This window comes from Alligator mississippiensis, chromosome 6, assembly GCF_030867095.1.
Source record: "Alligator mississippiensis isolate rAllMis1 chromosome 6, rAllMis1, whole genome shotgun sequence".
NCBI lineage: Eukaryota > Metazoa > Chordata > Crocodylia > Alligatoridae > Alligator > Alligator mississippiensis.
In genome coordinates, this window is record NC_081829.1 from 22,513,439 (window position 1) to 22,657,617 (window position 144,179).

General features: G+C 44.8%; 1 protein-coding gene across 2 annotated transcripts; it reads right to left on the minus strand.

Moving 5' to 3' along the window:
* Nucleotides 1-10,221: 10,221 nt before the first annotated feature.
* ERCC6 (ERCC excision repair 6, chromatin remodeling factor) lies at nt 10,222-89,222 on the minus strand. Of its 2 annotated transcripts, XM_014605075.3 has the most exons (21): nt 89,127-89,222; nt 87,970-88,406; nt 83,114-83,234; nt 79,894-80,002; nt 75,312-76,047; nt 64,291-64,419; nt 58,640-58,798; nt 50,252-50,387; nt 38,567-38,737; nt 37,851-38,027; nt 36,260-36,376; nt 34,436-34,531; nt 28,692-28,910; nt 27,287-27,397; nt 25,385-25,504; nt 23,667-23,761; nt 19,835-19,980; nt 19,042-19,737; nt 16,948-17,149; nt 13,360-13,423; nt 10,222-12,450 (listed from the first exon to the last, which is right to left on the minus strand). In XM_014605075.3, the coding sequence occupies exons 2-21, from the start codon at nt 88,404-88,406 to the stop codon at nt 12,016-12,018; spliced, it is 4,476 nt and encodes a 1,491-aa protein (XP_014460561.2). In that variant the 5' UTR covers nt 89,127-89,222; the 3' UTR covers nt 10,222-12,015. The 2 variants fall into 2 exon arrangements, with proteins under 2 accessions (XP_014460561.2, XP_019354992.2); XM_019499447.2 differs by lacking the exon at nt 38,567-38,737.
* Nucleotides 89,223-144,179: the final 54,957 nt, after the last annotated feature.

Genomic DNA, 144,179 nt, shown 5'->3' on the forward strand with positions numbered 1-144,179 from the left:
ACCAAGTCCTTTTCCCCTGGCCCCCCCTGGATCCTGACCCACAATGCCTTGGGTGTTCCCCTCCTCTACCCCCGCCTTAATGGTGGAAGACATATACTGCTCCTTAACATAGAGTGCTACCCCCCCACCTTTTTTCCCCACTCTGTCACGCCTATACAACCTATACCTCTCAATGCCTACCGCTCAGTCATGTGTAGAATCCCACCATGTCTCGATTAGTTTGACTAGGTCATACTGGGTGCTAGCAAGCAAGAGTGCGAGCTCCTCCTGCTTGTTCCCCATACTCCTGGCGTTTGTATAAAGACATTTTAGTCCCCCAAAGGGGGCTCTTGGTGCCCCTGTGCCTTGATGGCATGTGTTCCCTTTATTACTTACCTGGTGCGATCTGGCATCTTGTTTGTGGTTTACCAACCCTGGGCTCTCTTCGACCACTGGTTCCCTGACCCTCCTAAAGCAAGTACTAAATGATGGCGCAGTAACAACTGTGCCATGGGGGGGCATGTGTAGCTATGCCCAGTGTCAAGTTTACGTAGTTGGTAGGTATGAAAAATGATAGAACCAACTGATAGAATCATAGATAAATAGGGCTGGAAGGGAGCCCAAGAGGTCATTCATGTAGTCCAACCCCATATCAAGGCAGTATCAATCCCTGACACACAATTCCAGACAAATGTTTGTCTAACCTGCTCTTAAAAACTTACAAGGATGGAGATTTTACAATTTCTTGAGGCAATCTGTTCCAGTGTTTAACCACCCTCATGGTTAGAAAGTTCATCCCAGTATCCACTCTAAATTTCACTTGCTCCAATTTAAGACTGTCCTGTCATCTGTGGTCACATAGTCTATCACCACCTTCTTTATAACCACCCTTCAGGTATTTGAAGACTGTTATCAAATGTTCCCTCAGTCTTTTCTTTTCCAGACTAAACAATCCCAGTTCTTCTACCGTTTTCTCATAAATCATGTTTCTGAGAAACAAGAGTTCATTGAGTTAATTTAGATTTACAGCAGCAGAAGAAAGAGCATTATGTTAATTTCACAGTGGGTTCATCTACATGTGCAGTTAATGCGCCTTAAGGTTACTGTGCCAGGGAACATGTCTACACATGTGCCTGCATTGGGAGCAAACTTGCTCCCAGTGGGAACAGTGGACTCCAAGGCTGCTCCTGCCCAGCCTGAAGTGGCCAGGGGGAGCTCCAGGCTCCCCCATTGCCAGACCTGGGCTGGAAGGGGGCACAGGGGTCAAGCCTGGGTTTGGGGGGTGGGAGGGAGAGAGGGTGCAGGGGGCAGCTCCCAGCTATATGCAACTCAGGATCGCAGCCCACGTTGGCAGTGCTGGCTTGGGGCAATAACCCGTGGCCAAATGGTAACAGTTTCCTGAGCATTCCCCCTCATGTTGCTTGCTGAGGGGATGGGGATGCTCTCTGTCCCCAGAGTGCTGAGCCAGGCACAGAGAGCTTCCCCATCCCATCAGCTCTGTCACTGCCCACACAGCACATGCCCCATTTGGCTCCTGCTCCCTGCCTGTGCCTGGGGGGGGGGGGGGGAGCTGGGAGCAAATCAGTGCCAGAACTGGGGGGAGCTGTGGGGCCCGAGGCTTGTGGGTGTGCTCCAGGAAGGGGGTTGGCTGGATGTGAGGCACCGCTGGGGAGGCACTCACAGCTTGGCAGGTGGTCGGGTGCAGTGAGGTGGGTGGCTCAGCACAGAAGCCCCCCCTATTGGCCCGCCACAGTGCCCGCCCCCGGCGCTGCATGATTGGGTGCAAGGCCAATCAGCAGCCTGCAGAGCCATGGCAAGGCAGCACAGTATGTGACCAAGCAGGGTGTTGTGACTGCTGCCATGTGTGTGCCCCTGTCACTTGGCCCCCATGTCCCAGCACTGCCACTACGTGCACCCCGGGGAGGGCATGTGCCCCAGGATCAGCATGAGGGGCAGGGCAGGCTGTGCACTGCTGCAGGCTGGGGCCAAGGCAGCACTGGGCTGTTCTCAGCAGGGGTGTTGAGCCAGGCTGTGCTAAGAGGAGGCTGGGGTCTATGGTGAATTTTGGGGTGGCAGCCCCTCCCATAGCCCCCTCCTAGTGCTACTGCCGCTCAGCCCATGCTTGTAACTGGGCTTGGGTGGGGGGAAAATTGAGCCCCTCACAATGCAGGAGGGAATGAGGCAGGGGCGAATCATTCACCCCTGCCCCACTCCCTCCTGCACTGTGGGGATTGTCCCATGACGGCCTGGCTGGGGCCCCATTGACAGTGAATGAGGCCCCAGACGGACCATGCTGTGGGACAATTGGAGCCTGGCGGCTTGTCCAGGGGGGTGGCTCTCGCCACCGTGGGGAAGCCAGGGGAAGGCATGTGCCCCCACCCCTTGGCTGCCCCACATTGTGCCCGTGGACAATATGCTGGGCTCTGATTGTCCCATGACCCAGCCCAGCCTGGGCCTCGTTCACTGTGAACAGGGCCCCAGGTGGGCCAGGTCGTGGGACAATCCCCACAGTGCAGGAAGGAGTGGGACGGGGTGAATGATTTACCCCTGCCCCATTCACTTCTGCGCTGTTGGGGGCTCGAGACCCATCCCCACTCCCTCCCTCACTGCTGGGGGGGGAAGGGCAGAATGAAGCCCCCACAGTGAGAGAGGGAGCGGGGCAGCAACAGGGGCTGGGGTGAATGGGTCCCCAGCTGAACCAGGTGGTGGGACAAGTGGAGGCCTGGGGTGATGGGGCCCTACTTCCCTACTCTGCTTGTCCCACCGCCCTGCCTGTTGGGTGGGGGGGGCACTCACCCCAGCCTCTGCTTTTGCCTGTGCCCTGCTTCCCCCCTCACAGCAGGGTCCTTGATCTGCTCTCCCCCCGCCATGGCCCATTCCTCTTTCCTGCCAGACTTACCTGTTGGGAGAGGGGGGGTGCATGCACACATGTGCACTCAGCCTCCCCAGATAATTTTTTCTCCCTCCACCTATGCAGTGCCTGCCCAGCCACAGCCCCTCTCTCACCATGGGGGGGGGTCTCAATCTGCCCCCCGTGCTATTAAAAATAAGAAGAAAATAATGAGCTGAAACTGAGACTGAAGGGGTTAAAAAGGTTTAAAACCCCTGGCCTAGGGTGATTAGGAGCAAACTGCTCATGGTCAGCATCTACACGTGTGCTACAGTGCAGTAGCTAATGCGCTGTTAATCTAGTACCTGTATTTCTTGGTACTAGCAAACTGCACATTCATTTAATGTACCAGAGTAAGTCCCATGCACATGTATAAAGTGAAACTTAACTGTGCTTTAGTTTAGTCTAATATGCAGTAAAGTAGCTCATGTAGACATGCCCAGTATGAGCTGGATGGTAGAATAAAGAAAGTGACCAACATCTCCTTTCATCAAGCTTTATGAAAGCACATTTCGAACTATAGATAGAGTCCAATTATCAACCCCCCCCGGTCATCATCTGAAAAAGCTGCAAGAGAAAAACTTCATCAGAAGCTGATGTGCAATCCCGATGTATAATGGCCCATTTCCAATCAGTAACAACTGATCATTTGCAGGAGGGGGGGGAGGGGGAGTGATAACTATAGTTTCCCAGATCCAAAATGTACCCATGCCAATTTAAGAAACTATATATTGGACTGGACTAACATGCCAGCATACACCTAATTCATACGCTGGCATTAGGTGAATGCCAACAGCTGGCATAGTAGATTCAATGGACTAGATCATTAGGTAACATAAAATTGGCATAGCTCATCTTTGCCTTCACCCCTGGATCCACTCCAGATTTTCTATATCATTCTTAAAAATACAGTGCTCAAAACTGGACTCATTCACTTCAGCTGAGTTGTAACCAGTACCAGGTAGTGTTACTATCAACTCCTGCATTTTGCATGCTACATAATGCTTATAGCCAAGGAACCTGGATGTAAAAAAAAGTCCAGGCTCTCTTCTGATTGAGCAGATGTGTTAGTTCAAAGACTAGCAGATTCAAATCTCAGTGTGGTCTAGCCAAAACGAGGGATACAGCATCACACTTCATTAACTGCAAACATTTTTGAGATGTATGGTTTTTTTCCATAGATAACACTTACTTACATCTATTTGGAAATGCAGATGGACTGTTGTCAGCAATAGACATATTTACCATCACGCCAGGGAATTCTATTCAGAAGAGGTGTAGCATACACACAGTTTTAGATGGAATCTTTTTCCTTCCAGGGCATAATTTAATTCTCAGAACAAAGGACATAACATGTTGTGTAGCTAATCCAGTTGAGTTTATGTAAAAGGCACAGTAGAGGCAAAATACTGATGTGGATCAAATCATCATATTAAAAGCAGGCATAAATCTCTACTTCTTTTTGTAAATGTATAGTTTAAACTGGAAGGGAAAATTATGATTTAATCTGATCTCCCACAAAATGCAAGGGAGAGGATTTAACCCAATAAATCTAGTCCATATCACCATAATTCCCTACAGAAAAATCAGGATTTCTAGGATTTTCCCCCCTTTCTTCACATGAAGTTCCTACTGTTTACTGTGTGGATAGGTAGGTCACAAATTATGATTGCACATTAAATTTAGGCTTGATCTACACTATAAAGTTTTGCCGGCAGAGCTCTGTTAGCTAGGGGGTGAAAGGTCATTTGTTCGAGCTGATGGAGCTCTGCAGCAAGAAGGCTTCTGCCAACAGAACCTCTGTGGTAAGGGAAAGCAGTTTAGCAAAGTTGGCAGACACTGACCGCCCTGCAGCTGCTATAAATTGCATCTTCACTAGGAGGCATTGCTACCACAGTTCTGTCAGCAAAGTTGTGGTGGTAGCAGCTTTGTAAAGTACACAAACCTTAAGAGGAGAAGTTGGGTTGGACCCAACTTGTAATACTGTTCCAGAAATTATATTTTAGTACTGTAGCTCTTCATGCAAATGTGTGTTTTTAGTTAATATATCCTATTGGAATGGTTTTCATCAGCAAGATAGTGTTATGTATTTCTTCTAACACATGATCTTGGTAAATTGTAACAATTATTTGCATTTTCTGCTCACAAAAACACATGTGGATTAACTCTTAGAACCGACATAGTTTTGGAAACATATAAAGGCCACTCTGCATAAGGAATACTTTGAAACAAAGGCTGCGTATACACATTCAAATAATTGGGAAGAATTCTCCCAGGTTTTTTTTACTAGAAAAACTTACCCAGAACTGTGTACACAGACATTTGAATATGCAGGCCTTGAGACCTTGCAGTGTTGACACTGTGTAACCAGGGCTAGGGAACTGGCTAGACTCTGCTACTGGGGTGGGAGGAGGACCTTGTGAACACATCAATGTTCTGCATTAGTCTGCCTGGCAATAAATAGCAGCATTGCATAGGGCAACCCTGATTGGCTGACCCAAACTGGCTACAGTCAGCCTGTATTTCCTTGTAGCACAATGTGGGGATTGTGGAAGGAGTGTGCTCTGCTCCTTGCTGGAGTAGCAGAGTCTAACGAGCAACATACTATCTCCCTGGGAGGGGAGAGGAGGAAGGGAGATGCTGGAGGACTATGTTCTCTTCTGAGAGAAGCCACAGAATGTACAGACATTCACTCTCCCAGCAGAAACTGTCCTAGGAGTGATTCAACCCTGGTTATTCCCAGGTTATTTTTCTCTTGGAATGGGTAGTTTTACTCTGGGAGAGAAAGCCTGAATATCTCTACACTCATGGGTTCTCCAGGGGAGGCAGCAACTCTCCCAGGACAAACTAAATGTTTATGTGGCCAAAGCCTTAGTATGCCCACATCTTGAATATTGTATGCAGTTCTGGTCTCCACATCTCAAAAATAATGTAGTAGAATTAGAAAAGGTACACAAAAGGACAACAAAAGTGAGTAGGGATACAGAGCTGTTGTCATACCCAGAGAATCTAAAAAGGGTAAGACTCTTCCTTTTGAAAAGAAGACTGAGGGTAGATATAGTAGAAGTCTAACATGATCATGAAGGATGTGGACAAAGTGAATAGACAGCAGTTATTCATCAAGTCCCAGGATAATTGGATGGGATGATATAGTTGGGGACAGTCCTGCTTTGAGCAGGGGTTTGGACTAGATGACCTCCTAAGGTCCCTTCCAACCCTAATTTTCTATGATTCTTTATTAGAACTAGGGGGCACCAACTGAAATTAGGATACAGGTATAAAACTGACAAATCCTTTTTTACACAGCTTGTAGTTAACTAGTGGAACTCATTACTACAAGAGGTTGTAGAGGCAGATGGCCAGGTTCAAAAAGAGACTAGACAAATACATGGATGGTAGATCTATTAATAGCTGTTATTAAATGGAACAGTCAGAGATGTTTCCTCTGGCATCTCTAAACCAATGATGGTGGATGCCATGAAGGGTAATGAACAGGGGTCCTGGTTTTCCCTGATTAAAAAAAACAAACAAACCACAAATTCTCTGCTAAAACCACTAAAATCCAAGATTAAAATTCAAGCCCTCCCCTGCCCCACCACAGCCCCTGCTCCCTCAGCCCTGCCAGAAGGGACCCCCAGCTGCCAGAGGTATGGACCCAGGTCCACAGCCCCCTGCCCCCACTCCCCGCTACTGTTGGCTCAGGCGGGGCGGCTCCCTGCTGTTGTGAGCACTCCCAGAGGGCAGGGGGGTCGCGTGCCCCCCCAGATCTGCACCTGGGGCAGGCACAGGCTGAGGTTGCTGCTTAGCTGGGTGGGGCTTGGGGCCCAAGGCTGCAATGAGCAGCTGCAGGGCCCCAGCAGGAAACAGGATTGGACTATGGGTGGCTCATCCGGGGGAGGGAAGGTTCCCTGCTGTGGTGTGCACTCCCAGGGGGCAGGAGAGACCCATGCCCCCCAGATTTGTACCCGGGGCAGGCACAGGCTGTGGGCTCAAGGTCCTGCCCTGCTTCCTTCCCCCGGGGCCTCCCCAGCCCAGCGAGCGCGACCTAGTGCAGCTGGGGACAGCGGGGCAGCACAGGGATTCCTCGCCGCTGCAAGCTTCCTTCCCCTGCTGCCCTGGTGATGTGCCTCCAGCACCTGCTGCTTTGTGGGGCACAGCCCTGTGTGCAGGAAGCGCGTTGCTGGGGTAGCAAGGGGACAAGCAGTGAGGAGATTTTTTAAGTGGCTTCTCAGCTCCCTGCCATGCTGGATTGCAGTGAAGCAGGGTGGCAGGGAACAGCATGCCCCCTCCTCACTGCTGTTCCCTACCACCCTGCTTTCCTCCCGTGACTTAGCGCAGCAGGGAGCCGAGGAGCTGTGCAGAAAACTTCCTCGCTGCCCAGGTGACACGCCTCCTGCACACAGGGCTGCATTGAGGGCAGTGGCGCAGACTGTGCCCACCAAAGCAGCAGCAGGCACTGGAGGCACGTTGCCAGGGCACTTGTGGGGGGAGTGAAGCGCACATCAGCGAGGAATCCCCACACTACCCAGCTGTCCTCAGCTGTGTTGGGTCGTACCCACCAGGGTCGGGAGGCCCCAGGGGAGGGAAGCAGGATGGGAGCTCGAGCCTGCAGCCTACACCTGCCCTCGGTACAGATCTGGGGGGGGTGTGGGTCTCCCCTGCCCCCTGGGAGTACACGCGCTAGTGGCCCTTTCCCTCCGTCACGAGCCACCCGTGGCCCCATCCTGCTTCCTGCTGGGGCCCTATAGCTATACATTTCAGCCCTGGGCCCCAAGCCCCACCTGACTGGGCAGCAGCCCCAACCCTGCCCAGCTCCCTCCCTACAGGGGCCTCAATCCCCCTTTCCCCACCCCCACTTACCTGTTGGAGCTTCTCTGCAGACTGCTTGGAGCCACATGCATGTCTATGGATGTGGCGCTCCCTGTCTTTCCGCCTTCCTCCCACTCCCTCCTAGCCTGCAGAGAGCTCACTGCAAAATGGCAAATTCCGCGGGTTTCTCTGGTAAAATGAGAAATATGCGTTTGCCTCTGGTAAAAGGCAAAATCCACGGTTTACTCGCTTTATACATGGGAAATGGAAAACCCGGATCCCTGGTAATGAACACGAGACACATCTCTGTAGATCAGTGGTGCTCAACCTTTGAGTTAACCAACTTGCCAGGCTATCCATTGATGCAAAAATTTGTCAGCAGTGGTAGCAGCCTCAATTGCTGCTTCCTGCCACCGAATTTGTGGACCCGTGGGGAGCCTTGCAGGCTAGATAACATGGTCCTGTGCATGGGCAGTGCCAGATCTGGGTGCATGGAATCAGACCAGTACACAGGGTCACACGAATAGACCGAGCCTACGTACCAACCACACATGGGATTCTGCCTGTGGACTGGCCTTGTGCCACTTATGTGGTGTTCAGGGCCAGACGGTTGGGCACTACTGCCCTAGATATATCCTGTTCAGTGCTCTCCCTCTAAAGTATCGACTGTTGCCGAAGATACTGGGCTAGATGGACCACTGCTCCGACTCAATATGGCACTTATGTTCTTAAACTGAAAATGTGGGTATATGCTGAATTTCTCTAAGGCTGTAAATTGACATTGTATTTGTCCTGGGATCCTACAAACATACAAGTCTGTTGTTCTATTTCAAGTCCCTCTGAAGTTTGTGGGATAAAATATGCCAATGACTTTTTCTGGAACATGGACACGTGTGGATTATTGTGAGTCATTCCTGGGATAAGCTGGCCAGGCTGTGTACTCTTGCTCACCACCTACTGGCAGAGGTCGAGCAATACAATTTGGAAGGTCGATATCTATTGAGCCATGCTTTTGACCCCAGCACAATCCTGCCTCAAAAGGGACGTTTATGTACACAGCCTATGTACGTTTAGATCTCTAAGCCACATTTTCAAAAGAGGAATGTAAGTGCTTATCTATGCATGGTATTAGTCTGGAATTGGCCACTCCAGAATAACTCTATGTATGGAAGAGATGGTTTTGAATGTGCATTAAGCTAAATCAGGCAAGGCTATTCAACTTTGACACACCCAGGGCTTGCACATAGTGCTGGTGTGCAGCCCCTGTGCCACAAAAGGCAGGGCCACATACTGAGGGGTGACCACCTCTGCAGGATTCCCTGCACTGTACAAGCTGCACTGGTGCCATGTGGCCCACTGCCAGCAACATGCAGCACCATCCTGGGGTCCTGTTGTACCAGCAAATAGCAAATTCTTGCAGCTGACAGAACTCTCAGCCCCACCTGTCCCCTACATGCAGCCAGGACTGAGAGTCCCATCAGCTAATGGGACTCTTAACCCCAGCAACTGTGGAGTGCCCCACCCCCCTTTGTGGGTGGGAGATCACAGCTGCTGTGAATTCCCAGCCATGCGGTGTGTGGAGTGCACCTGCAGGTGGCAGACAGCAGCTGTTGCAGTCTCCCAGCCATGGGGATGTGTGGAGCCCCCCAGGGCTGGGAAATTGCAGGTTCACCCTACGGTTGGCAGGACCCAGAGTCCCACAGCTGCCAGGCACTGCAGGAGCTTAGAGTCTCCTCAGCTGCAGGATCTCAGATGGGCATGATGCACCCCAGTGGCTGGGAGCCCCATCAGCTTACTGGGTCCCCATCTGCAGGGGAAACCCTGCTACACATGCAAATTAAAGCTGGATAGCAATCAGCTATGCAATTAGCATGCATTTTTGAGGTCTATCTTTATAACTGGTTTGACCTTTTTATGGTACGATAGGTATTTTGCATGTGTAGCTGGTCTTGGTTTAATTCCACAATTAACCAGTTAATTGCACAATAGCTGTAAGATGTAGAGGTGGGTTTAGTGCCTAAAGTTATTTTTCAAAATTGAACGTCTCTGACTTTTTATAGAATGATAGAAAAGTAGTGCTTGAGAAAGACCTCAAGAGGTGATCTAGTACTACCTCTGATCAAGGCGGGATCATCCTTGTCTAAACCATCCAAGACAAATATTTATCTATCTTGCTCTTAAACTTCCACAACCCCTCTAGGAAGGCTGTACCAATGCTTAACCCATCTAATTATGAGAAAGTTCTTCCTAATGTTCCACGTAAATTTCCCTTTTTGCAATTTAGGAACATTGTTCCTTGTTCTGTCCCCTTGGCCAAAATGGACAGGACAGTGTTTCAGAAAATGCTTATTCAATCTTTAAAAATCTTCCTCAAATTAACAGTTAGAAAGAAACTTAGAATGGTAGGATTTTTCACTTTCAATTGACATGAAAAACCATTACAATTCTTAATTTGAATATATGCAGAACATAAGTTCAGGCTTGAAAAGATTACCTAACAGCAAAAAAAAAAGACTGGAGATAAAGCACTCATCTAAGAGGTGTTTGTTTCATTCTACTGACATTTTATTAAGCTTATAAAGGCTGAAGAGTTAAAGTTATGTACAGGTCCATGTTCATCAAAAAAAAAAAGCCAAACGAGATGAGAAAACTACAAACTTCTATTTTTCTAGAAGTGGGAATATGCCTTAAAGACTGAAAGTATTCAAATTAGGGCACCTGAATTCTGAAATTTAGAAGTCACATTCACATTTTTGCTGCAGTCAAGAAGTTTACATTTAATTTCTGAACTGTTCCAAACAAAAAAATGACTTTTTATTTTTTAAAACTTCTTCCAGGTAAAATGTAAGCAGAGGACTTGGAAAAAGCTCAAGGGCTATTTTTCTACTTGTTCCAGAGCAAGAAAAGAAGTTTTTATTTTTACTTCACCACTCACCCTTATGCTTGGTTTGTTTTTGTATGTTATTGGGAAATAGAATAGAAATTGCTTATTGTTAATAAATGCAAACAAAGCTCTACAGCTGATCAGCTTTGGTATAGCAACAGGGAGAAGGAAGTCATTGGTGGCATGTGGCCATTTTTTGTTTAATTTATACATTAAACTTGCCACTGCTGCTGCAAGGAACTGACAGCTCTCAATGACAAAATGGCATTCTTGCAAGTTTTCCACTAAGACTTTTTCTATTTAGCCCACTGGCACTTTGAGAACAGATGCAAGCAGGCACTGCTCAGTATAAAAGTTAGCTTTACTACAATTAGTACATTTTTTTTTAAACCTCAAACTCATTTATTGCTGGCCTGGTAGCCATGGAGACTTAAGATTTTTTTTTATCTACAGAACAGGAACAATATGATACCCAAAATATTCCTCAACTTTTACCTGTACTGATTGTACCTACAGGCGTAATGATAAATGATAGCACGACCTCCATAGCCAATTCACTTCTTAGACTTTCTTGAGACTGAAAACAGGTAACAGTTAGTGCCAACTATGGTAAGTTTTTATGTTAATGGAAACAAGAACCACAATAAACCAATATGAACCAAACTTCATTACCAGACAGGCTTTTCACTAACATCTTAATTGACTTCTATGGTAGTAAGTATTATAGCAGTTAAATGTGAAGGGGCTGAGGCTGGATTTGAATGGATAAAAGCGTTCTTTTATAACCCATTACCAGTCTCTCCCGAGTCATGCAGATGCTGTGCCAGGCTCTCTATTATTGCAATTAAACTTTTATGGCAGTAAGTTTTTCCCCAGGTTAATTACTGATACATGTCAAATTTCATACATTAATTGCATCTGATTTTGCCAGCACACCCCAACAAGCAAATCCCCTTATTCCCTTACAATGATTTCTTGATATCGGTACAAAGAAATTACTTTCACATACTACCTTACCCATTCATTATTAATATCTGTTTGGCAGCATGCTGTGTCTCCATATGACCATTCAAGTAATGTACAGAATATAAAAGACAGAATAACTCATTGAATCTCACATAAATTGGCTAAAATATGACAATATCCATGGTTCTTACTACAATAAGAAGTTAGTATGTTCCCCAGTGCATTTATATTCAGATTCTTTAAAAATAAAGATGCTGCTTTTTGTATTGTTTTAACTGTGAGGTAGGTAACACTTTCATATAAATAGTATAAAGAAGAAATCTGTCATTAAGCCTCTTCACTGAGGCAGATTTTTAAGTGTGGCACCATGCTGTGCAAGTTAGCAATTAAAATATTAAACTAAATAAAATCCCTCCTTTTAAAAGATGAATACAAAATCCTTGGAAACAGTCTTGGCTTACACACAGGTGGACCCCTGACCAAAGAGTCAGCGGAAATCTGGCTTTAGTTTCCAAATACCTTCACCATTTGGACTTCTGTGGAAAATACAAAGATTTCTCAGAAGTTCTCGAAAGACACAAGACTGTGCTGATGATAACTTGGACTCAAATGCCTCCAGTATCTCCCGAGTACTGGCCTGTCCATCTACACAAGCCTGGAATGCAATAAAGTTTCGAACATCCACTAGCAAGTCGTCATGCTCTGTTGAGGCTGGAAGAGGAGCAGAAGCTTGCTGATGATTTTCAACGCCTGCATTCTCTGTCCTCTGAGGTAATATAAGGTGGTTCCTAGCCCTCATCTTAGCTAACAAAGATGATGAATCTAGTACACTATATGATGACTCTCCTGCTTCCGTTTTCCCATCAAAATGCATGCTGGAAATGCTCTTCTTTATATTCTCTTTCTTTATATTATCAACCTCCTGCAAAGAAACACAGTTTAGAAAAAGATGGATTTTGAAATTCACTCAACTTTCATAATTAAATCTCCCTGCCATGTAAATTAAAAAAACTAACAAAGAACTGTAGAAGACATCTACATGAAGCAATATACACCAGAATCAATACATTGTTATCTTAGCTCAATTCTGTTTTTCAGTAACTAGGAAACTACAAAGATCTCTGGGTCTCAAATGAAAGTGAATAGAACATGATGAATCCAAGGGCCTTGCTACACATTCAAACTAGTGACGGATAGAAACCAGCTATAAAAACTGTTACACACTTTCAAGCACTAATTTATAACTGGTTGGCTCTTTTTATAGCTGGATAGTCATTTTTATCATGTAATAATTACTTTGCATGTATGGTCAGTTTGAATTTATTGTGTGATTCACCAGTTAACTGTGTAATATATGTAACATGTAGTAGGGGCCAAAAACAATTTCATTTGAAATAGATTTGTTTTGATGCTACATTTTTGGGGGGTGGGGAGGAAATTATTTAGGCATACTTGAAGACTTTTCAAACTTATTGGAATTCTGCATAAGACCAGGGGTGGCCAACCTGTGTGTGGCAAACAGCAGATCAGGGAGGGGGCAGGCAGCACAGTGGCAAATAATAGAGGCAGCAGATATCAAAAAGGTAAATGAGGCAGGAAACAAAAGGCAGGGAGCAGAAGGCAGAGCAGCAGATTGGATGGGGAAAGGGGACTGAATTGGCACTTAGGGAGGGTGTTGGGCTTAACGTGTACCACACCTACCAAAAAATTTGGCTGTCACTGATATTGAATAATGACAACTGTTTCTGAGACATACATGCTGAAAAGCTAAAGCTAAGCGGTTTTACTTGCATGGGTTACTGAAAGCGAGGTTCCCAGGTGCGTGCCTTACCTTGCATTTCTTTCCAGGAGATGGGTCTTGTAGCATAGGATTTTTCTTTTGGCCAAACCTACTCCTAAAAACAAGCAAAAATTCATTATGACAGAGGTATCTATAACATGCAGTTTGCCAGTGCAACCTCAGTGGCTTGCCATAATTTTTTATTAAAATAGTATGTTAAACAAAAAAAAATTTGAAAAGCAAAACAGCAAGTTCTCCATCTTTCCTGCACAATGATTCATTCACCTGTGTATGAGACTGCATGTGTACTATTGAGCTTAGAAATGTGCTGAGAGCATATAGCTGATCAGAACAGTTCCCACAAGTGAGGGCCCTCCAGTGGAAAGTGCACTTTTCAAGTGGCACTAAGAGTTTGAGTTGTATACCCCTGCATTACAAAATCCCCCTAAAAAGGCATAACAAAAGTTTTATTACTGTTATAAGGGCTCTAAGAACCTTCCCTGAATACTGCCACTTCTCAATCATCTGTAAGAATTTCTTAGCATCTACAGACTTTAGGATGGAATTGCTACTATCAAAGGCTTGAGAGCAGTAGGAAACAGTACCACAAGACATGCAACAATTTATTTATATAGGCCTTTCAACCCAAAGTACTCCACAAACATTGGTCAAGTCTCAGGTAAAATCTGATAGCAATTAAACACAGCAACCCCACCCAACAGGTTAAGACAGGAAGTAAAAACTACCAGAAACCTGTGAAGCTACAAAATGAGTTCAAATTAGCAGAATGTAATTTGAAACCTAGGCTGATTTCTAGAGTGCTGTGCAACCCTTAATGACCTTAAATACAGAGGACACTGGTTGTATGCCCCATTCAAGGATGGATAGGAAAGTCCAGGTGCCCACTCCATCCTCTACACCAAATTCTTGTTGTGTAATGGATGCAAAAAGCCGAGTTAGTCACTCTAGGCTAGAGTTGTCCAACTTCTAAGTGTCTGGGGGCTGGACAAGCCACTTCTCCCCTCCTGCTGCATTGCACACATGGGCAGCCCTGCTACCACTGCTGCACTGCCCATGTGGGCAACTATTACACTGCATGTCCCTGTACCTCCTGCACCAGGTGCACAGGCAGCTCCCACTACAGCTTCTTTGCTGCATTGTGCTGCAGACTCCTCCAGTACCAGGGGCTGTAGTCACCTTGCCTCTTGGGCCCACAGTAAGTGAAAGCCAGGGGATGAGGGGGAACCTAGAGAACCCATGAGGTTGCACATTAACCCCTTATGGGTTGTATGCAGTCCAGAGGCCACCAGTTGGATAGTCCTGCTCTAGGCTACTTGTATTGGTTTCATACTGCAATCTAATGTGCTTGGGGCATGGAAGGGGTATAGCACACTAGAAACCTTGAGAAAGCACATCAGCTCCTAGGAGCCTTTTCCTTCTAACTTATGATCAGGGATCTGGATTTTCCATTTCCCATGGAAAAAATGGAGAAAGCCATGGATTTCCCATTTTTATCAGATAAGACACAGATTTTACCATTTAGCAGAGAAAGCCACAGATCCCCTGCTTTTGCAAAGAGCTCTGCAGGCATGCAGAGTTCCAGCCTGCAAGAGCTGACTGCAAAAAGGGTGGGAAACCCCCAGCCCTGCCTGGGGGGTGGGATGCCTGAGGCTTTTTGTCAGTCTCAACGCTCAGCTCAGGCTCGCTATTCACTCCTGGAGCCTGTAAAGTTAGGTATGTGGGGCTTCCGGGAGGCTGGGGGTTGTGACGCATGGCCGGGTGGGGGGGAAGCTGGCTTGGGGCTGAGGAAGTGGGGAGGTGTTGGGGGAAGCACTAGAGTGCCTAGCCAGCTGCGCATGGACTATAAGCGGTGCTACTGGTCCGACCAGGCTTGGTGCCTCCCCGTGCAGCTTCCCTTAAGGACTGATAGCGCCACTCGCGGTCCACATGCAGTCGGCTGGGCACTCTGGCAGGGAGCAGGTGTTGGGGGAAGCCCTGGAGTGGCCAGCACCACCACCCACCTGCTGCTTCTGTGCCGCTTGTCTGCAGAGCTGTGCAGCCAGCTGTGGCAAGGCAGCACAGGGCACGGCTGCGCCAGGGCTGGGGGGGCCCTTGTGCATGGCACAGTGGCCAAAACTGCACTGCCACCACTACTGCCGCACCCCACGCTGCCTTCCTGTGGCCGGCCACATGGCTTCACAGGCACAGCTCTGCAGCTACACAGCTCTAGGTAAGCTGCGCAGGGTAGCAATACCCCCCTGTGGGCTGCACACAAGCCGCCCAGTCGGCAGAGGGGCACCACTGTCCTGTGTTGCTTTCCTGCGGAGCCACTGCTCTGCCGCCACCACTGCTGTGCCTCGCACTGCCTTCTTGCGGTCGGCTGCACGACTCCACAGGCAAGCAGGGAGCAGCAGTGGTGGTGGCTGCCACATGTGAGCCACACCCCGCCTCCTCTGGCCGGCCAGGTGGCTTGTGTGTGTCTCACAGAGGGGCACTGCTGCCCTTGCCTTCTCTGGCCCTGCTCCTTGGAGTGGGCAGACACACACACTCCCCCCCACTCTCGATCTGGCCCCTCCCAGCCCCTTCCCTTTCCCCTACATACTTACCTGTTGGAGTGTGTGTCTGTACCTCTGTTTGTGGGGGGCTCTTGTGGGGGAAGTGAGGGGTAGCAGCAGGGCTGGGGGGGGGGGGGGCTTTAATTTTATTCATGGATTTTGGGGTTTTTCCTCAGAGAATTTGTGATTATTAATTTTTTTTTTTAATCAGGGAAAACCAGGATCCCTGCTTATGATAGTTCTTAAACTTGCCCCTACTTGTGCCTATGAAAGATGGTACAAAACCACCGTAGGCAACTGGTGCCACCTGAGTCAGGGGGGGCATGTGCCCCCCCCACAGTTGATCTCGCTGACCGGGGAGAGGGGTCCCCCCTGCGGCTGATCTTGCCGACCGGGGAGCATGAGCGGTGCTCCCGGAAGTGCCATCGGCACTTCATCTGGTGCTTCCACTCCCTGGCCGGTGCTTGCAGGGGCGAGCATCACCTAAGTGGGGAGCGCTGCCTGTCAGGAGGTGCATCAGTGCTCTCACAGGGTGCACATGCACCCCCTATGTGTCACCACTGAAAACCACCTATGTCCTCCTCAAGTTTTCAGAACAGACCCAAGACAGACCAAAGGATTTCACTTGGTAAACTCCATAAATACATACTGGAGTTCCTACATGCTTCTTGAAGGTCTCTCATTTAACTACTTAGCTTGAGGGATTAACAATATGAAAGCAGTATACTCACAGGCTAAACATGAATTTATAGCGACCCCTGAGTAATTCTAATTTTATTCTCATCTCTACTCTGTGATGTGGGAAAATTTTCAAAAACATTTAAAGGATCTGGGAACTGAAGCCCCACTTGAAAATGTCTTTTCTAAGTGTCTAAGTCACTTGAAAAGAAAGTCTTGAAAAATTGACTTGAAAATGTTAAACAAAATTAATACTTCTAGGCAATCTGACAAATCTGATTATAGTTCATCTAGTAAATATTTTAAAAGTTTTTGATGCAAATCCAGCACACATTAGCCAGTACAAAACCAACCTATTAAACCCCCACTATTAAAGATCGCAAAAAATGTGGAAACTAAATTTTACTTTATTCCTGATGGGGCACCAGATAGACCACTGCTGCCTGTCCAGGTTGGCACACCAAAAGCTGCTCCTAAACATCGCTGTCGGGAGATCTTTAAGGCTCTTAAGGCATCCTGGGCCACTCGGTTTGCTTCGGCTTCCATTAGCACGTAATCTGGACTGGAAGCTTCCATAATAACATCATGCTTCATAACACTGTGTACTCCTAATGAGATGCATACAAGGAAGAAACAGCTAGTTGTTTTTTTCAACCTTATCCATTTTTATATATGGTAGACATGTTAAACAGTTCACTATAGTCACTTGAAATGAAATAGATCTCTAAGTGAATTGAAATACTATTGGGAATAAAATATTTCTAGTGCTGTTGGAGTCAAAATTCATGCATTTATACTTCTCCCAGGTACCATTAGTTTGGCTGTATTTCTGAGCACGCACTAATTCATCTTGTCAATTTGAAGGATACTATTCTTGATTAAGCAGGAACTTTAGAACATCAGAGCTCATGAATACTGCTGTCCTATTTATTAAGCCTGTGCAAAGCAGCAAGTATTTGCTTCAGATTCAGATTCAGCCGATTTGGAGGTACAGTGATTTGATTCGGTGATTCGAATCACTGTCCTGATTTGATTTGGCTGATTTGGATCCAAAGATTCGGCCATAGACTATAGAGAAAACAGTCTTTGATGACGTTGGACACAGTGGCCTCCAGCTGGTAAATCTGTTGTGGTGGGCGGAGGGGGAAGGGAAGGGGGGTGTGTGTGGGGGGGGCAAATCAATGCCCTACAGTGAGGGAGGGATTGGGACTGGGACAAGCTGCCCAGCTGGGGCGGGGGGGGGGGGGGAGGGTGTGGGACTTGGGGAGGGGAGCTCCTGCCACTGCATGCCGCTGTGTGCTGCTGGTCCGGGAGCTCCTCTTCCAGTGACGCCTCTGGTGGCTCTTGCCGCCAGTCTGAGAGGGCATGGGAGCAGATGTGCGCCCCCAGATTTGCACGGGGTGGGTTGGGACGGGCTTGGCTGCACTCCCCCGTCTGTCTGGAAAGTGCAGGGAGCAGGGGCTATGACCTCCTGCCACTTGTCCAGCTGGGGCAGGGAGCTGCGGGATGGTGCCGCTGTGCTGCCTCAGGCAAACGGTGCACAGTGCTGCTCCAGCCTCCCTACACCACCTGGACAAACTGTGGCTTTGCCCCACCCCAACTGGGCGAACAGCGGCAGGGCATGGAGGTGAGCACAAGCACCCGGATCAGGGTGGGGCTGGCACAGGGGCTACGGGGAATTTTAGGTTGGCTGCAGCCTCCACTAGATCCCGCTCCACTGTGCTCTGCAGGGTGGGCGAAGCCAGGGCTCCGTTCTGGGCAGCAAGCCCCTGCTGCTGGGCTGTACTCTGTGGGGCAGGCGGAACCAGGGCTGCACTCCGGGCTGCAGCTGGGGCTAGCTGCCTGGAGCACAGTCCTGGCTCCACCTGCCCCATGAAGTGCAGCCCAGTGGTAGGCAACTGAGGCTAGCCTCCCGGAGGGCAGCCCGGCCCAGCTCACCCCAAACAAATCCAGGGGCAACACCTGCTCCCATGCCCTCCTGGAACAATGGCGAGAGCCGCCAGAGGAGTCATTGGAAGAGCAGCTCTTGGACAGGCAGCGCGCAGCGGTGGGAGCCCCCCTCCCCAAGGTCCTGTGCCCTCCGTCCTGGCTGGGCAGCTTGTTCTAGCCCCAATCCTTCCCCTGCTGTGGGTGTGTTGATTTGTCCCCACCCCCTCTATGCCCCTTCCCTCCCCCACTCTGCCCATCACAAAAGACCAGCTGGAAGCAGCTGTGTCCAGTGTCACTAAGGACTGCTGCCTGTATAGTCTGAGGCCAAATCTCCAAATTTCTCCAAACTGATTTGGAGGCTTCCGAATCAATTCAGACCTTTTAATGGTTTTCCCGGTTTGATTTGGAGATTTGGCTGCTGAATCAGGCCGAATCTCCTCCAAATCGAATTGGCTACTGTGTACCCTCTATTGGATTAGAGTTACTAGCACTCAAAATGACAACAACCCACTAATGTAGATTTTATGTACGTTTCTTAAACTGGCATTGTACAAATGAATAAAAAGGTTACCTGACTTTTTGAAAAGTTTCTCCAAGACATAATCATCATTCTTCTTTTGATCATCCTCCTTCTCTTCATTGTCCTCTTTCCTGTATTGTTTTTGTTTTACTAGATGTGAGATACGTTCCCCTTCAAATCTGGCATCTTTTTTATTTTTTGGCTTCTTTTGGTTATTCTTGCAGCCCTCACGTGCCAGCATATCTACGCTGTGTTTTGTTTTTGAGGTGCATTTACAATGATTACTACCTAACTGTCGAACTTCAAAATCCGCTTTCTGCTTTTCCTGTGAGCAGTCGGTTCCCCTCTCAATACTTACACCAGGTGCTCCATGAACTTCACTAATGAATCCAAGGTTCTCTGGAGTCCCAGCATTCCCTGGGAGTGGCTGTAACACAGACCTGTCAACTGTGTCTAAACTCTTGTCTTCACCGTTAACCAATGAATCCATATTATGAAGTACTTGTGAGTCACCTTCTGTAGCATAATTTGGGTTAAAAGTATCAGAGTTTCCTTTGGTTTTGCCAACTGCCTCAGCTCCTTCAGAGGAATTAGTTAGATGTCCTGTTGAGGGGGAACATGAGGGCTTGCTGTATTTAGATGAAATGTGTCCTTTAAGATGGAGACCACTTTCAGAAGCGTTATCAGGTGGCTTTGCAAATTTTCGTTTTGATTGACGTTTTGGAGCTTGAACATCTGACCCAGTACCTGTTATATGTATGAAATTGATTTTAATAATTAAACATTTTGAATGGTCTCATTGTATAAAAATCATGTGCAAGTTAAGGAAAAATATTTCTCATACCTGCAAAAATAGCACTAGTTTCTGTTCCTTGAGACCCATCTGGGCTGCTCAGAGTGAAAAGTTCATAAAGATCATTGGATTTGAAAAATCGCCTTTGTTTTGGATCTTTCAACACTCTGTTTGTTAAAAACTGTTTGAAGATTTGTCTGGAAAAAAATACAATTGTTCTATATATGAAACAATATCTAGCTATGTTTAACTATCGAATAAAGTACTCAAAGAGAAATTCTGTCAACACAAATTTTACCCTACAGAACAATTAAGCAGTAGGAGGAAGATGCTTGCTTTACAGAGACAATCTGAGTTATAGTAACTTTTAAACAATCCACTAAATTGTTAACCATAGGAATTTATTGCATTTCAGCAATCCCATAACACACCGGGTAGCCACCATCCTGAAATGTCCCATGAGACATCACTTATCTTAAGCTGTAAAAAACTTCACGGCTAGAAATGTTTTGTACATTAAAACTGAAAAACTGGTATACGCTACAGTAAAGCTCAATGAAAGAGTGGAGGCCCATTAGAATGATTATATTTTAATACCACAACGTTGGCTGAATGGGCTGAAATGGAAAAAGGCAATGCATCAGCATAGAGCCCGACAGCATCTGATGGCATAGACTAGATAATCTCTACTGTTATAACAAATTAAAAAAAAAAAATCGGAGTTAGGGAGTAGTTGGCTCGGCTGCCAGACCAATATATTTGGCAGTGGTACATTTAGACTTTTGTTTAGCTTTAACCCATCCCTGCAGTTATGCCTCATCTATCCTGTATGGTTTTTTATAGCAATTTTTTCCATCCAAAGCAGACACGACCTATTTGGGTTGCAAACTGATTCTCGAAATCTTTTCCTCTTGTCCATACCACAGTTAGGCCCCAATAGGACCATGTGGGGAAAAATCTATGTTCAAACACATTTCTGACTAGCATGATTTTGAACTAGACCCCAGTACAGTAATACAATTCTTTCCATTTCAAAGCAGATTAGAATACCCAATTTAGCCTCCCAAAGGATTCTGAAGATTATTAGTATTATCTGCATTTCATAGACAAAGAAACTGAGGCAACAAGTAAAAGGTGATTTCCTTGAGGCTCACAGTACTTCCCTGCAGTGTTCTGAAAATAACTCTGATGAGTGTTCAGACCCTTAGGCTCCACTTCCTCTGTGTGGTCAGGGTCATTCAAACCAAAGTTTGTTGGTGGGATACAAGCCAAATAGCAGTGGAAACTTTGTGTCTGCGTGGTAAGGCAATTGGGAAATGAACTCAATAAACTGTTGGCATTTTATTATATTCTTTTTCATTTATCTGCATTTTAAAAAGAGGGCATTATTGTAAAGGGAAATGTGTAGCCAGGTAATGTCAAAGTACTATCATTTTGAATTTACATGAATAAGGCTAACTATTTAGAAGACAGTTTAGTGGAGAGGAAAACTAAGAGTTAGGGGTTTATTGCAGAGGTGTCAAACTTATGGCCCACAGAGCCCCATGATCTGGTTCTCAGTGCTGCTCTTGGGTCTAAACAGACCACATGGAGCATGGTGCCTGCCAGACCACTCCCATGGGCAGGGCCCAGGCATACAGTGCCCACTCTGGCTGATCCAGGACTGTGCCATACAGGTTGGCATGTGTGGCATGGATCCTGGAGCAATTGGGCCGTATAGCACAGATTCCAGACTGGCCAGAGCTGGCACCATGCTGCATACAGCACCCACTGTGATCAAACTGTACTACATGTGAATCTGCAGTACCTGCTCTAGTCTGGAACCCGCACTACATATCAGTCTGGGACCTTCACGTGCAGTGGTGCAGTGAAGGTCCCAGACTGGCTGGAGTGGGTGCCATGTGCAGTGGTTCCCAGAGATGGTGCTGTGTGTGGTACAGGCCGTGATCTATGCTACATGTCCCCAAGCAGACTGCTCTGCACACAGTACCTTTTCCACCCACTCCAGGATTTGTGCCACATGCAACGCAGGTCCCAGACTGGCTGGAGTGGGTGCTGGATTCAGTATACTAGGGTAGAAGTGAGGGGAAGGGTCTGTGAGCCTAATCCTTGAGTCATTCATCCAGCCTTTAGGACCAGAGTTTGACACCCTTGATTTACAGGTACAGGCAACCCCTGCTTAGTGCTCTTAATTGGTTCCTGAAAAAATAAGCATTAAGCTAAATGAGTGTTAAGTGAAACCAAAAGTATTTGACAACCCGAGATAGTGACCGCAATTGTTGTTTAATGACCCAAGATGGCGACCACAAGCGTTATAACAAAACTTGCTGAGTGCTAAGTGAAATCAGGTATTAGTTTCAAATGAGCATTATAGCAAAATAGTGCTAAGTGAAACAGCGTTAAGCGGGGGTTGCCTGTACATATACTAGATATGTTTCTTACATTCTAAACATATCTAAATGTTAAACAACCATCTGTTGGTGACTTTGGCTCACTTTAATATTTTCAGAGTAACTATTTATTTCATTCTTTTTATTTTTCCTTACCGATCACAAGTTACATACTGTGCAAAATTCTAGAAATCTTGTTGTTTCAAGTCAGGGAAGGAATGACAGTACACCTAGGTATATGGGAAGGGACACAGAACCCACAAGGCCTTGGATGCAATATTAATGAGAGAATCAGCTGTATTAAAAGGTTTTAATAAATGCTGAATCCTGAAATCAGATTTTGGCAGTCAAGAAAATGATTTATAAAACGTTTGATAATATTTAAATTGTGCTTTAAATCCTGACTCCTGCACCCTGTGTCTGTTTGTGCTCATGTATCTGACTGAAAAACGTATAAACAAACCTGTTGGTAGCCCATCAGAATTAACAGAATGCAGTTCACTAATTTATGGTTGCTCTGGTTTTGCACAGCTAACAAATAAAAAGAACAGTAGCCCGTCTTTGGTAATGAAGTCATTGGACTTATGTCTGAACACCCTCAGGGAGCAGATCTGCTAAACATTTTTTTTTTAATATTGGCAAAGTAACATACTTTAGTGTCATTCAAGTATTTTTTGTTCTAAAGGCACTACACTTTTTGGAGTACTAAATGGTGTTCATAAAGATTCACTAAGTATGGAAACTGCTCTAAGGGGCAAAAAAATGAGCAACAAGCATTTGCTTAACTGCTCCCATAGAAATCAATGAGAGGAGTACGGCTTATGAAGTGAATGCTGGTCTGTGGGCTTAAGGAAACCTGTCTCCTACTACTAGTTCTGCTCTTGGCCTGGTGAGGGACAGTGTGGAAGTCACCCTATCTTCCTATGCTTGTGTCCTTGCTTGTAGAGATGGTATGAGAATGCGCTAAGATCTGCTGATGAAAAATACTGTATTTTCTCAACCCTAGAACAAGATATACACTTTTTTTTTTTTTTTTTTTTTTTTTTTTTTTTTTTTAAGGCAGAGCGATGGGAAAAAAATCTTTCCTTGTCGTAATTAACTTAGTGGCAGCAGCTTGGGAGCCGAGTCTGCTAATTACTGTATTCTACTCCTTGTGGTTTGCACAGCGTTTATTTTTGCTTTTACCTGGCCAAAGCTTAAATGGCAGAAACTGCAGTTATCATAGTTCCTCACATAAAATGTAAATGTTAATTTCTAACAGCTGTTTTTTTGGAAAAAAGGCACATATGGTGTGTGTGTGTGTGTGTATTAATGTGATAATAACATTACTGCTACATTCAACAAAGTTATGAACCTGATTATATTTTTTCATAATACTATCAAATCCTTCAATCCTTATTACCCATTTGGTGGCAGAATTTTAAAAGGGGGCTCCAACAGAAATTCACCTGCTTAGGACAGTTAAGTTATCAGTGAATATCAGTACCACTTACCTGTGGTAAATCTTCTCTTCTATTGTACCTGCAGTAAGAAGCCTGTACACAGTCACCTGTTTCGTCTGGCCTATTCTCCAAGCACGCTCTCGAGCCTATAGCATGAAAGTTTTATTTAGTGGAAACTACCTTTCAGAAATGAAGGGCTGTATACACAGTGAACTACTGGCACCAACATGTGTTCTAAATGTACTCTGGAAACTAGCACAGTTTGAGAGATTATAATAACCACATTTCTACACTGATGGAAAGACAGCTCAAAAAAAGAGGTAAACAATTTTAAGAATCTGGTTCTAAAGTGATAAAGCACTTTATCCAATAGTTAGAATTAAAAGTTAATGCAGGATAATGTTGCCCCTTGGATGACCATGTCTCAAATTAAGATCCATTTCATACATTAGCTCGATTTTATTCATGTATTGTCCAGAAGCCTTTTCTTTTTTCTCAGTTTAATTAGTAAGAAGATTTCCTAATTCCTCATGGGGTTTTAGGAAGCATTTCTTAAATGGAACAATCTGGATCACTCAGAATGTATGTGCAAGAATTTTCAAAGAGTTGTGCTGATAGTTGACTGGAGTCCTATTTCCGCCCAGCAAATAGAAAATTAAACTACATTTACAAAAAGGAAACTAACATACACACCCTGATGTTTTCAATGATGAATTTACAGAAGGCAGCTCATGAACTTGAGAAGAAAGAGCAATTTTGAACTAGTTTTGAGATATGTACGCTATTTTAATATTTGACTAAAATGAACTATGAAATTGCTAAAAAAAAAATGCCCCAAATTAAAAGAATAAAGTTCCTACAGTCTCAACCATTCAAATGGGGCAAGAATTCTCAAAGCCCTATTACACTCATGGATAAGACCAGTTCTTTAACAGTACCAGCATAATGGTAACTTCCACTGAGGATATGGCACTAATGTACATTTTACGTGCTTTAAAAGGGGAGGAGGGTGTTGCTGCTGATGCTGTTGAGCCACTTGGCAGGGGGCTTGCCGGCAGCTGCCCTGCTTGCCGGATAGTTCCTGTCCAGTCCACTGTTGAACAGGGCAGGGGGGGTGGGGGCACAGGGCTCACTGGCAGCTGCCCTGCTTGGGTTCCCAGACACACCTGCCCCCTCAAGCAGCTCTGCTTTGGTGTGGAGGTGGGAACTGTGGAGAGGGAATAGTGCTGGAATTCCCAGCTCTGCATTGTGCAGAGATGCTCTGGAGACCTAGCACTCATTCTCTGGAGCTTCCAGCTCTGTACTGGGAGCCAGGATAGAGAGCAGAGAGATCCCCAGTCCTGGCGGTTATCAGCTCCTGACTCCTGGGGGTAGCCAGAAGCTGAGCAGCACCAGGACTGGGGACAGAAAGCTCCCTGTCCCCTGTGCCCCCCTGCTGCCTAGGCTGACTGGGAGCAAATTTGTTCCCAGTGTCTATACATGCAGTACTGTGCAGTAAGTGCCTGTATTTACAGGTACTAGATAATTGTGCAGTAGCCTTATTTACTGTGCTGTAAATGCTATACATATGTGACGCTTTACTGCTCAGTAGACCGTGACACTTTACTGCTCAGTAGATTCATCTACTGCGTGTAAAGCATCTCACGTAGACATGTCCTGAATCTCACTAGATAGTTCAGGAAAAAATTTAAGAAGCCTCCTCCTCTTTCAACACCCATTTTTTTCAATTTGGCTGTTAAATAGAACACGATGAACCAAGCAATACCAACCTGTGTGTCTGTACTGGGATTCCAGTCAGGATCATAGATAATAACCCTGTCAGCACCTGTCAGGTTGATTCCAATGCCACCAACTCGAGTTGTAAGAAGAAAAATAAATATGGATTTATCCTGTAACACATGCAATACAAGACAGAATTTAGCAAAGCTTAATTATCAAAGTAGAATGTTACTTTTCTCCTGCTAATTCTTGCATAGACCAATTGTGTATTTTTATGTAAGAAAGACTGGTCCACTTCAGCCAGTAACATAGAAGTAGAAAACCAAAATTAATCTGCAGTCTAGATCTAATTCAAATATTCACAATGAAATCATGATGTGCACTTATACCACAAACTCTCTGGAAACAGCACTCTTAAGGATTTCATTCTGGGTTCTTGCAGGGTTTAACATTTAACATTCTTGCTATAACTGAAAATCTTTTTTTTTTTTAAAGAAAATTTTAGTCACTCTTGTTTCATCATATATCTGCTGGAAGTTAATTCCATACTTAGGTTATATTAGTTAAGAACGCATTGTCCCCAAATCTCACATTTCATCCTGGGCTTTGTGATCTTTGTTGTCCCAGAGAAATACAACTGTTACTGTAGGTCATTAGATCAAAATATGATCTAATGTAGTTAGAGTTTGACTTATTAATTACTTAGAAAAGTTGGACCGTGGTACTACACTGCTACCAGAAGGTAGCTTGGAACTAGTGAAGTAGGTGGTAGGTGTCCTTATAGCACTGTAGATCATGCAGGAGACAGACACATTCCCTATTAGCTGGAGGCTCTGCACACAGCTTTAGGTACAGTAAGCTATAGGAATCTAACATGGAGCTAACACATGCATGGATTATTTTGGCAGTCCTTATCTGGAAAGAGAAGTTAAATTTTTTAGGGACCTAGAGAACAAAGACAGCATTTTTAGATGATGCCCCTTCCCAGTCATATGCATATACTGAGGAGCAAAACTGGGTCCAGAGGCTTCATTCTGCTTTGACAAGTGCACTTGCAAGCCTTAAATGGAGGAATAGCAATATGGTAGAGCTTAAAACACTCCTCCCTTCCCACTAGTGTTGCTTCAATATTACCTGGGCTGAGTTTAAGCTAGCTCCTCCTGAGCTAGAAACTGATTTCCTGCAGCTATGTTGGCACCTTAGCAGTGGCAATGGTTGTTTCTATGGAGAATGACATAGGCTGGTGATGAAAACTCTCTCTGCCACTTCATATAGAGTAACATTGATTCTACAAGACCATAATTATCCCTTCTGTTGGTAATGCATCAGACAGTACTATCTAACTTGATCTTCCATGGCAGCACTGACTGTGCATAGCTAACAAGTGCAAAAACTCAATTCTGTCAGTCACGTCAGCAAATTTGACAAAGATGTAAAGGGATCAGGATATGCCTAGTGTTGCCTTATTTACTTATTCACTTTTCTGACCAAAAGTCAGATATTAAAGTCTAATGTTTATTCAGGGGTATAGGTTGTAGCCATGTTGGTCTAAGGACATAGGTTCTTCAGGTAAATCTGATATCTTTTATTAGACAAACTCAAATAGTTTATTAATTCAACAATTTATTCAACTCAACAATGTTTATTCATTCTTTTACAAGAAAATTTCTTATTCAGCCTTGGGCCTTGGTTCAGAGAACCAAGCTTCAATTTAGGGAAAAAATGGCAATTTCTTTCTCTTACTCCTTACCTCAAGAGAAACAGTTTGTCTTGATCCAGAACTCCAAAAGCTTGAGAGATCCTACCCACCCAGAGATTTAAGCCATAGTAACTACTGAAATGGAAGAAATGTTTTCAAATGCACCAGAGCAAATAGTTAAAAGCAGTCTATTTTGATTGACTTCAAGCATCAATCACTGGTAAGAATTTATGGGAGGGCTGCAATTTCGCACCTCATTATATCTTGTTATAAGAGGCTGTCTGGATGCGATTGTTGTAGTACCATCCATCTTGAGGTAGGAATAGTTTCTCTCTCTCAAAAATGCTTCAAGGATGTGTAGCATCTGTTGTTATAGAAAGATTCTAATGAAATCCCAGCATGAAATTTAACTGAATAGCATGTCACGTCATAAACATTTCTGGTATTAACCACAATGGACAATTCAGGCCTTTCCAAGAAAAAAACAAAAACCAAACAAACTCAAACTCTCTAAAATGGTTAGAACTCCCACTGAACAGCATAAGAGTACAATTCTAAGAGAGGGCAAACTAACCTCATTCACAGTATGTAGCAAATTGCACCCCCCGTCAGAAATTGACTGACAATACCAAATCCATTAACTGCAATTCCTTATCTTACACAGTTATTTGTACTGTTGTTATGAACCAAATGCAACTCAGTTATACCAACGGCTAAAAGGAATTATTCTGGAGGTACACTGGTAAACCTGAGAGCAACATTTACCCAAAATATATTTAACTACACTCAGCATATAAAGTCCCTCCAAGCATTTTGATGGAATAGACATCTAAGGCATCTTTACACATGCTTACGGGTGGGAGGGGTGCTTTAAATCAGAATGGCTCAAGAAGTGCTCTAATTGAAGCACCTGCAGTGTCTCATGTATTCAGCGTCCCACATGCTTAAAAATGACTTTAACTCATGCTCATTTGATGAGTTTTAAAGTGCCCCCACCAGTGCCATTTTGAAGCACAGGGGTTGAATGCATGAGGCATGGAGACTGCAGGAGCAGGTTAATTATCATGCTCCAGGAGACCCGATTAATCGAGCCTGCTCTGATGTGCTGTAATTACAGCATACCAGAGCAGCGTCCCCACACACCTACAGATACCCCTAGTCTCCAGTTACCAAACACAAGAAACTAAAGGAATGTTTCATCTTTGACACTTTTCAGGGGCAGCGGAATTTTGTTTTCTAATACACAACTGTGTTAAGTTTATCTAGTAAACTTATCGCTGCACATAAGGTTGTTCCCATAGATTTTAAGAACAAGTTCAACCAGAAGTCAAACACCTATAGCCCATAGGCTGAATCAGGCCCATGGAGCTATAGGTTCCAGCCTGTAAAGCAAGGGCTTTGGTGGTGTTAGGCTTTGCTTATGCTGTATGTATGTGGCCAGTGTTTTGCCCACACCATGCTGCACGTAGACATTGAGTAGCATGCAGCAGATGGGTCCTAGCACCGACCTACTGACTTTGGTCATTCTGGCTTGTCTCCTGAAAATGTTGCTGACCTCTGGGTTAGATCAACACTTGTCAAGAATGGTACAGATAGGGATGATCCCATCTTGAGCTCCCTTCCAGCCCTACTGTTATATGATTCTAAGATGTTCTTACCTGTCTTGACTGAGTAAACAGCAGCACTCTGTGACCCTGCTTATGCCATATTTTCAGCAGTGACTCTACCACTATCATTTTTCCAGAACGTTTCCAATATCCAAACTGATCCACTTCATCTATCTCATTATCTGGTACACTTTTCAAGACCTTGGGGCCACCAGAGAAAAGATCAGGATGATTGCAGATTTTTCTCAATCCTACAAGTCCAGAGAAAATCTACAGAATATAGGAGAAAGATGATTTTTTCAAACAGCTTTCATTACGTCATTTAAGGAAAAAAGACAAAAAAGGATCAGATTAGGCATAGTTAAGAAAGTCACTGGATTTTTATACCTGCAAATATTAGTTCTTGTACCGATAAAAAAGATTTCAGAGAGCTGATACATTAAAGTGGCCAGTGACATTCTACGATTTTGAGAATTAATTTTGGTGATAACATTAAGTGAATTCTGCAGTAATTTTCAGATTAATGCAAACTAATACTAGCTGCAATTTTCTGGAGCTTCAGAAAAACCACAAACATCATATCTGGCTGGACATGGTCTTCCAGCATGGAGAATTAAATATACGTTATCTGCTAAAGCTGCTATACACACAGCTGGACTTATAAATCAAGAACAAATATTACTTATGTGCTTAAGCAGGATCCTTTATTTTATGATCTTAACTCATTTGGTTGCTCTGCTTCAATCACTGAATAATTGAAGCAGTGAAGAATTCAGAGAAGTTAGACTTCCTATCATTAATTGATTCTTTTTTCATTATAAAAAATGGGGCAAATTCCTAACTGATGGTATATTTTCAATAAAAGAATCAAAGTTAATTTTCCTATTCCCAAAAGAAAAACATAAATTTGCGTAAACTAATTTGAGATAAAATTGTGCAAAGGCTAGCAGAAAATCTGAAGATGAGGGAAAACAACTCCAATTTGGTAAGTAATACTTCTAACAAGTGTAGGTGAATTCAACGTATTTGAATAGAACCTGTACACGGGGCCAAGACCAATCTTTACTTCACAGTATTGTACGAGTCATGTCCAATCATCCACTGTTTTAAATACTGTATATAATAATCCTTTTCTTTCAACAGTGAGAGAACTATAGTTAAAAATACCAAAACAACTACAACAAAAAAGAACCTGCCAGCATTGTCAAGTTGGGTGAGTCAGGACACCAAATCCATCTGCTGAGGCCACTGAAGTAATCTACACTATAAAAACTTAGCAAAGAAAGCTTAAATAAAATACATTTTCCCCTGAAGTACATATATTTGAATATTTCAGTTGTACGTGTTTGCTTACTACTAACACATAACTCAAATAGAAATTTGAAATAGCCATACTGCCCCTAGTATCTATCTCCTCTTCCTCCCCTCTCCTCTGCAAATAAGGCAAAGTCAGCAAGGAACATTTATAGTTTGTACAGTACCTTATCACGTAGGACCTTGATCTCTGATGAGGATCCCTGAGTGTTGTTGCAATAAAAATATTAAATAACTGCATTCAAACTTAGGGTCCAAAGTTTTTAAGACACTAATAATTTAGGGAGACTTAACTTGAGTGCCTAATATAAATCTTCCCAAAGGAGTCAGTATAAACTCCTGTGCAGCTGCCTTCTGAAATTTAAGCCCATATAAGGCACTTCCAGAGGGACACTGAAAATCACTAACATTTGAGCACCTTGGCTACTTTACCATTCCAAGATCAGAAACAGAATGAGAAAATTATCAGTGGGCAGCTCACACTTTTATGGTAGAAACAGACATTGCCTGACATCTCATTTGTGTCATTTTGGGTACGTCCACATGAGTGCGCACGTGTGGTCCATGGCACTGCAGACCCATCTGCAGTGCTGCAAACTGCATGCACTGCATATGCAGCTGTTTCATAGTTTCAGAGTTGGTAGGGTCGGAAGGAACCTGAGCAGATCATCAATTCTGACCCCCTGCCATGGGCAGGAAAGAATGCTGGGGTCAAATGACTCTGGGTAGGTGATTATCTAGCCTCCTTTCGAAGACCCTCAGGGTAGGAGCAAGCACCACTTCCCTTGGAAGTTGGCTCCAGATCCTAGCCTCCCTGTGAAGTAGTGCTTCCTGAAGTCTAGCCTGAACCTACTGTCAATCAACTTACGGCCGTTATTCCTAGTTAGTTCTGGTAGTGTTCGGGGGAACAGGGACTCTCCCGTTCCCGGCAGGCCCCCCCGGTAAGTTTATAGACGGCCACCAGATTCCCTCTCAGCCTTCTCTTGTGGAGCCTAAATAGGTTAAGGTCCCGTAGCCTCTCCTCGTAGGGTCTGCCCTGCTGCCCCCTTGACCATGCAACTGGCCCTCCTCTGGACCCTCTCAATGCTGTCCACATCCCTCCTGAAGTGCGGCACCCAGAACTAGATGCAGTACTCCAACTTTGGCCTGACCAATGTCGCATAGAGGGGGAGGATCACTTCCTTGGACCTGCTCGTGATGCATCTATGGATGCACTACAAAGTGCAGTTAGCCTTCCTGACCACGTCCTCACATTGGCGCCCCATGTTCATCTTGGAATCACTAGTGACTCCAAGATCCTTTTATGCCTCTGTGCTGATGAGAAGAGAGTTCCCCATCCGAGGCCAAGGTTCTGCAGCCTTGGGTCCACCACGATCTGCTGGCTGGGGAATTGGCTCCGTTGTTGGACCTAGAGGGTGGTGGTTGACGGAAGTCAATCGTCATGGTGCCCTGTGACCAGTGCGGTCCTCAAGGCTCTGTCCTTGGACCTACATTGTTCAACATCTTCATTAATGATGTGGACACTGGAGTCAGAAGTGGACTGGCCAAGTTCGCTGATGATACCAAACTTTGGGGTAAAGCATCCACACCTGAGGACAAGAGGGCGATCCGGGCTGACCTTGACAGACTCAGAAAATGGGTGGACGAGAACCTGATGGTGTTTAACACCAAAAAATGCAAGGTTCTGCACCTTAGGAAGAAAAACCTGCAGCATGCTTATAGGCTCGGCAGTGCTACGCTGGCTAGCACTACGGATGAAAGACTTGGGGGTCATGATTGACCACAAGATGAACATGAGCCTGCAATGCGATGCTGCGGCTAGTAAAGCGAGCAAAACGCTGACCTGCATGCATAGATGCTTCTCAAGTAGATCCCAGGACGTCATTCTCCTGCTGTACTCGGCCTTGGTGAGGCCACAGCTGGAGTACTCCATCCAGTTTTGGGCTCCATAATACAAAAAGGATGTGGAGAAGCTTGAGAGAGTCCAGAGAAGAGCGATGCACATTATCAGAGGCCAGGAAAACAGACCTTATGACAACAGGCTGAGAGCTACGGGACTCTTCAGCCTGGAAAAGTACAGGCTCAGGGGTGATCTGATGGCCACCTATAAGTTTATAAGGGGTGTTCACCAGGATCTGGGGGAACATTTGTTCACCAGAGCGCCCCAAGAGATGACAAGGTCGAACATTTATAAACTCCTGCAAGACCATTTCAGGCTGGACATAAGGAAGAACTTCTTTACTGTCTGAGCCCCCAAGGTCTGGAATAGCCTGCCATCAGAGGTGGTTCAAGCACCTACTTTGAATGCCTTCAAGAGAAAGTTGGATGTTCAACTTGCTGGGATCCTATGACCCCAGCTGTCTTCCTGCCCCCAGGGTAGGGGGTGTGGATTCAATGATCTTTCAAGGTCCCTTCCAGCCCTAATGTCTATGAAATCCTATAGGTATGCTGTTGGTTCTTTCTCCCTAGGTGCAGTACCGTGCACTTGTTAGTACTGAATCCCATCCTATTCTCATCCACCCACCACTATAACCTGTCCAGATCTAGTTGTAGCCTGTCCCTTCCTTCTTTTGTGCCTACCTCTCCCCACATCTTAGTGTCATCCACGAATTTGAACAAGGTGCTTTTCACCCCCTCGTCCAAGTTGCTCATACTTTCCAGCCACACTTGAGGGACTCTCTCAAGCCCTCAGGGCACCCGTCTGCTTTCCCTGCTCACAGAGAGGCACCCCAGAGAATTTGGGGTGCCTTTCCATAAGCAGAGAAATTGGGGTTCTCTGCTCAGCCAGACCCACTCCCCAGCAATTGCAGAAGACAGGTCTAGCTGAGTGGGGAAAAGCCCGTCTTTTCATATTCAGCTAGACCCGCTCCCCAGCAATTGTGAGGGACAGGTCTGGCTGAGTGGAGAAAGCAGGGAGATCACACTGCCCCTTGTACTGCACCGTCAAGGGTAAGACAAGAGGCAACATACATTTTGTCCAACAAAGCAAAACACTAAAGCACAGCTGATCCATTTTATTAGGTAACATCTATTTCTAGCCTCGGTGACATAGCAACATGCACTATCATGCACAATGATCACTCAAATCTCTTTGGGATGGTGAAGGGGAAGAGGGAGGCACAGAAGATTGAAGGTGATACTATCTCTTTTTCTCATATAGACTTGTGCACATTTTAGCAGAATACCTATATTCTATACTGAAAATGAGACAACATATGGAAATGTGCATCTAACTCTGTATCACATCAAGAAAATCACATTTCTCCTTCAAAGGACAGTCCTATCCTGTGAGAGCTTCTTCAGTAGGACTAGAAAGCACAGTGCCTGCATAATGCATACTGAGGGGTCAGCTGGATCAGAGGCTGGAAATACAAGACTCATAGAAAAAAGCAGTACATTTTACATAAATTCTATGCCAATTATTGCTCTTAATTTTTCCTCAGGTGGAAATAATGCTGGCATCTGCTGTGCCGAGTGTCTGGTCATTGACTGTTGCAATAAGGACACAGCTCGGAACTGGAGTTGCAGCAAATAAAACCCTTGCAGTTCATTTTAGTCTATCCATGTGTTGTCGTAACAACATAGATCTTACAATTCTGTTAACTCAACAGTAGAGAAGGGTGAGAACTGGCTATTAAAAGGTACCAGTATATGATGTTGCTTTGTTACTGCTGGCCTGAGCAGCTGGTTAAAGCACTGTATGTAGGATTCTGTAGTCCTCAGAGACTGCACCCTGAAGAGCAAAGAGGACAGAAGTTATGGGATATACTGTAAAGTTTCATAGGCTGTATATGGATCCTCTGAAATAAATGGGACAAGAAAGCGTGGGATATTATGCAAGCTCACTTCATACACTGAAGAAGTTCCCCTCCCTTGCAAGGTGAAGTATACTTCTTCAGACACCATTACTGCATTCTCCCTTCTAGAAGAGAGTGTTATGGTGCTGAAAGCCAGTGACACTTTTGGGTCTGTACTAGGACAAAGCTGCAAAGATCATAAGTTCTTCTGCCTATGATTGCTCTTCAGGTAGAAATTAAAGCTCCAAGTGGATGCTAGGAAATACTCCCTCTCCTCTTTCAATAAAACAGATTCTCATATCCAAGTCAGTATTCAAGCTCGTACTGAACATGTAATGACTTCCTCAACCACTAGTAGTCTCAAATACCTTTCTTTTTAAAGGACTCCTGGGTATTTTGATTAAAAAGGTGCTTAAGCAACAAAAGTCCATTGCATTCTATTACTTTTGTCTTTAGGCTCTGCAGAGCAGACACCACCTGCTAATCTCTACAAATTTTGTGAAAATTTCAAGGAAAAAAAAAGAACTAATGTTAACAGGACTAGAACCAAAATCGCCATGTGTTTCCCCTTTGAGAACCTGCTCAGGGTCTAGAGAGAGGACTACTGAAGGGCAGTCTATGTCTTTATCAAAATGGTTACCTTTAGACTCTTAAATGCCATTGTCTACTTTAATTAATGCCAACCTGCATTTCTCCATTGAGGATCTGGTAAACTTCTTTGGAGTCAATGAACTTTTGATAGACTTGACGTTGCTCAGCTGTCAAACGGCAAAACAAGACCTACAAAAAAACCCATATAGTACGTGAAGTTATTTTTTTTAAACTTTGTACAATATGAAAATTGCAACAAATGTACTGCACTTTTGATCCAGTAGAAATGCTAAATTAAGAGCTGCTGTATAGGGCTCATTAAAAATGAGAACCCATAGGAAAAGGTAATAGTGTTAGGATGAGTTTCATTTTCAGTTATTCACTCCCTTATACCAGTATCATTCATACTGATATAATTTTTAAACTTTACTTTTATTTTATGTTTCATTACTTAATTATGTAATGCTGATATTCGCTTAAGATAAAGGCTCTTTCAAGTGATTAAAAAAAAATCCCCAAAAAAACGAAGTTTACGGGAAATACTTTCAATACTGAATCTATGTCCCTTAAAACTTACACTCCTTTTAGGACCTCCTCAGAAAACAACAGGTTAGCACATATAATCTATTCTGTCATCAATCTTTGAACGTGAGCATATAATGATTTTTCAAATGCCCTGTTGGGCTAAAATGGAACAAAATCACTTGCTTGTATCCTGCAGGGCACCAAACATTATGCTGTATGTCAAACTTTGTACAGCTCAGTAACTGACTAGAAGAAAAATCAAATTGTTTTAGTCCACTTATGAAAGCATTCTTCAGGGAGAGCAGCCCACACTGAAATCTTGTTAAAGAGTTGGATTAAAGAGAGCAGAAGTCTGCGTGGTGGATAAGTAAGTCCATACTGATGGCTCACTGTCTGCTCCTATGCTCACCCAGTGAGAAATCACTAACACATCCACTTGTCTTAAGATGGCACCTGTTTACATAACTTTGAGAGAAGAATGTAGCAAGGTGCAATTGCAAAGCCAGCAGGAAGAAGAGACGGAAGAAAACTGGGAGCACAGAAATGAAATCTGTAGCAAAAGAGGTGGGAAAACCTAACCCAGATTAGAAACGGTTATTTCTGGAACTCACAGATACTTAAAACAAACAAAAAAACCCACCGTAAGTTATTTATGAGGTAAGTTCAAGTTTCCCAAAAGCATTCATCTTTAGGAAGGTAGCAAGCATGGAATTTCAATCCAAAAATGTGAACGTATTGGAAAAAAGTATTAACCCATACAAAATGAAGGTCACAATATAAACTGGTTGACCACCTAACTACTACTGTGAATATCACACATTTCTCTAGCAAAATTAACCTCCAAACTACTTAAACAGCAACAGTTTAAATATGCCTAAAAGTGATTACTGTTAGACATCAGAGGAAACATCCTAATGACAGCTCAACTGTTTTGACTTAGGGTGCACGTTTTTGGCCATACAATGCATGCAGTAACCACCCTCTGTAAACCAAAATGGAATGTCCTTTATGTAACTTTGCTTTTAATATATAAGTATAGCTGTGCAGGGACCAGACCATTCCATGCTGGATAGAAGAAGCTGTAACAATAGCCTTTGGAGGGCTTCAATCCCTTAAAGATGAAAAGAATGTATCTGCATTTATAAATTCTAACAGGTAATTAACAGATATTTACAAAATAAATCAGTAGTTGTTCAAGCTACTAGTCACTTTGACCTCCACATTTGCAAACATTAACTACAGAGAACTAAAAATACCAAGGAACCTTTTTGCTTCGGTAAGCACACGGTTGCATATTTTGTTGTCCAAAACCTGTTATCAAAAAAGTTGGGAAGTCTGGCTACAGAATTCAGGAGGAGGAGGAGGATCAAACTCCATATATCTTATACAAACCTGTTCATTTTTATCTGGTAACGAAAGGCTCATTTTCACATCAGCCTTCATTCTCCGCAGCAAGTAGGGATTTATGGTGTCCCGTAAAACACATGCACACTTGTAGGCAGTTTTTACCTTTAGAAGAAAAAAAGCAAAAATTTGCGTTTAATTTTCTTAATATAACGGGTTATAGGTGGAAAGTCAGCAAAACTAGCTAGTACAAACCATCCACATTATTTCTTCTACCCTTCAATGGATGTGGTTCTATCTATCTATCTAGCAAATTTCATGACAATTCATGTTACCCAACCATTACATTTAATAAATTGTCTCTCTCATAACAGATACCATTCATTTATTGTGCTCTAATTTGATGGAATTTATTCCATATAAAAGGAGATCAGAAACAAGAGATTTACTGGCAACTGAGACACTTCCCTCAGGCAAGTCCCTTTTATTAATGAATCCTTGTGTGTAATCTTGCATAAAACCCAAAAGCCACATGCAAAACTGCTAATATACAGACTGAAGATCAAAAAGAAGCCTGTTGGAAGCCTGCAGCAATGGTGGTTACCAGACAATACGTGAAGATTAGTGTCCACTTGAGACTATTAAAAAAAAAAAAAAAAAAAAAAAAATCGGTACAAGAAAATCCCTATGATCACAGAAACTAAAGGTCACTCTGGCCTTAAATGCAGCATATGGTTCTGTAATGGGTAATGGATGTGTGAGATGGGTATTAACTATACGTAATGGCTAAAAATACCTTCAATTCTCTTAAAGCAAAACAAAGAATACAATAAATTATTGATATGTAAAAAAATCAAAATTAGCCACCCAATTTAGTAAATTACCAACCATGACACAAGAGAAGCTCTTACACTCAGAATAAAGAAAAAACTGTAGAAGATTATGTACATAAAACATTACCAGGAAATCTTATAAACAATTCATATTCTAAGCCTCTATATAAAACTTTAAATGTTCAGATCATTTTGCAAGTAATCTATTTACTAATTTAATAAATGTAATGCAGATATCCATCACTTAATAAAAAAAAAAAAAAACGTAAAATACTGAAAACTATATTCTTAAACTACTAAAGATACATTTTAAAGAAAGACACACAAACATTTTAGTTTCCAAGATTAAATTTTGTTTTAATAACATTTTCTATGATGAGAAGGGGAATATTTTATTTGTTTAAAATTTCTTTCACTTTAGGTTTAAAGTATCTCTCTATAGCGTCTGAGTTCCAAATATTACAACTGGTGAAGTCAATCAGAAATCAAAATAAAAAAAAAAAACAAATGGACATTTCAGTTTAAGTATAAAATATGTTCTTTACATTTTTAATCATAGAATATGAATCAATTGAAGGCACCTGATCCTGCAAACACTTATGCTTTGTACTAGTGCCCAGTCCTAAAGAGAGGTATGATACCACTATTATGTGTATAAAAGTTAAAACACATGTGTAAGCATTTACTGCATCAGGGCCTAAGATGCACAGTTTAATACACATCTCCAAATAAGTTCTGAAATGACAAAGCACAGTTCCTGTTAAAATTAATAATTAACTACTAAAACTATTCTGATGCACATTTACCTGCACAGGAGAGGCATTGGAATATCCTCCCATGGTTATTGGGACAGAAAATTGTTCCATGAAGACGGGCAGCGTTCCCAATTTTCCTGGGAATACAAAGTCAAAGAGGGACCAGAGCTCCTTTAGGTTATTTTGCACAGGGGAGCCAGACAAGATGATTCGATGGGGAGTGCGGAACTATTAATATAAAAAACAAAACAACTCAGTAATAAAACGTTTTTGTGAATCAGTTTTTTTTTTACAAGATTCCTGCCTCAGAAGATTATGTGTCACATAAATGAAGTGTCATATTTTAAAATTTATAGCATATTACCCCTGAAATATACATGAACTGTTTATGAAATATTATCTATTGAAGAGATAGATCAAATAAAACTTAACAATTATTTTATTTTGGGCTGCTTTAATGATAAACATATATTTGTTTTAAAGCCCTTTTTTATGATAATGTACAACATATTCTAAATTTGTCCTGCCATTAAGCCATTAAAAAGCTATAATGATTATTGTAAACAATTAACACCCCCCTGCAAATATGTACCCAAACAAGTTAAAAAAAAATGTCTTATGTTTTCATTCTTCACCAAAGTGCAATGATTCAACGGCACATAACATAGCTGCTACCAGGATCCTGGCCCCCCTTATTTTTTTCAAGTAACTTATTTTTCTAAAACAAGTACTAAATGAAATACTTGGTTTGCTTTCTGATACCGTACCTGTTTGCATGCAAGTGTAATGGCAGCATTTGGATTTCTAATTTTATGACCTTCATCTAAAATTATATAATGCCAATCATAGCTGTGGATATTATCCTGCATCAGCCGAATGTAGGAATAGGAGGTAATCAGAATGCCATGGCATCCAGCAATTTCATGAATTAGTTTCACCTGCAGTCAAAACGATAGACAGTCAATAATTCCATATTGAAGAGATCACGTTAAGACCTAGCAAACTGTGAATTTATGATCCTACTGTTGTTAGCCTACTGCATTTGGGGAAAAAAATTTGGTACTGCTGTTTTTCAATGAAACGAGCATAATCAAAGCTGGTCATCTCTCATTACAAATGGGCAAATTCATTAAAAAAAACCCAAACTGTTTTACTGTAATAGTGTGATTCCTAAACAACTAAAATAACTCAAAATGGATGTAAATATTGTTAAGCTTTGTAGCAGACTGAAACATAGTTTTAAGTCCATTTAGGGGAAAAAATACCACTCTCTTGAACTAAAATTCAAGACCTATGTTTGAAGGTTATAAAAAGATAAACTTCACCACCGAAATAGGTTTCTTCAAGTCCTACTGTATCTATTTCACATTTAATTGTAGCTAAAGTGCCAAACTTATGCACAAAATAGGAAAAAAATAGTTAACAAAGAATTATTTTGAAGAGATACAGAAATCTTTACATTTGGTTTGTCCTTTCCTGCATCCTGAACCAAATTCCAATATTTTCTTTTTTTGATTCCTGAACCAATATTTGTAAACTATCAAATTACTTACCTGACTTATGAGCTATACCCCTTTCTCATATTCTTCATCTGTCTTAGATGTTTAGGTATAACTCTGGATTTGGGAGAGTATTACTTTCCTTGGCTGCTTTGGTGTTATTCTGGCCTTAGTATGTCCGCATCTCAATCTACTGTTTTATTTTCTTAACATGCCCTTGAGATGGGTGTTATAATCTTTTTTTATATGCAAAGAAGAGAAACCCTGAAAGACTAAGGCAACTGGCAGACATTAAAGCAGTTACATGGTCAGGATCTGAGCAATTGTGTCTCACATCTCCAAAAGACCATGACCTGCCAGGTCACACTACTTTGGGGATTAGGCATAAAATTCCCTCATTCATAATCACAGGCGGCGGAAGGCTGGGGCTAACAGGGCTTATCCCCCTCAAACACAGGGCAGTGAGTAGGGCCACAGGGCAGCCTGGGTACAGGCTCTGAGCAGGTACAGCAGAGAGGGAAGGGCATGCACAGACAGACATAGAGCCACAGCCTTCCAGCAGCCCAGCGTAATGTAGAGCACTGCCCACTACAGCAGGTAACTCTGGCATGGGGAAAGGCTGTGGGGAGGCAGATCGATGGCCCCGCAATGAGGGAAAGAGTGGGGCATAGGGAGGGGAAGGGCTGGGATGAATGGGGCTGTGGGGAGGGCTGTGGAAGGGTTGGAGACCGGGCAGCTTGTTCAGAGGTGCAGGGGGGCTTCTGCTGCTGTGTGCATAGCAGCAGAGGCCAGGGGGCATACGGCCTCCAGATCTGTGCATGCAGCAGAGGTGGGCTGCCTGCTGTGGGCTGGAATCTGAACACTGCTGCTGTTGCTCGGGAGTGGTGCGATGCCATGTGCCTGCCCCTGCTTGGCAGGAAGGGAGTTCAGCAGAGTCAGTGTGAAAGCATGCACGTGTGCAGCCCCCCCACATATTTTCTCCCTCTGCCTGTGATCCTAATTGTGTAGCTGCCAGATGCTAGTACATGGGGAGCCCTGAATCAAAAGCCCACGGGGCTCTCCTGACCAGGCAGGTTTTCTACCTTGCCCTGTGGGGCTTGCACATGTGCTACAGAGCAAGGTGGTTAGAGGCAGTGTGAACAACTGGGGTGCTGGAAACTCTTGGCTCCCCAGCTGCCCCTGCCCCAGATGTAGAAGTGGCACCTGGGGGGCATGGAATTCCCTGAACCATGGCTGTTTCTTTCATGGGTGCTTTGAAAAAGTAGCCAGGTGTGTGGCTATGAGCTACAAACCCCTTTTTTAAAGGTGCAGGGAGTCACAAGCCCAGCATTGGACAGCTTCTACCCAACATTGGGTTCACAATCCCTCCTAATGTCCCTCCATGGAATCAGGCAGCAGAGAGGGTGGGGGAGAGCTAGGACCTAGGTCTGTCCCCAGCCAGATGTCACTGAACAGGCAAGGGACAGCTGTGTCCCAGACCTTGGGATTACCTCATGACCAATCCTGATGGTCAACTGAAGAGTGGGATCTGGCACAGACAGTCATGCCATATGTTCAGTTTAAGGATGTGATATAAACAAACCATAAAGAAGTTGCACAATAAGTTGTACACATGTGCAATATCTTTGTAGCTCATTTAATATAGTATCACACCATAAACTGGCTTTAACATTTAGCATGTTACAATGTATTGTGCGATTAACATCTTAATTGTGCCAAATATGCAACACCTGCCAGGGCCCTAATGGTACATATACACAGCATGGTGCAATGTAAATGTATTCTATTGTCTTACTTCCATCACCCTGAGTTTTTGTAGGGAAGAACAACATATAAATCAAAAAAGTATATAAATATCATAAAGAAATATACCAAGCTTGCTAGAAACATGCTAGCCTGCATTTCAGAATCAGCACAGTACAAGGCTCTGGAATTACAGATAATCTCTAGACATGTTAACGCGTTTGAGCTCATAAGCTTTGCTTCTACTTGGGAATTATTAGCTAGGGTGTAGCACTGGGCTAATACAGCTATAGTACTTTCAGTTTTAAAGATAGTGAGTGCACAGCTAACTCCACATCTGCATAGTGTTTCTTTGTTCTGTGTGTAGACATACTCTAAGTGACTTGCCCAAAATCACTCTGGGAGCTTGAAGTGCAGAATGGAAACGAATGTAAGTCTCCATCCATTAGGCTAGTACATTAACTACGAGGCTAGCTTTTTATTAGTCTGTTTGTACACTGCCTAAGAAAATGGTCCTAGGTGTTGTCATAGTATAAGAAAAATAAATAAATTAATTACCATTTTCCTGGACACTAAGAGGATCAAAGATCAAAGCTTGGGAATAAAATGACTAATGAGAAAGTTGAGAAACAAAGATAACGGGTAAGTTTGACAGCAGAACTATGAACTACAGGTTCTAAAACTTATTTAATTTGCTTTCAGGAAGTTCAGAGAAATTTCTGCATACATAAGTGTCATACCTACATTTGTAAAGTTCAAAGTTACCCACTAACAATCTGTAGCAACATTTAGACAAGGAGTATCTTTACAATTTTCTAAGTGGAGTGCCTTTTTATAGGTGAACTTGCACACTGCCTGCTGTAACCATTTACTACTTTTCCAAGAAGTGTGTGTATTCACTACTCACTCAGGGCTTGATGTTGCATCACTAAAACCAATGGGAATTCTACATGTGGACATTCATGCAAAAATAAAATCAGAAAGAGGATGACACCCTGGATATCTCCCAATATTGCAAGCACCCAAGATGAACAATAAAAAAAAAAAATTGTCAAAGGATGAGCAGAACTGGGAAATTACAAATATGATCATGTTTCCAAAAGACTTTTGAGCTTCTAGAAAAACTGTTTTCTGATTTTCAAAATCAGAGATCCTAAAAAACAAAACAAAAAGCAACTTCTCCAACAGTCCAAAAACCAAACCACACCCAGGGCTTTCCCCTTCTCAAAAACTCAAAAATAAAGTCTTAGAGTCAATCTTCCCTTTCTGTGAAATTTCTTTTTACAACAGATTGCTGTACAACTAAAAATACAAAAGGCAAAGGATATAAATCCTGATCCAGATAAAAGAATTTTGGCCATGTAAACATTATCTACCAAAATAAGTCTAATGTAATTTAAAATAAAAGTAGAAAAATTCTCCTTTATATCTATGACAGAATATGAAATCTTTATTATCTTTATATATAGAAGCAGAAACATTCCTGGACAAAAATATACACATATAACTTAACCTTCCCTGGATCATTCTCAATATTCTTTAACGGTATGTTCTAGATTCCAAGCAACAGCCTATCATGGAATATTGTAGACATCTCTACTCAAACACTTAAGACAAATCATCTCGGGCGATTTCAAATTAAAAGCTTGTAAAATATGTAACCTCTCCTAGTTTTGCAATTAATAGGGTATGTCTGCAATTAGCCTGACTTACAGAATGCTACACTGTTGTCATTAAAAGATGTTTTGTGAAAGTGCTGCTGTTATTATGGAGGCTCAAGAGACCAATCCCTCCTAGAGGGCAAACAGTGGACTGGTAGAAAACAACAGCCATAAATCACATTGTCAGGTAGCAGAGAGAACAGGAGTGAAACATAGGCACATGAAGGCCATTCACTGTAAACACAGCACAGCAGATTCCTAGTCAGGATTTACTGAACCTGTAATTAATTAAAATTTCCTTCAAGCTAAATCTTTAATAAACAAGGATTTGTGCTGACAAGGAAAAAACAGCAACACAATTTTAACAATGCATACAACATTTATTAACTATCATTTTACTTTTACTATGCACAGACATAGTTAAGGTTATACAGCATTAGGTACAGATCTCGAAATAATTTAAAGGAAAAAGGTTTTCACAGATTTCAGAGTTTAGGCTATTTTAATAAGCTAGTAGACTTCTGCTTTCTTCACTTTGCTTATCTCAAGATGTACTGAAGTGAAATTTAACTGTATTAGGATGTCTCTCTGGAAACAAATTCAGCCTAATTCTACATGGTAATGACTACTGTTTAACTGGGACAAGTTCTGCTTAATGGCGACAAATTCAGCTAATGTCGTATGAGTAAACAGAGGTTAACTATCTTTGAAATTCTGAGGTCTCATCTATTAATAAAAAGGAATGATGGAGTACAAGAAATTTTGAAATGGAAGTAAAATAAACTTTGTCTTTTATTTTTATTCAATATAGTGTTTTATAATTTCCGATTTCAAAAAGTGGCCTTTTCCCACCAAACCTGGATTGCTTACCCCCAAAGTGCAAATTAACAAATCTAATACACAGAAGTCAGCATTTTGACAAGCAGTAAACAATTTTTTTGGCCGTGTCCTTCAGCTCATGATGAGCACCAGGGAAATGGTTTTAAATGCACATATTTTCCTCTTTGTAGATAAATTAGAGTAATATTCTGTGGGTTTGTTGGAATCTAAACTAAGTACCTGAAAAAAAACCAATTCTTTGCATGTTCTCTACCAAAATAAATGGAATTTATAACATTTTGTAAATAAATAGGGGTGTGCACCAATAGAGATTTTGGGGGCCAAGTGAAGATAGCCGATTTTTAAGGAGGCATATTGGCTGATACCGATCCAATTTCTGACATCAGCCCGGCAGCTTGGAGAGCTGTGTGAAGCTGGTAGGCCTGGTGTGGTGGAAGGGAATGGGGGGAGGGGGGACGAGCAGTGGGAACAGTGGCAGGAGCCACCAAACAAGCTGCCAGACCAGTGGCTCCTGCACGAGTGGTGTGCAGCAGAGGGAGCTGCTCCCTCCACAGTGGGCAGCGCTTGCCCCAGCCCCAGCCCCACTCCTCCCTCACTGTAGGGGCCTTAATCTGCCCCCCCATTCCCCTTCCACTACACCAGACTTACCAGCTGCACACAGCTCTTCAAACTTCCCAGCTGTGCTCCTTGTCACCTATGTGCTGCGCTGCAGCTGCGTGTGTTCGTGGGCCATTTATCAGCCAAATTACCGGCTATAACAGTCCTATTTCCAATACAGACAGTTTTCTTTATATTGGTGCCAATCCGATATCGGGCTGATGTATTGGTGCACCTTTATAAATAGAAATGTAAATTTGGTGCTCCCATGTCAGAATCGGAATTCTCTGTCTCTCTATTACAGAAGTGACCATATCTTCTGGACAGAGAGGCAGTTAGCTGTGTTAGTCTGAAATCAGGCAGAAGACAGGGTAGAGATGCAACTTATAGACTAACTAATCAGAGAGGTGTAAGCTTTCATAAACAAAGGTTCACTTCATCAAATGCTAACTGCATCTTACTCTTCACAAAGCTCACAAAAACTTACGCATCTTTGATTCAGATAGTCTACCCCGTCTTCGATCTCTGGACAAAAACATGTACAACTGAACTTTGCAGAATCAAAGTACAAACGAAAAGTGACACTATTTGCTAAACATTCAGATGGGTATTTATAAAGGAAGTGTGAATCTACCAGTCAAAAATATGATCATTTACGAAACCATATTTCATTTGTCAATCAAAACTGCATTCTTCAGCACTCTTTTCACTAACTCATAAATAACCACTAAGATCCATAAATTCAGCTTATAAAACCTCTCACCCCCAAACAAGCTAAATGGCACCATGAAAAGGCTTCAGAAGGACACATTACAATCTTTAATAATGTAAAAGCTGCAATATGAATAACTAGAGCACTCACTATATATTTAATGGCAATGCTATTTGTTGTAATTTGATATTGTTTACTTCCATATTTAAAACCATACCAAGATAGTATCTTTGGGTATATCTGAATGTTGTTTCTGCTACAAGCTCAGTTCATTTTTCCCCCGCATGCTCAATAACATACCTACCCTATGAGTAACGGCACAGTGCTTAACTAAGTTTGTGAAAAACAGCATGTGTCTACACTGCCTTGAAGGTGAGCCTAGGAGAGCTGTGGGAAGCACTCCTTTTCCCTGTTCATAGTATGCAGAAGTTCAGGAAATTAGGCAAGAGTGGGGCTTTGGATGGCCCTAAGTGCATGCTAAGAAGAACACCTGAGACAGACCTGGAGTGCAACTCTGGATGCACGTTTAGTACAGTGAATAAAGGGTTTTCTCCTTTATACAAATAACTTGCAGTATACCATGAATAGGACTTTATTTATGAAGTGCAAGAATTGGTTTACTTCACTCTATTTCATCCTGAAAGATCTGAAACTGCTCTGAACATCCCGGAATCATTTAACTTATCAATCAAATATATAAAAAAAAAGACTGGGGTATTTTCAGTAACCACAAACAAGAAACAGCAAGTTTATTTCATCCAAATGGTTTTAAACTTGCCTCAAACCATTTGGAAAAAACAGGAGTTAAAAGGCCTTTCTTCTTCAACCCAGCTACTGTTTTCTATCCCCAACCAACTTCACAAATTTGCTTTTCTTTGAAGACAGGCGGTGTCATTTTACCTGTTAATAATGCCTGGAGGCTCCCAAGATAAGCCACCTCTGTAAGTGATGTCACTGATGGAAGGGGGAAAGAAGTAGTCTGTCCTTTGAAGCTAGGGACAGACATTACACATAAACTGATTTAAGTGACCAGAAACTAGTTTAACCTGTAACAGAACAAACATTCAGCGCACATAAACCAATTTAAAAATAGCTGGAACTGGTTTGAGGTAAAATTGGATGAATGCAGTATCAGACTTAACTGATTTGGGTCAAAGCAGTTTATGCAATGTCTGTCTCAGACTCCTTCCTGGTTTAACTTAAACCAGAGTCCCCCAGCATCCCAGATGCTTTGCAGTTCTGGATGGGGTTTTCTGCTTCCAAGCACGACTGACCCCACCCCTCTGCTCCCTGGCTGGAGCTCTTGCAGAGACTGCAGGCACAGCAGGGTCTACCTGGTTTCCTTGTCCCCCAGTCACCACTCCCTGTTCAAGCAGAGATTCCCCCCCTCCCATTTTCCACAGCACAGACCGTAGCCAGCATGTGGTATGCTAACTGATGTTGAGAGGTGTCTGTGTAAGGCACACAGGACAGTGTCGGCTCACAGCTTTTTGGAGCTAATCAACAGGTAGCTGGTAATGTCCCTCTATTCCTTCCTTGGAAAAAGTTGTTTAAGAAGAGCTTGAACTAATGAGAGAGGCTTTTTTTGCTGATGGGCTGTTAAATGCTCTTATTAACTCCCTGTGTAACTCCCTGCCATGCAACTCCTTGCTGGCTCCGCTGGGGGGGCGGGGGGGGAACCCCTCCTTAATTAGAGGGTCCTGCCGGGACCTGGTCATGCCCCCCCCTCAGCTCAGCATTGTGGAAGGGAAGGGAGGGCTGCTCTAGCGCACCGCCCACCCCTCCCGACTTCTGGCCTGAGCCACTGCAGATATGTGCCTGCATTTTTTCAGTCTAGAGGGGATGCCTGTGTGGTTACAACTGGTTCAGCCCAGCCAGGTTAGACTAACATGCAAAGACTGAATCAATTTAGGGTCAGGCTTTTTGAATGCCTGTCCTTAGCCTGAAAGACCAGATAGAAAACTGCTAGCAATGAGACTTCAAAAGAAATTACTGCATCCCATTTAAGCTTGCATGAACATTACAGCAGTGTCATGTCACTTAAGTCAGCTGGCTGGGTGGTCAGTTTATTGCTCACAATTTAGCTTTTTAAACAACATTAACCTTTTACAGAACCAAAAGTGCCTACAAAAGAAACAGAGGAAAAAGTATTGAAAAAGGGAACAGGTTCAGCTATCCTTTGGATACTTTAACCATATCACTTTCTACAATAAAATATAGTTGCAAATCATATTCCAGTTAGGTGAAGAAGAAATTCAATTTCCATTATAAATCCACAACTAAAATCCATAAAAATGGAGTGTCTGCCTCAAAACTGGTATGAAAATGGTTATAGATGGCTACAGTAAACACAGACATTTATACATTTTAGGCAGAGATTTAATTTCAAAAGCAAACTGACCATTTTTTGATTCAGGAATAGGTAGGAAAAACTGTCACAAAAAAAGTGTCTGAGTTAAAAAAAACAAAAAGCCTAAAAACAATAGGCTGACTTTCTCTGGTGCCCTCGCTTAAGGCATTCAGAACTCAAAGGTGCAGCACGAGGGCAGTGTTAGAAGGCTGATTCTATTTAAAGAGAAAATCAGTTGCGAGTATTTGAATTGTTCAGTTTATAGCAAGGCCAGTGGGAATCCTGAAGTTGTCAATGTTTCCCTTTCTCTACTTAAAAAAGTTCTGTGCAAGTTAGATTAATTAATTAACAATAACACTAAAGTAAATATGCACTGTTTAATTTAGAAAGACATGCAAGTACACTACTGTGGTCAACAGACAGTTAGGACTTGGATGAAGACAGACTAAGTTAACTGAACAACAGGAAGCTATTAGCACATAAGAGTGCGATGTTCATTTTTTGCTGTGTACTGTAATTGTATGGATTATTTCTCAATAGAGTTAATCAAGTGCAATTAAGCATCATTCCATTTTAATATTATTACAAGAAACTCAATAAACATTTAAAGAGAGATTTAAAATGATTTACTAAATTCTGGAAAGCCACTTAAGCGTCTGATACATGGAGTCTGAAACAAAAATCTAGATTTTCTTCTTATTTCATTTCAAGCTACAAAGGACTGAATTATCACGTGAAAACAGAGCAAAATAATTTAATATCAAAGTCAGCCAAGAAAGTCAAAGAATGGTGGAGATACTGGCTGAGGAAAAAAAAACTGCATTGTCACTGCTTGCAGGAAATGAGACCAACCGATGTAAATGGAGATAGTAACCAATTACAAAAAAAGGGGAGGAGGAACATGCCTGCCTGCATTGATGGAATGAAAAAAATATTAGATCGATGCCATTCTGATGCAAGACAGTGTGATGGAAGAATGCACCAGTAACAGAAATCTGTACACTAATAGGTTCTTAGACACATTGATCTGTTTCAGCAAAGGCAGCTAATAATATCATAAGCTTTTTTATAAAGTAGTCAATGGAAAGAGTTACATCATGGCTTTGCACAAATGATGCACTTACTGGAGAGCATATTTATATGTATAAAGAAGACCTACTGAATGGATTCAGAGAACCAAAGGTCTATCATTAAGCTCAGAAAGCAGAGGATAATCGTAAACTTGCTGGTTTCACCATTCAGGCACTAAAGTTTGAGGAAGTGAAACCTACTGTGTTCAGGACACAATAAAAGTGCCCTAGAGGGAGATGTACTGACTTGGAGTAGGACATTAGAACAAAGGAATGGGAAATTGTGGACTTTTAGAAATTGAGCTAAAACAATAAAACCTTATGAGAGTGCTACTAATTACACTGCTGTCAGGAAAGTGATCTGAATTTGGATTCCTCTATCTCTAGAAGCAAAACATTTAACTCAAACAAGATTTAACAAAAAAAGACACATATTAGACTACCACCACCAGATACTTGGGGTGTAAACAGGATTAGATACCTCTTATATACTTTTGAGCATATAATTAAATTAATACTCAGATTCGGGATTAAGAATTTTCTTTAACTGACACATTTTAGCTTCATAGGGTGCGTCCAGCCAAGCGCGCACATGTGGTTTGTGGCACTTCAAACCATGTGTGGTACATGGGAAACTGTTCAATGCAGAGCATGGTGATTTATACTGGGGAACTGTGTGTGTGTGTGTGTGTGTGTGTGTGTGTGTGTGTGTGTGTGTGTGTGTAAACACACCACAAAAAAGTGGTGTGGCATACGCTCCAGAAGCACCTGAACAACTGGAAGCTGCATCCTGCAAAGAGATGTCCTGGCTGCTGGCCAGAGCATCTCTACTGCTTTAGGTGTTTCCTGGCTCTTCCAGCAGCCAGGAAGAGCAGGGAAACAGTTGTTTTCTTGAAGCGGGGCATTTTGCCCCTCACCAAACCCCATGTGCAGGGGCACACACAGTGACACAAATTTGTTGCGCTGTTATTTTTGCCGTAGCAAACGCATGCCCCTGCCCATGGGAATGCACCCATATTGTATATTAAGAGAAGTGTGAGATACATAATTTGCATGTGAAAAGACCAGAACAGTACTAGTCACTATGGATGGACATATTAAAACCATTATGAATTATGAGACAGCATTATGCTTTAATGCGTATCTTCATTGTGGGACTGCAACATAGCATAGGCCAGGAGCGGTGAACCTGAGGCAGGCATGATGTTACAAGTGGCATAGGTAAACTCTCTGGCACACAGCAGACCAGGGAGGGGCAGCTAACTGGCAGAGAGGGCAGGGAACAGATAACAGAGCAGGCAGGAAAAAGGGACTTGAGTGACACTTGGGCAGATACACAACTCATTTGTGGCATGCATGCCAAAAGGGCTGGTCCCCACTGGCGTAGACATACCCATGCAAGGTTTAAACAAGCTAATCAGGACACTGGAAGCAGACTAACTGCAGCAGCATGGTACATAATAAGGTTAAATTACATTGTGTAAACCTCTATACCAGAGGTTGCTAAACTTTTTGTTATTTCGTACCCCTTTCTAATTTTACCAGCTGCCCATACACCCCTACCAGCATACTTTTCATATTTTAATCCCTTAAATGCCAAAAAATATTACAATGAAAATTAAACCTGCTATTACACAGTTTCTCCCGCGTACCTTCCAGAGATGTCTCGCGTACCCCCAGGGGTACACGTGCCACAGTTTGGGAACACCTGCTCTGTACAGTCAAAACTAGATTGCTTCCAGTTTCTGAGCTACCCCATTTAAAACTACTTCAGCCCCGCCCCCCCAAATGGATACTGAGGTGTAAGCATATCCTATTCATCTGCTTATTTAGTCTACTTTATTACAGAATCTATGCAATCACACTACATTTTTTTTTATTAGGATAAAACACAATTAAAAAAAAAAGGACAAGGGGTATAAAAACAACGAAAAAAAGATATAACGCTTGGTATTTACATAAACACATTTCTACAGTTACCTTTTTGTTAGTATAAGAGCCAGTTTCATGAAGAACTGCAACTCTAAAGGGAGGCCACCATGTGTGGAATTCTTTCACCCACTGGTGCATTACTGTCGTTGGACAAACAATTATTGTTGGGCCCAACCCCTTGTATCTAAAAAAAAACCAAAAACAGTTAGGTAAAAACATTAACATGAGATAAACACACTATATTAAGTGACCCATTAAAATAACCGAGCACACACTTAACAGTTCAAGTGCAGTACGAGAGCTATAGACATTGATTGGCATTTTCTTCTTTTTTAAAGATCTATTTTTTAAGAAGCATGATGAAAGGGAAGCAGCTATAAGAAATCATCCACTGAACAATTAATGAATGCATTTATCAATATAAATACAGATAGAAAACAGTTGCAAACAAAATGATAAAAGGGAACTTCCTATGGTGGTAATGCAAATCATATTTGGGATGCATGTCATCCCTTTAGAAGAAAGAAAATTACTAACTGTCCACAACTTTGTCACTACCATGCCAGGAAGAAAGACTTTGGGCTTTACATTCTCTCAGATGACTTCTTATACTTTAAAGTTGTTTTATGTTGATAATAAAATATATGGAACTTTAAAACCAAAAATACTCCTGAGTTCAATTATTTGGGTCCTGTCCTACATTCATTTTGTTAGAGACAGACAATTATTCTGCAACATGTTAAATTTTTTAAAGTCTTTTCAAGCAACTAATCTCAATACCCTGTAAATACTATTATCTCCCCATTTTACAGACAGAGATAGGAGATGGGATGGATAAATGATTTGTGCAAACCATTAGAGGATGCCATTGCTGGCATGAAGATAAGAACTTGAATGGCTCCCATTCCCCCCCACCCCAGAGTATTTGATGAAGCAGCCGTCACCTACAAAAGTTTATGCCTCTCTGAACCAGTTGGTTTCTAAGGTGCTACCTTACCCTACCTTCTGCCTGTTTTTCCTTTGTTCCTATAAGACTCTTCCTTCTGTCTAAAAATGACTGAAGATGTTGTTAAAAACAAAATCCCTCTGGAAGATAACCTATCTGAATTCAGAGCAAATTTCTATTTCAAAAGGAGGGAAGAGGGGGAAGCTCATCTTGCATGATTTTCCATGATAAATAAACCAATACCAAATGCCAAAATATTTAGGTATTTAGAATTTATTTTATTGCAATAATTGAGGCACTGGTAGGCTTCCACTTTTTAAAATTGTAAATATATCAATATAATTTTGTGTTCAACTGCTACCTATATATATATGTTTCATTTTAATTACAGAAAATCATAAATTTTGGATTTTTTAATCAGAAAATTTGGGATTTTTTAAATCAGAGAATGGGGGGGGGGTTAAACAGGGGTTTTTTAAACAGAGAAAACCAGGATCCCTAGTGATAAAAGAAGCAGGAAGTACTCCAACTAGAAAAGAACAGTAACATGGGAAAGACTACAGAACAGCTTCTGAATGGCCACACACTGAGCAGGCCACATGCTACCTGGGCCACAAACCACATTTATGTCTCCTCCCTCCCCCTTGCTATATTTTACCACACCACTTGTCACCCCGCAGCATTGGGTTGGTGCCATATGCCCCCTACTCCACATCCCCTCTGCTGTACAGCATCATGCTGCATCCTGTGGGCCTCTCTGCTGGACTGCACTGGCACCACTGCTGCCTTGGTTCTACACCCTGGGGTCTCCTAACCCCCCCCCCTCCCCCCCCAGCTATGGGCTCTCCCTAAGCTCTGGGCCACTCCACCCCCAGCAGCAGGGACAGGATGCAGAAGGGAGGGAGAACCCAGAGACTCCAGTGGAAGCAGCTGGAGAACTACAGAGGGATGGGACCCAGCCCAGGAACCTGGGGACTACAGTTTAATCTCTTTGGGGTTGGATGTGGCCTGTGGACTCTGTTAATTAGACAACCCTAATACAAAAGACTCAACAGTAGGAAAAAAAATAAAAAAAAATAAAAAAAATCAATAGAAAATGTTTCTGGTTTACTGTTAAAACATTCTGTATGTTTAAATAGAACCATAAGAATAAGATGAGCGTGCATATTTACCCACAATTACACACTGACTTATGTCTTCAGGTCATGCTTACTTGCCTTGAAATACTGCATGAATTTCAAGAAGTATTACCATCACTGAGCAAACTTAAAAGAATACTTTAAACACTTCTGAATTACCAATAAACATCCAAGAAGGAAGAAACAGATCAGAATTTTCAGTCACAACCCCTGGACATCGGTTTTCAAAAAGAAAAAGGAATCAAATTCTTGAGAATCAAGACACTTTATGGTCACGATTGCACGAGCCTGTGTTTAATTCTGAAATGTAGGAAACTAGTAACTTCATATTTAGAGTCAGGCAACAAAATCTACCTCAGACATACTCCACTCCAGTCTTTTATTTTGCTCACATTTTAAGAGTATAACAGCTAGCTAACAGTCAGAAATAATTTTAGGTTTTTTGGGCACTTAAGTGGCAAGCAGGATTACCTTTTGGGGACAATTCCATCCTGTGGGACTCCCTAGTCCAGGAAGTGAGTCCCTGCCCTTTCTCTGACTGCATTCTATATCCATGTTCTGACTGTGAGCCTCTAAAATCCCAAATGAGATGCAGGACTACTCATATCCAAGGTATTTGCATCCTATTTAGATTCCAGAAAAAAAAACAACCTATCAGCCAGCACTTTCAAACTTGCGTTTGGCTCTGGAATCATAACTTCAAATCATAACTGTCAAAGCTTAGAAACTTTAGTTGCTCTGCACCTCTGAAAGTACAGGAACTACTCTTAAGGGCATACTTTGAGATAAATAATCTCAACATTTTTGCTTTAAATTCCCTAGCTGTGATACCCTTCTCTATGAGCTTCTATACTGCTGGCTGGCACTTTAACTGTTACAATTAGATAATTAAAAGCCCTTCCTCTATCATAAATTGTGTATGGATTTTATCCAAATAGTACACCCCAAAAGGAACCAGTGACATGGATATGATGAATTATGTGAAGTCAGCGACCTTTGAGCCTTCAGCATCTACAGAGATTGCCTCAGTGCAGAGGGGGTGGTTACCATAAATGCAGTCCTGGTCTTGGCTGAAACCTGCTCTTTGGCAAATCCCTTGTCCTTAGCCTACAAAGTTATGGACTTTAAACAATGGGGAATCCAAATATCTTTGTTACGAACTCATCTTGTTCAGTTCTACAGAAGTCAAGGACCAGTTTCCCCAATACAATTAAACACATTTAATTCTTTTTTTAGTTAAAGCAGGGGTGTCAAACTTATGGCCTGTGGGCCAGATCTAGACCTCAGAGCCCTGTTACCCAGCCCCTGGTGCTACCCCTGGATCTGAGCAGACTCCAAAAAAGGCACAGTATGCACCTGTGGCACAGAATCAGTCCATGGACTGCCTCCCATCCCCTTCCCTGCTCCCCTCCCACAGCATATCTGACCTGGTGGCTGCTCCAGCCAGTCTGGGACCTGCCCGTGTGGCATGAATCCTGGAGCAGCCGAAATGTGCACCACATGCAGTGCAGTCCAGCTGGAGCAGCAGCTATGTTTCATGCAGTGACCACCCCAGCCGGACTACAAAACACACAGTGCCTGCTCTGGAACATGTGCTGCACATGGTGCCACCTCTAGTAGGTCCAAGACTAGCTGGAACAGGCACTGTGTGTGGTACAGTCCTGGAGCTATTGGGGTGGGCACTGCAGCAGGTGGGATGGGATCCTGGTTTTCTCAGATGCAGCGCGATCTGGCTGGGGTAGACAACGTGTGCAGCATGCTGCTGCTCCAGCCTGACTGTGTTGCACATGGTGCCCATTCTGGCTGCTCCAGGATCCAGGGATCTATGCTGCATGCAGAGCTGGCCCCAGACCAGCTGTTGAATCAGGTATGCTGGGGAAGGAAGAGGAGGGGAGGGGGTCCATGAGCTCTAATCCTGGCCCACAGACCTGTCCCACACGAATTGGGCCAGATGAGTTTGACACCTGAGTTAAAGGAAACTACTTACAAGAAATCTATACCTTTCACCTCACTACTTATATCTTATTTTGCTTGAGAGACAATAGCTCTTCAAGAGATTTCTTATTTTCAAGTATCCATGGCTTCTTCCCAACGATGGTGACGAAATTTAAAGTGCAAACTCCTTTGAACAGTTTTTTTTTTTTTTACCTCCATTTCAGTGTAAAGCAATATGCTTTTTAATAAATATGGTATAAAATAGTGTATATAATAAGCACAGCCAAAGGTAGTGCTTGTAAGTTGCTAACCCTAGTGGTGCTCATCTACTATTAAGAACATTTCACATCATTTCCCTAGGTGACAACAGTTAAGTGACTTACTGAAGACTACAATGTGAGCCAGCAACGTAGCTGGAATTAGAACTTAGGAGGATGGGGAGATTCAAGACTACAGACCATTTTTGTGGTCTCTAAAATATAATAGAACCTAAAGCATTCAAATCTTGTTTTTAAAAGGAAATTGGACCAACAGCAAGACTGCTTATGACAGTATTTACAGAAAGTAGCTTATCTAGGTAAACATTTTTATTCATATAATTATTATTAGGCAACTTAAGTATTCAGCTACCTGTCAAACAGAAGCACTCCAAACTCAATAAATTTAGCAGATCTGTTGATAGCTCATTGTCTAGCAAAAGCACAGAAAAGGAAATTACCATATTTACTCAAATACAAGATGAGTTTTTCCCCCCCTCCAATCAGCATGAGGAAAAAGCTCCTAGTCTTAGGTTTACATACAAGGAAACTTAATTAAATATACTGGCTACCATTAAACAGCTGCCACAAGCAGCATATGCTTAATAATGGAAAACAACTATGAAGCTGATTAAATTAACACAGAGCATGAATATAAAACACATAGCCCATATTGGGCAAGCATGCTGATGGGGAATCTACCACAGGAATAGATAAGTGCACCTGAATAAGATATATAGTGGTGCTCATTAAGTGCAGTCCACCTCACCGCGAACTCTTTTTTCAAGTCACGGTGAGCCACTACACTGTAAACATTTTGATTTTCTCTTCATTTTCATAGCTGAGCTGTGCTTCTCTCTCATTTCCAATGATTCGTGTTTCTTTACCAGCCTTAGATGTCTGGCAAACATTACCAAACAGGGCCCCAGACAGTTCACCCAGAATCCCTCTGTCATTCCCTCTCTCTCAACCTCTCTCATGATTAGTGTGGCCCCGCCATCCATGAGGTGAAGCCAGACCAGGCTGCCCTGCACTAAATCTGAATATAAATTTTTGGAGCATCTCAGGACTTGTGACAAGAACATCCAATTCCAGTCATGTGTGGGGGACGGATTAGCACATAGATCCTTTGAGGGGGTGGTACCTGGAGTACACATACACACATACCGAGCAGTGCTGAGTTCTGGGGTCACTACGGCTTGAAATGCTGTTGACTCTGCTATGGACCAGCCCACTGAATTATAACATAACTTACAAGCCTCTTGGGCTTTGGACTAATATCACGCACAGTAGGTGCATCTAAACATGCAATTCACATGACACGATGAACTATGGAGCACTTTGAGCTGGAGTGAAGTGCTCCCAGGCACAGCATCTACATGTGCACCCGAGACAGCAGCACTTTAAGCCAGAATGGAGCTGGCCCAAGCTGATGGCAGGCTCGGGAGAGAAGAGGGGGAGCAGGGTGAGCCCCCAGGCTGGCTGAGGCATAAAAGTGCCAAACGAGTGGAGCCACGTATCTAGACAGCAGAAAGCCCCCACACTTTGGAACCCTTGTGCCCCAGCCAGCCCCAGTCACTGTTCAGACTCCCAGTGGGGGTGGTGCAGGCACCTACTCTGGAGATCTTCAAAAGGAGACTGGATGCACATCTTACTGGTGTTATTTGACCCCAGCAGTCTTTCTAGACTACAGTCTGCCTAGAGCTAGACCTGATGATTTCATAAGGTCCCTTCCAGCCCTAAACTTCTGTGAATCTGTCTACATGTGTGGTGTACATAGTACTCTCTTACAGCGGAGTTAATTAATTTATTGTGCCATAATACTAGTTCATGTGTAGATAGTAATGCTGTACTGAGGAGCTAATTAGTCAACTAACTAGTAAAGTCCATGTGTAGATGCACACACTTTGTACTATATAGAAGTAGGTGCCAAAGCACTTCTTTTGAAAAAAGGTAACATTAATTGATACTGGATAAACTGAAGTCAGTGGGTACTATATGCAAATTACTACAGTTATGTTTAATTTCAAGGTCACTGCTTTCAAATTTGCTCCTCACTTCCATGTGCTCAGGAAGAGAAGGGTCTGACAGTAAGAAGGAGAAGGAGCTGTGAGGGAAGCAAAAGGCAAAGGGGCTACCTGACCCCCCCAGATTCATTTTCTTTGCTGTAGCAGTGGGAGGGGGACACACTCAAGGAAAGTTTTCAATAAGCAGATTCTACACCTGGAAATTTATAACAAATGTATATATTTTCTGCATATAAAATCTAATTATTTGGGGGTTGTCTTATAATCAAGGTTGTTTTATATTTGAGTAAATATTGTATTAAATAGGGTATTATGGCATCATACGATCCAATGTAAATTTTTTCTTCTCTGATTGCCGCAATGACTTTCTGCTCTCTAGCTGTGTGGATCTTATTTCAAAATAAGTCATCAGATGGTTAAAGAAATATCTTAATATATTTGATTGTTTTACCCCCCTAAGGCAAAACTGCCTTACTGTACCTAGTTTTTTTTCTTTCCTTGGGCCACATTATGAAAAGAAGAAACACTGAGATTAGAAGCTTGCCCACTGACAATTAATGTGGAATATCTTATTCCGAAGCAACAAAAATGTTAGCAGGATTTTATTAATCCAAAATAAAAAGTATATCCAAAGTTGTATTTTTTGGATTTCTAACATACATATATATTTCCCACTACAGCAGTACATGTCTCTGGCCTTAAAATATTTATCTTCACAACTCTTCCCTATGGTGGGACAGTGTTATCACATCCATTTCATAAGCAGGGATCTGAGACAAAGTATGTAAGTGACTTATTCTTATTTTACATTTTATATGCAAGGCAACAATAGAAGGCAGATGCTTTACAGACAAAAACTAGGAATAATGTCTTTCCCTGAAGTGTTCATGGTAAAAACGTTTCTAAGCATGCAGGCTGAGAAAAACAAAGATACAATCATACATTTAGAATTAATAAAGATAAAATAATTATATTCTGGCCTCCTTAGTTCTCCTATAATTCACACCAAGAGAAAAAGCCTCTCTGAGGTCTTAGGCCCCACTCCTGTAATGGCCTCTACATAGATGGATTTCTGTGTCACTGGGACTACTACTGCCTACAGTGGAGCTCCAGCTAAATACTGTGATCCATCCCCTGGGAACAGCTTGCAGAATTGGGTCCTTCAATTGTGCAGGAATGTCAAATTAAATCTAGCATTTATAATTCTGTGAAAGGAAAGGGATTAGAAGGGTAGAGATGTTATGTATTAGGCATTATTTTAATATTTGTGTCTTTGCCAAATATATTTTATATAACGATGCTTTACGTTTAAAAAAAAATCACATTTACTTATTTAAACTTTTAGTAAATTTTATTTGGTAGTTTGAGGTGATCAGATAATCAGTACCACATATCTTGAAGTTATTAGTACTATTACACATGTACTAATAAATTCCAGGATGCATAAAAAGTATATTTTCTGATAAACTATCAGATCTACAGATTAAAAAGGAATGTTATGTCTTAGACACTCTCCAGTGCCATATGGGAAGGAGCATATGGGGTGCAATAAGAACAGTCAGTCAACTTAAAGAATTATTTTTCAAAAGAGATAAAGCTGATGTAAATCTATATACAGGCTAAAAAAAAATTGCAAGGATGATTCCCCCCATCAGAAATTCTGACTTTCATCATGAATAGGCTTGATACTTCCTGTAAAGTATTCACCTGGTCTCTTGCCAAAACAAATATTTTAATGTAAAATTTAATAAATGGAACTAAAGGTATTGCATCTAATTTAAAATTCCATATTGTGTAAACTATTGATATTAACATAATTGAGTTTGTAAACAATCCATTTGTGGAAGCTAACCTTAGACACTGTATTGACCCAAAATATCTAGTGAGGCTCATCTGCAAAATGAAGCATCAATGCCTGGAATTCATTAAAAGTGTTACATGTTTAATTTTTCCTGCCCTACAGCTCCATTGTCTCGTAAAAATTTTCCTTTGATGTCCCCCACTAAAAGAATTAAAGGAATATTGTAATTGAAATGTCATTAATAATTCACAGGACCCTCCTCCACCAGCAATACATCTGATGAAATATTAATTGAGCTCCACAGACTGACAGTCTGCAGAGGAGCACTTGCCTGTAATTTGAACCACGAGTCCTGATCTTGCTGTAGCTCAGACCTGCCAAGAAGGCAATTATCTGGATGGTCTTGCCCAATCCCATTTCATCTCCCAGAATTCCTCCTGCCTGCTGGCAGTGCAATTCCCAGAGCCACCTAACACCTGTCTGCTGATACCTACAACAAGGAAAAAGATGATGGCAAATGTTTGATAATACACATCATAACAGAAAGTACTCATGAATTAATCATTTGGCAAGGTTCTAATACTAGTTACAGTAACATGCTGCATGTGTGTTTTACATGAGTGCTGTATTTACAAGGTCATACATTTTTGATGCACTTAGACATTATATGTGACACAGTCATTCTTCATGCGATGCTAAAACATTTCTAATTAAACTGATAGACATGGTAATTAGAGGGTTTTTTATTTCATGTATTTTTAAATATATTGTTAGAAGTAACTTGGGAAACTGCTCTAATATGCAAAGCTTTAATCTTTCCAAAAAAGGGGGATATACAGGCAGCTTGTAAGTTATAACATTTGAACCTTAATTGAAATGGAAACTTTGGTTTTTAAATGTTGGGTTTTCTATGCTCTGTAACAAGATAAACAATCAGGTCAGTCAAAGCTTGTTTATTTTATATAACCAGAAAATCCTTTAAAATAATTTAATCTCTCCCAATAAAGAAAAACCTGACAAAAAAAAGTTTTTCAAGATCTATCTCTGAGTGGGATGCAGGAGAGCATTACATGGGAAGTATACCAATACAATTACAATTCAAAATGAAAGACTGAAACTGGATTAAAACAGTAATGCAGAACACACTCCAATTAGAATGTACAGATTAAGTGGCAAACCATTTAAGATTAAAAGCTGGAAAGGTGGGAGTTGCAGGGTTGGACTGTGATTGATTTTAAGATTGTTATTTATTTATTTTTAATAACCTGCATCAGAAGCAGGAATAATACCGAATTAAAGAACATGAGGTTAAATCAGGAACAGGGTGAAAGCTAAGAAACAGATGGATTTAAAATGTAAATAATTTAGAGAGACAAATTAAAGAGATTGAAGCATTTCTAAACTTTGGAAATTCAGGGGAAAAGCAAGATTACTGATTATATTTTCTCTGTGACATGTTTCTAGATTGGATTCTGAATGTTCATAGTTCATTATACTGCAGCTTCTTACATGTTTTATGTCATTCACTTCTCATGCTTTGAATGAAGAATGTTTAGAAACACTGCTGCCTAATGCCACTTGTGTCTATAAAATCCTTGTAAATGCCTGCAACTATATAATGATTGGCAAAACAATTTAGGACACAAGTCTTCTCCTATGTACTCATATGAAAAGCTGAAGGAGTGAAAAAAACAAAAAAAGATTTTAGAAGATGAAAGACCAAAGGGTCCCTGTAATATTACAGATGTTCACATCTCTTGGATCTCTTCAGTATACTGTAACAATCCTTGCAGTGGTAGGGAGTCCTCATCTCCCTGCTTTACTTGTGGCAGCTCACACACCTCTCTTTTTCGGATCTGCTGTTTTGCAGGGGAACAATGAAAATATTCCTCTGGTGTTTTGTTATACTGACTCTGGCTTCATTCAATGATTGTGACCGATCTTCAAATTCTATACAAATATCAGTTAAAAGTACTAAAAATTCCCAAATACCATTTTTAGTTAGGAATTCTATAGTGAGATAACCATCCTAACCCTGATCTTCTCCCTCCTGTCACCCCTCGTTGTTACCAAGTTAAACATTTTCTGTGTTTTGGTCTTCACTATGAAAGAGTATCAGGGAGCCAAAGACAATACCAAATGCCTTTCCCAGTATAGCTGTGGTTGCATTGTGTTAACAAAGTAACCATATTACGTTACAGCCATGGAACATCGTGGTTACAGCATGATATCTTGACTTCAATGTTGGACAGAGAAGTGTTTTAGCCTTATCTTCACTTTTGGACAAAGATATTCTTTAATTGCCTCAGGAGAGCACTATCCTAAAAGCAGCTATTGCAACACAATAGATTTCAGTAGTGTAGATGAGTCCTCTCCTATGCTGAAAAAACAGACATCTGGATAACTGTACAATAAGGCTGGAAAAGATACCTTGCCCAGCAGTTCTTGTTCTGTTCTTATGCCAGTGTTATTGACACCTAGCCCCATTATTGTACCATGAAGTATGAAGTTAGTTCATCTAGCTAAACCTTCTTGAGAGCACAAGAGAAAAGCTGTAGTAGTAGTAGTACAATATTACCTTAATAGGCTTACCAAAAAAGTTAAAGATCAGCTATTTCTAGCAGTGGGAACAAATCTTTTTGAGATTCAATTTAGTACAGAAAGTGTCACTTAGAAGAGGGGTTTTCAACCTTTTTTAACAAGTGTAAACCTTCTACCTCAAAGTTTCAATTCATGTACCCCATTATATTTTCTTGGTTTTAAGGGGCGGGGGGGGGGAGGGAGCAGATCGAGGTCCCCATGGTAAGGGAGTGGGGTTGGGGCAGAGTCAGGCGCTGCACAGCTGGGGCAGAGTGCGGGACGGAGTCACGAGAATGGTTTGTCCAGGAGGTGTGGGAAAGGGGGGGCAGTTCCTGCCACTGTGTGCCCCCCGGTAGTGGTTTAGGGTGCATGCCCCCCAGATCTGCATGCAGCACAGAGGTAGCTGCTAGTGCAGGCTGGACTCTGCATCCCACTGCCTCAAGAGCCACACAGAGCCATGTACCTGCTGCAGCTGAGTGGGCAGGGGACAAACACACATGCACAAAGACACAGACACGTAGATGCAGACGCAGACACAGACCCCCCCCTCCCCCCCCCACACACACACAGAGGTATGTTTAGGGATGAGGGGCAGTGTGGGAGATTGAGAAAGTGGGGGAAGTGTATCTGTGCCCACTCCCAGGAGCAGGGCCAGGAGGGGGTGGTGAGGGCAGCGGTGCCCCTCTGCGAGCTGTACATGGGCCGGGAGGGTAAGGCTCAAATGTGGTGGCTGCCACCACCCCACACTGCTGCCACTGCTGCACCCCACTCCCACGGCTGGTTGCACACGTGACTCCGCAGGCTGCTGATGGGTGGGATGTGAGGTGTGTCAGCAGCTCACAGAGCCGCACGTGTCACCGGCTGCAGGAAAGATGCTTGGGATGTGGCAGTGGTGGCAGTACAGGGCAGTGGCAGTCGCTGCGTGTGAGCCCCACATCTCCCATCCAGCTGGTGCATGTTCCACCCACAGAGGGGCACCGCTACACACACTCCCCCCAAGCCCTACTCTGGGGAGTGCGCACAGAGAGCAAGCTGAGGTGGGTGGCAGGGAGGCACCATGGTGTGCCACATGGGGCTGGCAGTGCCCAGAACGCCTCTCTCCCTCCTCCAGGTAAGAAGCAAAGTATGGCAAGGCGCCAGGGGAGAGATCGCCACCGTGCCCCAGGGTGTGCGCTGTCCCTGCCCACCTGCGTGTATCTCCTACATCCTTTCTAAGTACTCCTGGGGGTAGGCATACCCCTTGGTTGACAACCTCTAACTTAGAATATGCTACTGTACACTGCCTCATAAGTATACTGGCATCTTCATACTCAAATGTGTTCAGAAATGAAAGGTTAGTACTTATTGGGTGCGTCTACATGAGATGTTTACTGTGCAGTTGACTAATTAGTTGTGCAGTAAATATCACATATCTACATGTGCACCCCTATTAGGCCAGAGTAAACTAATTTACTCTCCAGCAGGATAGTACTTGTAAATACAAGTACAGGATAGTAAATACAAGTACTATCCTGCTGCAAAGTAAAAAACTCAGCAGCAGCACATGTGTAGATGTTGCCCCGGCTAGCTTCATTGTGCTAAGAAGGTGCTTCATTGCGGGGGCTGCCTGATGACTAGGCTTTGCACTGAAGCACTCTCATGACCCACCCAGTCCCTTTGCATCACGCTGAGCCAGAGGGGAGCAACTCCAGGCTAGCAGGCTGACCCCCTGGGCCCCCTACCAGCTGGGGCTGCTCCAACGCGGTTCAACATGCTACACTCCCAGGCGCACATGTAGACACGGTGCCCAGGAACACAACACTCTGGACCAATAAGCTTCAGAGCTTATTCATGCGCACAAATAGCACGTGTAGACACAACCACAGACTGTGAGCCTTCATACATTGGAGATTTCAGCATTTAACTTACAAGTCAGACAAATCATTGAACTCCATTGATGTTTTTAACCACTTAGGAAGTTCTGCCAACTGACTCATGCTTACAGGGATAGCCTTCATTAATGAGGCTTACATCTCTAAGATTACTTTTTAGTTGCCTGCCTCTGTTCAATTCCCTTTGGATTGCTCAGACCATACATACATGTTATGATGATTATTTCTACAGTACCTCTGCATAAACAATTGGAGACTATGTACTGGCTCATTGAGGTCCTCTCAATCAAGTCATTATTCAAGTACTCTTCATAGCTAGTGCTTTAGTTCTGAATAACGATGGGACAAAAGCAGTAGTTTCTTATCTGCAGAGCTAATTAGAAAGATCTGGTGTTAATCTTTTAGGAAGGGAGATGGTTTTCCTGTTCTGTGGAATACTGCTAACAAAAGATGAACTCAAACCAATGGTAAATTAAGTTAGTGGTAAGTTGCATAGTGAATTCATCCATTAGGTGCTGTCTTATTTGAGCTGCCTTTTGTAACTGTATTATTAAGAAGAAGCCAAGGTTGAATGATCTGAAGAGATCCTTCAGCATTAATACCAGTACAACATAGAAATGAAAGACAAACAGACATGCCCTGCTCAGTCTTTTAACATCAGACAGGACAAAATGCTTAAGTGTGAAAAGACTGTAATTGCACCCTGGCAGAAGTGGAGAACTGCTACAGAAGACTGTATACTCTTGTATATCACATTTAGACCTGATAAAATACTCAAACAAGGCTTAAATACAACTAACGTGTTAGTTTCTCAAGATGGACTTGTCTATATCCTTCAGCAAAAGGAGAGTCTGACTCATACCTTTCCCACCATACAAATATCCATTTTCCTTATTTTATATTCAGCTAAGACAGCTGCACCTGGAGAATACTCCTCATTAATTAAAATAGTTTTGCCTTTCACTTCAAATCCTAATTAAATTAAAAGTTGAATGAGAAAGAGCCCCACCCCAAATGCAGCCCCAGCCCAGCCCCCCCTCCCCCCACCAGGAAGAGCCCAGTGCCACTCCCTGCCCCAGCCCACAGCAGCAGCCCACCCTCATCCTGCGCACATATCCAGGGGGGCACATGCCCCCCATGCCTCCCCTGGGGGTGCATGCAGCGGTGGGAGCTGCCCACCCCTGCACTCCCCAGACAAGCGCACCTCCATCCTGCGCCATGCCCCAGCCCCATTCCTTCCCTCACTGTGGCGGGCCTCAATCTGCACCCCCTATCCTACCAAGCCCCTTTCCCACCACCCCCGCCAACAGACTTACCAGCCAGATGCTGCTCTCCAAGCTGCCTGGCTGCATATTGGCATTCGGATTGGTATCAGCCAATACAGCTTGTTAATAACCGGCCATCGGTATCGGCCCAAAGAATCTTTATCGGTGCACTGCTACAGCCAACTACTATCTATTTGTGAACAACACCCGAGCTGTATTATAATATAACAACAACCAAAAAAATTATATATATATAAAATACATACTTAAAAAGCTTTTTAAAGAGGAATCCTGGTACTCTGAAACCCTCTTCAAATTCAGCATCACTTTCATCTGAATCTTCTTCTGCCATCCGATGTTCCTCTTTGTCCTTCAATCGCTGTTTATTCCACCTCCTACCATGACATTAAGAATCACCATTTAATCATTGTGGTTATAAGATATAACATGAAAAACTAAACTGATCTATGCAGGAAGGAGAAACTAAGAATAAATTAGGAAAAAAAGGGCTTGGAGTTCCCACTCCCAAAAATAATATAGTTTTTGCATACTATTTCACACAAATTTATCCTAAAACACCTAACAAACTTAAAATAATCCATTAAGGGCACAATGTTATAGTTACTTAGTTGTGTTCTACAATTCAGAAATACAAAGGGTGGCATGCATACATCTTAAAATTGCTTTTGCATAAGCATTTCAAGTATTTAACTGCAGTAGGATGTTTAATAATGTTTTTCTACAAACTTAGATATACAAGTAGAATGGAGTCAAAAGGCAAAATTTTCAAAAGCAATTGTGTAGCATTAAATGCACAATTTAAGTTTTTAAAAGCCAACAGAACTTTGGCGCTGAAGTCTCTCTTGCAAAAATATTACCTCTAAAATATTCTTTACGTCTGCTTCAGCTCACCAGAAAAATCTCATGACACCCAATAAATTTATACACACAGTTCACTTTGCTGACTAATGAAACACAGTTGTCTTTAGGGCTGCTTTAGTTGTTTAACAGCTACTGTTTAGGGGAGGAAGAGAACATCATAATGATTTTAGTGCGTTTCCAGGTAGGCAGTACTCAAGTTGAAATTCAGACAGATCTACGGGGTTATGACTTTCATGATTATGAAAAAGTGCCATAGAATCTGAATTGTCCAAACGATTAAAAAAAAAAAATCTTATTCAAAATAAGGACATCCAAAAGCAATATTCTGTCTCCCAGGGCACATTTACATGTGCATTAAGTTGTAACCTGTAATAACCGGTACTAAATGTGCTGTAACTGGCACTACTGCGCAGCAGCGCTGACACGCACCTTTTATGTGATGCTAATGTGCAGTAGACTAATTCTAGTATTAGAATACTACAAAACTAATTCTAATAGAATTAATCTACTGCACTTCTAGCATCTCATGTAGATGCACCCCCATTCCTTGGAAGTCTCCCATACAAGTACTATCAGATCCAATCACATTAAACTCATGCACTCTGACAGAATTTCTACATAAGGTGATATAGTTATGGGACAGATGGAAAATGTGCCATCACGCTTCTGTTCTAGAGACACAGCATAAAAGAAGTCATCAATATTTAACTTAATGAAAGGTTGCCACATACTATAAGAACCAGAGGATGAAATGAGTATTTTCTTATAGCTATTTTTAAACTGCTTAGCCATAGTTTATGCCTGCATACATTCCACTTCCCACATGCATTCCCCCCGCAAAAAGGCAAATATTCTGTTTCTCAACATTTAAGTGAGTATCATCACTTAATCCTTTGCAAAAGTTATCATAGGTTGGAAGGATAGAGTCAAATAAATAATATGATGCCTTATAAGAGGAGGTGGATGTGACAGGATCTGAGGGCTGTAGGCAAACAAAGTGAGAGATGATGGACTGTTTCAGGTGGTTCAAGATGTTTTAAACACTAGCAACAGAATGAAAATAAGAAAGGGAAAATTTCGGCCAAGTACCAGAATGAAGTATACAACCACCCCTCGCAGTAACAGCTATTGAGATGTGGAGCCATCTTCCAGGTGAAATGTTGAAAGCTTCATCTTAAATCATTTACACCAAGATTGGAGAAACCACCAAAGAATACATCCTCTAGAACAGGGGTAGCCAAGTGCCATAGGCAGCCTGTGTTTGTGGCACGTGGCTGTTCGGGAGGCGACAGGCAATGCAGAAGTGGACAGGGCAGGAGGCAGAGGACATTAGGCAGACAGCACAGGGCTGGGGGCAGAAAGCAGTGGTAGATTAGGCAGAGGAAGGGAAGTGGAATGTCACTCGGAAAGAGTATACTGTATGGCCAATTTGTGGCACGCTTGCCAAAGAGATTGGCCCCCACTGCTCTAGAACCTTGCAGTGGTTCACTGGGGGATGGGCTCAATGGGAATAAACAGATTGTGACAGACCCAGTTACTACAAGACAAATATTACAGCTGAACAAACAACATTTTCCCTTTGCTAAGTTCTGAGCTCTTGAGGTTTACTATTGTGAAAAGATACATAAATACATTTTAGTTAGCTCAGGCTCCCTCTGTTGGCTGGACAGTTGTAACACAGAAAAAAAAAGTTAATGCAAGACAATGGATTCATGTAGCTTCTGGTTTTTTGGCCTAATTGCTCCACATCAGCATGAAGGAATTAAAATGTCTTTAGGAGGTGAAGTACATTTACACAGCTGTTGTAAAAAGTATTCTTCCTTGCTTCCTCTTCCATAACTTTTCATTTTTATCAAACATTTCAGTTTATATGGTAGATGGCATGTATTCCCAAACTTTGGAAGCCATTTTGGCAGTGAGGGGCTTTGTTCATACACTGGCTAAGCAGTGGAGAAAAATGGCAGTGGCAGCACTGGGGGGAAGGATGGGAGAAACTCATGGCTTGGACCCATGCTACCCATGTGCCCAGCCCTGTGTGCCCTATCTAGTGAACGGGGCCACACTATCCAGCCCTTGGGACTCTCCATGGGTCCAGACATACGGCAAAAAGGGAGCAGTAATTAATGCTGCCAAGTTTTCGGACTGGTTCGGAGCTCCGTGGGTCTGATGACATGGCTCCGTGGGCTGGATCTGGCCCATGAGCTGGGTGCTGAACATCCTGACTTTAAAGAGAGGGAAGAACAGTTCACATGTCACTTAGTTCCAGAATAACATACACGTGATGGAAAAATTCATTACTCTACAGGCAATGCCTTACAACGATGACTAAGCAATAAAAGAAATACAGACATAAATCTATTATTACTATAGTATAGAATGCTATGGTGACCTTTTGGAGAAATCTCTGCTTTTAAGTTATCAAGGGTCACTGTCCCAGGCATGGCCTCAATCTGTAAGGGCAGCAGCAGTCATATCAAGCAGTTAAATCTTTCTTCATATGGACTAAATTCAAATATTAAGCTCATTTTCCACTTATTGCAATACCCAAGGAAGACATTCTGCAACTGAGGCACAGTAATAAGCACAATTTGATTTTTTAAACTATACTCAGGAACCAAGCTGAGTGTTTAATATAGTTTGCATTTGTGTAGCACAATATGTTTTCTATTTTAGACAGCTAAGAATCCCTTACAGATTACTCTAATTTGCTAAATTGAGACATTCAGTTTTACTTTTCCAATCTGACTTTTTATGGTCTATATGGGTGGATTTAATTGGCATGTCCTAGCAGATGAAATACATGCAGTTAGTAGCATAAGCCTTGGTTAGTAAATTAAGACCGATGCAGACAATTATGCACCTAAGCTTAGAATGAAAGGTGCACTCAGAGTGTGAACCAGAATACATCTTCATTTGTGTCTTAAGTTTCTCATTTTAAAAAGCAGTCAGGAGAGAAAAGAGAAGTCTGCTCTAAGAGAAAAGTCTTCAAGGAAAGAGAATGTTTAATCCTTAGTTTACGTCTCTGAGATTATGAAGTATTTGAGTCAGTGAATCTGTCTGAGGAAGAGAGGTAGAACATAAAAGCTGACATGGCCAGAGAGCACAAAAATTAATTCCTCAAAGGTCTCATGTTTGGTTGAGTTCTTTGGACCCAAAAGTTCCTGATACCTCCATGAGTTTAAGAGCCTAGGCTTGACAGATAAAATGACTACTGTGATTCTGGATCACTTTTGAAGGGAAACTTGGAAAATTAATTTCAAAAGTGTATGCCTGTTGATAGAAGAAAGATCTTTTCATTCGTTCTGTAAGACCTTTCATAGCATGAAAAACAGTGTTTTTCAAAATCTAAAGGTGTCTACTTGATAAGAGACTGACAGATGCATTATGTTGGCATAGATATGCAAGTAACTTAACACTTGCTTGTACCTGTAGTATCTTTTGATCATGGGTAAAGGAAAATAAAACATGTTTTCCATTCAAAAGCAACAAAATCTTCAAGTCCATCATTCTTGCCTTCACCCTACCATTATAAAGTAAGGAAGACAGCCACTTAGGACTATGTAGGCCTAATGTTAGACATCTCTATCTTAAAAAAGCTGTAGCTGAAGTACAATGAACTAAAACCAAACGCACACAAACAGCAAGGTTGCAAGTGGGGGAAATCACACTTGAGAACTTCAGCAACAACTAGAGTCCTTTCTTCATATCAGGCCATTAATATATCTCTTCTGTTGACAAAAGGAGAGGATAACGAAAATGTATTTTTATTCATTCATTCATTCTACTTAAAGTGTACCTAAGTCTACATTTTACCTCATTTAAAAACAGCCAGTTACATACATGAGCAGTCTCTGTTGCCCTCATCTTCTCTTCTACTGTTTATTACTCTTGCTCATTATGCCTCATTTTAAATTAGATTTTCACCTTCTAGCTGGAATAATATTTCCCTACAAGTCTGTAGAATAACAAGGCACCAAATCCTGACAGGGGCCTTCAGATACTACTGTAAACACATAAGGGCAGGACCTAACAAATTTGTAATTTTGCCAAATCCAGACAAAGCCTATGAAATCCACAGAACCCATCCCCACCAAATAAAACAGTGGCTCCCCAGAGGGAGCCAGCAGTTCTCAGCATGCTGCAGCAGCCCACCTGGGTGGAAAAGGGGGCGAAGGGTCAGGGGTGGGGGGGAAGAGGGCTGCCAATTTCAAGGGCTGCCGGCACGATGGCTGCTACCCCCACTGCCAGTTAGTGACAAGGGCAGCTCGTCATGTGGCCCTTCCCCTCTCCACCAATTGGTAGCAAGGGGCACGGCTGCATGATCGACAGCCCTTGCAGCCAATCAGCGGAGAGGGGTGGGGCCAATAAGAGGCATGGGGGGAGGTTGCCATACTCCACCTGTGAAATGGCTGCCTGGGCCCATGTTTCGCCTGAGAAAATCAGGGGGCCAGCCCTTGTGAATTAGGTAGGTCCCTACACAAGCCAATAAGCCTCCAGATGGAGGTTGCAAGCTGTTCCAGTTTCCAGTGACAGCCGCTAGAAGAAAACACAACTAGAGCCAGTGTCTTTCCTACATGGTCTCTAGATCTAGACATTGGTTGATATTACTATAGTTTGCTAATTATCAGGCTTTAAAAACATTATACTAAATTCCCCTTTATTTGGTGCTTAGCATAAAATTACCATTCAGTTGAAGGATCCTAAAGGTTTTTTCCCCGCCTGACTCAAGAATAAAACTTACTGTTATCTCATCCAGTCACTTATACCAAAACTAAAAACTGACATGAAACAAGACATAAATGCTGTCAGTTGCTTATATTTATAAGGCAATCTTAATATGTTTCTTAATTCACTGTTTTTTACTTTCTAGTTCCATTTCCCATAATGAAGATTACCTGGGGGTGTCAGTAAAAACATCAATGTGGACAGCTGCAGTTTAACAACCACAATAACTGAAGCTATGAAATTTTTAAGAGATGTAGTGTTTTGGTAGCAATTACAGTTATTGATATTTCTAAAATTCATTTAGGCTTTTATTGTAACTTTAGCAACTGAAAGAAATGTAGTCTGTGATATGACTCTGCTAAGGATAAATTGTCACAATCTTAACATTATTAAAAAACCTGTTTGAATGAATTTAAACTGTGAATCATATTAAAACTTTCAATCAAAATAAATTACTCTTGATGAAAACACTGAATTAAAAATGATTTAATATTGGCTTAATTTAATGGAAAGAGTACAGCTTTATTCAATAAAATAGTAAATATTTTACAGATTAATACAATTATTAATTCTTCATTGCATCCAACAGAAAAAGCATCTCTCAGACCTTATGGGCATCACTCAGATTAAACCCTTGCTGAAATACCTATACAAGATAATTATGTAATTAATAGGTGGTTTTACTTTGAAAAATAACCAACACATGATTCTACTGTTTCTTATCTACTCCAACAACCCAGATCTGAAGATAAAACTAGGATGATTTGCTCTGGTTGTCTTTTTTTAGCTGAGGACTCTACAGTTAGAATTTATTTAATCATTTGTCCCTGAGCCATCATCAGCAGACACCATCTTCCCTCAAGGCTTGGTTTTCCTCCCTTGTGAATGAGTACAGACAGAGGCTGCCATAGACAGTTAGTTGAACTTCTTAACAACTGCTTGGTTTCTTTGACAGCATATTGCACTCAAAGCCCTAAATCAGGGGGTGGCAACACATGGCCTTTGAAGCCAATGCATCTGCCCAGCAGAGCCAGAGGACCTGGCCTCTGCCCAGGGCAGGGCAGCAAGGACCACCAGGTAAACCATGGGCAGGAAGGACCTCTGTTAGAACTTGATAGTGAGCAGCTATACCCACATTGTTGTAGCTTCTCCCTGCCACCCCCTTCCCCTTGCTGAAGCACAGGTGCATCTTCCAGCAGGTAGAGAACAGAGCCAGGGCTGGGCAGCTTCCAGCTATGTATGCACTGCAGCCAGGAGGCTGGAAGAATCGGAGGTAGATCTTGGCCTCAGTGAGGTCACAGGGAAACATCTCCCCCCCCCCCCCCCCCCCGACATATCACCACTCAGCCCCTACTTAAGTCTTTACTTCCTGGGGGCTATAACTCCACCTCTATGTCAGCCCATCCCACATGAACAACTTGACACTTGTCTCCACCTCTCTCTCCTGAAAATCTTTAAGTGTTTAGTGATCTTTTCGTTCCCAAGCCCAGCAGCACAAATCTTGCAACTTTGCTTACACCCAAGTGGCATATTCACAGTTTAATAGCTCAGAAATTGCTGCTTCATTACCACCTTAAAATGTTGTCTAAATGGAGACACTGTGCTTACTACTGGCTCCTCAACAACAGCACTACTAAAATCAGTATAAGCTTACAATAAGCCAGCGAGGCAAACATTTTTGGCAGGTGTGCCACAAATTAAGCCTCATGCCCTCTGAGTGCCACTGTGATCCCCTTTCCCTGCCTAATTCACCATTGTGCTCCCTACTTCCTGCCTGCACTCTGTCTGATCCTCTGCTTTTTTCTGCTCCTTGCTTTATGCTCCATGTCTTATTTTGCTGTTTTATTTTCTGTCTCCTGGCCTATCTGCTGCGGCGGTGCCTGTCCCTCTCCCTGTTATGCTGTGTGCCACATGTACCATTGTGTACCTCAGGGCAACTACCCCTGTAGCAAGCATTCTTTAACTTAATACAGCTGGCTAGTAACCAAGTGCACAATGTTCATAAATTCCAACACCATGCCCTACCCTGCCCTGCAGCATCTTTATTTAGGCTTTTAGCTGCGCTCCCTTTGAGAAAGAGGCCAACTCCACGTGGAACTGTAATACCGGAAGAAAATTAGTTTAACAGACTTCAAAAGGCCTGATTTTTAATAAGTTATTCATGTAGGCAGTTTGAAATAGCTATGTTATGCCAGAGTGTTAAAACTTCAGGTAAATTAATTTTAACCTTGAACTAACTGAACAATTTTAGTTGTACATACTGAGAAAATTCATTTGGCCCTCAAAGAGCAGCTGCTGCCATTTTGGGGAAGGGACTTTATTCTTATGTAATAAATTGGTTAAATCCCTGCTTAATATGTAAAACTCAGTATTAACTATGGAATAGCAGCCAGGATTTATCTAATAGTTTTGTTGAAGATATTGGGTGGAGAGTGGGGGGAGAGGGCAGAACCCAGTCTTCTCTCCCAAAGCTGTGTTGGTTTGACTGCCAAGGCTGTGAAAAAATATTTCTCACTAAAGCAAGTAGATGTGATCTTGAATAATCATCATTTGAGCAAGATAATGCCATTTGAATACAGTGAAACCTGTTTAAAATGGAATTGCACGAGACTGGGAAAAAGTTCTAGCTTAGACAGGTTTTATCTTATAGGAGGGACAGAGCCATCTACTCCCCCTGGCTCTCTGATAGCCCACCCAGCAGTGTCAGTCATTGATTGGCAGGACAAGGTACAGGGTGGCTCTGTACAGAGGGACCACTGAGAACAGCCCTAACCTTTGTGGGGCAGAGGTCAGTAAGCAGAACTGCCACCCACCCTGCAGAAGCCCTGGGGACAGTCTTGGTTGAACAGCAAAGGTAAAGGGCCAGCCTGTGCCCCACAATCAGCTCCTGGTGCTGCTTGCAGAAACTCTCTCACCCTTCCTTCCCTACAAGTGGTCTCACAGGCAAGGCAGCCTGCAAGTATTGTTGCTCACCAATGGAGTGGCAATGGGGACAAGGCAATACCAACGAACAGCCCAGAACTAGGCAGCAGCTCCCCAGTCCTGGGCAGAACAGACATTGGGTGCTTTAAGAAGTATGCCAGCAGCCCTGGGACTGGGAAGCTGCTATGCAGTCCTGGGGCTGCTGACACACCCTTTAAAATGCCTGCCATGCAATCATCCCAGGTCTAGGAAGTTGCTCCCAGTTCCCTGCCTGCTTGCATGCCAGACACTTTAAAGGGTAAGCCAGCAGCTCCAGGACTTCATACTAGCCCTTGCTTCTGGATGTCTGACAAAGGTTTTTGCACACCCTCAGTCAGCATCTGTTGCCAATATAGCTGCCCTGTTCCCATTACCACCCACTGCAGGTGGTAAGTAGGGGCAGCTCACAAATTGCCCCAGCCCCATTGCTACCTAGCAATAGGGACAGGGTAGCACTGACGGGCATGGGACAAAGCAGCCTCCGCCTCCCAGGGCAGCTTGCAGGCTACCCTTTCTCCACTTCTTTAAAAACTGAAGGCAGGACAGCACCAAGTGAACTGGGGCAACTTGCAAGCTGCCTTGTTCCCACTCCTGCCAGGCAGCAAGAGAGAGGGCAGCCTACTGGGTCCCTGCTGCCATCAGCTACCAATGGGGACAGAAAAGCACAGAGAAGGAGAAGCTTGCTGCTGCCCCACCCCAGCTGCCACAAAGTTCTCTATGGGACTGTGACACCTGTCTGAGAGGGAACCTGTAAAAGCCAGAAACAATGTCAAACTTCCCTTCCATTTCTGCTTTAGACATCTTCCGTCTTGTACAGACTAAATCAGTCACTCTCAACCAGGGCGCTCAGAGATCCTTTGAAGGATGCCAGGACATGTGAAGCAATAAGCAGAAAAATGCAGGATGATTGCTTACCTTTACTGCCCAGCCTCTTTGCAAGGAGGTAAGCACTGTAATATATAAATTAGTTTTTGAAATTGGCTGCCATTTAGTTCACAAAAGTAATGGAAGTGTGCCTCAAGTCCAAAAAGTATGAAAAGTACTGGACAAAATATACAGTGGAGTCACATCTTACGCGGGGGTTAGGTTCTAAAGTCAGTGCATAAGGTGAAAATTGCGTATAGTCAAAATTACCCTTGAAAATCCCTTAAATCGCCCATATTGGGAGTTGTCAGGGCTTGATGTTGGTCCAGGAGATGATGGGCCAGGCTTGGGTGATGGAGAGCGAGTCGTAGACGAAGTGGTTGGCTCTGGTTCAGCTTGAGAAGTAGATTGCATAGGCTCATGTGCTGCTGGTTGTTTTTTCTTGAAAAATGCGGTGATCGGCAACTGTCGCTGTTGTCTCTTGAGCTGCTCAAACATTTCTTGGTACGGTCTCAAATCATCCGTAATAGTACGTGCGATTTTGAGGCTTCGTTCCATGGAGGGATCGTATTCAGAAATTAAATCATTCGCTGTTTCTTCGGTTGAGCACCAGATGAAGTAGTTGGCTTGCGTTTAGGGGCCGTGTTGTACAAAAAATACGTACCTTTAAACACCAGAATCACACTCAGCGCGGCGAGATGCTCACACTATGAGAGGCAGGAACTCATTGACTGGAATGGCAGGCGGAATCGCCCGCACTATTTAAATTGTTATTTTTCTCTTTTGCCGAGCGCGTATAGTTGAATTCGTGCAAGTTAAATGAGCGTATGATGCAACTCCACTGTATATCATTTCCTATACTGCATACTAGGATCACAGAAGTTTTCTAGCTTGAGCAAGTGTTTGGCTTTTACAGGTTTCACTGTATATGAGCCCTCAGGACTACAGTAACTGCATCAGAAAATACAAAATCAGAATCTCTTTGGTCAGTAATAATACTGGCCATATATTGGAAAGTATCTTACACATACGTTTAACCAGTACTAAGTTAAAAAAAAAAAAAGTATTTGATGGAAAGAGTTTTTCCAGCTATCCTTATACACAAGAAATAAAAGGCTCCTTTCTTGTAACCAGAGTTTCCCCAAGATAGAATTCTGCAAATTCCAACTTGTGGCATGACCCAACAGTTGCTATAGGATCCCATAAGTGAAAATGTAGAGAGGTCACTCAAGGGAGAACAGAGGCTAACCTTTACCAGGCTAGTGCTAAGGCAAGTTTTATTACAGACAATATTACTCTCTGTTTTAAGTGTGACCGCACATACCAACAATTGATTCGATTGTGGAAAAAATAGTACAAAAAATCATCATTCACTTGTGTTATTTCTTTGTGGACAGTAAAATCAAGGGCTTAGAGCACAGGACTGGAAGTACTGCCTTTTAACCTTAACTCTACCTGTGATTGAGAAACAAAAATGTCAGGCAAGTCATGCTCTCTCTGCCCTTGCACTTTCTCTCTACCTGTAAACTGGGAAGAAGGACACTTATCCATTTTTGTAAAGCATATGAAATCCTTAAAAACACAACAGAAGAGAACAAAATTAGCTACTGAGACATGTACTGTCTTATTCTGGATGATTTTTTGAGCATTCAGAATGCTGAAAACTAAACTTGAAGTAACAGTTATTTATTTCACAAAAGCAGGCTGCATAGTAGTAAGACATCCCTATTGGCTCAGTCTACTTTTACAATCACCTCCCCCACAACTAAATTCTTAAAAAATATATTTCAGAGATTTTACCTTGTATGTCTAACGTAACCCCATAAAAGTTAATAAAAAGCCTTCTTTGACTAACCTTAGCCTTTGTTTATAGCAATCTTCATCTCCATCATCTTTGCATCTTTTTATTCTGCGTTTTCCTATTTTGTTCTCTTCTTCCTCTTCCTCTGAACTTGGGAAGAAATCATCATCTTCAGCTTCTTCCTTTAGGTCTTTCTTCAAAGATTTTCTTTGTCTTAACAAAGTCTTGAGTTCATAATCAGAATCATCATCAGCATAAAAAAGTGCCTCTTCCTCCTGCTCTTCCTCTTCAGGGTTGAAAAGCTCCTCATCTGGCACATAATCTGAATTTTCACTATCATCCCCATCATGGACTCCCATCTTCCCCTTGGCCTCAAGAGGTCTCTTTTCCTTTGGGATTCCTGACTTGGAATGGATCTGAAGAGCATGGTTCTGAAGTTTCTTCAAACGCTTTTTCACACACTTGTCTGTTGTTGAGAGGGGTCTAGTTTTGCCATTTTTTCCCTTTAGGGTTAATGTGGGCATTGCACACTGAATGTTCTTAGACTGTGCTTTCTTCTTTGCTCTTTTCTTAAAAGATAGCCTCTTCCTTTCAGATGACAATTTAGCTTGATCTGCTAAGTACTTCTCAAAATCAGATGCTTCAGTTAGCACTAGCCTGCGTGGCTTCTTTTCTGGCTTTTGAGGGACTTTAGTCCCAAAAGGGGTCATGTGGCCAGTGCGAATAAGCTCCTCCCATTCTGTTTCCTGAGCTGGCATAAGCATACTGCCAAGGGATGATGGACCAGGCTCTGCAAAGAGAGTTGGAACAGTCATGTCTCATTTGTAAATTCAGTAACATGCTCTAAGTAATTTAATGTAGTTCCAACAGATAACTAGGTTTGTTTCACCTTTAAATGCAGGTTTTGGAAAATTAAACAGAGATCAAAATGGTGAGATACTCTGTGGTATGTACATAGCCATCTTTCCTCCCAAAGTGCTTTTTAAACTAGACTCATAGAGGAATTACTTCATCAACCATTGAAATGCAGTCACGTCTGGAGTAAAGGACGTCAACAGCAAGGAACATAAATTATGAAAATATCTATCCCTGTAGGCTCAATCCCCAAGTATGTTCTGTGAAAGTAGTGGATTAACACAGTGGTCACCAATCAGTGGATCTCAACCCATCAATAGATCTCAGAGCCTCTTGGAGTCAATCTTGAGGCTGGGGTGGGAGGCCGAGGGCTCCTGTGCATGCATGCACATGCCCCAGCCCAGCAAGTCAGTCTGTGGGGGAGGGAAAGGGCAGTGGCTAGCTTAAGGCCCCCGCAGTGAGGGACAATGCCATAGAAGCAGAAGCAGCAGTAAGTTGAGTGGGGCCCCAGCCAGGTGGGACTTACCTGCTGGGGAGATGTGCCCCCAAATAATTTTTTCTCCCTCTGCCTTGATCTGCCCTTACCTTCCCACAGACTTACCTGCTGGGCAGGGGGGTGGGGGAGTGGCGGCGGCACATGGTAGAACTTGGGTTGCTTTTAAACACCAGAGGTGATCTCCTACTTAAAAAGGTTGGAGATCACTGGATTAACAAAACCACCAATGTACTAATACCTTAACACACTTTCAGTTCATCAACCCATAGCATATATAACACTGAAAATCTCACACAGCATTAACTTCAGTCATTTAATACTACAATTAAAAATAACTGGCATCCTTTCATCTGCCAGAGACAGTGGATATTGCAGCCTGTGACGCAGATTGTTTGCAGTGTTTCATGTGACTGAATAGTCCAATCTGAGGTTTGCATGATTCATAGATGTCAGGGTCGGAAGGGACCTCAATAGATCATCGAGTCCGACCCCCTGCATAAGCAGGAAAGAGTGCTGGGTCTAGATGACCCTAGCTAGATACTCATCTAACCTCCTCTTGAAGACCCCCAGGGTAGGGGAGAGCACCACCTCCCTTGGGAGCCCGTTCCAGACCTTGGCCACTCGAACTGTGAAGAAGTTCTTCCTAATGTCCAATCTAAATCTGCTCTCTGCTAGCTTGTGGCCATTGTTTCTTGTAACCCCCGGGGGCACCTTGGTGAATAAATACTCACCAATTCCCTTCTGTGCCCCCGTGATGAACTTATAGGCAGCCACAAGGTCGCCTCTCAACCTTCTCTTGCGGAGGCTGAAAAGGTCCAGTTTCTCTAGTCTCTCCTCGTAAGGCTTGGTCTGCAGGCCCTTGACCATACGAGTTGCCCTTCTCTGGACCCTCTCCAGGACAGTGGCTACAAGTGTATATGTTATGATTGGGTGGTTGGGAAACTGTTTGCTTCCTATAGACTCATTAGGGCAATATTACTGTTAAACTTATAACTGGCCATTTTTGCTTCCCATTCAATAGAAAAGGGACACAATGGCAGCATCTCTACAATACAACTGTCCATATTGCAGCCTTCCCACTAGAAAGATATAATTTATAACTCCAATCCGGTATGGTACGCCTATCTGTGGATCAGACCACAGGATTTAGGTTTACACCTTGATCCAGCATAGTATTTAAACATGCTTAAAAATTAAATGCAAGTTTTCTTTTTGAATGCAGTGGGAAACTGAACTTAAAGTTAAAAGTTAAACGTGTGCTTAAGGGATTCCTGTTTGTAGTTGCAAAGTATAGAACTGAGTTTGTGCAGTCAGTGGAATATTTTATTTACAGCTTTAATATATTCCAACTTGGCTCATAAGAGAACAAATCAAATCAATTGTATTTACTTATCCTACTCAAGGGATGATACTAACACGTGCATTAAATGCTGCTATTTAGTTTAATTAATGGTTCTTCCCCCTGAATCTGGTGATTATACTCACTTATTGACTAAATTTGATAATCTATAGCTTTCAGAAGTTAAAACACAGTTCAAAAGATTTCAACATGACCAAGCTGTGTTACCTTGTATCAAAGGCTGGAAGGGTTCACTGAATTCATCAATGTAACAGCAGAGACCTTATGATGCATTTCTACTGAGGACAGTGCCCGAGGTCCCTTCCAACCCTAATTTTCTATGATTCAATAAAAGCAGTAGTTCTTTGGAGTAAGAATGCACTTTTTTTTTTGCAAAAATCTTGTTGGTCTAATAAAACATATCTCTACCATGAGTCCCACTTGCTTTTTCTTCTAGACCAATATGGCTACAACCTCAATACCTGACACATGGAAGATATCGAATTTTAGTCCTTTTTTAAAATGTAATCTTCATATTTTCCCAAGCAGAAAGCAACTGTGACCACCAGAAACCTGAGATCCTGCTTCCTGTCTTTGTTTCAAGATAATCTGCATCATCACCATTTCAGGCTGGACATAAGGAAGAATTTCTTTACTGTCCAAGCCCCCTAGGTCTGGAACAGCCTGCCACTGGAGGTGGTTCAAGCGCCTACATTGAACACCTTCAAGAGCAAACTGGATGCTTATCTTGCTGGGATCCTATGACCCCAGCTGACTTCCTCCCCTTTGGGCAGGGGGCTGGACTCGATGATCTTCCGAGGTCCCTTCCAGCCCTAATGTCTATGAAATCTATGAAAATCACAGATCCTCACAGGAGGTGAGAGACTCCATACCAGCTATGAACTGACTGCCCAGAGGATTTTTCCATCTATTGACTCCTCTGTGAAATCCTATGAAATATGAGCTTTCATTTCTACCCAGGAGAACTTTTACAATCTTTTCTCCAATGCCTGATGAAAGGTGTTTGTGCCCGAAAGCTTGCAATTATTTTTTTTTTTTTTTGCCAAAATCTTGTTGGTCTATTAAGACATCATTTCCACCACAAGTCCTGACTATTTTTATTGTTAAATTTTTATTGTTTAGTTTTTACTTCTATAACCTACATAAACCCAAAACATATCGGACTTGGAATCTGCTCCAATTCATGTCCCAAAACATTTTACTAAGTTTCAGTTAGTAACACCTAGGACAACCCACTAAAGCAGTGTTGCTCAACCTTTGAGATGTGCAGTGCAGGTGGCAGTCTGGCACAGAGATCAAAGGGGGCATAACTGGACCTGTGGAGTCGATGATTAGTGATGAATAAGAGAATAGATACCAGTTTGAATCCAAGAGCCCAAGCTGAGTTTGTAGTGGGCAGTAAGGAAAACCATGTGCTTGGTTAATTTGATTTAGGAAACACTGAGACAATGAATGTAGTATTCCATTAAGAGTTGTGTGCTATATTGTGTACGAACATCCAAAACAAATATTTTTCCCTTCTAACTAGCATTTCCTACCAAGATAAGAAAACCAATTTTGTGAGTACTGATTGATGACATTCAGCTTATAAAATGTAATTCAATCATGATGTTAGTCTTTATCAAATTAGCTGTGAAAAAATGTTAAGATTTCCAATTTATTAAGTCTGATACTTTAATGCACAGTTCTCCCTACTGAACTAAGCACAAATTTACTTCCATTCTTTAAAAATCCCCACATGAATACTCTGTGATCTGCAATTCTGCAGGTGCAAAGAATTAAGCATTCCTAAATCACTCTTTGAAAACAAACCACTGAAATTTATTTACTCACAGACAAAGATCTTGACAATTAGCTTCAAACAACAAAAGGAATTAAACAGAGCCAAAAATAAGGAAGAGATATACCATAACGTTTTACCTTACCTTCATCAGCCTCAAATTCAATATTGTTTGCTTCAATGAAACTCTCTTCTCCACCAAGAATTGCCTGGAGACGCTTCTGTTTTGCTTTGATTTTCTTTAGCTGTTGTTCCTTGAATGACAAGGGCACACAGTATTTAAAAAGATAAGAAAAGCAAGTTTGCATATAAGTGAGAGACTTCAGTTACTCATAACATGGTATGCCAGAACAGCATGAATACCATTTCACCTCTGAAATTTAAGTCCAAAATTTGATGTGGTCCCACATGAACACAAAGTATGTAAAAGGATCAACCCACAAACTGGTGGGTCCTTGTTCAGAAAAGACTTAGACAATTTGGCATGGTTTACCAAGAGTAAGTCTCAAAGTTTTAAAAGTACATTCAATTATATGTAAGCACACAAGATACTTGTGCAAAATACTAGTTAACTACACCCAAAGGAGAGTCATTCTTTGGGCAAAGTACACATTGGGGTAGTTACAAAAAGATACCCCCCAACCACTTACCCATCCTTGCTAACATTATGTCCATGTCATAAAACACTTTTTATATGTTATCATTAAGACAGAGTGTTTCATGCATCTGTTTTTATCTTTCTATCTCAATACCAAGAGTAGGATTTTCAACTACTATAGTTTTTTAACTGCTGGAAAAAGGAGAGTAGTATTAAAAATATTGCTGTAATTCTCAATTTCAGTAAAAATATACTGAAGCACTTGATTTATGGCAGGGATGGGCAAAATATGGCCCACAGGCCAGATCCAGCCCTCCAAATGATTCTATCAAGCTTATGGCACAGTCTGCTCTCTTCCCTCTACCATGCAGGTCCAGTGGGGGCCGAGGCGTGTAGCAGAGTGTGCACATGTGGGACCAGGGGGGAAGCCAGTCCCTAAATCACCCTCCTGTCCCTGTGCCCTGGCTCCTGCTGTAGGCGCTCCTCCACACCAAGCTCCAGGCACCTTCCCCTCCCCCTGCACATGATGGCAGTGGAGAAGGAACAAAGCTGTAGAGGTCAGTGCTACAGCGGTACTAGCCAAGCAGGGGCCCAGGCTGGGGGCAATGCAGCTGGAACAGCAGCAGCACTCAGACACCAGTGGCTCTGCCCTGCCCTGTTGCCTGCTGCCGTTGCCCACCAGCCCCCAAGGCGGCCTCCTGCCCTGCCACCCTACACCTGCCCCACTGTCACTGCTTGAAGGAGGAAGGGGCAGGGAGAGGGGGGTGTGTGTGTGTGTGTGCGCGCGTGCACGCACGTATGTACATGCAGGGGAAATAGGTCCGTTCTAGCTCCAGCCCCAGTCCCAGTACAGCTCCCACCCCTGGGGGCGAGGATTGGAGTGTGCGCCACACGACCAGCTGCCTCCCCTCAATCACACACGCTAGGGGTGGAGGGGCAGACTCCATTTTGGGGGGCAAAGGGCAGTGGGAGCCTTCCCCTGCCCAGCATGCCCTCCACTTCACCTGTCAGGGTCCTGAGAAGATGGGTGGCTGCTTCCTGCCGTGCCCCGCTCTGGGTCTTTGTGCCACTTCCTCCTCCCTCCATAACTTCCCCGAAATCCCCTCTCCTACCCTTCCCCTCCCAAGCTCCAGTACAAAGGAATGGGAAAAGCTTGGAGTTTTTTTTGGCAAAATAGATCCAGAAGCAACAGCACTAAAGAGGAACAGCTTGGATTGCTCAAGGAGTTTCCCCCTCTCCCCAGGCTACCTGGATAAAGAGGCAGGTTGGCCCAGGCCAAAGCGCAGGGCCCCTGGGCAGGAGAGGCACTTTCACATGGCTCCGCCTACAGCAGGGCTGGGCATGCCACTGGAGTCACTAAGAAAGAGCATTCCACCCCAGGCCTGAAGCAGGGACTTGGTGTTCCCCAATGCTGCCAAGAACCCTGGGTCCTTCACCTGCTGGGGTAGGAGGTGAGAAGTGCTGCCCCCAGAAACAGGGCAGCAAGGCTGCCCCTGCGCAGTTGTATGTGGGCATCAGTGTCTGTTGCTTCCTGGCCCCAAAGCACTCCTGCTGTCTCCTAGCCAGAGCTGGGGACTCCTGAGACCATGGCCTGGCTCAGACCCTGGGTCAATGCAACCCAGGCTCCTGTCACAGTGGCAGAAGGGTCTGACCACTTGCAGCCTCCAGCACTGAGGGATGAAAAAGCTCTGCTTGCCCCCCATTCTCAGGCTCAATATACAAGAGTAAGACTATTTGGGCTATTATGCAATCTCCTCTAAATACAGTACACAAAAAACCAAAACAAACAAACCAGGAAAATATTATTTCTTTTCGTACTGTAAAATTTTAATTTTAAAAGTTTGAGTTTTTTAGTGTATTGCTTTTTATCTACAGTCTGTTAAAATTATATCTTTTGAAAGATTGTGTGTGCACAGGCCTCAACTTGATTCATTTGGTGCTATTCTCTGGGAGGTCCGACACCCCTGAAATCCCCACCGATTGGTAGAGGGCGATGAGGTAGGTTGTTAGAGGGGTCACAACCTCCCAATGCATAATAGGTCATGCCTGTGCCTTGTGGTCTATGGGGCAGAACTTCTGGGACCCCAGGGGCAGGTCATACACCACGAGGGTGGGCCCTCTGGATGGACAGTATTTCCCAGTCAAGGGGTGGACCTTCTGATGTCAGGGACCAACAGGAGCAGGGGAATCTGGGACCAACATGGTGGCCAACATGGCAGTGAGGGGGGCAGAGTTTGGTGTCAAGTGGGCAGGCCTTATGTCATGGGCCACATGACAGGGTGGGACTTCCAGTTCCAAGACTGCAATCCCCCACCTCCCAAAAGGAATACTTCTGGGGCAAGGGAAGGAACTTCTGGTGGCAAGGGTCTGAGGTTAGGGATGGGACTTCTAGTCCCAAGATGGCTAGGGGCAGAGCACTTGTCAAGGGGTGGAGCTAAGTTTGACAGGAGTTGTATCCTTGCTGCCCTTGACAGCTCACCAAAACTTGTCAAGTGGTCTCCAGTTGAAATAACTGCCCACCCCTGGTTTAGGGTCTAAACCTGATTCAAAGCCCCTTAAAGTCCTGCATTCAAATCCCAATGGACTTCAACATTTCTGGATGTCTTTACAACTTTTGGTAGAAAAAATCCAAACTACTGAAAAGGTAAAGGAGCATAAAATGTAGACTCTGACTCTGTATTTGAATTCTCAAGCTTGGAGCTACTTGAAGCAAATTCCAAGCACATGTTAGGTTTTTTCCAATAGGAAGATAAGTTCTTTTGGTCACCTTGTTATACTTTTGCCGTTTTACGGAATCTAGTTTTCTGTTTATATCTTTGCTTTTTGCAGCTTGTGGGGTAAGTTGCTCAATAATTGCATTGATGTGTTTCAAAGATGTTACACATGACCTGAAAAGTAAAAAGGATATTAATGTATTAATCAGATATAATAATGATAGGAGTAAATATAATACATTTTTCAAACAAATAATTTAAACCTAGAAGTTAAAGCCAAAAATGTAAACACATACAAAAGCCTGAAATTAAGTCCCTAAAAATGAATCGATTTTCTAGGCCTTTGAACTTTATAAAATTAAGCATTTATGATTACTTTAGTATTAGCAGAAAGATTTCTAAATTTAAAAAAAATGAATATATGAACAACCCATTGCAATATCTGCAACTCATATCACACCTCTCCTAATGCAGGACTACCTAGACATGAAACAGACCGCTTTATTTTTATTGTCCAAAGCAAGTGACCTGCAAGAAACAAGCATGGGGGTGAGAGAGGTAGGTCTCTTCAAACCTGTTTTAACAATTTAATGCAGGGATATCAAGTATATGGCCCAAGGGCCAAATTCTGCTCATGGAGCCATACAACTCAGCCCCTGGGTGGCTGGACCAACCACATGCGCCAGTTTTGGCTAGATGGGCTGTATGAGGCACACAGGGCTGAACTGACCATGTATGCTACACGAAGACAGGGGGCCAGCACAGGGCATACACTGCATGCAGTGCTACACTGGACCAGCCCTGAGAGATGGCTCTGGTGGTGGTCCAGATAGGGATGGCCTGGAGACAGCATGCAGGGCCAGTCCAACATGGCACCACATGCAACTTGTCTTGTGCTGGTCTTCTCTGCTGCATGCAGTACACGTGACCAGTCCAGCTTTATGCACAGCATGCACCACACATTGCCTACTGAGGATTTGCTGTCCGCATGGAACTGACATGGAGATCACGCTGCCTGAGACAAATAGGCTGGACACAGCATGGCACATGACACAGGGGAATTCAAGACTGCATACAGTGCCCTGAACTGATCCATGGAGCTAGGTCCAGCCAGCATGTTGCGAGCAACATGCACTCTGTGCTAGCCCCATAGACCACATGCGGTGAGGCATGGTACACGGGCTGGACCCAGCACTACAGGCACTGCACAGATCAGTCCTGGTTTGGTCCTCACGCTGGCCCAGAGACCCATGCATGGCCCTTGGGGCTGGATGAATTTGACACCGCTGAAATTACATAAGAGCATTTTAAAAAAATATATTATTTTAACTTTGCAGTCTATCAACTTTGCAGCTAAACCAATAAATTACTTTTACAGCAAAAGATAAACATAATTTTAAGAAGGGAGACATCAAACCAAGCTATGGGTCGGACAATTTGACCTTCTATGCCTAGCTGGTAGAGGTGCACTGATACATCGGTCCGATATCAGATTGGCACCAATATAAAGAAAATTGGCTGTACTGGAAATCGGCACAATGTGGCCAATAATTTGGCTGATAAGTGCCCGTGTGTGCACAGCTGCAGCACAGCACACAGGAAACAAGGAGCACAGCCCATCAGCTTGGAGAGCTGCGTGTAGCTAAAAGTCCATTGTGGTGGAAGAGAAGGGAAGAGGGAGGGAAGGAGGAGGGAAGGGGTGTGGGACGCAGCATGGAGCCGCAGCTCATCCAGGGGGCAGGGGCATGTGCCCCCCCAGATCTGCGTAGGGCGGGATGGCGAGGCTGCAGCTGCCGACTGGAGCCAGGACTACACCAAGCTCTTCTTGGCAGGAGCTGGGCTTGGGGCAGGTGGTGGTGGTGGCGGCGCTGGGAGGGGCTATGGGACGGGGGTTGCAGCCACCCCAAATTTGGCTGTAGCATACCCCACGCCCTGCCCCCGCCACAGCACTGCCACCACCCACCCAGAACAGCCCCTGCTCATGGGTGAAGGCAGGGTCTGGGCCAGGGCTGCACCAGGCAAGTGGCAGCAGCGCTGGGAGTGGGGGTTGGGGAGGGAGGCTACAGCAAAATTTGGGGTGGCTGTAGCTCCACCCATAGCCCCCTCCCAGCGCCACCACCACCTGCCCTGAGCCCAGCTCCTGCCGAGAAAAGCTCAGCACAGCCCTGGCTCCAGTCTGCCCACCCGGCCCCATGCAGATCCGGGGAACACCCTGTCTCCCCTATGTCCCCTGGGATGCACAAAGCAGTAGAAGGTGCCTCCTAGCCCACCGCGGGGGCTAGGAGGTGCGGGGGCTAGGAGGCGCCTCACACGGGGCTCCGTCTCACACCCTTCCCTGCCCCTGCCCCACTCCCTCCCTCACTGCAACGGGCTTTTATCTGCCCCCGCCATGCTCCTTCCCTCCCCTTCCACGGCAACACACTTACCAGCTGGATGCAGCTATATCAGAAATTAGATCAGTATTGGCCAATATGCATCCTTAAAAAAAATTGGTTATTAGTATTGGCACCCAAAATCTCTATCGGTGCATCCCTACTAGCTGGGATTTATAATGTTGAATACTTAAGTCAGGGGTGTCAAAGATATAGCCTCTGAGCTGATTCCGGCCTGTGGAGCTCTGTCAACTAACCTGCAGTGCTGTCCATGGATCTGAGTGGACTGACATACTGCATGAAGTATGCACTGGATTGGTTTAGTGCTGCACATGATGCATATGGCCAGCCCGGGATGCACATGCTATGCAGCGTTTTCACTGGGTGAGCCCCACACACTGACTCTAGCATGTCAGGCCAATCTATGGGCCCATTTGGCTTGTGGACCAGTGCTGCACCATTCATCCAGCCCACAGGGCCAGACAAGTTTGACACCAGCCACACATGGCATCTATTCTATAAATGCTTTTGACTCTACCACCCTCAATAGGTATATCCTTTCTCACCAATTCTGAAACCATTCCATTTTCCCACTCCCTAATTCCTACCTTTATGACCATTCTTTCATAGTCTAACCTTCTTCCACTATTCCATCTCCCTAAGTCTAGAAGACCATAACCATAATTATTTCCTTTTTTCTTCTTTCTTTATGCAGTCTTGTCTAATCATTTGGTTTCAACTACTGCCACACTGCTGACAATGCAAATCTCCCACTCATTACTACTGTTCTCCAAAAAAGTCATATTATTTCAGCATTCTAAATCCCTACCCTGCAAAACCAGTTCCATAACCTCATGGAGGTTGCCCCATTCTTCTTCCCTGACCCTCTGTCCACAGTGATCTGATTTTCTGAACTGTATCCAAAACTAGGCTCTGATCCCATAAACACTTGTGAAACTTGCTTAACAGGATTACTCGGGTGCAGGAAGTTGATTCAGTGTGACTACTGATGCTTGCGTTTATGCTTAATTTGCCTAGCTTCTAGTTGTCAGTTCATGTACTTATTAACAGTGCTAAGTTTAACTAAGCGACTGATATCTGTAGACACTTATATCAGGCTACGCATTCATGAAACCAAATAGAAATCTCTCTGGAACACACCTGGAAAACACACTAAAATATGCAAACAGAGATGGGGACTAAGTGTCACACTATCAGAGGCCATCACTTAACTAGTCAGCTAGAGACAAGAAAAACTGCTCTGAGCTTATACACTATTTTATATATCGCTAATTTACTTTGGCAAAGTGGACTTTCTTGAGCAAAACATGTGCTGGAATAAGTTTTAAAAAGGAGAACTGCATGTTCCTATTGCCATCTGCATTATATGCTGAGAATGCGCTGCTAAATGCTTGTACTAGTTTTTTTCATTTTATTTCCAATTGTAATTTGGATATAGAACATATTGTTTCAAGCATCTTCACAATGATCTCCTCCCACTGGAAGTCACGGTCCTTAAATCTCAAGTACTAGATTCTTACATAGAAAATTTCCCAAATATTTTTACAAAGCCTTGCAACAAGATCCTTTGTTCTGCTACTCACCACACATAAGAAGCACATCACATGATGCTATTTTCAGCATCACTGTACTGAGCATAGCTCCACTTAGGCTAGCTATTCTTAACCAGGGTGCTGGAGCGCCCTGGGGTGCCACCAGATCTTCTGAAGGGTGCCAGAAGGTGTGAGGATGTAAGTGAGGTGTGAAGAAATAAGCAGATAAGTGAGGCTCAGGCCTAGCTGGGATGATCCCCAACCCCTACTGTCTTGTCCTTGTATAAGCAGATAAGCACTGTAACATAGTTTTTGAAATGAGGTGCCACTCAATTCACAAAAGTTATGAAGGGGAGCCTTGGGTCCCAAAAGGTTCAGATTGACTTAGATTGTCAATAAACCTTACAGCTTTTGCAACACATTATGAACCAATCTTGCAATGACTCGTCAGACAAGGAACAAAACAACTCAGATGGGCTAGTGGATAGAGCAGGGGTCGGCAATGTTTTTGGGCAGCGTGCTCAAAACACCTGCCACTCAACTTGCAAGATGTTGATGTGCCAGGGGCAAACGATGGGGAAGCCGCAAGGGGCTGGATGCTTGTAGCAGCGCAGCTTTGTCTCCTCCCCCACCATCTGCCTCAAGATGTGCATGCCAAGCAAAATGCCTTTGCGTGCCATGCCTTGGCACCCATGCAGGAGGATGCCCACCCCTGGGATAGAGCACCAGACTGGCAGTCAAGAAAATTTAGTTAATAGTCCTTCATCTATCACTGATTTACCGTATAAACTTGAGCAAACTGCTTAACAGAAATCCCTACCAATGAAACAGAAATGAAGATACTTATCTATCTTTTTAAAGCTGTTCTGAGCTCTGATGGTGACAAAGGCTAATCATTCTGACATCTGGAATTCAAAAAAAGAACCCCCAAAACTGAGCAGTTTTAACTCATTTACAGGAAAAGACATGACAAACAAAACTTACCGTAAGTCATCAAGAACTGACTGATATTCCTTCTCTGCATCAGCTATTTTTGTTGTCTTGTTAGCTTCATTAATTGCATTATCTACCTGCTGAAGGACTCCTTGTTCCAATATATCTTGATCATAAACATCAACTCCCAAACCTTTCAGCTCAGCAGTTTGAGCACCGTGTGCAACACACTGGATCTGCTGTCTGTCAATATGTAACAGTGGTTGTTTTTTCCTTGACAGCTCAAAAAAAGGAGCCATAGATGTGGATGGCCTATTCTCCGTAGCAAGAGCTCCTCCAAGACTGTCCTCCAAGTCACCATCGCACAACTCATTTTCTTGTCCAATCCCCGTTTCCTCAGAGTCATTTAGATTCTTATCACTCACAACAGCCACTGCCGCCTCTTCTTGGCTACTGTCTGGGGGGTGGCTAGTCTCTGTTGGCATCATCTGCTCAAATACAAACGACAACATTAAGAATGTCATTATTCTCGCTGGACTCAATGTCTGCGACATGGCTGCCTGCGACTATGGGGAACCCACTGACCACTCCGTGACCAAAGCAGCTCCCTCCAGGCCTGCGTTCCAGATTTGCTTTTTGGCAAAATGCTCACAAATCAAACCCTCTAGAGAACTGCGGTGCCAGGCGGGCAGGGCAAGGAGCTGGCTCCTGTGAGAGAACCTTGCTTTCCAGCCTCCTCCCGAGAGCCCCAAAAGTAGCAACAAAAAGAAAACAAAAATCCTAACTGAAGCCGTTTTGGATTTCACAAAAACTCTGATGGAAAACAGCGGCTGCCAAGTTATGGGTCACAGGTGACAGCTAGTTCAATCACTAGGCCGCGGCCTGCAAGGCAGACCAAACCCCTCTCCCGGGTAGGGCGACTCGGGTGTGCAGCGCCCGGGCGAGGCCGCCGGTCCCAAAGGAGGGCCCCGCGAGCTCGGGGCGCCGGGACGCGCGGGTGGGCGGGCGCGGCCGCGAGGCAGTGGAAGGCGCTGCCGCACCACGCAGGGCGTCGGGTCCGCCCGCGGCTCGGGCCCGGGCCCGGGCCCGGGCCCGGGAGGACGCGTGGGGGCCGGGACCGACGGGGCCACTGTGCCTAGCGGCGCCGCGACACAACACGACAACCCCCCCCCCCAGCCCCGGGCCAGACCCGCCGCGCCCGCACTCACCTCCCCCGCCGCGCCGGCAAGCACCACCGCGCCTGCGCGCTGCGCACCACTTGCATAACCACGGCGCACGTTCGGCGCTGCCTACCCATCGCGCAACGCGGCGCTCCACAGACGCGCATGCGCCCCTTGCCTTGCCCGGCTCGGGACCTGCATGAGCCGGGTGGCAGGGGGAGGGGGCGGGGCCCGGGCGGCGGTGACGTCACCAGAGGGGCTGAACCTTGAGGCCGTGGGCGGGAGTCGAGTAATTCAGCGCCGAGGCTCCGGGTGGTTTCGGGGTCTTTTAGGAACATCTTGTGGTTGAGCTATTGTTGGGTAACAGCTTCGGACCAGGGAAAAACGTGAGGGAAATTATGATTAGCTGCATAATTTTTAAAATATCTACAGATCAAAGTCAGGCGTCTGTTCCTGGAGGGAATGGAAACTGAACTGGCTATATTTTGGTGACATCATGTTTATCATCACACACTTTCCTTCATAGAATCGTAGAAAAGTAGGGCTGGGCGAGGAGGGGTGCACCAGATTTTTTGGGCCAATAGCAATGGCCTAATATTGACCAGCCATTTATTCCTCCCCTTTCTCTGCCCCACTAGGGAAGGTGGCAAAATCCCTAACCAGTTTGCCATGGGGTAAAATTTTTTCCTGACCCCAAAAATATGTTTCTCACGCAAATCCCAGGACGTCATTCTCCCCTTGTACTCGGTGTTAGTGAGGCCGCAGCTGGAGTACTGCGTCCAGTTTTGGGCTCCACAATTCAAAAAGGATGTGGAGAAGCTTGAGAGAGTGCAGAGAGGAGCCACGCGCATGATCAGAGGTCAGGAAAACAGACCCTACGATGACAGGCTGAGAGCCCTGGGGCTCTTTAGCCTGGAAAAGCGCAGGCTCAGGGGTGATCTGGTGACCACTTATAAGTTTATAAGGGATGTTCACCAGGATCTGGGGGAACTTTTGTTCACCAGAGCACCCCAAGGGATGACGAGGTAGAACAGTTATAAACTTCAGCAAGACGGTTTCAGGCTGGACATAAGGAAGAATTTCTTTACTGTCTGAGTCCCCAAGGTCTGGAATAGCCTACCACCGGAGGTGGTTCAAGCACCTACATTGAACACCTTCAAGAGAAAATTGGATGCTTATCTTGCTGGGATCCTATGACCCCAGCTGACTTCCTGCCCTTCGGGCGGGGGGCTGGACTCGATGATCTTCCGAGGTCCCTTCCAGCCCTAATGTCTATGAAATGTATTAAATGAATGGACTTTGAGCAAAGGGACTGTCTGACCCTCTACCCAGGAACCTCTGGGTGTGTCCAGATAAGCGCGTTGTGCCTCTTGCAGTGTCCCAAACCAGTTTGAGATGCTCAAGAGGCATACTGTGAACAAAAAAATATTCCCCACACTGCATAGTTGCAGTGTGGGCTCAAAATTTGATACCTGGAAATCCAGGTATCAAAAAAATACACGGTGGGGGAGAAAAAAGCGAGGCAGGGTACGGTCCCGGACAGTGCCCTGAGGTAACCCGGAAGCCTGTCTTCTGGAGAGACACTCTGGTCTCTGGCCAGAGCATCTTTATGTGCCTTTACTGTCCCAGCATGTGGGGCACACTCCCTTAGCATGCTAGGGCAAGCAGATGCATGGCAAGGATCTGGTGTGACTAGGGCCCAGGCGCTGTCACAGGTAAGTAGGGACTGGGGGGAGGATTGTGGGTGTGGGGACTGTAGGGAGGGGTTGCTGCAGCAGTGGCTGTGGGGCACTCAAGGCCCACTGCTGTCAGAGCCCCCCTATGGTGCAGCCCTGGCCACCTCAGAGCCGGCACCACTTATCATGGTTGCGGCCTGGCATGGCAAAGCACAAGGCCATGCATCTTCTGCAGCTCTGGCTGCTGCATACGCTGCCCTTCACCCTTGGGTCACACGTGGCAAGCAGCACTTGCACCTTACTGGACCGCAAGGGATCAAGCTGTTTCCTGATGCCCTCCTTCAGCTGCCTCATCAGTGTTTGGACATGTGGTGACAGCGGCTTGCCCCAGTCAGGAATACTGATCCCCTGGAAGCTCTCCATTTGGTTCTGAAGTTACCTCATTATGGGGATCACCTGGCTAAGGAGGGCATTGGCAGTGCTGAGGGTCTCGGTGGCCATGAGGAAGGGCTTGAGGACCACCAAGATCTGGGAGATGGTATCCCATCAGCTCTGTTAAGGGGGCTGCTGATCCCAATCTCCCTGAGCAAGGTCATCTCATGGATGGTCTTCTGTTGCTCCACCAGCCTCTCAAGCATCAGGTATGTGGAGTTCCACCGAGTCTCCACATCCGGCATGATTTTGTGCTGCGGGATGTTCAGCTCTGCTTGTTTGTCCCACAGCTTCTTGCCCCACTTGATGCTCCAGTGGAAGTAGCCTGCCACCTTCCTGCATTTGGAAATGAGCTTGCTGGTGGTGCTGGCACTGTCACCAGCAGCCCTGTCCCCCTCCAAGGAGTCCCTGACAGTGAGGTGGAACTTGTGTGCCACACAGCAGATACCAACAAAGTTGGCATCATGGACTGCCTTGACCAGGCAGTGGCACTGGCATTGCTTCCCTCTCCTTGCTGCTTGTGGAAGCCTCATCTCTGCTAGCCGGAGGAAAGAGGTTGAATCTCAGTTGTTTTTTTGGGGGTGGGGAACTTACACCTCTCCCTCTACCCACTCTTCCACCGCACCCTGAAGACTTGCCACCTGCCTTTCCACCATGCTTCATGGTGTGTTTCATAGTGTATTGCTCTTATACAAATATGTAAATGTATCCGCATTCCTATCTAAATTCTTGAAGGTGTGTAGTCTTCTATGCCATAAGGTAAATGTATCCGTGTTCCTATATACATTTTCTGAGGTGTGTAGTGTATGCTGCAAGGTAAATGTATCCACGTTCCTATATAAATTCTTGAAGGTGTGTAGTCTTCTATGCTGCAAAGTATAAATGTATAGAAATAAAATATAAATGTATCTCCCTTCCTATATAAATTAATTTCTATAGTGTAATATCCTAACCAATATAATTATAAAATTGAAAAGAATAAATCAATGAATATAATAATAAAATAAAAGCATCTAGAAGAAATAAAAAGGTAGTCTGGAATCCCTCTTGCTAGGCTAGGCTAGCAAGCAGGAAATCATTCAGATCAATGCAAGTAGTAGCCTTTGTTGTCTAATGCTCCTGAGGTACTAGAAGATATCTCAGTAACTGTCAGACCCCAAGGCAGAAAGCAGGCCAGTTCAAACAATGCTGCCTTTTATGCTGTTTTTCCATCCTTCCCCCAGAGCACTGGGATTGGAAAGGACCTCAGGGAAGGATCACAGTCACTGGCCATCTACACAGTCAATAAGAGAGCAGTCCTACCCCACCTCTTCCCCCTCCCTCTCCTTACTTTCTGTTTCCCTGCAGGCAAACCCAGCTTGAGCTTTGAAACTCAAAATGTTTCAAAACTTTTGAAATGTTTCGACTGCCCTTGTTTCATTTTGAGGCTGTTTCGAAGCCCTTCATTTCATTTCAATTTTGCTGTTTTGAGCTCAAAACAAGTCAAAACAGCATCGAAACAAAATAGCTGGTGAAATTTCACACAGCCCTATTGATTTTGTTTCTTGCAAGTTCTTGCTATTTCCTTGAAAGCTTTCTTGGTGACTTGCCCATTTTTTCCATTGCCTGTATGCTTTCCTTTTGCATTTGAGACATCTTACATGCTCCTTGCGCAGCCACATTAATTTCATACCATTCTTGTGCTTCTATCAGATCAGAACAGTTTTTGGCTGGGCTTCCAATAATGTGACCCTTAGAATGTCCAGCCCTCCTGGGCTCCTATATCCTTCAGTCTGTTTTCCCATGGCACCATACTAATTATCTTGAGTTGGGTGAAATCATAAAATCAAAAGGCACATTAGGTCACCTAGTCCAAACCCCTGCTCAAAGCAGGATCCTTCCAGCCAAAGCTTTGTCTAGCTAGGTTTGGAACACCTCTTCTGCCTTTTTGAAATCTAGCAACTTATTTCTGCTGACCTCATGTATTTTCCATCTCAGGATCATGAATTTTATCATACTGTGATCACTTCTTCCCGAGTTTCCCATCACCTTCACATCTTCCACCAGTTCTTTCCTATTGGTCAGGACAAGATCCAAGATAGATGAGCTAGTTATATTTCTGGAACAGGAAGTTGTTCTCCATACAATTTAGAAACTTGCTTGACATTCAGTTTGGCAGTATTCTTTTAGAAATGTCTGGACAAATGAGGTCTTCTATATGTACCATCTTGTAACTTTTGGATAGGTTTGATGCCTCCTTTAAGAGTTCCTCATTTACTTATTCTTCCTGACTTGATGAATACATCTTATTTAGTTAGTCCATAAAGGTGCATATTGACCCAGCCTTCTATAATAAATCACCATTATATCAGTGCTGTATTTTTCACCTTTTATCTTCACCCAAATATATTCTGATGTGTTACCTTCTTTCTCCTAAACCAGGGAAAAAGTGCATGTTGGGGGGTTTTTGGGCATATAAGATGATATGACTACTTTTTCTCCCAACTCTATCCCTCCAAAACAGAGTGTACCCTCAACATTGACATTCCAGTCATAAGAGCTGTCCCACCAGGTCCCTGTCATACCAATCAGATCATAGTTCTTTTTACAGGCTGTGAATTCTAGCTCATCTTGTTTGTTCTCCATACATCTTGCATTTGTAGACATACATTGGACATATTTTTCATTCTCATCTACTTGCTTCCTTTTTTCATTGCTTGTTGCTGTCCTGTGACTCTCTGGCCCTTTCCCAAGGTTGAGCTTCTTCCAGTCCTTTTCCCTCTGGAGTTTTGCTCTGTTGCTGGAAGGTTTTGTCCACCATCCCCCATAAAACCTAGTTTAAAGCCCTCCTTTCTAGGTTGGCTAGATGATACCCAAAGATGCTCTTTCCAGTTCTGGTTAAATGGTTCCCTTCTCTTGATAGCAGTCCTTCTCTCCAGAACATCTTTCTATTGCCAGGGAATCCAAAGCCTTCACATCAACATCACTGTCTCAGCCACGTGTTTACTTCCAGGATATGATGGTCCCTGCCTAGACCCTTGCCTTCCAGTGGCAGGATCTATGAGAACACCACTTGTGCTCCAAGGTCCTTAAACCTCTTGCCAAGACTCTCGTAGTCTCCTCTGACATGCTCAGTGTCATTCCTGCCAGTATTGTTGTTGTCTACATGGACAAGTAGGAAAGGGGAGTGGTCTGAGGGAAGGTTGAGCTTTGGCAATCTTTCTGTAACATCTTGAATACCAGCTCTGGGCAGACAGCACACTTCCCAGGACCCCAAATCCAGATGGCAAATTGGTGCTTCTGTTCTCTGCAGAATGGAGTCTCAAATTACCACCAATCCTCTTTTACATCTTTGTGCAGTGGTCTTAAGAGCTCCCATTCCTGGTGCCCTGCACTTCCTGCTTCCTAGAGTGCTGAGTCCTCTGGGCTGTGCTTGCTGATGTCCTCACCTCTGCTTTTTCCTCTGCTGTTCTAACCACGGAGTTCTTGAATGCAGTTACTAACTTCAATTTGTGGGCGCCAAGCTTTGCAACAGGCTTGCCACAAATAAGCCCTGCATCCTCACCAAGTGTCACTCCAATCCCCTTTCTCTGCCTAATCTTTGTTTTCTGTTTTGTTCCCTATCTGGTACTGTCTGGGAGCCCAGGGGCCTGGCTCTGAGGCACTAGCTCAACTTAGTCTGTTCCGGTCACCAGGTCCTGGCCTCTGTCTGCTGTGTCCCACTGGCACTGGGCTCTCTAGGGACCAGGGGGTCTGGGAGCCCAAGGAGGCGAGGGGGGGGGCTGAGTGTATGTAAGAGGGCACCATACCCAGGGGCAGTCAAGGACCTCTGGAGGCACTGCAGAGTCCCCTTTATTTGGATTTTCTTGTGGGAACAGTCTCCCCTGTACTCACCTGTTACATTTTGATGTTTCTATGGGTTCTCAAAAGGGAGGCTTCCCAGATCTGGTCTTAACTCCCAAGCACACCCGGAGTGAGGAACTGCTGGCTTAAGGGCTAATTGCACAGCTCCGTACCACCCCTGCACCATGCCTCTTGCCTTACAGATGTTACATGGATATTATTCCCTCTGTTGGGGTTTCAGCCTACTTGGCCTTGGCCCCTTTAATTTGGCTAGGCCTTCTAGCCTAGGCTTACTGTGCTGGACCTGGCTCTGAGGCACTAGCTCAACTCAGTCTGTTCCAGTCACCAGGTCCTGGCCTTTGTCTGCTGCGCCCCACTGGCTCTGGGCTCTCTAGACCCTGTGTAGCTGCGCACCTCTGGTAATGGACCTTGTAACCCTATGTGGCTGTGCTCCTCAGGTGCTGGGCTTTCAGACCCTTTTCTGGTTGCACTCCTCTGGGTACTAATGAGGCTTCCACCTCCCCTTATAGCCTCATCTCATACCACCAGTTTTAAATCTACAAGATAAATGCTAAGTCCCTGGTCTAACAAAAATAATAGAGGCAGTGTGCCTGCTTACCACACATCTCTTCCTCTCTGGGTCACTCTGTTTGGTGCTCCAGCCTGCAGGGCTGATTTTCAGTTTCCTGGGGTATTCAGGAGCCCACACACTGCCACAGCCTGGGCTTGCTAGCCTTCAGCTAGCCCAGTCCAGGGCTTAGGTAACTCTGGCCTGAGCTCTCACACAGTCATGTGACAGCCCCCAGTCAACTGGCCAGCCTGCAGGGCTACCCTTTAACCCCTGCTCTGCTGGCAGGCTGTGCTCTGTAGATCCTGGCCTTAAAGGGGCCACCCTGCTATCTAGTAACAGGGCTATGGTTCCCTGTTACAGTGTATAAATATGCAACATCAAAGAGAGAATGCCTGTGAGGCTTGGGGCATGGTGTAAAGGAGGAACAGAGCCATGCATTGAGTTCTTAAAACTATGGGAGCCTAGAGGGGCACACATAGAAACATAGCCCTTGAAGCTATAGACACCCTGCAGGGGCACAGGCCAGTTGAGAAGGGCCCCTTGAGTTTAAGGGTTAAATGAAGGCTATTGGGGATCCAGGAGAGACCTGGTGGTTCTGCAAATGGATTAAGGCTCACTAAGGCCCATGGGCAGCCTCCCTTATTTAACCTCTAGTAAGAACAAGGCATGGCAGGTGAGCAATCATGGGAGGGCTGCAATAGATACTGAGCTACGCAGAAGTTACATGGTCACCAGGGGGTGTCATATCTTCCCCTGGGGTACAGATCTTCTACAACCATATTTTCTTTAATCCAAGATGAATCCTGTCTCCCAGCCCACCCCTCATTTAATATGGGAGGCTATGGCAGCAGGACCCCCCCACCACTGAACCCTGCTATAAGCCAGGAGCCCCCGGAGATATCCCTAACCCTTCCAGTGCATGGGAAGGGAAAGAATGAGCCTTTTCCCAGCACAGGCACCTACCAGGAGAAGCGCCAGCAGTGCGGTCTGGGGAATCCCCAGTGCTAAGGCCAGCATGCTTTGTCAGCTAGTGCTGGCTCCAGCTGGGCTGGCGCATGGCCAAACACATTGTAAAGGTGTGCCCCATTTCAGCTGGGGATGGGGAATCCCAGAGAAGGAAGCACAGCTACAGAGAAGCCAGCTCCCATTTAAACCTGCCCTGGCAAGGGCAAGCAAAGGAAAGCGGCAGCTGTTCCTTTACAGCGAGACTCAGAGGAGTCTCTTTACTTGTCGGAGTTCTTTGAGGGTTCATCAGACAGCAGGCAGAGTATCAGGAGGTCCTCTCCACCCTATGGAAAAGAAAAAGACAACAAACCATGAGTCAGTCACGACATGAGGGGAATATTCCCCAGGAACCCTTGAATAAGGGTGTCCCTTTGGACTTCCTTGTTTTTTGTTGCTCAAATAGAGTTGCTTACAGAGATTAAGGCACTGGGTGCAGCCTATTTAAAGCCCAGAGGAATGAGCTAAAATTGGGCTATTTAACGGTGCCAAATACACCAATTGTGAGGACAGGAGTACTATGTGTCCTTGAGACAAATGACCTGAACAAGATCGATAATATTGGACTGGTGCAAGGACAGAGTACAAGGGGAGGCAGAGCTCTGAGGAACATCACTTGGACAAGAGTTAACTGTGTCTTAGATCAAGGAACCTTCTCTTTCTCTATATTTACATCAAAGCATGGGTGAAATGAGTGGTGCATGCTGTTAATAATACTTCACTGTGTCAAGCTGTCAGGTCCTAAAAGTTGGTGAGTGGAAGATGGCCCCTCAAAGTGTATGCAGCCAACCTTGACCTTGCATGGCTGCTTACAGAGGAAAAAGGCTCTTATTTTGGATTTGAATACAAGGTGGTAGGGGCAGGGGTCTGCTTCAGCTCCTGCCCCTGACTAGGATTAGGGTGGAAACTGTAGCTGCTGCCTGCCCTCTCCCAACAGTTCTCCCCATCACCTACCCCCTTGTTGTCTCCATCCACCTTCCTTCTCCACTCTTCACTGCTTGCTTTTTGATTCTGGCACAGCTCTGCCCCTGCTGCAGCCTGTGAGTAGTGGCTGGAACTGCGGTCACAGCAGCTGTTACCAGGTCTGGTTGGGGTCAGAGCAAACACATGCTCTGTGCTAGGATGCAGGGAATGCATGCCCCCCTCCTTCTTCCCTCCCTCCAATGTGATCATTTTCAATGGGTAAATGGACATCTTCTACCACTTCATCTGCATTTTGTTGCTCAGAAATAAGGGTAAGTACAATGCTCCTGTTTTCTTTATTGGCTATCTATATATTTAGGGCTAATTGGCAATGTAAACTGCACTGTGTCTAATTGATTAAATCACTGTCACTTCAGTTTTCTGGGGAAGGTGGATTGTGCTGGTTTCTCAGGTTAATGGAGCAATGGACCCTGCCTTTCAGCTTGGCTTTATCTGTAAGCATTAGAGATAATAATTAATTCTTGCTGGAGATGTCCTTGACAGCTTTTGAGAGAGAAAAAAAAGATATGCTCTTTGACCTGAACTAGTGAAACTGGGAAATTAAACTGTGTGGGCCTCCTTCCTTTTCTTCAGCCTTTGGGATTCTTGGAGAGGAGCCTGACAGTATCTAAAGCAACCAGCTAGAACAGAGCTGTCCATTCTGGATGGCTGTGGAGAAACTGCACACAGATTTACAATGAAACTCAAACACGATAACAACTTGGAAAGGAAACAACTTGGCATTGTGCCTCTCAAATCCGTAATGAAAAGGCAGATGCTATATATTTTACTGTCAGTGACAAAATGTAAGGGGACAGAAACATTATTTTCTATTCTATTTCTTGCTGTGCAGGCTTGGGAAATATGTCAGGAACAAAGAGGAATGTCCCAGTCCTGGATTCTACCCATTAGCAGTATCTTTTCTTTCAAGGGTGAGTGCCATTGGCTCATAAAATTTTGGAAGTGTGTGGGAGTTTTTCTCTCAGACCCTTAGAAACCTAGTTATGCTGTGAGGGCTACATCCTATTTACATTTGTCCAAATCCTGAAGTCTTTGCTTCTCACTTAGCTTTTACATTGCAAAACATTTATTAAGTTAGGACTTAAGGACATGACCTGTTATTATTGGTCTCTATCTCAGTCCTGAATCTCCTCGGTCCATGCACTTCCATTGACTCCCAAATGAGTACATACACAGAGGGTATAGAGTGATGCCCTAAAACAAAGGCCATCTACTCTTATTATATTTAAGAAATGAGTTGCCCAGAGCTCTGCACACATGCATAAGTGATATTGAAATAACTGTGCTTTAGACACAGGATTGTTACTATTATTTGTATAGCATCCCAATGGATGCAGCACTTAACTAAATGTTTAGAGATATTCCTTATCCCAAAGTGCTTAGATTAAGACTTTCACTTATTTATAGATTCATGAGGGCGTAGGGGTGGAAGGATCCATTTGATCATCAAGTCTGACCTCCTGTATAGCTCAGTAATTTGACTGAATAGTTCCTACATCAAGCCCTTGGTGTTGAGCTAAGGCATCCCATTTTGATATAAAGACTTCAAATGATGGAGAATCCTCTAGGTTTCTTGGTGGGTTGTTCAGCTGGTTACTTAGTCTGATACTGTTAAAAATGTATGCCTTATCTCTAGCATGAATGTAACCAAACTTGCTAAAACAGGAGTCTAAAGTTAGGGTCTGAAACTCATGTAGACAAATAAGTGACAAGACATTAATAAAGGGCTGAGAACCTGAGAGCTCTCATTAGGATCTTCAGGATTCACCTAGAAAACCCTCCATCAATGGAAAGAAGGGATTTTAAGTATTGTGCATCTTGTTTTCACCATCTTTCCAATTGAAGTATCAGCAGGAGATTTCAATTAAAACCCTGAGAGGCTTTCAGCACAGTAGGAAGAATGATACCTATTGAGCCACACTGACACTTTTAAAACAAAGTATAAAAAATGTGGAGTTATGATGAAAATAGATAAAATGATTTAGAGGCCAATGCATTACTTCTCAGGAGGGTGTGGAATTGCTGGTACTGTTGGAAGAAATGGGAATTCTATCCACAGCAATAAAGCTTTCAAATCTGTCTGTACCAGCAAGTCGAGTGGCAACTATCTCTCAGAGCCATACCACTGTAATCAAGCTAGTATATCAAGTGAATAGAAATGCTAAACACAGTGGAAAAAAATTATATACTTGGCAAGGCCCGATACCTTTTACTCTGGGTGGGTGCATCTACATGAGATGCTTACCGCAGAGTTGCCTAATTAGCTCTGCAGTAAAGTGTCACTGGTCTACCCGAGCAGTGCTATTAGGCTGGAGTAAACTAATTAACTCTGCCGTAGGATGGTGCTGCTAAATACAAGTACTATTCTACTTCAGAATTAGCTACTTCATTGCAATGCACATGTAGATGGTGACCGGGGCTGGCTGGGGAATGAGGGTGCTACAGTGTAGTATGGCTGTGCAAAACACCATCATTTCATTTCAATGTCTGTTTCACCGTTTCAAAGGGGCAGTGTTTTGTTTTGTCATTTTGTTTCATTTTGAAGCACTGTCTTGTTTCGTTTCATCAAAACTGTTTTGCTGTTTCAACATTTTGCCCTTAGGCTATAATGGGAAATCATGAAAATGCCTTAAATGTTGTCATTTCTTGCCTGATTCAGATGAAAATTCCAGGATTGGTAGCTCCTCCTGAGGGCATGAAGCCAGCCAAGTTTCAAGGAGATAGGTGCAGAGGTTTCTTAGAAACTGCACCTCAAACTGCAAAAAGCAAAATTCATGACCCTTACTGGCAGTGACAGCCTCCTGCTTTGAGCACGCAGTTCTGGTGATGAACACTGACATTTGTTTGCTGCTGAAGTTTTAGTTCAGCATCTCATTTCTTAAATTCTGGTAGGGTGGGACATCTCAGGTTAAGCTGTATTGGTGCCATAGGTAATGGCATTCTAAGTCATCAACCCATGAAGTGTTCAGTTCAACCAAAGAGAGTCCTGATGCCAATGGTGTGGGTCTCTGGATTTATGTTGCATGTCCTTTTTCATTTACAACCCTGGATGTGTTAATAGCAAGCATTACTGAACCAAAGTTCACATTTATCCAGAGCTCTCAGGTGTACTAGATTTTACAGGAAGTTCAAAATGTGGTGTGTGTCAGGCTGCATGTTATTCTACTGACTACCTAGCCAAAAATACTGGAAACTAAAAGCCATGGTCCTTGGGTTGAGGGCCATATCATCATTGGTCTCCTCTCTGCTATCTGTCATGTATATGTCTGTACAATTCATAGTCCTTGTTTCCCCAAATCTCAGCTTTCAAAGGAAACCAATTACTAGCCTATTTAACAAATGTTTGACAGAACAATTACACAAAGAGATGGGACCAGAACCTAGATTAGTGATTCTCAATCTGTGTGCCACAAGAACCTTTTAAAGGTGCTCTGAGTTACCACGTTATATTAGCATTGTTAGATGTGCAAACACCTACACAATTCACAAGATGAAACCCAGAATTTTTGCACTGGAATCTATACTGTCAAGCATATTCTCATTTGATCTGAGTTCTTTGCTACAAAAGATTTGCTCTATTTTTCCATAGTCAAAAAATGAGTGAAAGCTAAGAGCTGGCATTTTCCAAGGGGGCCATTAATCTAAAGAGGGGTGTCTCGAGTCTAAAAAGGTTGAGAACCATTGATCCAGATCTTTAATATGGGAGATGGAAGTCTTCGCTATGTGGCCATTTAAACTAAATGTATCAAATACATATTTGTTGTATAAATTACCAAACCACATTCCTTTACCAGAGCCAGGATTCGTGAATTTTAGTATTTGATTGCCATATATCAAAAGTTTGTAACCTGGCAATTTGTGCCAGGTCCCCCTCTAGTGGCTGATTCATACAATTACTCCCATAGCTAATTGGTAGAGGTCTCTTAAACTATCCTATAAACAAGGCATCTGAGCATCTTGCAACCTTTAATGCATTTACCCTTCCAACTCCTGTGTGAAAGCAATGCTATTGTCCTCATTGCTGTAGGTTCTATTTCCTAGATGACATTCAAAACCAGTCCTTGCTTTCTTAAATAGTTCTTCTTTTGCAATAGTTGACAATCCCATGGAATTATTAACAATCCTACTCTTGTAAATCACTGATACCTTGGTTAAATCCTAAGTATAATTACATTCTGTCCACCTACCTTTTCTGCATTCCTGATTTGAAATAGAATCCATTATCTACAATGTGCAGTTTCTGGTAGTTACTTCATTCTACTCCAGAGATGGCTGCATTTGGATAATTGCTACAAACACAATAGTATAAAATGTTTGGGTTTTTTTGCTTACAATGTAACACATGATGTGGTGTTTTAGGAAATAAAGCTAGGGCAGTGCATGGGATCCAGGGCTGGGGCAAGGAGCAGGACAGCCATGGGTGGCTTGTCCAGGGGGCACAGGGGTGGGGAAGAAGCGCAGTTTCCCACTACTACACACCCCCAGGCGAGGCATGGAGGGGCGTGTTCCCCCCCTCATATTTGTGCATGGGGTGGATGTGGGCTGCTTGCCATGGGCTTGGGGCTATCTGCTCTGCTTCCTTTGCCCCCGGAGCCCCATGCCAGCTGCATGTTCCCTGCCCACCCAGAAGGAGTGGAGGCAGGTCATCTGCCCTCAAATTTATGAGCTTTCTGGGGGGGAGGGGGAGGAGATAGAAGCATGAAAAAGAAGAAAAGATCTTACATTATTTCATTTCATAATCTCCAAGGGGACTTTACAGTGTCCCTTAATTTGATCCCGTTGCTCCTTGCTGTGGCTACAGTTCAGAAAAACAAGAACATGCTTCAGGTTCATGCTTAAGTTCCATTGATTTCAAAATTAAGCACATGCTTAAGAATTGTCTTGTGTAAGGCTTCCTGAATGAAAACCTTAGTCCCTGTACCATCTTAAATGGTCTCTCTCCCTTTCAAGTGTTTACAACTTAAAATTCTTAATTTTAATATTGAGATTTTGCATTACAATTCAGTAAAATGCCTGAATGGAATCACCAGAGAAATTCAAAACTCAGGAATCTAGGACTGCTTTGTCAGAAGCTGAGTCATGATCAAGGCAGTTTGTTTCTAAAGCTAGTTAAAGGTATGTAACAGACCATGCTGGACATGAGAAAGGAACCAGGCTTAACTTTGGGATTTATTTAAAATAGCGTGAGAAGCAAGGATTTTTCAGGGTGATATCTTTTATTGGACTAACTGTGTAGTTGGGATAGAGTAAGACAAGCTTCTGAATGCAAGACAATATTTGTCTGCTTTCTAAGCTTGTCTAACTCTATCCCAACTACACAATTGGTCCAATAAAAGATATCACCCTAAGAAATCTTTGCCTCTTGCATAATTTCTGGATCATCATGGCTACAAAATCATTCTTATGCTACCATTAAGTAAAATAAATATCTACTTATCAAACAGGACATCACATTTGAAATATGACCTAGATTAACAGCAGGTACCAGAGTGTCTGAGTTGTTTTCTGTACTATATAGAGAATTAATTTACTCTTTTAAGAGCAGAATGATGAAAATGTCAAGCAGTCCAAAGGCTTTGTACTCCCAAAAGAGCTGTATCTGATACCTGCCATCTGTCTGCTGTAACACTAGAGGGAGTCATTGACCAAAATAAATCACAAAGGCCTCTGAAATAGCACAATTTAAACCTGCATTTTTTGTGTCTTGAATGAGAATGAAATATGGACTTCTTTTTAAAACTTCTGTTTTTCCTCAAATATATCATGGAGGCCTCATCTGGGCTTCAGAATGCTCTTGGATGGATAGAAATGCAGCCTGATTGATGAGGCAGGCAAATTCAGTCTGAGCTGCTTTGTTTTGTCCCAGCCATGCTCTCCTGGGAGATACTTTTGAGCAGAGCTGAAGGCAGTTCAGTTGTTATAAATAGTCCACTGATGACTTCTGTGACCAGATTCTGAAAGGCTGTGTTGAAGGATGACAAGTTGTGTTTTTTCAGTTCACTACAGATTGATACTGCTTATTTTGTTTTTTGGCCTGAGTGGGTGCATGTACACATGTGCTTTACTGCAAAGCTGGCTGATTAGCTTTGCATTAAATTCACCATCTACACATAAGCCACTACTAGGGCACAGTACATTAATTCTACTGTTGGATAGTAATGTCTGGGACAAGTACTGTCCTACAGTAGAGTAGTTATGTGTGCCTAAATGCACATGTAGACAGTGACCGGCACTGGCTGGGGCACAAGGATATTACAGTGTAGGGGTTGCCTGCTGCTTATCCCTGCACTATAGCACCCTCATGCCCAAGCCATCCCTTCTGCTACATGTTGAGCTGGGGTTGAGCAGCCGCAGACTGGCAGGCTGACCCTCCCCAGAAGCCCTGCCAGTCAGGGCTGCTGTGGTCCCAGGTGCACGTGTAAACTCTGTGCCTGAGAGCAATAAACTCCGGTGTAGTCTGCGCCAGAGTTTATTGCTACATGCTAATTGCACATGTAGATGCACCCACTCTATACCTAAATAGGCAACATAAATGACAAGTCAGAGCTTAACTTTCTACTTATTTTCTCCTAATCAGATGTAAGTATGATATGTATTCACTCCTATAAATAGCATATTCACAGGACCTATAATGTTTTAAACAGCAAGCTGAGGGATCCGCTAGAGTGGAGGATCCCTAACTGGTATAAGGGATTAAGTATCAGTAAACAAAGAATGGCAAAAACCCTGGGTAACATAAGTTCTGTAACAGGAGTGAGCTGGGTGTGGAGTAGTTGTGGGAAGAGTACATTGCAGTCTGGCAATCTCTCAGCCCCTGCACAGCTGGAATTTAGTCAGGGCTGCTCTAAACTATTCTAGCATCTGGGTTAGACCCTGACTATACACAAGATCAGGGTGTTGCTGCCAGTTCCTTTGCAGCTGTTCCACTTCTTCTGTAACTGGAAGATTATGGATACAGTAAAGAGCTAAACTCTTGGTGCTTAAAATGATAAGTATGATTTGAAATGGGGTCCCCTTGAAGGCAGCCCACTGGTTAATCAAGGGAAGGGGGACCCCGTGGGTTCAGTTGGCCATGATTCTGAGCCTCTGCATCCAATGGAGCGCAGAAATGATTATACTGTAGTTCATCCATTTTACCTAATGAATATTAAATACATGGTACAGTGGGTCAGCTTCCAGAGGAGGGTTGGGGAAGGATTCCAAGCAATGCTTTTGGCCTGGTGGTTGGAGTACTTTGTTGTGAAGTGGCAGATATGGTTGAGCAGGGCTCCTTCTCTGGTTGAGCAGGGCTTCTTGCTTAGCTTGGATCTCCTGCCTCCTGACCATGTGCCCAAACTACTGATTTAATCATCTAAGAGGTGGGAGGACCTTCTTCTCTTTTACTTCTGGCAGTTATCCACAGGGGAGTCCTATTCTGCCACAGGTGTACATAGAATCCAAACCATATATAATTGCCAAGCACTGCTGTTATGCAGCTACATAAGAGTGACTTAGACATGTGAAGATGAAATGGGATTTATCCCTTAATTTGTCTAAATAAGTCTAGAGGGAATTTAATCATTGTTAATAATGTGCTCAGTAGCAAGAGGTTTCAGACCAAGAAAATGAAGTTTTTGAACAGCAAACCAGGTAAACTGGGGGCATACAACTTTAATACCACCATCAGGGAATTCCTGTCTATTTGACCACTCTCCTAACTGATACAGTCTGGGGGAGAACAGGCAATCAAGGCTGCTACATGAGGCAAGACTTGTTTTCTCCTTTTAGGAGCCAACACCATTCTCATGGGCGGCAAGGAGGAAGAAGGAGAAACAGCCCAGCAGCTCAAGGCATCTTCCCTAAGCAAGGCAGATGGCTCTTCTGCTCCTTTCCCCAGACTCTTCCTGCAATACCCGTCCTGGGAAAGGAGAAAAGAGCCCCTGCTGCAGCAGTTTCCCAGGCAGGTGGGGCTGAAGAAGCCCTGAAGTTGCAGGAGTAGAGGTGGGGCTGGGAAGAGTGAGAGTGATGAATAGATATGGGGATGGGGGGAGGGAGGGGGAGCTCTTATTGCCATGTACAGAGGCAGGTAGAGATGGGAGCTAGTTTTGCCCACTTTTGGAGCTGATTTCAGCACTGAGTACAAGTGTGATGTAAAATTCATGCTGAGGGGCAAGGAGTTCTGATACCACTGTGATAAGCGCCTTATAAGAACTTGGGAAAAGAGGTTGGTTAGAAAGTATAAATTGGTGGTGCTCAATCTTTGGGCCCTATGGCCGAATGAAGGGTGTGGGGCTGGTTTGTGGGTCAGACTAGGCCTGTACACCAGGATTGGGCCCCACACTGCCTTCACTCCACCGTGTGTGCCTGGTTTGTCTCCATGCTGCTTCTCCCCAGTTGCATACCCCCTGTCGCCAAATTTTTGGAATCACAGGCCAGAGACTGAGCACCCCTGGTCTCAAGTTACACTCTTAATAGATAGGCCAGGAAATTGGAACTTACAACATAGGCACATATGAAAATTACAAAAAATTAGTCTCTATCTAGATTAAGAGTCCTATTTGAATTTGTGTGTATCAGACACTTTTTCCTTTTGGCAATGCTAGAAATGTCCTGAGGTGTCCTTTCTAGAATGGGATTTTATCTGCAGTCCCTTGCACATCCAGCTGTTCCATATCAGTCATATAAACCTTCTAATGAAAGTATTTTCTCAGTGTCTATCTTCAGTTTAATTCTGTTGAGTCCCAGGGATGCCTCATCATTCTTGACTCTCATCTAACGCTTTGAGATGTGTTTTGTTAAACAGCTAAAAGAAAATTGCATTGGGAAAGCTGCTGATGTGGTTCCTTTAGTATTTCGGGCTGTAATCCTGCAGATCTGTGGTTATTAGAGAAGATCTCTGCTTAGAGCAAGGAAGATTTCTCAAGGCGCTGTTTAAGACTTCCTGGTTTGTGCTGGCAAATTGTTAATCAGTCCGTGACAGCATAAATAAAATTAAAGGGTTTAATTAAAACTAATGAATGAGTGAATGGAGAATACACAGCATGTTCTGTTTTCAGAGCCCTGGTGCTCTGAATAATTAAAATGTCACAAAGTAGAAGATGCCTTAGCAAAAAATGTTGGAGCTGCAAAAATAGAGGCCCTTGAACTTTGGCAGTTCAGGAGATTTTTATTTTTTAAACCTGTATTCTTGTAATTCAGGGTAAAGACATATATGCACATTTCCACTTGTAACTTTCATTAGAGAGGAGTGGAGACCAGGAGCTCAGAGCCAGACCCCGTTTGTATTTTGGATAAGGATTCAAATGTCTCTGTATATGCAAATCTACTCAGACTGTTTTGATTCCAGGTCAGCTCCAAATCAAGAAAGGGCCTGTCCATGTATGTCCATGCCCTCTTCCCTCCCCCCCCCCCCCAGGGGGGGCCTCTTTCTGCTTCAGATACAGCTGTTATCTTGCAAGAGTGAACAGCACTGACATATCACCAACCAATCTGAAACAAACATTAGCCTTGGTTTGACCTTGTAATCAAGTCTGAGCCAAAGTCCGGGCTTGATATGAATCCTTGAACTCAGCAGGGTCTTCATGACATAGTTGAATGACAGGCCAGGAAGATGATCTTGGCAGTTCTTGTTTTGAATGGACCTGAAACACAAGAATTTGGGTTTAGAAAGATAAGGTCACCAGTTGGAACAAGCAGGTGGAAGTCCTAGTTTACCCATTATTTATAATCGCATTACAAATAATGGGTGACCACTGTCCACCTTATAGCTCTAGGGCTGCTTTCCCAGCTCTGTATGAGATGTAACCAGGGATCCTGGTTTCCCTGCTAAAAAAACACAAATTCTATGATAAAACCCTCAAAATCCATGATTAAAATTAAAGGTCCCCCACAGCCCCCCAGCCCTGCTCATGCCCGTCACTCTTCCCAAAACAGCCCCCCAACCTCACACATGATACACACAGACATGCAGGCACAAACACAGACACGGACATGCAGGCACAGACACATGTAGGCACAGACGCAGACACACACACCCCAGCAAGTAAATGTATGTGGGGGGGGGGAAGGGGCAGGGCGGGGGAAAGGAAAAGGGCTGTGGGGATCCAGGTTGAGAATGGTGTGTGTGTGGTGAGGGGGGAGTCTGTGTCTCTGTGCTTGCTTCCAGGAGCAGGGCTTGGTGGGGTGAGGGCAATGGTGCCCCTCTGCGGGCCACACACACACTGTCCAGATGGCTGGGTGGGAAGAGGGTGTTCACACGTGGCAGCCACCACTGCCCCATGCTGCCGCCACTGCTGTGCCCCATGCTGCTTTGCTGTGGCTGGTTGCACATGTGGCTCTGCAGGCAAGCGGTGCAGGGTGCAGCAGTGGTGGTGCGAGGTGATGGCAGTGGTGGCTGCTGCATGCAAGGGCCCCCACCATTGGTGCCCCTCTGCAGGCTGCATATGTTACTGGCTGTGGCAAAGCAGTGCAGGGCACGGCAGTGGTGGTGGTGGCAGTATGGGACAGTGGCAGCCGCTGCATGCGAACTCCCCCCAACTCTATTTGGCCGGGCAGGTGAACTGTATGTGCGGCCTGCAGAAGGGCACCGATGGGGGGGAAACTTGCATGTGGTGGCTGCCACTGCCACCACCTTATGACACTGCTGCTGTACCCCATGCCGCTTGCCTGCAGAGCTGCACGTGCGACTGGCCATTGCAAAGCAGCATGGGTCACGGCAGTGGCGACCACCGTGTGCGAACCTTTCCTTCCTGTTCGGCTATCCGGGCGGCACGTGTGGCCTGCAGAGACACACCACCGCCCTCAGCCTCCAGCCCTGCTCCTGGGAGGGGGCACAGAAACACACTCCCCCCATCCCATTCTTGACCTGGCTCCCCCCAGCTCCTTCCCTTTCTCCCGCCCCTTACCTGCTGCGGGGTGTGTGTGTGTGTGTGTCTGTGCCTGCATATGTGTGTCTGTCTGTGTCTGCCAGAGAAACTGCTGCGGGAAGCTGGCTGGAGGCTGAGGGAGGGGGAGGTGTTGGGGAAAGCCCCTCACAGAGTGCCTGCCCGGCCAGCAGTACATGGACCCAGAGTGGTGCTATCAGGTTGTGTGGGCTCCACAACTCTGTGTGTGGCTTCCCTGAAGGGCCAATACCACGCCACTCTGGGTCCATGCCAGTGAGCACTTCATGTCTCCCTCAACACCTCCCTGTTCCCTCAGTCCCCAGTCACCTTCCCATGTCCAGCTCAGCTCCCAGCCAGTTTCCTCCCACAGCCCTGCCCCGTAAGGCCCAAGCTCCACTTACCTCACGGGCTCCAGGAAGAAAAGTGAGTCAGATCCAAGCCTTGGGCGAGTGTGAGCCTCAGTCCCTGCCTTTCCCTCCCTCTTTCCCCCCAACCCCCAGGCAGGGCTGGGGTTTTCCTGCCCTTTTTGCAATCAGCTCTTGTAGGCTGGAACCCTGCATGCCTGCAGAGCTCTTTGCAAAAGTGGGGAATCCATGGGTTTCTCCGTTAAAAGGGAAAATCTGTTTTTTCTCTGAAAAAAATAGGAACTTTGTGGTTTTCTCTGTTTTTTGGTTGGATATAACCTGGCTTTCTTACTGCCCCTACTCTAATGGTCCCTTCTATGGTTCTCTTTGTAATCCTGGTCAACTCTGAGCCTTTCCATAGCTCCATTTGCCCCTTAGTGAACCTCTTCTTTGCAGGCCAGCTGAAGGATGGAACAGGATCCACAGCTAAATGTCCTGACTGCTGACTTCACAAGTGACATCATAATGCCACTGACACAGCCAGTCCATGACACAAAGAGCTAGACTGATACCTGGTGTGAGCCCACTCGAGTCAGTGCAGTTACATGAAGGATGAACTTGACCCCACGTAACATGTTTTTAAAATCTTGACTAGAGGCTATGCTCTAATGTCAGGTTGGCGCTGAATGAGGAAGATAAGGTTTCTCTGAGAGGTAAATAGCTGCATTGCTTGTGCATTACTGTCTCTATGCAATTTTCCAATCTGGCTAAGCTAATTTACCTTGACAATTTCTCCCAGTTGTGGGGATGTTGGCCAAGACTACTGCAACAAACTGCCCCTTTTGCAAATAGTGCCAAGAGGTTTTCAGCATCTATGCTGGATAGACAAGTGTGACAGGGCACTTAGTATATCTGTCACTTTAAGCAGAGAGAGGCTGAAGGAGAAGCAGCCAGCAGGTGTGGCAGGAGCTGGTTAAGGAGACACCTGACATGAAGGGGGCTGGGCTTGAGCCAGAGAGAGAGAAGCTCCTGGGAGACAGGGTGGCAACAGGGCTCCTAGCAGGACTGCTGAGTTGGGGTAAGTAGCACAGAGTCTGGGGACAAAGGTTGGGTGAGCCTGTAGCCTGGAAAGTCAGGCTTTGGAATAGATAGGCCTGGGAACAGGGGTGGTTGAGCCCATATCCCGGAGAAGGGGCAAGGCTTGGGAGCAAAGCTGGAGCTGTAGAGGTCTCAGAGGGCGTATTATGGGGCCAGAAGGCCTGAGCCCAGAGCCAGGGAAGAGTGTAAGCAGGGCCAGGGAGCCCAGAGGTCTGTAGCCCAGGAAGGGAGGTTGGCCAGCAGGGCCTGGGAGCCTGAAGGTCTCACTGGCCCAGGAGTGGGGCCAGGGACCAGAGAGGGGTGAAGACCTAGTAGATCCAAAGCTGGAGACTGGCAGGGCTACAGGAGCCCAGGAGTCTCACCTGACCTAAGACTGGGGCCAGGGCCCAGAGAGGGGCCAAAGACTGGGTTTCACAGGTGGAAACTGAGGGGGCCAAGGAGCCCATAGCTTGGAGGAGGGACAAGGCCTAGGGCAGGGATCACATAGCCCAGAAAGGACATGTGTTAGCATGCAATCTGTGAGGTGTGGGGTGGGTATTGGTGAGGATAGAGCCCACATAATTGGCCCTTAAGGCAATGATCACAGACATCTGTGGTCATGAGAGAGACCAGGCTTGGGAAGCCCTGGGGCAGCCTCCCTTTTCTTCAAAGTTAATAACATCAAGGCATGGTGAGCTTGTGAAGAGTCACAAGTTGGCAAGAGCTGGTCAGTCTTGACAAGCATAATGATCTGTCTGGTCCCTAAAAATCTGTGAAGGAAGGAATGGATTTTTCCATGAAGTGAAATGGCTTGTTAATTTTTATAGAAAGTAATTTTAAAGGTAAGGTTGGGCCCTGAAACGTTAATTAAAGGTATAATGCCTTGGCATTGCGAACAGAACTAATGAAAAATTCTGTCAAAATGTTCTTTTCAGTAGAAAATGGCTTTCTGAGGAAACAGAAATTTGTGTCAAAATAAATCCTTATGTTTGAATAGAAAATGTTTAGGGTCCCCCCCCCCCCGACCCTAAAATTTAGAAGAAAAATAAAATTTTGTTTTAATTGAAATTGTTCTTGAGGCAGAAAGAAATTTCTTTGCTTGTATGAAGGGAACTGAATTTATATATAGTTTACCAAAGTAGATTAGTTCTTCTGGCTTGCCCTATAATATAGAGCAGGGGTTCCCAAACTGTGGTATGCATACCCCTGAGGTATGCAAGACATCTCTGGGGAGGTTACATAAGTGAAATTATGTATTGGCAGATTTTATTTTCATTATTATAATAATTGACATTTAAGGGATTAAAATATAAAACGTATGCTGGGAGAGGTACACAGGTAGCTGATAAATCTGGAAGGAGGTACAGAATATGAAAGTTTGGAAACCTCTGATATAGAGGCCTTAGTTATCCAATGGAAAAAAAAAATGATAACCAAGAATTTGAGCTAATTAGTTGGGGTCACTTCCTTACATAAATTATGTTGATTTATGTGACTTCTTGGACTTTAATGAATGCATTAATAATTAACTACAAATTAAAATAATCACAAGTACGAATGAAATGTATTCTGATTCATTACCTCACAATTCAGTTTCAATTAAAGGGTTGAGTACTCGTTTTCAATAAACCTTAGATTCCATTCTGTTCTAAATGACATCAATGAAAATCTCAAGTAATTCCAGTGAAGTCAATGGAATTATTCAGATTTATGCAGACATACATAAGGGATAAATTGAGCCTATAGATGAGTAGTCCCTAATCCTTCTCATGGGATGTGTGTGGCTCATGAGGCTGAACAACATTGCTCATGGCTATAGAGTTACTCTGATGAACTCTGGTCAGCTTGGGAAAGAGGGAACATGCAGGAGGACAAGAGCAGTCCACTTTCTGAAGGAAAGCTTTATTAAACCAGATATAAAACCAAAACAATAAACTAACAGTAACTTAAATAGCCCTGGTAAGTATAGACCAGGCACGTCTATATGTGCACTTTAATGTGTATACTCGTGTGTATAGACGAAACAAGAAGCATGTGTGGACAACACTTTTAAGTGGACTAAATGCTTTTGTACCACTTTAATGGTGTCGGTGTCTGCTCGCCTCGGTGGTGTATTGCACATTAATTCCAGCAGCTGTAGGAAATTTGGTGGTGTAATGCATCTTAAATGACTTGGGGAGAAGCAAGCTAAAACTCCTTCGAGGAGTTTTAGCTTGCTGCCCCTACAGCCGCGAAGAAAAGCAGCAGGCTCCATGCAGCTCCACAGCTCTGCAGGAAGCCCTGCAGGTAGCCTGGCAGCAGCCCGGGAAAGCAGGCTCCGCCCAAGAAAAGCAGCTAGCCTGATCTTTTCCCCTCTCCCCTTCCCCTGGAGCCTGCATCCCTGCCTGAGCTGCACGGGGGCTCGGTGCTTCCCTGCATGGCTGCGTCGCCCCCCAGGACTGCCCAAGCCAGGTGCCCATTGGCAGGTGCTGCCTGTGGGGGAGGGGGTGCGCTGATGTTGCGGAGGGAAGCACCAGCCCCCCCCCCCCTGCAACCCAGGGACCGCTTCGCCCACTGGCAGCTTGCCCTCCCCTGCCCTCCAGAGAGGCAGGTAAGGTGTGTGCGTGACACGGGTGTTTAATCAGCCCTATATTGAAGCGATTTTTTTTTTTTTTTTTAACCCACAGCTTCAATTTAGGGCTCCCCATTTCGTTTACACATGCCCTATTATTAGCCTATTTAAATGCACATTAAAGTATCACAAAAAAGTGTGTTTTTGCTAATGCACATTAAAATAGGCATATACCTTTTTCTAGTGCCTCACAAGAGGTACTAAATTTAGTGTGCATTACCAAAAATGCATTAATGAACGTGTAGACATGCCCATAGTCGCCTATCAGCAGGTTGGTCCAAGGTGATGGCCAGTTGCCATGGGTCCTGAGGGTCACCTTCAGTGGTATTCCTGTCTGCTGGCAATCTCTTTCAGATCTTACTCGCTCCTTATGCAGATTAGGTAGACCAGTGAGTCTGCTGTACATATTGTTTTCATATGCTTCACATCTGTTGTTACCAGGCAAGCTTGTCTAGCTGCATGGGCAGCTTAGCTGCATGACTCATGGTGACAGCCTAGCAGTCTCTGCTACCTACTGGTTGAAGAAGCCATTAATCAGCAATACTCTGCAATTAACCCTTTTCCGGATTAGTCAGTCTTTTATAATAGGAACTTTAACATTTAAAATAAGGGCAATAGGAAGAGCAAAGTATTGCCTGCAATGCATTATTTTCTCATTACTGTTGCTCATATTGCCAGGAAGGGTTAAGGATTACTGTCATAGATTTAATGGGTTAACTTCTATGTCATTGCTAATGTATCTAAATGACACTGGGTGCATCTACATGTGCAATTGTAGTACATGAATAAACTCTGGAGATTATTGCTATAGAGTTTTTTGCTCCCAGGCATGCTGGTTGAAAGTGCATCTGAGAGAAATTAACTCTGAAGCAGTCAGCTCCTGAGTTTATTCATGTGCAGCATGGGGAGCCTAGTAGAAGCAGCCCCAGCTGGTAGGGGACCCCAGGGGTGCTGTGGAGGGGTTGGCTGGGGCACAAGGGTGCTGCAGTGCTGAGCTAGCTGACAGCCAGTCCTTACACTGAAGCACCCTCATGCCCTAGCCAGCTGACTCGGTGTCTACACATGCACTGCTATGCACAAAAATGCCACAGCAGGGTATTACTTGTAAATAAAAGTATTACCCTGTTGCGGAGTTATTAGTTTCCTGCACCCCTATTAGGGGTGCACATATAGATACTGAAACGTTTACTGGGCTCTGCAGTAAACATCTTGTGTAGACATCCCCACTTACAACATTTCTATGTATTTGGGTCACAAAACATGATTCTATTTTTCCCAGATTCATAGATGTTAGGGTTGGAAGGGACCTCATTAGATCAAGTCCGACCCTCTGCATAGGCAGGAAAGAGTGCTGGGTTCAGATGACCCCAGCCAGATGCCTATCTAACCTCCTCTTGAAGACCCCCAGGGTAGGGGAGAGCACCACCTCCCTTGGAAGCCCATTCCAGATTTTGGCCACTCTAACTGTGAAGAAGTTCTTCCTAACGTCTAGTCTAAATCTGCTCTCTGCTAGTTTATGGCCATTATTTCTTGTAACCCCCAGGGGCGCCTTGGTGAGTAGAGCCTCACCAATTCCCTTCTGCGCCCCCATGATGAATTTATAGGCAGCCATGGGGTCACCTCTCAACCTTCTCTTGTGGAGGCTGAAGAGGTCCAGGTGCCCTAGTCTCTCCTCGTAGGGCTTGCAGATGATGACCTAAATCCTGCTAAGACATCTGCATTTCTCATACAGCTACATTTTCACCTTACTAAATTAGTTTGCCCTTTTGCACATATTCAGAAGCAATTCAGTTTGTACCAAGGGCAGATCTAGGTGGTCACACCCTGCTTTGATTCCTGCTCTATCCAAAGTTAAAAACCAACTGCATGGTAATAGTTGTGACATTTCTTTTCAGGCAGTATTAAGGGAGCCAATTGACTTCATGGAATATTATAACCAGTCATCATGGTTCTCTCTTTTTAAAAATCCCAAATTCTCTGCTAAAAATCCCAAACTTTCTGATTAACCCCCCCCAATCTGTGTTTTTCCACAATTAAAATCAAATGCCTATGTGTGTACAAGTTTCCCTGGCTTTATGCTGTAAATGCATTCCTGGAAAATGGCGCATAACTCAAATTCGCATAAAGGGAACCCACTTTACAATGTAACAAATAGGGATACATTCCAAGATCTCAACTGTACTGATTCCCAGGCTCATTTCTACCACTTTTGCAATACAATTTTGGTACTCACCAACAGCAGACAATACACACAAGCACAGGACACTATCATAGTGGGGAGGGCAACTACAGAAACACATATTGCAGGCAAGCAAGGAGCACAGATCCACACATGAGACTATATTTTGGTACGTGTGACTCCCACAATGCACCACACAAAGCAGCTGACTGTGGGCTTCCACCACACCGATCGTATAAGAGTAAGCGTACTGCACATATAACACATTTTTGGTATAAAAAGGGTCATTGCATAAGAGCGAATTTGCACGTACAGAACCCACATAAAACAAGGGAAACCTGCGTACAGATTTCCCTTGATTTATGTGGTACATGCATTCCTGGAGAATGGCACATAAATCGAATTTGCATAAAGTGAACACACTTTATAATGTAACAAATAGGGATAGGTGGTTCCCATGGCAGTAAGGGAGGGAGGGAGTGAGGCTGGGACTAGGAAAGGGGCAGGGGGAGGGTTTCTGCTCCTGGGGCTCCACAAGGGAGGGAAGCAGAGGGAACCAAGTGGCGCTCACCCCAGCCCCAGCTGCAGTGGCTCCGGGAGCAGCCAGCACCAGATGCCCGCAGCAACTGGGCTGCACTATGCTTCTCTACTTGTCCCCCCGTGCCTGAGCTCCGCCTGTCCCTACTCACCCCAGCTCCTGGGCTGCACCGTGCCCTGGTACAGGCAGCTTGTGTCGGTTGCTCCCAGGGCCACTGCAGCAGGGGTTGGTGTGAGTGGGAAGAAGTGGAGCCCCGGGAGGCACAGGGCACGGCATTTCTGCACTCACCCTAGCCCCTGCTGCAGCAGCCCTGGGAGTGGCCAGTGCCAGCTGTGGAGGGAACCGCCAGTGGGTGCGAGAGGGTGGTGGCACCTCTTGCTGGTCTGCATCCCCTGGGAGGGCTGCGGGCTGGGGGGTTGTGGTGGGCTCCTCCTAGGGGGGCGTGTGCCCCCATATCTGCGCGCAGGATGACAGCAGGCTACCACTGCAGGTTGGGGCGGGTGGCAGCACTGGGCTGTTCCTGGTGATTTAATCAGCTATTAGATAAAAGCACCAAAAAGGCCCGCTGACATGCCCAATCTGTACAGACATTGCAGAACCAAGTAGAAGTAATGCACTCCTTCTTCCAGTAAAGCAGTTTCCCTCCCTCCTTCCTCATCTGCAAGCTGCCCTGGTAATTATTTTTGCCTAGTTTGTTGTGGTTTTATACTTTATATAGTATAGTAAACTAATACACATTCCAATAAAGTTATTTGTTTTTGCTTTGATCTTAAACTGAACAATATAGCCCTAGGCCCCTAGGATATTAGTAAAGATTCTAGTTTCTGTTTAGCTGGAGAAAAATATGTGTTCTGTTATATGTGATAACGTACCACACTGTCTTCCCATGGATTGTGCCAGAGGTGCCCCAATGCATTTAAGCTCTGTTGTGATTCACTGTTAAAGCACAGATATGCTATTAAAGCACAGGAAGCAGAAGGGGCAGAGTTCAGTGTTAACCCCCACAGCTGCTAGGAATTTGCAGTAATTTTTGGCTGAGCAGCCAAAAGCTGCTATTAATTCCTTAGTGGACGTGAAAGGGTTAAAACTGCAACTTCTGTAGCCTGAAGCAGGCATTGAACTGGTTGAGGGTGAGTAAGCTGCTGTATGCAGTTGGCCATGACTGGAAAAATTGTTTATTCTACATTCATCCTTCCAAAAACAACTTGTGTGTTTTATTGGGGGTGGGTGGTATATGAAAAAAAATCAGTAAGCTTTCTCTAGCCCATTGGGTGTTAAGATCAAATACACTAATGAAGCACTAGAGAAGATACAGAAAAAGGCAGCAAGGATGATCAGAGGTATAGAGGGCCTTCTACATGAGGAGAGACTAAAGAGGCTAGGCCTCTTTTTTTTTTTTTTTTTTAAGATGTGTGAGTGGGACATGATAAAATACTAAATGTTGAAAAGAAAGTAAATAGGGATTTATTTTTTACTATCTCCCAGTACCAGAGCTGGAATTCCTAAAATGAAACCACTTGGTAGTAACTAGCTTAAAAATAACAAAATGCAATTCTTTGTCATATAGCATGTAATTAAAGTGTAGAAGTAATTGCCACAAGATGTTATGGAAGCTGACAGTTTAACCAAAGTAAAAAAAGGGATCAGACACCTTTTTGGAAGAAAGAGGCATCATTAGCTATTGAGCATGGGAGTTAGGGGTACAGACTCTGAATCAGAACTTCCTAGATCTTAAATGCTAGAGGATGCGGGTAGGAGAGGAACCCTGGCTGTACTCAGTTCACTGTGCCTTTCAGCATTCACTCTCTGCCACTATGTGACACAGACCTATTTGATATGCCAAGGGTCATGGGCTTTGGCCTATCACGAACAACTATAAACCTCCCTGAAGAAGGGAGGCCACTGGGGACATATCAACTAATTACTTGGGACAACTAAAACGAAAACAGGAATGGGAATGAAGTGACAGGTTAATAAGGGATTTGAAAGGGGACACTAAGGAGAGCACACCAGCCATTGTCCACTGCCACCAGAATGAGTTGAGGGAGCCTGTGGACTCCAACCAGGTTCTGGAAGAGGCAGAAGAGGGGCTGCAACCTGGCACATTTGAGGTATGTGTGCGCCAGGGTCTCTATCAGTTGGCAAAAGGGGTAGATGTCAGGAGTGTCTGTAAAGTGCACCAGATCCATGAAGCCCTCAGCTGGTGGCTCTTACACTCCTGTGGTGATGTCTGCAGTGGCTCATGGGATCAAGGTGGAATACAGACTGATCCACTGGGGGCTCTCGCTCCAGCCCTTGCATAGGGTGTCCTGCCACTTTTTGTCAGGGCAGGATGTGAGGATGGGATGATAGACTGTGCAGAACACAAGCATGTAGATCTAGCAGTAGTGGGCTGTTCAGAGGTGGTCCAGCTTGGTATCCCTCAGCCTACTTGGATGGTGAGGCAAGGAGTACCATGGGGCCTACTGAGGCAGCAGCCTCACAACTAGCTTCAGAGGGCTGCAGGTTACTGGAGGGCAGGGACTGCCTTCGCACAGGACCTGGGCAATATAGGTGGGGGCAGTGGGCAGCAGGGTAGTTTTTACCTCCTGGAGTATGCAGCAGGGAGCATGCAGCATAGACAGCTCTGTGTGTCAGGACAGTGTAGAGGGATCCAGCCATCCCTGCCTGGCATAGTTCAGGAGGTCTCTGACTTGAGGGATGTTTGCCAGGATCATCCTCTGGGGCATCCAGGACACCTCCATTTCCGGCACCTCCAGCTTGGGGGGTTTTCAGCAGTGGCTTAGTGAAGAGGTAAGTGCCCTGGGCAACCTTCCCTGGGGACTTGGAGGCAGAGACCAGCCTCCAAGCCCTGAGGAGATCCTGGTAGAAATCTGGCAGTTCCTCCAGGTCCTGCTTGGGGAGACCTCATGGGCAGAAGAACTGCTAGTCGTATTAGAAGCCTTGGAGGCAGTGGGGGAAGGTACAGCCAATTAGGCACTATGTCACCTGAACACCAACACTGTGCATGAGCTTCTGCAGGGCCTGAAGGTGGAAGGTGTGAACCTGGCTGTGGAGGTAGATCAGGCTTTGCATGCTCTCCCACAAGGGGAGGCTCAAGATACCTGCTCAAGATACCTGCAGAGACCTAGTGCCATCTCGGCAAAAAGCATTCATCTCTGGAGACTTGCCAGGAACTTTGGAGGCATGGCCAGGGTGTTAAAGTGGCCCACACTCCATTGGATTTGCTGGAGAGCAGTTGGGAGTGAGCTCACCTGCCACCCAGCACCCACCATCAGGCCAGAGATCTTAGGTGACTCAGGCAGAGGAAGCCATTGATTAGATGGACTTTCAGGCTTCCATCTATGCCAGGTCACTTGGGTCCTGGATGGTGAGGAGTATGTCGGTGTATGCTGACAGGATCACACTCATGGGTGGATCCTTTAGCAGCAGCCCCACCACCCACTTGTGAAGGAGGCAGAGGGAGGGCTCAAGGACAACAATGTAGAGTTGGCTTCACAGCAGGCAGCCTTGATGCATTCCCTGGCTGAACAGGATAGGCTCCATCAGTGCCCAGTTGAGCTTGACCATACACTGTGCAGAGGCCTACAGCACTTGGAGAAACCGCATGAAGCGGGGACCAAAGCTGAATGCCCTCACTGTGCATGTGAGGTACCTGTGATCCACCCTGTTAAATGTCTTCTCCTGGTTGAAGATGGAGCACCCTGGAACTATGTAAGTCTGGTCAGGGTGAATCACATCCTAATGCATAGACTGCAGGCACAGCAAGATGGCTTTCTCTATGACCTTGTAATCCATATAGAGAAGTGAGACTGGGCACCAGTTCCTCAGGTCACAGAGGTTCCCCTCTTTAGACAGTGTGGCCAGGATGGCCTTCTGCACAACAGGGAGGAGCTTCCCATCCCCTTTGGATTCAGCCCAGACCCTGGTGAGGTCCAAGCCTAGGATGTCCCAGAAGGCACAGTAGAACTCCATGGTCAGTCTGTCAATGTCTGGTGCTTTGTTGGTGTGCATCAGGTGGATGGCATCCAAGAGCTTGACCAGGGTGAGAGGACCCTTGAGCTAGTCCCAGTCACCTATGCTGACCTGTGGCAGTCCCTCCCACAGGACCTAGGAGGTGTTAATGTCAGTCAGCTATGATGGGAAGAGCTTTGCGTAGAAAGCCCTTGCCCTTTCTCGCAGCTTGCAGGGGTCAAAGGGTGGTGGTGGTGGTGTGGGGGGGCCAGTTTCTATCCTCCACTAGGAGGGAAACAATGTACTTCTTGACACCCCTTCTCTTCTCTAGGGTGTAGAAGTGGGAACCACGGTCCATCTTCTGAAGGAGCTGGGCACACAAGTGGATGAATGCTCTGTGGACATGGCAGTGAGAATATTGTGGGAGACTGTACCAAAAGCCTTGCTAAAATCAAGGTACACCAAATCCACCTGTCTCCCCACATATATAAATCCAGTCATCTCATCATAGAAGGCAATCAGGTTGGTCAGGCATGACTTGTCCTTGGTGAATCCATGCTGACTGCTCCTAATCACCACCTTCTACTCCAACACTTCTCAATTTCAATATTCCTTACCACAATGCTACATCTGATCACCAACAAGCTTCCAGTGGGAGTGGAGCTAAACAACCAAATGGATGATACACTGTTTAATCTCAGCTGACTCAGAGCCAAAACCAAAACTACCCTGGCCTCAATCATCAAGCTCCACTGATGATGCTGTAATGTGCTCTCATTCAGAAGCAGATCTTTAGGCAATCGTCAGTGTCTTTAATGAGGCATAAAAGATGTAGCAAAATGGCCAGTTTTTCTTTTTTTGTTTTAAAATGCATTCCCTTCCCTTCCCCAACCATTTCTGACTTCTTCTCTCCTTCTCTATTCCCTATAGATAAGTATAAGTGAGCTAAGATGTAGGATAAGCTTTTAAACATTTTTATTTTGGTAGCAAGTTTTTGGTTTTGGATATCCACTGTTTTATATTGTATTATTATTAGGTTTGTATTGATCCTTACTGTTGTATATTGTATTATTATAATTTTCGTATTGATTTTTATCATTTCATATGGATATTGTATGGTTTAGGCCTGTATTTGTAAGTGAACCAAAGTCATGTCAAGTTTCCATTTTATATGTCAAGCCTCCATCTTCTGTCCTCTGCCCGGGCATCCCATGTTGCAACTGTATGAGTCACATACCCCTCCCATGTAAATTGGTTCCCGGATGAATGAGAATGATTGGGAATGATTGAAATACAATGGTAGCAGGTCTCTACTGAATGGCCTGTAATGACTCGGCCATCACCTCACATTGATTCATCCAGGAACCACGGACCTCACCCAGGAACAGACACAAGAACCCAGCATTTGAAAGACAAAAGACCCTGCAGAACCAGCAACTCTACCATTGTACCCCACCATTACAGACACCCGAAACTGCACATCCCTGCATGGAGCACACATGCTCAATACGCCAGGGGATGACGCTTGCCTGGGCATGCCTCCTGTCACTAGGGTCACACAAGGTCTGCCCCTATAAAAAGGGGCAGTGAAGATGGACCCAGTGAGACCAGCACCATGCCACAGCACCTATCCACCCAGAGGCCCTGCCGGTGACCCCTCTCTGGACAACACCTACTGGACAAGGACCCCTTTCCAGCCTGGACAGGTAGTTATTACCTGCACACCTCCTCCTACAATTTGGACTCTCTCTCTCTCTCCTCCTGGACCTCAGTGGACTTCAGCCCCTGCACCAAGCCTCTCTAACCCCTGCTGCCAGTGGGTGGGTGCAAGGGAACCAATAAGACATTTTGTCACCATCTCCCCTGTTTAATAAAACCACTGTCATTTGCAACCCCAAGTTGGGTCATGTTTTACTGAATCCCAGTCCCTTCTTTATCTTAAATTCCAGCCTCATTCTCTCTCTCTCTCTCTCACTCGGCTCCAGCCCCCACCCCTCTCCACTAGTTTCCCAATCTCCTCTCAATTCGTACTGCCTTTGCCCTGTGACTTTCTGCTGCCTTTCTCTGCTTTCCTGTTGCCCCTGCCACTTTTCAGTCTCTCCTGCCTCTTTTCCTGTGATTTTTTTTTTTTTCTGCTGTCCGTCTCCATTTTCAGGCTTCCCTTGCATCTTTTGTAGTCATCCCCCCCCCCCCCCCATCCCTCCCACAACTTCCCAGCTCCTCGTGGCTGTCCTGCAGTTTTCTCCAGCAGCTGGAACTTTTCTACAGCTCCCAGAACCTACTGCTGCTCCCTGCAACTTCTCTAGCTGCCCCGGAGCCATCCTCTGGCTCCCCACATCCAGAGCCCCCCTTTAACACCCATACTTTCCCTTAGTCCCATTTTCCCTTTCCCCACCTACCTTTTCAGCTCTCCCGTAGCTCTGGCTCCAGTCCCAGCCTCGGCCTCTGTGCTAGCATTGCTTCCCTGTTCTGCAGGCTTTGGGCATTGTCTTTTAATTAATTAAGATAAATTAAACTAAAGTTACCCCTGAGCCTCAGTTTTTCAGCCCAGGCCCCTCTAGTCTACCGGTTCTAATCCCGGTCCTGGTAACCTTAACTCCCTACACTTCTACTTTCTTACCTTAACCTTTCCCAGGTATCCCAAGTACACCAAGCACATGCATACTTACACATCACAACACCCAACTTAGGAACTCACCTGTGTGTATGTGTAGGTGGGTGGTATGTATGTAAATTAGTGAATACACACATATATATATATATATATCTCATTGTGTGTGTGGTATATGAATTAGCAATCCACGTATGTGTATGGGATGTGCAGGTGTTGGTAACTGGTAACTGATTCCGTCTAAATTTGGTGTGTGTAGCGTGTATGGGGTTAAACTGGTGATAGGTATGCATGAACCTAGACTAGTTATTTTGAAGCGTGTGTATCTGAGTTGCTAGTGTGTGTGTGTGTGTGTGTGTGTGCGCGCGCGTGTGTGTGTATGGCATTGTGTGCATGATATACAAATTAGTGATCTCTGTCTAACTTTTGGGGTGTATAGTGTATGTGCTTGAATTGGTAATAGGTATGCATGTGCCTAGGCTGGTTTGAATGTGTATGTGCCTGAGCTGATAGTGTGCATGTGTATGCACCTAATTGATCTGTGTGTTTGTATATGTGCAATTGTGTTACACCCTCCTGTCTAACAGCACAATATTGAGATCCTGAGAGCTGGCCTGACCCCACAGGGCAACAAGAAAATGGGACTGATGCTTTAATATTAAGAGCTTGTTGATGAGGACCTTAGTCTTCTTAATGAGCAGTCCCCAACTTCAGTAATTCAGATTTATGGTGAGACTCTGGAGAACATTATTTCCCATACCTTGGAAGCCATCTCTCACAGAAGGCTGACATAGATGAATCATAGAATCAAAGAAATTTAAGGGTTTGCAGGGACCTCAGGAGGTCATCAAGTCCAACGCTGTGCTCAAAGCAGGACCATCCCCAACTAGTTCATCCCAGCCAACATTACCTCAAATGTTCAAGTGCAGCCTTTGGATATCTGTTGCGTGTTCAAAGATTGTGATGGGTGTTCAAAGATCACAACATCAGATTTGAAACCAAGCTCATGGTTTATGAAGCAGTTGTGATCCCTACCTTAATGTACAGAGCTGAAACATGGACAGCACACAGAAGACACCTCAAGTCCCTGGAGAAGTACCATCCACACTGCTTGCAGAAGATCTTTCAAATCCAGTGGGAAGACAGATGCATCAGTCAGTATCCTTTTGCAAGCAAACAACATGACCATCAAGGTAATGATCATCTGACATCAAGTTTGCTGGGCCAGCCACATCATCTGGATGTCTTACTCCAGACACCTAAAGCAAGTTTTATTCTTCCAGCTCAGTCAAGGCCTATGCTCAAGAGGAAGGCGCGGAAAGTGCTTCAAAGACATCTTCAAGGCAAATTTGAAAAAATGCAACATTCACATCAACTCATGGGAGACTATCACCCAGGACTGCTCCAAATAGAGGAAGAGTCTCCTGCAAGGATTTCCGTACTTTGAAACCTCACAATCACAACAGGAGATGAAAAAGTGGGAGCAGCAGAAACAGCATGTCATGGACTGAACCAAGAATACAGAGCCACCCACCCTGCATGGAAACACATGCCCAAGTTGCAGTAGAACTTATTGATTCTGGATTGGCCTTGTCAGATAAAGCAGTTATGAAAGACAATGATCCTTGATTGCAAGGGGTTGCCAATGATGACGAGAAAGTACTCATGTTTTTAACATGTCCTGGGATTTCGCCCCTGCTGCCAATGGCCCACTGGGGGGAATAATGGTATACTTGTACAAAGTAGGAGAGTTTTTGTTTGTTTTTACGATTGGAACACAATAAACAAAAAGGGTTATTCTGCTTTCTTCTGGGGCAGAAGGCAGGGGTTCTAGTTTCTAATCAATTGGATAAGTTGGTGGGATGGGCCAATCAACACTGTCTTTAAAATATGTATCTTTCCCAGTTCCTTCAGGGGGTTGGCACAAGTCTCCCAGATTCTTAGATGCAGTGGCAGGTTATAGTGGGACAAAACATCAAAGCACTCTGCAGCCAGGATTTATGAGACATACAAACTTTAAGTTTCACTGTAAGGGTTTGATTCACACAGTCTAGGTACATCTTCCTTGGGAATGTTCTTTGCTTGGCCAGAATGATCTTGTACACACTCCTGAAATCATTGGGATGTTGTAGCATGGAGTCAGAGCTTGACCCTGCTACATTCATCCTTCCAGATGAGTCAGAGCTGGAAACGCGACGGTGAGATCTTCCAGCTGCAGGTGTGGTCCCTTTAAGACAGGTGTTCTTGGCAAATAGAGGGGCAGAAGAGGAAGCCTAAAAGGATACTGGTGTCCCAGGCCATAAAGGCCCCAGACTGTCTAGAACCAAGGTATTATCACCTTTCCCTGGAAGGGGGAAGGAACCAGGAGCAAGCAACTTACTGTGGGCCTGCATGGAGGCACGGGCAGATTCAGGACAAGACTAGCTGTGGAGTTCCTGCTGCAGGTTGAGAGAGGTCACGAGACTCTCATCATGGCACGCAGAGATCCTAAGCAGCCAAGGACATGTGGGAGACAATAGATAAACATAAGCAGAGAGAGATCTGGAGTAGTACTGCAAATCTGACACTGGTACCGGATCCAAAAAAAGCACCGTGACAGGGATTTATAGTCCTGCTTGGCAGCAGGGTAGGGCAAAGAGAACTGCCAGGGCCCTATGGAAAGCAGCAACTGTAGTTCATGGAGTTGCTGCAAGTAGTAATAGGACACCTCAGGTCAGCCGTCAGTTCAGGTGGGAAGGACTGGGAATCTGCTGTGCTAGAGAATCCTGGGCAGCCCACAGCCTATGACTTTGTGGCAGACAGCTGAATAAACAAGGAAAATACCCTGTGCTGAGCCCATGGTTTGTGGCCCAGGGAAAAGGAAAAGAAGGGGGTGGAGGGAAGACCCCATTTAGAGGAGTGAGTGGGGGGGGAGGGCACCCCAACACCCCATGGATGTACTAATGAGGGTCCACTGAGTTAAGAGAGCTCCTAAAGAGAAGTGACTGAGAGTATGGGCCTGCACACCCAAGGTCATTCTGTTTATTTTCTACATTTATATAATTTGGGTGGTGTGCAAATGGAGATCACGTGTGGTGGGCCAGTAGGGAGTGTTCCTGTGCTGAGCCACCCACCTCACTGTGCCTGACTACCTTCCAGGCTCTGAGTGCCTCCCAGGGGGTGCCTCACATCTGGCTGACCCCCTTCCTGAAGCACACACGCAAGCCTGGGGGTAACACTGCCATCACCTAGGGTCTGGACTGATTTTGGCCCCGTGCCCCCTGGCAAATACAGGTGTAGTAGTCCTTGAGGGGTACTCGACCCACTGCAGGATTGTGGGGTGCTTCCCTCAGTCTGAAGCACAAATAGTGGTCTCCCTTAGTCAGCCAAACCAAGCGGACCCCAAGGCGTAATCTAGACCCTCTCCCAATTAGTCTCCCATGCTAGGTACAGAAGACAACTTTATTGGTTACAAGGAGTAGGTTTGGAATAGGGTACAGGGTAGAGCAATATCAGAGAAATACCTTAGAGCAAACAGTGGTATGGTAGCCTTTGATCACGCATCTGAGTTAGTGCAAGCTATATATCTAGTCAGATCTCAAGTAGCTTACTCACAAGTATCATCCAGAGGCAGGTGGAGATTCCCTCTGGAGGCAAGCAGTTCATTGAACATGACTTTCAAGAGAGAGAGCAAGTTTTAGATGGTCCAGCTTCTCTGAGAGTCCTCATCATAGCTGCTGCTCCTCCTCCTGGGCAGTCTTTAACTTATATAGACCTTGTGACCTCATTTACGTGATCCAATGAAGGCCAGCAGTTATTGGCTGCCAGTCAACCAATTTGAAATGTATCACTGGTTGCCGGGTAGACTGGCAGGGTCTCTAGCTTGTGATCTAATAACTGTGATCTAAAATAACTGTAATCTAATTCTGATTGTGATGCATCAGATATAGGGAAGATAGTAGTGGTCTGATGCTTTCTATATCACATCCAATATCTCTGAGATCAGTGGATGAGAGAGAGATCAGGGTGTAGGGGTGGAGAAGCCCTGGGCAAAGTTGGCATCATATGCAACACACCTGAGAAGTTGTTCTGGGGTACAGCTTTTCTTCAGCCTCCCGTAGCTTCATCAAAGCATGGGGGCAAGACACACAGTGGCAGGGAATAATTTAGGACCTTAGAGTGAGCAGGTGCCAGTTTGAATAGCACTCTGTGACAGATGTACTTTAGGGAAGATAGATACGTTGACTCACAGCTCCTTTCTCTTCCAAAACACTTGCAGAGAAGTATTAGGGTGGCCTACTGTTTATACAGTTTATAACTGGGTATTCCATGGCAAAATTAAGTAAAAAGAAAATGTAGTCTAAAGGTCAAGAAACTTCTTGACAGCTAGATATATTAGCTTCTAGTTAGCCAAAGAAAACAGAGAAGCTCCAATGCATGTCATGTATAATTATGCTAGGCCCAAGCCATGCAGAATACCTTGTAGAGAATAATCTTACATTTATTGTACCTGGATTGTGGATCAGAAGGGTGAAGAGGGTTTTCTTATCTCTTATTTTGAAGCATTTGGTATGTTGTCCTTTTTACTTTCTTTTTTCTTGTCTGAATGAAGTCCTTTCTTGGATAATAGCATTCCACTTCTAGTCTCTAGATACCCATATACAAATAGGGGGTGCCTTTACATCTAAAGCATCTGATTACATTCACTAAAAATGACACACACCACATACTGGGTCCACTATGTGAAGGAATGAAGGTATGTACGTACCACTTTAACACTGCAAATTCACACAATGGGCCCAGTCCATCTCTTTGCTTGTCTAATTTTATACCATTTATACCAGTACAGAACTAAAGTAATGAAGGTACCTGTGAATCAAACCCAGTAACCATAGTCAGATCTGTCGCCGCCGAGAGCCGCGGCGCGGGGTTCAGGGCTTTAGGAGCCCTAGTCAGCGGGTGGGTACTTGTGATGCTTGGAGTGGAATCAGGTACTCAAGCGTATTCATTTAACAAATAGATTGCTTTACTTACACTGCTCGTACAGTGCAGGTCAGAAGCTTGCTTCGGTTACGGTTGCAAAAAGGTACAGGAGTCGGGCAGAAATTACAGAATTCATTTGGTCGGTCTGCAAATGTGTCGGGGTGTTCAGGGTGTTCGAGCCGGCAGTCGTCTTACGTCTCGGGTGGGGGTGTGCTAGGCCCCCTTGTGTCGGTGACGGGGAGTCCTTAGTGGTTGATCAGGCCACTAAGTTCGCTCTGAAACACACGTGGAGTTTGCTAGGCTCCACAGTGTACTCAGAGTTCTCCACGAGGTGTGTGTGGAGCTCTCCAACTTGGGCGGAAACTGCTTCAACCTCTCATACGGCTAGCAAGCCAATCGCTAGTCGCCACGTAGGAATAATTGAAAACTGGCCAATAATAATGTGAATTTGCATATGAGTGGTGGGAACTTTTTCTAATACAGACTATGCCTTCTGTATCAAAGTATAGAATTCTCCACTGTACTATAGGCATATGAACAATGGGTTCTGACATGCCCCCTTGCCTATAGTGCAGTTGGAACTATTCTGATTACGACATTTGCAGATCGTTTACATTTTTGAAACTAGAATCAATATACAAAAGTTGATAACGAAACAAGTTTGTTTTAACAACTAACACATACGTAAATATAAACAAGAAATGTTAACAAGATAATGACACAATAGATTAAGAACTCGGGTTATAGACTATCTTCGTCCAGGTGGTCGTCGTTATTAGGCGGCAAGTGAGTATATACATAAGCAGATAGATTAGTAACTCGCTCCTTAATAAACTGTAAAATGCAACAACCCATACATAGAACAATGGCTATTACTATTAATGGTAAACACAAGGTAATCAAAGACGTCGACAGCTGAATCAACCCAAACGCAGCAAATTGTTACCCTTAATTTTATGTTCTTTTCTCTAATTCGATTTTTTAAGGTAACTGAGAGTGGGGTATTAGATTAATGCCCCCTATACGGAGGGTTCCTATAATTGTGGAGTAACCTCATTATGCTCTTATTATACTTGAAACTGTAGCTCTTAGAACATTGAGTTTCCGTGCCGTCATTAGCAGCCTTTCTTCATTCCCTTCAAACACCCTTCTATTTCTTCTACTGTCACCTCTCTTCCCAGATTGTTCCTTTTCCTCTTCTTTTAATGTACAGGTTCCTATAGGACCTCGCCTTTTGTTCCTTTACTACTTGCCCCCTTCCATCATCATCTCCCTCATCTCTCTCCTCACGTTCCCTAAATCAATGCTTCTGTCTACACGCGACCTTTTTGCGACATCCCCCAAACCTTCAGATTACCAATGCTGTTCTCTTTTAGTAATTCAGAGTTGGCATAAGCTGGTTATAGTCAGCATGTCAAACAACTTGGACCGCTCAAAACATTATTGCTTGGCTTCACTGCGTAAAGTTTTAAACAGGCTTTTAAACAAAACAAAACAAGTATGTACAAGATCATTAACAGGAAAAGAGGAACCATAAAATGAGCCGATATTATGGCTTTGGCCTAAAATGACAGAAAGTTCAGGACCGAGTTAGAGGTTTTGAAGTCAGCTCCGTTCACCGAGGAACCTGTTGGTAACAGCAGGAATAGAGCGACGACCCTGCTTGAGACATATGAGTAGGCGGCCATTGTGGCGTCGACCCGGATGTGCTGCAGGTTGGTGCTCGGTAATTCTCGCGACCGGGCAGTCACAGATTGTTGCTTCGTCACTGCTGGGACTGTAAGGGGACAAAACAAACGAACAGACAAACAAACAAAGAAAAGGGTGGCCATAATCGGTGAACAGCAGGGCGGCGAGTTAGCCAGTTGTGATGAGCTATGATGAGCAACTGGGTTTGATCGCCTTCTAGGAGCACAGAGTAGGTGCCAGGATACTGCTCGGGTTCGCAGATGACTTCCTTCTGCACTTGCGGATGTGGTTGACGATGGTGTGGAACGGTGACTCAGACTAATTTGTCTAGGGGTGAGCTTCGGCTTCCATGGTTGGGGCTTTTGAAGCGCTGGTTCATTCCAGGGGGGCTTGTCTTTATATGAGGCGTTGTGTTGGTAACAGCGTTGACTTGGGTATGCCATAGGTCGTGGTTCCATCCCACTGGAGGCTTTTACCATGGGATCCATCAGGGCCTGTGGCCGTGGCATCTGGCTTAGCAAGTTTTCAGCCGGTTGACCGGCCAGTGTCCCGAGGAGAAGCCTGAAAGTCACGGCCTCTCTTCCCCCGTAAACCTCTATACATGCTTCACCAGGTTTCACTTTTGATCCTCTGCACCACTCCTGCATTTCTTCCTGGGTGCAGGTGCAGTATGTGGTGGTGGCATGAGTTGTGCCCTGTGCATCAGTAACTTGCTTGGTTATAGCTACAGGATGAGCAGCTGCTGAAATAGTTACTGTATCTGGTGGGAGGGTTGGCTCGTTGCCCCCTCCCCGTGGTGCGGAGGTGGGGCCATTGGGAGTGACGTCACCTCCTGGGGCAGGGTTGTTGGGTGGAGTCCCACCTGTTCTTCTGTGGCTCTGCCCTTCTTTTCCGGGTCCCCCGGGCAGCTCATTTTTTTCTCGGCGCCATTTTCTGGCAGCGCCATGCGGCCGGCGCCATTTTCAAGCGTTGGCTTGGAGCCCCCCGCTGCCTGCTCCAGTGACTCCACGCTCGCAGTTTGCAATTGCATTTCTTCTGGGTTGGAGTTTTCTCTCAATAACCCTACTACCATTTGAAATAACACGCTTATTGTGGTGTGGCCCTCCGCTTCTAAGCTTTCATAAAGCTGAGCGAGCAGTTCTTGGCTGCGCGACTGGGGTGCCATGGTCGGGCAGTTAAACTTGTCGGGAGGTGTTCCTTCCCCGCCCTCTTGTATGTGGTGGATGCAGCGGGCAAACTCCTGGGCAGGGGTCGGGTCCGCTACGCTCGCCGCTTTTACCCGATGTAGGGACAGGGTTCCCGCTTCGTCCCAGGGTCTATACATGACCCCTGTTCTGCTCACAACACAGCCCAGGGCCCTTACATCGAGCTTAGCGCTCCACTCTTTTCCCTCTCCCACTTCGCCCCTCAGAGAGAAATGACCGGTAACTGCGTTCGGTCCTGTTCCCCCGGCCTGATGGTAGGCAATGTGTGCCCATAGATCATCCGAATCGGATGGCAGGCGCTCCCCACTGCGTCACGGGCAGTTCTTAACTAATTCCATCTCCCTTGCATCTTCCCCAGATCCCATCCTCATCGCCATGTCGCCGCCGAGAGCCGCAGCACGGGGTTCGGGGCTTTAGGAGCCCTAGTCAGCAGGCGGGTACTTGTGACGCTTGGAGTGGAATCAGGTACTCAAGCGTATTGATTTAACAAATAGATTGCTTTACTTACACTGCTCGTACAGTGCAGGTCAGAAGCTTGCTTCAGTTACAGTTGCAAAAAGGTACAGGAGTCGGGCAGAAATTACAGGATTCGTTTGGTCAGTCTGCAAATGTGTCAGGGTGTTCGGGGTGTTCGAGCTGGCAGTCGTCTTACGTCTCGGGTGGGGGTGTGCTAGGCCCCCTTGGGTCGGTGACGGGGAGTCCTTAGTGGTTGATCAGGCCGCTAAGTTCGCTCTGAAACACGCGTGGAGTTTGCTAGGCTCCACAGTGTACTCAGAGTTCTCCACGAGGTGTGTGTGGAGCTCTCCAACTTGGGCGGAAACTGCTTCAACCTCTTATATGGCTAGCAAGCCAATCGCTAGTCGCCACGTAGGAATAATTGAAAACTGGCCAATAATAATGTGAATTTGCATATGAGTGGCGGGAACTTTTTCTAGTACAGACTATGCCTTCTGTATCAAAGTATAGAATTCTCCACTGTACTATAGGCATATGAACAATGGGTTCTGACAAGATCAATAGCTAATTTTGTAGAACCCCCCCCCCCTCAAAACTAAACAACCTTTTTGGAGATGAAAGGAGAATAGAATCAGCATAAACACAGCTTTGTAGTCCCCACTTCAACAGACCCTGTAGAAGAATTGTAGGTACAGCTGATATAATTTACATTGTAGCTGAAAACACAAACTTCAGCAAATATAGAAAGTAAAAGCAATTTTGGAGTAATCTGGTAGAGCAATTCCCTCCACAGTAGGTTTAAACAAACCCAAACCGATGCTTTTTACACAAATGATTATAAATAAAAGCCAAAATTTTGTCAAAGCAATAGTGTAAACTTAACATATTGGCCCCTTGGTGTCATTTGAAGAAAATTAATGTAGAGGGCCAAAGAGACAGAATCTGCAATATGTAATGCTCTGGAGACGTGGCTGAGATTTTGTTCCTAGCGTAGCAGAAATAAATGCTCTTGGCAAGTCATAAGGGAAAAATAAGACATGTACATAAGTAAGATTAATCAGTAAAGCTGGCGTCTATCTCATGAGTCATCTTTGACATCAAAAAACCTGAAATATACAAGGTTTCTGCATGTCAAATTTGTGCTACCACAGGAAAAGAAACAACAACAGAGAACCTCTCACACAAAGCATGCAGCAGTTATTAGAATGGCAAACTTCCCAGTGACTTCAATGGGGCTAGGATTTCATCCAAGCTATGCACAGACCATGGTACTGTAGAAGGATCAATTTCTGAGTTTTGCTGTTGTCCTTGCTCAGGCAAACTCACCAAGAATGCAATAGGAGAGAATCCTGAGTGATAGGATTTCTCCTGATTCTTTGTGTCATCAATTCCTGTGTACTCCAGAATGCTAGATTCAGGATGTGTCTACATGTGCAATTAATGCAGCTGAATAAATTCCTGCACAATTCATGCTGGAGTTTATTGCTTCCAGGTGCCATGGGCTTTGTGTGCATGTACAGCGTTCCTTCTTCCCACAGAGAAGGAAAGGAGCCTGCTCTGCTCCCCCACAGCCCAATCATGGATGATTACGTGTAGATTTGTGCTTGTAGAGCATAAGGAGATGCTCATAGAAAGACCTTGCTTTCTGTAACACATTCCCTCCTTTGATCACAGATTTCAAGTCAGACATCCAGCCAGGTCATGCTTGCAGCTGTATTTACTCAGCAAAGGGAACCCAGCTGTCAGCCAGAGCAGTGCTGTCTGTGTAGAATCATAGAAAATTAGGGTTGGGAGGGATCTGAGGAGGTCAACTAGTCCAACCCCCAGCTCAAAGCAGGACTGTCCCCAACTATATGATCCCAGCCAAGGCTTTGTCTAGCCTTTGTCTAGTATGGGGTTGGGGTCAGTAGAACCAAGAGCTGCTCTTCATGTATTGCTGCCTCTTCAAGTAAGAGGGCCAGCCTCCTATGATCAGCCAAGCTGGGAGGGCTGCTACAATCTCTGATATCATTTTCCTTCTTGGTACCTCCTATAGAAAGAATCCACATACCTTTCTGAGATCCAGGCACCAAGGAGTGTCTGTGTTCCATCTTTCATCATGCATAACATACCTTGGACCTTATGCATTATGCTTGATTTCTCACTGTTTTACTTTCCCCCTTTTTCCAAAAGAAAAAGGTGAAAATCAAGAAAAGAAAAGGGAATGGAATACATCTTCAGATTCCAATTTGAAATGGAACAAAATTAACATTTTGGTTGTTTCACTTTCAGTTTTTCTACGGAGAATGGGAGTTGAAATCAAAACATATTCAAACATATATGTTGACTTTGCTGAAAATGCATGTTTGACACAAACTATCAACCTCCTCTAGTTATTAGTTTTGCTTTAGCTTGAAAAATAAAGAGGTTGGTGATTTTAGCTGATGATTCAGGTTTAGCTTCACTTGATTTCACAGTCCATTTTAAAAGCTTCTCACAACATAGGCATCCTCCTTTTCATCATTCTCATGACCAATAGTATTTATATTGCCTGGGACTCTAGCACTTGGCATAGATCAAGACTATTGTGCAGGTATAAGATGCTGCCACCTCCAACAATTCACGTTCTTCTGTATGTCCCCTGGTAGTTTCAACTCTTGCTGCACTGTTATCTCCCTTCCCAGTCCTTCTGGGACATGTTACATTTATTATCACATCAGTTAATTATAGAAGGCAGAATTCTATTTCACCTACTGGGCAACCCAAGTGAAACTTGATACCAATTCTGAGTTGCCTAACTAAAAGCCTAGGAGGGATTCTAATATCTCCTCCTGGGTGCATAAGAGCTCTCATTATAGGAACAGTGAGAAGTTTGCACAGCTCTGGAGGGTATTCCTATTCCTATAATGTGGGCACTCACATGTCCAGAGGAGGTAACTGAATCACTCCTACACTTGTGCAACTCAAAGTTGGGTGCTGGCTGCACTTTTGTTGTCCACTAGGCAAAATAGAATTCTGTCCAGTTTCTTAAATATATATTCAAATGTCTGGATGACCTTGGTGTCCACAATGCTAAATGGATATGCCTCCTTCTTTCTGAACCTTCCTTCAGCCCTTCAGAGGACTTCCATGTCAGGGGCTGTAAACATCTGTAGTGCCTGGCCCTTGAAAAGGTATGTGCATATGTAAGGTGGGGATGGGGGCAGATGCAAAAATATTTCTGTCCCTTTGTGCTGCCCTAGCAGCACAGTCCCAGATACCGCTGTCAGAGAGCCAGGGCCTACCATCTGCTGTGGACCCTTGAAGTACAAATTACCCTCATGAAAAGAGGGGGATAAGGAAGCAGGGCTGAGCTCATGCAGTCAAGCCCATCCCCTGCTCCAAGTGATTTGAAGCTGTTGGAAGCACTATGCTTTCTTAGGAACATTTCCGCTCTGAGTTCCTCCTACAGCGATGCAGCCCCACCCATTCTACTTCCAACACAAGTCAGTGCCTTTAAGGTACAGCCTAGGGGGGCAGACAGAAATGCAGTTCCCAGTTGTAACTCAGAAGGATTTTTGCAAAGCATTTTGAGTTACAATGTTACCCCCAGACCAAACAGAAGTTCACTGTTGTTCCAGGGGGAGAGGAATCTAGCTGCTGGCTGGGAGCCTGCAGCCAGGTTCCCATAGCAATGGGCAGGTTCTGCCAGCGATCATTGTTTTCAGAATGGGAGGGATGGAAAGGCAGCAGAGGGAGCTTGTTCTTGGGGCTCCTCAGCTGGTGCTGAAGGTTGGGGTTGGTGAATTGGAGCTCCCCCCCCCCCCCCAGTTTGGGGGGCTTGAATACACCTGCCCTACCCTTTGAGAGGGCTGAACCCCCCCACACACACCAGACGGAACTCTCTCTGCTCCCTTCCCCCTCCCATTTTGAAAACAACAAAGGTTGGGAGCTCAGCAGACACAAGTTACAAAAGATACTACATTTTCAAAAGTCTTTATCTGATACCTCATGCAATGAGGGGTCAGACTTTTACCTGACTGGCCATTTTTGCAACTCTCTGTAGCTGTGCACTTGTGTTTGGTCACAGCTATGAACTTCTTTCTGTGGCTAGATCTGGTAACAATTGTCACTTCTGCCTACACCCCTGGTCCTTAGCATTTGCATGACAGGTGCCATCTTGGCCAGCTCATCAGGGATTGAAATCAGAGGATGCCTGAGCTAAAAGCCTGTATGTATAACTTAAGCACAAGTGCCTGGCTTTGTAGCTGGCATCTGTAAGCAGGCTCATATTTTCTAGTGGTTGGGCAGGGAGATGGGATATGTAATGAACAGTGAGCAGTGGCTTGCAATAACACAGCATTATGAAACCATTTGCAGTTCAGGTTTTACCTGAATTCCTGTGTTGGGTGATTGATTGAACAAGAAGGTGAGAAGACTGCTATTTAAGCCGTCAGTGTGTGCATGCATGTGTTCATATATGTGTGTGTGTGTATGTGTGTGTGTGTGTGTGTGTGTGTGCAGATGTGTAAAATCTCTTCTAAACTGGTGAGAAGCCTGTCAAGTCACCTGTTCTTCAAGAGCTCAGAGAGTAGAAAACATTTCTATCAATTCCAATCCTCATCTGCCCCAACTCCTACAAAACAGCACCAGACCAGCACCTAAAAATGTAGTAGCAAATCAATCAATACAAACAGACTAGAACCCAGCATGTTATAATCAATACAAAAAGGAACAGCCTGCTTTGTCCTGTGCCACAAAAAGTCAGAACTGAAAGCCTTCACACACTTTCTGCTGTGATGATGTGCGGTAAAAAGTACATAGGTGAACATTACATAGGTGAACATACAACCTCTCTAAAGGTTATGCAGAGAATAGGGATGGAGAAAAATAAGCAATATTACTGAATAAACAGTAGATGTCAGAATAGGTGCAGATACAAAACCAGGCAGCTTAGCAACAGATAGAAGAGTACCTACTAGTTTATAGTATGTGTATGTGCACATGTGCACAGACATGTATCTGTGTTGTGATGGTGGGACAGAATGCCCAAACGTGAGTGTATATGTACCCAGTATAATTGAGGCATCAGTGGTAGAGGCAATTTTAAAGTACTGATGTTCAATTGCAGCCCCAAAACCTCTAAATATTAGTGAGAACTGGAGCTAAGTCCTATACCACTGAGAGGTAACTTTTGATATATGAATACACTGTCTCTTATACCATTGACTAATTTCTATTATTAGCATTTACAGGGGACAATGCTAGGCCTCTTAAATATAGGGATTCCTGCCAATTCCCTGTCCTAAATCCTGATAAAAGATGCTGAAACTGAGTTAAGGTTAAGAGTGCATGTGCATAGTATAAGGATTAAAAATATTCCAAAATGTTGTCATTATCTGCAGAAGGACATTATAGCTATAGACATGTTAAGATGTGGAAATGCACAGTTAAATCGCTCACACTTTGTCTCTATTTTCTAGTGATGCCTTAAGACAGGGCTGTCCAACTTCTGAGTGGCCAGGGGCCACGAACTGCACTAGTCTGGGCTATGGGCCCCTGATCCATGTTCTGTTTTGGTGCAACTGTGCCCCACCATGCAACTCCATGCCATACCACACCACACCACACGACACCATGCCACACCGTGCCACATAGGTGCTTCTGATTGTGCTATGTGCCCTGGACCCCAAAAGCTCCCCAGGCCCTGGGCTACCATCCTGCCCTGCTTTCAGGGGTGGGGTCAGGAAGTAGAAGCTTGAGGAGGGAAGGGGAGCACAGAGACCATGGTGGCAGTAGCAGCTGGAGCTATGGGGAAAGCAGCAGCTGCATAGGAGCCCATGGGCTACAAATCTATCCCTTGTGGACCACATGTTGGATACCCTTGCATTAAGGTGGAAAGAAATGAAGAAAATAAGCATGCCTTTAAAAAATGACATAATCTAATTTGGGACCACAACCACTGAGAAGCCTGTGCCATAATCAAATGGTTACTGCATAGATTCATGGTGCAGATGAACTCACTGGCTTTGTTTCAACCATGCCCACCCCTCCTCCTTCCACACTGCAGAGCCATTGTGATTTCCACTGCAATGCTGCAAGGGGATGGGAGGGAGTGTGCCCATGCACTACTTAGATTATTTACTTCTTGGGCCCCTGTGCTAGGGAAGTGTCTGAGATCAAAGTCTTTGCCTGGCAAGCCTGTATAGGAGAATTTAGGATTTATTCCTGTCCCTCCTTCCCTTTTCTGTTCATCATTGTGTTGTCTGATAGCACAGACATCTTTAACTCTGCAGCTGTCATAACACTTGTAAACCACCCATTTTTCACAGGAGTAATTATATGTAACCCAACCTCTTGCCATGTGTGCAAATTGATCTCTTCCACTGCCCTGATTCAAGCTCTTTGGAATTCCTTGGTTTCTACACTGTCACCTCTCTCTAAGTCACAGCACCACTGTTTTCCAATTTGTCTTCAGGAACCTATGAAGTCAGATCTTTTTGTCTGTAACTTTCTATTAAGGACTCTACTTAGAGGAAATATACATGGCACTGCGTGCCCAAAATTCCTTCCTACGCCTCTTATGAATTAAATAACAAGGTGATTTATCTCCTAATTGCATTGGATTATTTGTCAACGCTATTTTCCTTTGACTTAATTCCATCTCTCTTTCTCTTCTCCCTGGCAGACTTCTGGAGTAAAGCTGTCTGACAATGATTTACTGAGCACTTGCAGTGGCTTACCAGGCCTTCCTGTTTTTTCTCATATTTCTCACTGCAGCCAGAGATCAGGTGGAGAGTGGTGGGGAATGCTCACAGCAAAGCAGGAGCCATAAAGAATCCACTTGGTTTCACATTTCATTACATTCCAGAATCCCAGATCAGATTTAGCAGGAGTGTTGCTAAGCTAGACAGACCTTTCCAACGAACCTGGAACTCTGCTTATAACCAGTTTCCTGTTGGGTAGAGACAGACTGGGGGCACAATTATAGTAGTATGCATCGAGCATTATGTATATAACTAATTTTTCAATATAACACAAAATAACAGAATTAATTGAAACAAAATCAAAATGAAATGCTTCAGTGATCCTAAATTTATCATAATTTCCAAATTCACAGAAAATTTTAAAATTTTGGCAGTTTGTACAACTTCAGAATGAAAGTCTTCAAAATGTTGAACTTTCACTTCAAAAAGAAATTCCAGCTCCTGACCTGTGTGAACTCTACCTCAAGGTAAGAGTGTGCATGCAAGCAGTTACTGCAGAACACCTGATGTGTGGTAAAGTCCAAACTAGGGCTGTCAATTAATTGTGGTTAACATGCTGTGTTAATCAGTGTTCACGTAAATTTTTTTAATGTTTTAATTGCACACATGGTTTTGGATCCCGTTCCCAGACTCCACTCTGCTGCCATCACCACCACCTCCAGGCCACCTAGCCGGGCAGTGGTGGCAGCACAGAGGACTGCAGGGCAGCCTGGGTGTGGGCTCTGGGCTACTGCAGCAGGGGGTGAAGGGGCACGCACAGGCACAGACACAAACGAGCAGCCGCAGCCTGCATGCAGCCAGAAATGCAGCCCGGCAGCATGTAGAGCACTGCCTAGCAAGTAAGTCTGTGGGGGAGAAGGGGTGTGGAGGGCGGAAGGGGTAGGGGGGCAGATCGAGGTCCCCATGGTGAGGGAGTTGGGCAGGGTCAGGGGCTGGGATGAATGGGGACCTGGGGCTGGGGCGGGTCACAGGCCAGAGCCATGGGTAGCTCATCCAGGGGTGTGTCGGGGAGGGCTTAGCTCCCACTGCTGCATGCCCCTCCAGGGCAAGCATGAGGGGCACATGCTCTCCTGCATTTCTGCATGGGGCAGAGGTGGGCTGCAAGCATAGGCAGAGGGAGAAAAAATTATTAGGTGGGGCAGAGTGTGTGCTCCCCCCATCAGCAGGTAAGTCTGTGGGGGAAGGGACTGGGGGAGGGGGAAGGGGTATGGGGGTGGCAGATTGAAGCCCCTACAGTGAGGGAGGGAGTGGGGCACAGGCAGGGGCAGGGGTAGGGGCTGAGCTGAATGGGGCCCTGGCCGGGCGGAGTGGTGGAATGATCAGAGCTTGGGTGTCTCATCCAGGAATGGTGGTGGTGGTGAGGGGGGTGCTCCTGCCACTATGTGCACCCCAGCGGAGGCCCAGGGGGCACATGCCCCATGGATCTGTGTGCGGAGCAGAGGTGGCTGCCACTGTGTGCTGCACTTTGCACCCCGCTGCAGCTGTCACTGCCTCCGGATCCACATGGTGCCATGTGTGTCCCATCACCAGGTGGGCAGGGAGTGCGGCACAGCCCGGAGGCGGGACGCATGTGGCATTGTGCCACTCCTGGGGCAGCTGCAGTGGGGCACAAAGCACAGCATGCAGTGGCAGCCACCTCCACCCCATGCACAGATCCAGGGGGCACATGCTCCTTGGGCCTCTGCTGGGGTGTGCACAGTGGTGGGATTCCCCCATGCCCTTAGATGAGCCAACCGGGCGCCAATTGTTTCACCACCAAGCCCAGCCGGGGCCCCATTCACCCTAGCCCCTGCCCCTGTCCCTGTCTGTGCCCTGCTCCCTCCCTCACTGCGGGGCTTCAATCTGCTCCCCCCCCCAGACCCTTCCCCTTCCCAGAATGAGGGGTACGTGCCTGCCATGCTGTGCAGCCAGTCATCCATATGCTGGGCTGCGATCCTGGCTCTGATCCTGGCTGCATGCGTGCCCCTCCCCCCCCACTGCACCTGCCTGGAGCCTGCAGCTAGGCTACCTTGTGCCCCTACCCACTGCCCTGCATTTTGGGGAGCTGAGCCCCCTTAGCCCCAGTGTTCTGCCACCTATGGATGCAGGCTGCAAGCTGGAGCTCTCTGCGAACTGCTGCCTTTGCCCCAGGAGCCTCATGCTGGCTGTCACGTGTCCCCTGCCCGTCTGGCGGCAGGAAGCAAAGCATGGCATCATGTGGCTCCTGGAGCAAGGGCAGCAGGTCGTAGACCCCCAAGCCCACAGCCCACCTCCACCCTGTGCAGAAATCTGGGAGGCACGTGCCCGCTGTGCCTCCCCCAGGAGTACATGCAGCCACCTGTGGTTCTGTCCCATGACTTGCCTCAGCTCCGGGGCCCCATTCACGCCAGCCCCTGCTCCTGCCCCACTCCCTTACCATGGGGGCCTCAATCTGCTCTCTCCTGCCCTTTCCCGTCCCCCATGTCCCTTCCTCTCCAGTCTTACCTGCTCTGTGTGTGTGTGTGTGTGTGTGTGTGTGTGTGTGTGTGTGCACGCGCGCACGTCCCTTACCCCCCAGCCCTGCTGCTGCCACTTATTCCGGACCCACAGTACTCCACATCCTGTCAGGGCATGTGGGAACCCTCTTTCCAAGCCTCCAAACCCCCCACACACACCCACAGCTCCCCACACCTTCACAAATTACCATACATACCCCACCTCCACCCCAACCATACAAAGTACCTGTATAATTTTGCATAATTTGAGTTTTTCTGCACATAATTTTACGTTTCCAGCTGTGTGATTAAAATTTTGATTAATTGTGACTAATTTTTTTAATCGTGCAAATAATCACGATCAAATTTTAAAATCATTTGACAGCCCTAGTCCAAACCTAAACTAACGCATAATAAAGTGTCACCGTCTACATGTATGTGGCACACATTAAATTAGTCTAACATGCTGTTTGCTAGTACCAATGCATACAGGTAGTAGAAAAATAATGTATTAATTAATGCTCAGTAGCGCACATGTAGATGCTGATGTCAGGTGCAAACTGTGCCCAGTCAGCCGTACCAACAGGGGTCCAGCCTCCTGCTGGTGCAGAGCCACATGCCTGGCAGTTTGTGAAGCCACGTGGCAGGGACAGCTTGCTGGCTGTCTCAAGATGGCTTATGGACCCTTGGCCTGATACCTGGGGCCCATGCCAGCTTCTGCCTGCCCCCTGAACACTGGGTCCCAGCAGTGCAGACTGTCTGTCCCATGGGCTCCATGCCAAATCACTGTGGGCACATGCTAGGCCCTGCAGCTCTGTGGACTCTGGCTCTGCTACCCAGGACTCCCCAGGGGTACAGTCTGCCTTCCAGGCACTGTGCCCCATCCCAGTAGGCACATGCTACATGATGCCGGCATGCAGAGCCCTGGCCTGATCCCCAAAGACCCTCGCAGCAGGTGCCATGTCAGCCTCCCTGATGCTGGAGACAGCAGTCCAGGGGCCAAATTGGAGAGGCACAAGACCATGGACCTCATCACAATCTGGGGTGACGCAGAGATCCTGCAACAATTTGGCCAGGTCACCTGGGCCAATGCACACATATACACAGTCATGGTGGAATGCATATTGGAGTGCTCAGGCCACCAGTGCTGTGTGAGAGTCAAGGGCCTGTGGGCTTAGTGTATCCAAGTTGGGGACCACAATTGATAGTCCAGGGCTGCTCACAGGTCCATGCCCTTCATGCAGCAGCTGGACTGGACCCTGGGCCTGATGGACCCTGGTAAGGCCCACCACATCTATTCCAGGACAGGCAGGTTGCTGGAGCCTGCACCACAGGCCAGCAACCATGAGGATTCAGTGGAGGAGGCTTCCTTGGACTTCTAGTGCCTGGTCTCAGTGCACTTCCCATCCACGGGCTCACCTGGCAGCTTAAGTAGCCCTGGCCAGCACCTGTCACGCCAACTCCAGCAGCACACCCCAAGCAAGGAGGACAGATTCCTGAGAGAAAGTCCTGAGGCAGCCTTCCTGAGCCCCCTGCTAGGTTGAAGTGGCCCCCTGAATCCCCCGCTAGCCTGAGGCTGCCTCTGTGCCCTCTGCCAGTCTGAGGCTGCCCCTGGAGGCCCCTGCCAGCCTGAGCTGGCCCCTCCCTGAAACACCTGGCAGCCTGAGGCTGCCTCGCTGCCAACCCAGGGCTGGTACGGAGGCTGCTGCCTTCAGAGCCTGGACCTCCCCCTGGATACTGCAGGGGAGCAGAGCAGGTCAGGAGCAGCCCTGGACTTGATTGCTCCTGTTGGGTGCAAATCTGCACCTAACAGGGAGCATGTGTACATGTGTTCCTGGCCAAAGCTTAATGTGCCTGAATTTACTGCACAGTAAGATTCAGGAGCCTTAATTGCACATGAAGGAGAGGGAACTTTCCTGGAAAGGACTCCTGGATTCTGCCTCCTGCTCCCAGGATTGTTTATAAATTTTTCCCAATGATGACTTCATTTCCCAAATATATAATTGACATGTATTTAAATCTGTAAGTCATGACACTATTCTGCATTATATTTTAGTAACAAAGGGTGTGTCAACAGAGGCCATGGAGGTGTGTCAAGACAAGTAAGAGGAGACTTTGGCTTGCATTTGGTAGGGTGATCTGAAAACAAATGGATCTTTTGCACTATGGTTATTTCACCTTCATGTGCAAGATCAGTGTGAAGTAAGAAGTATAACAGGTGAAATGTGTTTTCAGGAGTGAATTGATAATAGAGCATGTAGGGCTGGTATCCCATAAGGCAGGGTGCATTAGTGAGAGAGGACTGCAGAATGCTGAATATTTGACAGCAGTGGTGCTCAACCTTTTAGAGTGATGGGCCGAGTGGGACCTGGCTGCACTGTGGGCATACTCCCCTCTGGGAGAGGGGAAGGAGAGAGGGGAGAGCGAGGTGACTGTCAATGTCGTGGAGGAGGACCAGAGATGGAGAGAGGAAGAGAGCTGACCTCAAGGCAATAGAGCCTGCCTAAGGGAGGGGGATGGAGAGGGGAAGGAGGACAGGGGGAGGAGAGGGCAGGGAGCTGCCATAGGCATCAGTGGTAAGCAGGCATTCTGGTTTTTCCTGATAAAAAGTCATAAATCTTCTGATGAAAAATTGCAAATTTTCTGATGACCCCCCCAGGAAGCCCAAGCCTGCAGTGGGCAGCGAACCCCTGCCCCCACCCCCACACACAGATCTGGGGGGCATGGGTCCCCTCTGCTGCCCAGGAGTGCATGCAGCAGCAGGGAGCTGGCCCACCCCCAATCCCCAGGCAAGCTACCTGCAGCCCTGTCCCACTCCTTGCTGGGGCTGGGCCCCAAGCCCCATGTACTGCCCAGCTGGGCAGCAATCCCAGCCCCAGCCCTGCACAACTCCCTCCCTCCCTATAGGGGCCTCAATCACCACCCCTACACAATCTTACCTGTGGGAACTGCTTTCATGGTGCCGCTTTGCCTGACCACCCTATTCCCACTCCCCCTCAGCCCCCTGCAGGCTAGAACTCTGCCAGCCTGCAGAAAGCTCTTTGCAAAACTGCAAAGTTTGTGGGTTTCTCTGCTGTAATGATAAATCCACGTTTTCCTCTGGTTTTCTGTTTCCCATGGAAAAAAGGAGTAAAACATGGGAAACAGAAAGTCTGGATCCCTGGTGGTAAGGCACATAGTAAAGAAGGGGGTGTGCTGGGCTGAGCTGCTTCCTTATGCTGTGAGCTGGATCTAATTGCTGCAGAGGCCAGATCCACCCTACAAGCCATAGCAGGCATGGACAATTATTTCAGCTGGCGGGCCACTTTACAAGTTTTGGTGAATTGTTGAAAGCTGGACAAAAAATGTTCAGAAGATATCAGTTTAACAAAATATAGATAAAAAAACATTGTATTAAAATCAAACATCTACAATAACATGTTTTATTTTTATTTAAAAAAATATTGTTTGTCCTGATTTATATGTTTTTGAGTAGTGTATAGAGAGGTGATTGCATAATAGCTCAAAATAAAGGCTTACTCTTGGATATTGTGGGGGGAGGGGTGGGGACTGTGTGTTGAGGGGCTGGGCTGGGAGCTAGAGCTGGAGCCCCATACGCTGGGACAGGAATTGCTTGGCTGTAGCTTCTCCCCCTCCTGGCTGGGTGTGTAGTGCCTGGCACATGTCCCCATGACTACCATCACCATTTCCCAGTGCTACTTGCTCCCTGGAGCAGCACAGCAGGGGCAGGAGGAGGAGAAGCTGCTGGAGGCAGGGGGAGCTGAGGAGTACCCAGGTGGCTGTAGCTGCACTGGGAGCAGCCCTGCCAGGAAGCTGTGCAAGTTGGCCAGGGCCGCTGGTGGGCATGGGTGGGAGCACAGTGTAGGCTGCCCTAGGCAGGAGTGGGCAGGGCTTGGCCCCATGTGGAGCACCGTGGGGGCAGTCATGGGCTGGATTCTGTCAATTGGCAGATATCTGCCTGTGGGCTGGATCCAGTCAATGTGGAGGCTGGACCCAGCCCGTGGACCATATTTTGCCCACGTCGGGCCATAGGTTGATCACCACTTTTTTAGAGCTTAATTTTTCTGCAAGGGAAGTTTGAGGTCCTACTATTTAGTACCACTGATTCACCAGGCTTTATTTTCCTTTTTCCAAAAGCAGCTACACACTCTTTCCTGTGTAGGATTCTAAGCTATGTCTCCCTTTCCTGCATGAAGTACTACTGTGATGAAGACTCCCCTTGGAAGGCTTTCCAAATAATGCAGTATAGGCATTTACTCCAGCCCCACCTATAGGGAGTTTCAAGCAGGTGGAACACCATGTGAAGAAGCCTGCTGTCTGCACCCAAGAGATTCTCTAATGCAAAATGCACAAACAGTGATGGAAGCAAGACTGTCAGCTTCACTCACCACCATGCTGTGTCATCCTTCCCAGTAACTCAAGTCCAAAGGTAACCTAGTGGCAAGCAGTCCCTGCACAGGGACTCAGTGATGTACCGTGTGTCTCTGGTGCCCGGGGGGCCAATGCTTGCATTTGTGCTTTCCCCTCCCCCTCCTTCTCGTAGCAATACTTAAAGTCATGCTGCACAGTGATAAGAACTCTGAAGGGCCTGGCTGGCGCCCCCACCCCCAGGCCAGCGCCTGGGGGCCATGACCCCCTCCTGCCACCCCGTTGGTCTGCCACTGTAGGGACTGCAGATATGGTTGGTCCCTACATAAGGCCCAGGAAGTTTCCTTTTTCCTCAACTCTTTCAGCCTTGTTTTAGGACCAGCCATAACCCAGTTGAGCAGAATAGGTGAATTAGCAGAATGAGCAGTGGGACCATATCACAAAAAGCCAACTGACTAGATCTAGGTTTTTACAGAAGTCATGCAAAATGTGGAGAGAGGCCACAAGGTGGTGCTGTCCAACTAGTTTTATGCCATAATCAGGGTGTTTGTTGCATTTCAGACAAGACTTCCCCTTACTG

What these genes read in the sequence shown, in the direction of transcription:
- ERCC6 (XM_014605075.3), bottom strand. Translation starts at nt 88,406, where the DNA reads ATGATGCCAACAGAGACTAGCCACCCCCCAGACAGTAGCCAAGAAGAG. An exon ending in CTCTTTAAAAAGCTTTTTAA is followed by an intron (nt 58,799 to 64,290) that starts GTATGTATTTTA and finishes TCCTTGTTGTAG; the next exon opens with GTATCAGCAGACAGGTGTTA. An exon ending in GCTCTTATACTAACAAAAAG is followed by an intron (nt 38,738 to 50,251) that starts GTAACTGTAGAA and finishes TTTTGACTGCAG; the next exon opens with GTGAAACTAATTCATGAAAT.